A 144,179-nucleotide genomic window follows, 5' to 3' on the forward strand; every position below is an offset into this window, starting at 1 on the left:
AGATCTTTGCCGACAATCTCCCTCCGTCCATCGAAGCCGCCACCATCACCTTAGTTCTCCTTCAAGCTTCTGTTCATCGTTAGCCCAAGCCGCCACACCCCAAGCCGCTCCCCTTTCCGTCAGCCATCTCCTCTGTGTCGCGACGTCCAAATCTGAAGCGAGTGGATTGTGTCTGCTCCAACCGGTGTTTGTCCACGAAGCTTCAACCACCGTTGTCGCATCTCCACGAACCCAGCCGCCACCGTCATGATCTCCCATTCACATGGAGCTTGTTGCACCATCCATCCTTCTCCGTAGCACGCTGCCGCACTAGGGCATGCGCTCCTCGCCGTTGAAGAAGCCTCCATCCTCGAGCAGTCGTGACTAAGTGTGGGTGCATAGTTTATATTAATTATAGGGTATTTGTGGATGTGGGTTCACATTTGTATTAATTATAGGGTATTTGTGGATTCTGTTACAAATGTATTTAGAAATCACATTTGTTAATTAGGTATGAGCATTTAAGGCATTGTTTTTCCATTTATTATTTAAAAATTTTATGTTTTGCTATTTTGTAAATTTAAAAATAAAATTATCATTTATACAAAGTAAACCTCTAATTTTAATATTCTTCTTATCAACCCTTTTTAAATATAATAAAATAAAATTAGCATAAAAATATTTGAAGACAAATGTGGATGAATTCAAATTAAATCTTCGGTCCAAATATGTAGAAATAGATTGATCCAAATTACAAATATTTTAGTCATTATTGGATTTGACAATTTAATAATAATAGAAAGATTTCTATTATTAAATTGTAAGAATCAATGTATTTGAAAAGAGTATTCGTTTTTTTCTTCGATCTACACATGAAAATATAAAGTGTAAGTTCATATTAAAAATATTTTAAAAAATAGCAAAATTTATCGATCTCTATAATCTATTTATGTTTCTTTTTATTTTTTTATTTTTTTCTATATTTTATAAATAATTTCTAAAGTCTTCCTAATATATACCCTTTTGAAAGATTAAGAAAACATGAATTAGCAAATTGATTAAAATAGTGAAAAATATAGAAATAAAAAGTAAGAATAATTTTTTTTAGTCAAAATATATATTTAATAAAAACATATTCAAATGTAGCAAAAATGTAAAAAAAAAAAAAAAAAAAAATACAAAATTTAGCATTTTTGTTATTCATAATAAATTTTTTCGATTTAATATAAATTTAAAAATAAAATTGATATTACATAAAGATGAGATTGATAAGACTAATAATGATATAACGATAAAATCATTAAAGAAAATGTAAGAATAGAATTAGATTGAAAGATTGAGGGTAATAGTGGAACAGATAAGTAGTCAAATTTGGAGGGTGCTAAAACTGATATTTTTGGTAAATGTTGACTTTTATGAAACTTTGTATGGAAAAGAATGGTATATGCTATAATTACTTTTAAATAAATGTGGAGTGAAAGTACAATAATGGGAGAGATGTAGTAAGGTGACATTTGATTAAAATATCAAATCACCAAAACTTTTTTGTTGCTCCTTTCCCTCTCATTTCTCACATCACTTCTGTTTATACAGTACTATTTTTTTAGTACAATCTCTTTTTCAAGTCTCATCATTTCTACCTGATCCATCACATAACTCAACAACAACAAAATATATAGGTAAGTAGATATCAAATGATTGTTGAATTGTCTATTTAAAATAATTCATTTCTATTTGATAATTATTTAATTCTTTTTTATTTGTAGTTTTTAAAAATTAAAAAGTTTATAAATCGGAAAAAAGAAGTTAATGAATGATCTTAAATTTGCTTGGCTTGTAGTTAATGGGTCAAGGGCCAATCTATTATTTTATAAATTAAATTTTAGTTTATAGTATAAACTTTATGAATTCTATACTTATTTTTAAGTGTTGGTTAGATTGTGGTAGAAAATAAGATGTATTTTCAAACTTCAAAATTAGCATGGTGTGAAAAAGATAATTTTGGTAGTGAAAATTAGTGTGGTTATTGGGTAAAATTAAGAGAGAGCAATAACATTGAGTTAATTGAGCAGTGGTGTTTTTGTTCTTATTCAAACACATGTGATGTATTAGAAAGAAAGAAAATTTAGTAATTTTAAAGGATCTAGTCTCTAAAATATTTATTTTAAAATTTTTATAAAAGATTAATTTGTTAGAATTTAAGATAGGTACATAAATAAAACGGGATCATATATGAATTAGGAGAAATCTATATGAGAGTATAGTTAAAAAATGCTTAAAATTTTTGGAAGCTAATTTATACCGAGACGATGTATTATTTTTTTCTTTTGGATCGATAACTTAATCATAGAAGCTCTAAAATTAAGTGTCCTTAACACGAAGTTCAGAAAATGCATAATACATAATAATGTTTAGAGACCATCAAATGTTGTCGAATCTGGTGAAATATATTCAATAAAACATTTAACTAAAAATACTAAATTGTTATATAAGTTTCACAAAGTACAGAGGCACCAGGAGTGATAAAAAAAAATATTAGATCAAAGACTAGATTATTGAAAATCTTAAATATGCATCTATTTTATAAAAAAAAAAAAAAAGTTGCAGTGTTTTATTGAATGCTTAATTTTAATTCTTTATATTGATCTTCAAGATTTTCAATGTAAATTATGACTCAAAGCAATATAGTGATGACCTAAAGTAATTCAGTAATCTAAAATTTTGTTAACTTTAAGAACGTTTTTAAGTCTCAGTTTTTGTTTGAAACTAAAGAAAAATAGTTTTGAAATATTTAAGAAAGATCAACGATGGTATTGTGGGTTTATATATAAGTAATTTTAATACAAATAGTAAAATTTAGAGTTTTAGATCAGTTTTTTATATACTAAATTATAGAAAATGTCATTGAACTTTATCACTAATTTCAAAATTCATTATATTCTTCCATTAGTTAGTAATATTATCTCTAAATTTTCATAAATATTTTAAAACTATATTTAGAATATAATTTGTTAAAAATTTTAAATAAGGGATCGAGATTAGTTACATGGTAATACAATTCCATCTTAAATTGCTATCACACTATTTCATGTGTGAATGATAAAGAAAATTTTGAAACATCCAACTTACTTTTGAAAGTACTGAGGATACCTTTCAAACAAATGATAAAATCTTAATCAAAACAACTAAATTATTATCTTCCAGAAAAAGGGTATAAACTATATTAAAAAAAATAAAATAAAATAAAATAAAATAAAATAATAAAATAGGATTGTGGAGAAAAGCAAGCAAATTAATGAGAAAGGAAAAGAATAGGTCCAACCACCACTCTTTTGCATGTGCGCCCTTGCTTCCGTTCTAGAGTAGTTGTTCATTTCACCCCACCACCACATTGTCGCGTGTATTACTATTACATTCATAGATACACCATTTAACCCAAAGCTGGCGGTGGATATGCATATGAGTGCGCGTGGAGTTATCTACAGATGAAGTTTTGTGGAAGAAGGTATTATTAAATGATGGGGTTTGACGCTCACACCTTGTTTGGTCAACACACTTTGTACCTTTGAACTACTAACTTACAATTCACTTCATATATCACCTCAAATCCTAATTCCAATTACTGTTATCATGGTTGAATTTCACTTAAAATCTTAAAATTAAGACTCCATAAAATTGGATTCATCATAGATTATTGTTCAACACTTAAATCGACATTGAATAAGAGAAGTCACAAACATCTCAATGTGTATGTTCACTTGGCTCTTGGTCATGGCTTACTAGACTATGGTGCACTTTATTGATGAAGGGATTGCAAATTGCAGACTCATGAGCTACGATAAGTTTGATAAACTCAAATGTGTGACTCTTATCATTCTAATCCGATGAGTAATAAAGGAAAAAAAAAAAAAAAGAAGTCTTTAAAGCAAGGATTGTACAACAATTATATGAAACTTGTTTTCTCATTTGTGAGTTGATATGGTTGGATGATCAAACAAATATATAAACTCTAATATTTAGACTTAAATAACCCTAAATTTTAATTAGTTACCATCTCACATTTATACATGTTTTTTTCCCTCTTTTAAATCAAATTAAGGATGAAAAGTTAAAAGGTGTATTTAGTAGGTAATTTAAATTATGTTTTATATTTGTAAATTTGGATTATATTTTTGAATTTTATGATTCAAACAATACAAATTTTGAACATATTTTTTTTTATATTTTCTTACGTATCCAACTTTTGTTTAAATTTAAAATTTAAAATATACAACTATATCAAACAAAAGCTGTTGAAAATATAATGTGTTAGGTTATAAACTTTTAGTTAAAAATGTATCTTATAAATTATATAATATAACCTAATAATAATTACTTCATTTTCTCAGCCTAAAATATGTTTATAAATTAATTAATTATATTTTAAAGTACCAAACATTCACTATTAAATATAACTAGTTTTATACTTTATCTATAAATATTGTATCAAACACACAATTAAATTAATTATTTTAATGATAATTCATTTTTGAAATATATTACAAAACGCATAACTAAAAACGTGAAATACAATCCATTTTATTGAATTCTATGTTTTCAAATTTATTTTTTTAAAGTCTTTTAACACCTAAGCTTGTAAATTGCACTTCGTGGATCATGCTCATGCTCATGCTCATGTTCATGGTTATGGTACTTTCTGATACCATATTTATATGGCTAAATTAAATATATAACTTAGTCTTTAGTGTATATATTTTTTTATTTGAAGTTTCACAATAAAGGAAGGAGAGGACACATTTCTTTATTCAAATAAAATGTTAGATGGAGATTCAAAATTTTCGTCTTCTAATTAGTTAAATATTACATCAATGCATAAAATACTTCTTAATAAACTATTACATCAAATACGAAGTGGAAGAATTATTCAAATCTATAATCCCTCTTAACGAAGTCTTAATCTCTCTAATATTTTGATTTTTTTTTAATGTTTTTTTATAAGCATTTTTATAATTAATGGGTTTTTTTTTTTTTAATGTAAGTTTTTACTCTAAAAAACATTGTAATTAGCTCAAAAGTTTTATGTGTAAAGTCAAAATACAAAACTTTATGTTTTTAGTTTCTTCATAAAATATAGATATCCAACTCACCAAATAAAATTTAGAACTTACGAATTCTTTTTATGACTTTTAACGGTGGACTGTGTTAATGTGTTAAACTTGATTTAATATTAATTACATCTTTCTATTGTCTATTAGTCTAATTTAAATTAATCATCACTTATCATTTCAAAATTATATGGTACAATCAGTTACCTACTTTGATTAGAAAATGTTTTTTTTTCTTGAACCAAATTAAAAAAAATTAAAAAAAAAACATTAAGAACTCGCATATATATTTTAATCTAATTTTAAAAGTGAATCAAGTGGTTTAATTTTAAGATACTATTATATGTGATATATATATATATATATATTTGAGAATCTCATATGAAAAATACTTGAAGAAAAATGTAATATTGATGATCTAATGGGCATACTTCTTAAATTGACATCACCAAGTTTTCTAAACTATAAATCAAAAGTGTTACATAAAAAACTACCTCCTAAACTATGAATTTTGTTGCAATCATAATTTCCAATTTTCAAATAATCACTTCTTCTTTTTTTAGAACTGATATTCAAAATATTTATGAATTATAAATTTCATTCCATATAAATTTCAATACAACACATAATTATAATGATAATAAAACGTTTACAGTATCGTCAAACGTCTATTAAACACTATTTTAAATTTTAAAAAACTAAGTTTCAAGTTTTCGTTTATTAAAAAAAAAAAAAAAAAAAAAAACTAAATAGATCACAAATGGTATTTAAATGTTTAATGACTTTTTGAAGTTGATGATATTGATATAATAGAGATAAGTAGAAAAAATATATTATTATATAGAGATATGTCGAGTCATCGTTATCTCTTCTTTGAGAAGAATATAAATAGATAATGTATGTAAGCTTATAGAAGTTGGAGCATTATTGGAATCTACAATTAAGCAGAGAAGTGTTGATCTAGTAATTACCCCCCAATTAAATTTGAGTCTTTGATGTGTTGGAGATATTGTTAAACTCCTGAAGGTCATATCGATATTCCTTTCGTTGGAAATAATGTGTTATCGATGTTATTAATTCATTTTTGTTGTATCTCTCGAGAGATTGAACAAAGTTATTGGTTTTACTATAGATTTTAGCCTCCTCTTAGAACAATGTTTTCTTTTTATTATTTGAGAAGATGTATCCGAGATGTTCTTCACTTCCTCTTGATTTGATTTGGGGCTTGGAGAGAGTTTGGTCTAATTGATTGCCTGTCTTTTGCCTAAAAAAACAAAACAAATAATGTAAGCGAAACAAAACATATAAATCTCTTATCACTTACCTTATCATTTTCACTCTCTCTCTTCCAATAATAATATAAAAGAGAGGAAGTCCTCTCATTGGCCATTTTTGAAATTCACACACAAAGAAAAAAAGAAAAACAATGCCAACCAAACTTGGAAGAAACTATTTGAACCTTTGTTTTACAAAGATCAAAAACCCTCTCTCCGCCACTCAATCCTCTCCCCCCATCACCCACACCCCAGATCGCCGCCGTCAAACCACCCGTTCCTTCTCCTCCACCGCTGCCGCCTTCATCACAAACTACAACTCCCTCTACGAGATCACCACCACCACAAACTCCGACTCCAATTCCCCCCTTTTCGGCCTCGCCAATGACATTGGTGTCGCCGATCCCGACGCCTACGTTGCCGTCGATTTCATTACCGCCTTCACCTCCCATCGTTTCTTCTTCTCCTCTCCTGGCAGCTCCAACTCCATCATAGAATCCACCACTCCCACTACTACCGAATCCACGACGACCATGTCATTGTCGTCCGAGTACTCCGCCAGGTACGAAGGCAACGACGACGAGTTGATGATCTTCAACAATAGCCATGTGATCCCCACGTACTCACCGGACCCTTACATGGACTTCCGACGGTCAATGCAAGAGATGGTGGAGGCGCGTGAGAAAATGACGACGGCAGCAACGACAACAACGATGAAAAAGTCAAGTTGGGAATTCTTGCATGAACTTCTTTTATGCTATCTTGCACTCAACCCTAAAGCCACTCATAAACATATCCTTAAGGCTTTCGCCGACGTTGCCACGGTAATAAAACCGCCATTGGCGATGAAGGAGACGGAGGAAGAGGGGAATAATGTGGATCGGGAATCTGAGTCAATGGTGGACGACGGGGGGGCCGGGCGGTGGCTGTGAGATCTCCGGCTAACAAAATGATAGAGATTGATGCATATATAATAATTATTAATTATTAAATGTGGGGTTCCATTAAAATATTGATTAGATTAATCATAAAGTTTTTGATATGATGATTTTGAGTTTATGAATATGAATATGAATATATATATATATATATATAATATAAGTGTGTAGAGGGGAGGGAAGAAGAAGAGGTGGGTCCCACATGACTTTGGTTTTTGTCACCTTAATTAATTATTAGATCAAAACCATTATCTTTTTTACTTTTTTGTTTCCTTAACATTTTTGCCCCCACATCTTCTTTTACATTTTGTATCTTTTTTTGTTCATCAAACATTGTTAATGCCAAAAGAATTGGACTAATTTATCTTTTTGCTCTTTTACACCGTTTCACCTTCCTTCTCATTCCTTTCTTCTATTATAAATTATTTATAATAGATCGCAATAAACTATATAATATCTTTATTACGATAGTCATTCTAAAAATTACACAAAATCATTCCTCGATAACTCTTCAAATAGATTAGGAACTTAGATAAATTTAGACGCATGTAAAAGTTTAAACATTAATTGTGTCATTTATTTAAAATTAAATTCTGATTTTAAAAAATGAATAAAATAAAAATGAAATGGAAGAGTACATTAAGTTATCCATTTTAAGTTTAATATAATTTAACATTGAGACAAAATTTAATCTAATAATTATGTGTTAGTCAAAGTTGTGTAGTGTATTGATTATTTAACGTAAAGGCTAAAGACAAATTTCTTATTCAAGGGTTATGGATTCTTATGATTGAGGCTTTCTTGGTTTTTTCTATAGTTTTTTTTTTAACACCTTTTACCTAGATGGTATAATTTGACATGACCTAGTAAATAAATGGTGGAAAAAAAAAAAAGAATAGATAAAAGACAAGAAAACGAGACGACAACTCAATCATGTATTAAATATAGACGGATACTTTGATACATCTTAAGATATACCGTCTATATACATCTTATAATTCTCATTATATACCAAAGTTTAAAATATCAATATCAATAGATATATCAAAATCTTAATTTTATGAAAATTTCGATGAAAATAACAATAAGAAGATGTTTTTGAAAACAATTATAAAACAAAAAGTTTTTAAGATTAAATTTAAATTAATAAATAAAAAAAAAATTTATTCTCGAATAAGCACACATGTTTAATTATATTATATTTATATTAATTCATTCTTATGTTTATTTTTTGTATTTTGTGGATTTTCCTACGATGTAATTGAAATATTGATTCGCCACATATTGATATTGAACTTATAAAAACATGAAAATATCAAAGAAAATTTATTACCATGTAAAAAATGATTAAGAAAATTTTAGAAAGAAGAAGAATTGGAGTGTGGAGGGAGAAGGATGTAGTTCGAGATATGCTAAGTATTTTTCTGAAAGGATGGATATTTGGTATCCTTAAAAGAGGATAATTAACTCTAAACCATAGGAACTAAACTCTAAAATTCTCAAACTAGTTCTTTAACGGTTTAATAAAACTCTCTATATATACATATGACAAGGTGGATAATAAAGACAATATATAAAGATGAAAAATACAAATTGGCAATTAGGAAGCAAACATAAAGATAAAATTGTAAGAGCCCCAAAATATTTCTGTGAAATTTGATGTGAAGCAACACATGAAAAGCAGCACTCACACTGTCATATAGATCAACATAAAGCAAATCATAAGAAGAGATGATGCCTTCTTTCTCTCTCTCTCTCTCTCTCTCTCTCTCTCTCTCTCTCTCTCTCTCTCTCTCTCTCTCTCTCTCTCTCTCTCTCTCTCTCTCTCTCTCTCTCTCTCTCTCTCTCTCTCTCTCTCTCTCTCTCTCTCTTTCTCTCACAAATTCTCTCACTTTTCTCCCCATTTCTCAAAACCAAACGAAACCCAATTTCCATAAATTTTTTAAAAAATAAACCACATGGGGGTACACACAAAAAAACCATATCCTCCTTCTGCATAACACATGCTCTTATAAGAAAGAAATTAAACCCTAATTTGAATGGGCCACATGGAACCATATATTCCAAAACTGCCCTCTCACTCCCATGAAAAAAGACAGTTAAAAACAATGATAAGTTACTGTCATTAAAGGACAGTTTAGAGAAAACAAAATAATAATAATAATAAGAATAAGAATAATATTGTAATTATATATTTTAAGATAGGGTTGTCCAATGCTGTGGAGACAAATGATGGTTGTACTTAATAACATAACATTTGGAGGCCAAATGGGAATCTTTGGATTGTAAATATTTTTAATTTATCAATGCAGCCAAATTGGGGGAATCTTTATTATTTTGTCTTCTTTTTTATTTATATATATATATATATGTATATATTTGAGTCTTTATGTGTTATAAGTTTGAATGGGAGGGGAAGACTAGAAGTGGGTGGGTGGGTGGATTCATATGCACTCATGAGATTCAGTGAATTTTGCTTTAACCAAGTGGAATACTTTAAAGCTTTTTATGTGGAGTACTTCTTACTTAAATTCTATTTTCCACTATTTTTCATGTGGTGGGTTTCTTGATCATAGTGTAATTTGAGTAACATGAAATTACAATTTTGGTGCCTTATGATTTTGGGGGAAAGTTAATTAACTAAGGGTTACTAATTTTTTATGACTGTATTTGTGTTTGTTATTATAGTCCATGGTTGTTATAGTATGTGAATTCTAATAATTTGTGTTTGTGTTATTTATTATAGTTAATGGTTGTTATAGTATGTAAATTATAATAGTTTGTGTTTGAAGGACATATTATTTTAATTTATGTAGAAAATAGTTAATAGGATAACAAAAAAAAATGGATAAAAGATGGAAAACTTTCGTAAATGTAACAAAATAACAAACTATTTACAATACAATGTAACAAAACCCATAAAGTTACCTATTTTTTAAATATTCCAGGTTTGTCATTCTATCTTTCTTCCATGAAATCGTCTTCCTCCGATTTCTTTCATCATCTTTCTTTTTTCCTCTTTTTTCTTTTTTTTTTTTTTTTTGCAATTTCTTTCTATCTTTCTTATTTTTCAATTCTTTATTTATGTCGTTTAATATATCTTCCTTATTTTCCTCCTCTTTTTTCAATTTATTTCCATCGTCTTTCTACTTTTCCTCCTTTTTTTTTGCTGTAATTTCTTTCTATCATCTTTCTTCTTTTTCTTTTTTTACGTCGTTTACATTTGATTAACCAAATCTAAATGAGTGTGTACAAAAAATTAGCAAAATCTAAAAAAATCGTGTATAAACAATCTTGAAAAAAAATATTTAGATTGAAGTAGCTAAATGTAAACTATTGTGTAAAAAAGTAAATAAAAAAAATAAAAGATCGTGTATAAAAAATCTTGAAAAAAAAATCATTTACATTGAAGTAGCTAAATGTAAACGATCGTGTAAAAAAAATAAAACATTGTGTATAAAAAATCTTGATAAAAAAAATCATTTAGATTGGAGTAGCCAAATGTAAATGATCGTTAAAAAAAAAGTAAAATAGAAGATTGTGTATAAAAAATCTTAAAAAAAATCAATTGGATTGACTTTAAAACGTAAACGATCGTGTAAAAAAAAAAAATCATCGCTGTATACCAAAAGAATTTAGAAAATCGTGTACCAAATTTAAGAAAAAAATCATTTAGATTTGGGTCCTCAAATCTAAACGATCATGTAACCAAATTTAAACGTAACCGTAACAAAATTAAACGATGGAATTGAAAAGATAAATTGTAGTCATATCTAAACGATCGCACCAAACAATAATCAAGTCTAAACTATCGCAAATATATTATGCGCGCGTTGTTGACGACGTGGTTGATAAGGCATTTTTGATATTTTACACGATGAGTCTCTGGATTTTTTCCGTTTTCGAAATTGTCCTATAAATTGTAAATATTTTACCTCTTTTATATTTTTGAAAATACTCGATAAAAAACAGTAAATACCGTAAGAAAAAAAATTCAAATAGTTGAAAACACCCACTATTATACTTATTTAGACACTTAGATAAAGTAAGCTAGCTCCACTCAATTGAAGTATGGAATCCTAACGATTCTTCGGATTTTAGTTCATGTGCTTTTAAAAGTTAGACTTTTATTGTTGTTTTGTTATTATTATTAGTTCATGGTTTGTTATTCTGTCCGTTTTTTTCTTTTTTTTATATAATGAGTCTTTACAGATTCAAGATTTTTATTAAAATTAATTGATCTATTTAATGTGAATTAGAATTTTGTGTCCAATAAAATCCACAATTTTCGATTTGAACCTAGTAGATCAACAAATATAAAAAAAATTGAAACAATACTTCATTAAAACCTAAAGCTCGAGGGGCAAAAGGAGGACACAAATCAAGGTTAATTTCATCCAAAAACCAAAACTAAGGAAACAAGAGTCTCAAGCCTTTCCAAAATCAGTGAGACTTAAACCCAACTGCATAGAGAGCTAGAAAACGAGCAATCCGATTTTCCTACACAAGGACAAAAATAGAAACATTTCCTAACCAACTCACCATCACAACAATCTCATCTACTCACCATCACAACAATCTCATCAACTACATTTTTCTCTGAGACTAAACTGGTAATATTGAAAAATTTAGACATAAAAACTTGAAAATTAAGGCAGTAAATCTGTAATTTTACCAAAAGTTTATCTTACCAATTTAGCAGGCACACAATTTCCACGGTAAGTAACTCCTTTAGCTCATATTACTGTTCTACAGCACCTATAGAAAAGAAAATGTAGGAATTTGCAAAATCTTCAAATTTACCAACATTCCAATGATCTAAAATTCACCAACCTATTTAACCCAAATTTCTCATCAAGATGAGAAGTTTGGCTTAGTACAAAGAAGAAGAGAACCCAAAACTATGATCTATAAGGATTAGTTAGAATAAAAAAAAACAAGAATAGAATACACAATTCCAGGAGAAAGTTATTCTATACCGCTTATAGCTCAGATACTTGCATTAAAACCCTTTTGGTAAGAAGTGCCTGGAGCTGCAGCCACTACTTTATTTATATACTAACTATGAATTCATTTTGTTTAAAACCATAATTTTTAGAATAACCCTAAACTGATTCCAAGTCTTATCTGTCACAATAAAACATAACGATGAATACACAAAAGAAGAAAGGATGTACAAAGGCAATAGCATTTCCATAGTAGACCAATTAAACTTTTAATTTACAGTAAACAAGGAGGTTTCAAAATGAACAGCCCTTTTGGGCAATTTTAGTAACGTAAGAAGAAAACTTACAGCGCTCTCCAGAACTGTATGCCAGAAACAAAAACGGGATGTACAAACCGTTTTACCCCCAAGGTTAAATGACATGAACATAAGATCAAATTTTCCCTAAACACTTACTCAAAATGCACCATAAAAGAATCTAGAAAATATTTCTTTTGGGGGGAATTAGGGGGCGGTGGATATCATCATCCATCCCAAAAATGGCACTGGTTAGTAAGGCCAACAAAAAGAGTTCTGCAGCATGAATTCCTGTAGTGGTAGCCAACGAAGATGCAAAGGTTTGAGATCAAAAGGATATTAGTAGCTTGGTCTGCCAGGATCATACTTGAGGGTTACCGCAACAAAACTACATTCAGTTGTGCAATGGCGCAAAGAAAAGCCAAAGCAGAAGCTAAGTTTTAGTAGAAGAGTGATCTATTATACAGTGTGGCATGTGTTAATCTGTGAAGCAGACTCCTATAGATTTGGTAAACTGCTCATCTCAATTCTCCTGCTTCAGAGGTGAAGATTTGATGATGCTCCAATCATCATTTCTTATCATCCTCCCAGATACTTGCTGAAATCCCAGTGATTCGTAGGACATCCGCCTACGACAAGACATCCTCCGTTGGATGGCAATTAGAAGAAACTTCAGCAGATACACAATGAGCATTACCCCTATCACCTTCAGAGGGAGAACTAGTTTTATCGTCCATATGTAAAGTGGCATCGCAACCATTTGCAATTTCCAAGTCAAAGATGACCGCCTGCCCATCATGTACCGGATCAGTCTTTGGGAGTTTACTAGAGCTGATTGTCTCTGGCTGATTTACATGCTCGTCCTGAGTAGACTTGAGTTTGTCACTATGATTACCAATTTCTGCTGCAGTTTCCTGGTAATCAACACTTGCAGTACCTTTGGGAAATTCCAGACTGGACTTTTGATTGATAGCTTTGCTTCCATCCAATTGTCCATTTAGTTCAGACTTCCGGTCTTCAGGGTCTGAAGTGGTAAAACCAAGGGACGTTGTATGGTGTTGGCCAGCCTCTTTATCCTCCTTACATGAAAGGCATGTAGAGTTCAATGAATTCTCAAACTTTTGGTTCCTTTCCCCCAAATTATTATCAGCAACATCAGCACCATTGGCTTTGACATCCTTAGTAGGATTATCAATATCACCATTCGAAACCCTATCATTTGGTTTCACACTGGATTCAATAACTGCAGGTTCACCAGAAATCCCCAATCCATCTTTTGCATTGCCCTCACTGCATGAATTTAAACAAGGACAAGGAGAATGTGTCTCTTCAGGGGAGGTTGCATCGACCTCTGACGTTTGATGTTCTGAAAGTTCAGGAGACTTGGATATGGATCCTACAAGAAAAATAATAATAATCTGTAGCCATACGAATTCGATGAGTGCACAATGAGCACAATCTCTAATAATTAGATACCTTCTCCAAGAGTTGTACACTCCATTGAAAGATGATCCTTCAATAGCGATTTCTGCAGCATTTCAACACCAGGAAAGACCAACAGACTCATTTTCCTCATCCTTTCTTTGGTAGTCTCTTCAAGGGGCTTAAAACCAAAGACAGAAGTCCATGTATCTCTTACTTCAGATATTGCAGGAATGACCAACTTTTCCACATTTAGAGAGGACAAAGCCTGACAGATAAAGGGGTAACAGAAGAAAAACAGGCATGTATCAGTAAATCAAATAGCACAATGATAGGAATTTTAAATGAACTTAGTATAAGTCAGCTAGGACCCAAAAAAGTCAGATATCTGTTAATGCACACATTTGAATAATGACTTTCGCACAATAATATATTAGTACCTGAAGTAAAAGTACCGGATGTCATCAAGCCTCTCCTTAGGAGAGGGAACTACTAACACGAGGAACTATTTACATTCAACTCAGATTAAATGAGACAGTATAGAACTAATATAAGTTACAGTTGGCAAGGGGCGTAGTCACTTGAGAATTCCTTTATGCCGTAGTATATGTTAAAGCACTATTTTGAAACTTTGATCAAGATGACTACTCCAGCCAGTAACTGAGAAGACAATATACAAGATCCTTCACTGATATTACCCAAGTCCATAAATTTATTTGATACGTAAAATTTTCAAAGCTTCAAAGCTCAAGTTCTAACCAAATATATTTTAGAATTTTATTTGATAGCTAAAAAGTTTCGAAAACTTTCAGTTCACCAAGTTCCAATCTAACACATTTTCATATTGAGGTAGCTCGCTACAAATTTTGACTTATGGCCGCAAAGCTAATTCTAAACCTATTTACTGTTATGCATCTCTGTCTATGCTGCAACCTAGTAGGAAAACAAGAAACAACCAAATGAAACCTAGAAGATTAATCAATACTAGTAATTTATTGGAGCACAAAGAATACGCGATAGCATGAAGATACAATAAGATATAGAATGCACAATAACCTACCGATTCAATTGCACTAAGAAAGCGACGGCACATTCCCTGACGCCTATACATGTAACGAGTTCCAATGAAAGGCATCTCCGCTAATTCATGTCCATGGATCCTATTTCATCAACCAGGACAGAATTTCAATGTTAGTGTTTAGAAATTTATGGGAGAAACAAAAATGAATAAATGAACAAATAAAAAGAGTATTCTCTTCCACAACTAGAAAGCATGTATAAAAAATACTGAGTTCATACTCTTCCATAAAACTTTTTTAAAGTCAAGTCTCAACCCTTTTGATAGGTTCCAAAGTACTTCCTCAACCACTGAATAGTTGACAAAACTAGCAGACAACCTGAAACTAAGGGCTAATTTATAAAGCCATGCAACTAACTTAGGACCATCAAGCGGTAAAAGATACAGAAAAATACGTAAGCCCTTTCCCCCTCCCTTTAGAATTCAGATCAATCCCCAATATGGTATACTGAACAAACTAGTCTGGTGTACAGATCAACTACGTTAAATGTGGGGATGACAGAAGACTTCTTGATGCCCTCTTGCCCAGCTTGCAAAATAGGTTTGAAAATTAGAAAATAAATAAATAAAGTAAAAAAAAAAAGGGGGAATTGTTATGGATAGCAAAAAGAAAATAGAACTATTTACAAAATATAACAAAAAAACATAATTGTACTATAGAGTGTTCGATAGATTTTGCTAAATTTTGTAAGTAGTTTCAATATTTTGCTATTTCTGAAATTGCCCCTAAAAAATATATATTAAAAAAACATGAAGATGTAGCATTGATTAAATAATAAAATAAGATTGAGGTTCACAATATTTTAGACGATGAGAGCTATGTATATAGCATCCAAAGCACTGTACAGAGCCTAGCCTTTCGTAGAAAAGAACCCACAACCAAAACCAATAAATAAATAAATAAAAGGTGAGTGATTATGCACTGTTCCTTTATAAACATTTGAAGGACTGCAAATAACAAGTGGTATACAACATAATTAACATGAATACACACGAAGTATGATTATGAACTTTCCATAGGACAGGGCCAACAATTTTGCACTCACTTGATCAGGAAAGAATACTGTCCTACCCTAGAATAAATCCAAAGGAGCTTCCATTTCTTACTCTCGCTCATAAGAGCTTGTGAGCACAAGAAAGATCACAGCTCTAATAGTGAGGATTGTTCAAATAGCTGGTGGTCCCCTTGACCTTAGTGAATCACACTTCAAGTAAAGTTTGCATCTTAAACAAAATGCACCAACTGTATTTCAGACAATTCCGGGTGGTTTACTTCAATGAGATCTTCAAATAATAAAAACCTGGATTCATAGTTAAAATCCATCTAGGTTAACTACATATAGGAAAAGTGTTCTGGCTGAAACGGACCAAGCAATTGAACTAACTCCACCTTAAACAAGGTCCAAGAAACTGCTGGAGAAGATGAGTAAGAGTGCCATGCCTTCTTAAACGCAAAACTTATAACCAACTACCACCTCCTTTCACCTCCCCAAGCATTAAGACCACACATCAGCCGAAGCTACCTACCACCATCCTCATAAAGGCAAGCCAAAAACAATAGAGACAAGGATGTCTTTACTAATGGACCAAGAGACAAGTCAAAGCATGCCCTACCGATGACATGCCAACCTGTAGCTAGGAACCACAGGCCCATGCAAAGACATTCTTGAGCTCCTCCATTGTTGTTCATAGAAAATACTTCCCGAATAACCTGTATAAAATCAGGAGAGCTTTACAAAAGCACATTAGTGACCAGAATCCATTCCTAGCCAATAGGGTCCTTTAAGAGATCTGAAAATGAAGAACACACCAAATGCTCAAGAAACTCAAAGAGTATAGTATAAAGTTGGATCTTTCTATCTAAAGTATACATCTAAGACTTTGGAGTCTGGAGCTGCCCCAAAAGGAAGGTGGCATACCCTCCTTACGAGGGCTAGATTAAAATTCAAAACTTGCCACTAATAGGAACATTCCAACAGTTTAAGATAAATACAATAGTTTTTCCAAAGAATTCAAATGAGATTTAAGCGCAAGATAAACTAGACACATACCTTAAGGATGCAGCACATATAACCTCGTCATCCTTTTCAAGAATTGCAGTGTAAAAGCCACTAAAATTTAGACGAGTAAAATTTGACCTGAAAAAGGAATTTAGCACTTGTAAGTACACATGCCTTGCTTCCATTGCTTTAGTAATTAATACAGCAAGCACAGAAATCGAAAGAATTGAAGGTATTCAGAGGCTAAAATACATGTAAAAAAAAACTACAAGTCATTGTACTTAAAATTGGGTTTACACATGAAAATTTTATGAGCAATTTTTAATGCTTTTGAAGCCAGTCATTTTATCTCAGTTCACCATATTTACATCCATATATGTCATTATGGAAGAAGAAAAAATGACAACTTCTCTGATGAAGGATAGATGGCTTAACCAGACAAAATTAAGGTCCTACCAACATAAGACATTCCAGTCCTAAATATTATGCTATTCACTATCTTCATGCACTCCTCCCCATTACAGAACCCTCATCCCTAACGTGAACCTTTAGGCCGCTTAAGACTTCAGAGCCAAGATATCTAGCAACAAAAGTGATGCTTTTGTAATACAGTTTCAACTTGCAACCCCTTAAACAAAAACTATCATCCTGGAAAGAGATGTCAATTGCTTTGTGGCTTTGTGGGATATCAAACCTAAAGCACTTCGTATTTATCCCTTCACTTTACTTCTAACCAACTCACAAGCTCTTATATAAACCCTACTTGTATTTATCTTCCCATCAATGCATTACTCAGTTTCTTATCATAAAAGTACATATATTCCCATCATTTTAAGCATCTCAATGTGTGCATCAGAAGAACCTAACTACTAGTAACAGTTGTTTTCTAGAATAAGTTTGGAAAAGCTTGAATGTAAAATTAAGTTACCGCTCAGCTAGAATTCTACATTCAATAGTCAAGGGACCAGCAACTCCTCGGTGAATAAACTTTTTGATGAATAGACTTGTGAAGAACAAAAAAATTCCATGGACATTCATCATTCTAATAAGTTGATATTTTCCACAAATTTAGAAACCAAGTAATTGATGAAAGTGTGTCCATTAATGTATCCTACAACCTCAAGGATTAGTTGCTGGGAGGAAAACTATGTCAGGTAAGGAGAAAAGGAAAACTAAACAACTCGTGCATGTTTTGAATACAGACAAAAAAATGTAAACAACTAATAAGTTACTTAGTGTTGTAAGGCACTTACCCACAGTTATAGAGAATGTTATGAATCAAATTAATGCCACTTCTGTGGTCAATGACAGGCAAAAAGCACTCATCCATAACAAACAAGGCAACTGCAAGCTCAGAATTACATTTAATCTTCTGAACTACTTCACTGCAGAGACTAAAATCTGAGCCAACATCACTTCTACGTATAAGAGTCCATGAAAATCCTTCTTTCATATCCTGCTTAACCCCAAGAAGCATTTGTAGCCTTTCATGTAACTGGAACATCATATAGTTCAACTGAGTAAGTGAAAGCACCATAAATAAAAATAAAAGAAAAAAACAAAAAAAAAAAAACTTGAGTAAACTAAACGGTTTTTTTTTTTTTACACATTTGAAAGGAACGAATTCAAATAATTTGCATTCCAAAAAAAGAACCCATGACACATGACCAAGAAACTTAGCCTTGTTCCCATTCAAAGAAAATACAACCATGCAAAGGTATAATTTAACTTAAAGCTGTGGATAGATAACTGATGAATTGCTACATGTTGACACAGCCACTTTACCAAAATTAAGAATACCAGAGGTTTTTAAGTATCGTAGTGCCAGGGATAAACATCCATTTCCAATTCCAAACTGTGAACTCAAAAAAAGTTAAATATTTCCAACTCTGATTATCATAACAAATAACTGAAATATTACCATTTGACATTTCTTCCCACAAAACGATGGGTTATCCACGTCATCACCAGAAGCATTATTCATCTGAACACATATGGGATGATCTGCAAATAATAATTGCTTATTCACAATTCTGTTTACAGTAATATAACAACATAAGCGTTACAAAAGAATAAAACAAAGAATCCACGGGAAAAAGAAATCTAAGATTCATTACATTTTTCCTACAGAGATGGCATTTACATAACACATCTGCAGCTGCCTCGTGATGATCATCCCTTGGATGTAACTCTGTCGTGACTTGTCCACATAATTTGCATGAACAATACAAACAGTGCCAGGGACCAGAAGGAAAGTTCTGAAAGTTATACAAAAAAACAAAACAGTTAATGGCTCAAGATTTTAAAAGCAAACTATTATAAACTTTGGTATATCAAAAAAAAAAAAAAAAAATCAAACGCCAATTAATGTAGCCAGAGGAAGGACATGGACCCAAAAGGATCGCTTGATTGCATTTGAATGTAACTCACACACACCAATAATTGATGAACCCTTACCTTAATATCCAGGCAACTTTGATGAAACGTAGATGGGCAACTATCACAACAAATCAAGTCTCCACCATCTCCACAAATTCCACAAGTATCATCATTAGGATCTTCGACGTCAACATCTACAAAATTGTACCCTTTACATGGTGGTTCATTTTGTTTATTCCATGATTCCAACAGGCATTGGAGGAGGGAAGAACCAGTATGTACGTATATATTTTCAAGTGGCTGACCAACTCTGCTTCCTGCATGCATTTCAAATTTTGAAATTGTAATAACTTCATCACAGCAGTTGCAATGAATTCCATCTCTTGTAAGTCTACCCTCAAGCTTCACCCGTGTCTTTCTTTGGTTCATGTACTGTACCTTCTCATCAAGTGACAAAATCCCCAAATCTATCATCCAAGCAAGTAGTGTCCGCTTCCCATTATATAGCAAATAACCATCATTGGAAGAATCGGCAGTTTCCTCTGTATTCCGAACTAATAAAGCACATCGCTTTCTATTTTGTGTCCGAAATGAACTAGGAAACCCCTTTTCTAGGCTATTATGATCAGAATTATGAAGGTCGTGATGCAACAAAGCTTTTTTCCTTTTCCTCTTAGTGGACTTGGAAACTGGATTTCTTGGATAACTTGCTTTCTCATTACACTTCATATTTTCAATGATCCCTCTTATTTTAAAATTTTCATTTCTCATTTGTTTCTTCAATTCTCCATCCTTCTCCCTCCCTGCTCTTCTAACCCTTGTTAGTGTCATGATCTCTTCATCTGGTATTGGAGTAAATATAAAACCAGTCTTATAAACTGTGGAATCGCCATCGCCTTCTTCATAGTGCCTTTTAAGCACATTATAAGCCAGGGTGATTGACCAGTGAGTTCGTCCCTCTGGACTTACATAAACTGCATCCTTGTACTCCCGATTAAATCTGGGTCTATACTGAATTGTCCAACCAGCAGTTTTTAATATTTCAGTAATCCTCTCTCTCAATAAATTCTTCGCTATTGATCTCTTGCATTCATCTGCTTCGATCTTGCGCTTTTTTACTTTCTTCGCTTCCCTAGTCTTCTCACCACAAGTAATTACCTTTGAACTTGCTGTTGGTGTTGCTTCTGGTTCCAAAATTCCCTGAGATAAATCATTCCCAGCTGGCAAAGTTTTCTTCATGTGTATTGCTTTCCTAATATGCCTCTTATCTGAGGAAAACCGATCAGTTGGCACATTACTTCTCACCCTGTTTCTCAACTTCATACTTAATTTTCTCGCTAGTCTAACCTTTATTCCTTCAGTGTGCTCATTCTTCAACGCTCCATTGCTTTTTTGCAACTTTGGTGGCCTTCCTCTTCCACGCTTGGGTTTTAAGGTATTCAATGTATTCAATTCACTATTCAATTCACCAAACAATGAATTGTCATTTTCCTTATCAATCTTGCGTGGCCTTCCACGCTTCCTTTTTAACTTCTTATTCCTCAACTCACAAACAAATTGATGGTTCTTTTCACTCTCCAACTTGGGTGGTCTTCCGCGCTTACGTTTCAACTTCTTCATGGGGCTAACAACTATTTTTGGACTAACAACTACTTCCTCAGCTTCCTTTTCAGCCTTCCGTGGTCTCCCACGCTTTCTTTTTACCTTCTGATCTCCAGAGAACAATTGTTGTTCACTTCCTTGTTCTTCACTTCGCCTCTCCAACTTCATTAATTTCTTGCCATACCTAGTGCTCCTACAATTCTGCACCTCCATATTACTATTATTCTCTTCACTAGCAGCTACACTATCGCACTCTACCTTTACTCCAAAACTCGACCGCAAAATTCGATCACTACCCCGTAGTTTATTAGCCATAAGTTTTCTTTTCACTTTCTCCACTACCTTTTTACTTCCACCTTCAATGTGGCCATCATCCACCTTTCTCCTTTTCCTACTCCTATTTTCCACTTCAGCATTTTCCCCATTACCCTTAAAGACATCCACCACAACTTCCTCAACTCTCGCCTCACATCCCTTCTTGATTTCCAACTCCAGCGACTCTCTCTCAGAATCACAACTAACTGAAACCGAAATCAGATTTTCCTCACCACCTACATAAAGATTCCTCAACCCTTGAGTGCCCTCCCCATCCAAAACTCGATCAAAATCAAAATCTTCCTCTTTCCCCTTCCTCAACAATTTCTCGGCACCCGTTTCCTCTTCCATAACCCCAAAAACACCAAAAATACCAAAATGCTCAAACAGAACCCCCTGAACCTAACCAAAATTCCCACAACACAACACCCATAACACAAAAAACAACTTCCACTCCTCCCACCGAACCCAAAACTCCAAAACGCAAAATGATCCAAACCCAGATCAAAAAACCACTTAAAAACAAGAGAGAGAAAACACACACACACAAAGTACTGAGAAAGGAAAAGAAAAAACTAAAAAACAAAATAACGGATCAAACCCCGAGTATGGCAACACCGAAGAACAAGGCTCCAATGCAGCAAATTCCAAGAAATTAGAGAATCGTGGAAGTCGAAGAACGCCATAGAGGTCAACAGGTGCGTGATTGGGTAACAAAACTCTTCATATTTTGGAACGAAAAGAAATTGATTTTTGTAATTTTGGGTTTAAAATGAGAAAGAAAGAAGGAAAGAAAGAAGACGGGTTTTAGTCTCTAGAAGAAAGGGGCAGAGTCGTTGAGTGCCTTTTTTATTAAAATCAGTTCATTTACAAGGGTAGGTTGGTACGTAATTATTAGAGGTTAGGAGGGCTAAAATAGTGATTTTGCTATTTACGATTTCTAATTTTCCCTCCACAAAGTATTTCCAAATTAAAAAATTATGTACGTATAACTCCCAACAAATTGGGGGACAACAATTCAATTAGGGCTTTCTTTTTTTTTTAATTATTGCCTCGCGTTTCCAATTACCATTTTACTTTTACCCTTCCTTTTTTGTTTTTTTTACATTCACAAATAAAAATCTTTTCTCTCTTTTTTCTTCTCTTAAGTTGTTTAAAATACAAAAAATAAAATAAAATAAAATGCATTCGGTAATATCTTCTTTTTTGTATTATTATTTGTAATTTAACCAACAAAATACTTTAATATTAATTTAAGTTAATTTTCAAAATTTTAACCCTTGGTTTTTCTTTTTCTTTTTCTTTTTTTCTTTTTTTTGTGGTATCATCCGATAAAAGTTAGAATGGAGTAGCAAGCCAATCTAAAATAAGTAAGAACAAAAGTTGTAATTTTATTTAGAGGTTCTTTAAAAAATATAACAAATCGTTAAAAATATTTATATTGTTTGAACAATTTTGAAAAATGAAAAAGTCCACATATTCACAATGAAAGATACCAAGAAAATTCCTCAGTCAATACGCGATTAATCGGTTACACGCGCGTGTGTAATTTTTCTTCTAAACAATCATGATACACGATCGCATAGGAAATGATATATGATTGTGTAGTTCATGATATACGATTGTTAGTTCATAATAAACGATAGTTTTGAAAAAGCCCTAGTAAACGATCATGTAGATGATGATACACGAACATGTAGCTTATGATAAAACAATGATTTTGAAAAGCACTAGTACAATCGTGTAGATCGTGATACACAACCGTTGTACGTAGTTCATGATACATGATCATGTAATTCATGATAAACGATGATTTTGAAAATCCTATAGTAAACGATCATGTAGTTCATCTATGTTCACGATCCATTGAGAAAAACAATACAAGATTGATGACGGATTGAAAACAAATATAATAATATCAAAAGATTAATGAAAAAGAATAATAATAATTGTAAAAAAATAATCATTATTTCAAAAAAAATTGCAAAAGAAAAAGAAGAGAAAGGAGAATACAGCCGTTGAGAAGAAGATGGAAGGGAAGAAGAAAGGAATTGGAGTCATGCAAAATTCAAAAACGGCAAAAGCAAACCTGAAATATTTAAAAATAAATGATTGGTTTCATAGACTTTTTATTTTATTATATGGACCGTAAATATTTGGGTTTTTGTTTCATTTATGTATTTTATTTATTTCAAAAAAAATCTTTTAATTTCAAAATAAGTATATTTATAGTCTATGAAGTTTATCATTTAGTGCCTGATTTATAAAATCATAAATAATTTAATGTTTGTAAAATACTAAGAAATAATTCTTATTTTAATTTTAAATTGTTTTTTTAGACTATGATTATTATAACTATAACTTATTATAATTTAAAATATATATATATATATATATACCGAAAATAGTTGCAAATATAACAATTAGATTCAAAATAATTAACTAATTAAGTATATAGTAACATTTAGAAAAATTATAGATATAGCAAAATCTATTAAAATTTATATATAAGTCTATCACTGATAGATCATGTGATAGTCTATTACTAATAAACCATGAAAGTCTATCAACAATACAAATATATCATTGATAGATTTTGATATATTTACAAATTTTTTAAATATTATTATATACTTAACTAATTGAAAACTCGTGAAACTAAATAAGAAAAAGTAAAAAGGAGAATGTGGATGATCAATGCTTTGACATATTATCTATAAAGAGGGTTTTTATTAAAAAGAAAAAAAAAAAAAAGAAGAAGATTAAAGGCCAAATGAACTTTAAAGCCTTTTAGAATTATATATATTTTTCAATGGGTAATGGATTAGTGGGAATGTTGGGATTATTCTACTCTAAAAGTCATGTGATCTGTAGTCATCCTCTCATTTTCTAAATAACCCCCATCCTTTTTTATTTTTTATTTTTTAAATTTACATGTGTTGTTTTATGTGTAATAGCCACGTAATTCAAAAGCTACGAGTGTCTATTATTAATATAATATAAATTTTTACTATAATTAAATTCTATAATTCAAAAGTTAATGGATATAAAAAATGTAGTTTTATTTAGATGTATATTTAGAAAGAAAAGAAAAATAACTTTTGACATCAACGTACACAAAGAAAGTAACGAGCAAAAGTATTTCAATTTGGTCTATCAAATTATTTGTTGCCTTAATCATATTGACTCATACCACAAATTGGACAGTAACTATTAATTTGACTTTGTTTAGAATTATTCTGGTCAAATTTAAATAACATAGGAAGTTAAATAAGTAAATTACTTTTTTGAGAACATCCATGAAGTTTTAGCCGAGGTATTTTAATTATTCACTTTTAGTAAAAATATGCTTCATAATAAATCACTTTGACATTTTGATTCTTACATTTTTAGAAGTTTCATAGTTTAGAAATAATATGCTTCATAGTAATTAGTACTCTTGAAATGCTTCTCCAGAGAGCATTAAATTTAAGAAAGTATTTAATTTCCATACAAAAGGTTTCTAAAAGAAATAATGGTGATTTTGACCTCTTTCAAAACGTTCTATATATATATATATATATATATATATATATATATATATTATTTCTAAACTATGAAACTTTAAGGAAATGTTTATTAGCCATGATATAAAGTTTTTTACTTTGCCAAAAATAATTCGAAAATACACCAATAGTGTTTTCTATAAGAAAATAGCTCAATGGTGTTTTTGTTATATATATAGTTTCCTTTTGTATGGCTTTCATTTGTTCATGAATATGGTAGTTTTTAAAATGTAAGGGAAATACTAATTTATATCGCTAGATTTTTGGATTAGATTCAAAAATAGAAAAAATTGACAAATAATTTAAAATCAAGTATAAATATTTTGCCAAATATTTTTTTTTTTTTTGACAACTTCCCTATATTTTTAATACATATAAATATATATCGTTTAATATTTATATTTTTGAAAATTACACTTATTTTCCCTCATATTCTTAAAATAACTTTCATGTTTTGTAAGTAAAAAAAAATAAGTTAAATTCTTAACTAAATTTCAACATGTAGTTTTTAAATATGTAACAAAAATTAAATTTTTATCTAAATTTCAACAAGTAGTTTTTAAATATGTAATAAAATTTAGAAAGTATAGTAACACAATTTTAACCTATTTATATGTTTTAGTTTAATTTCTATTTAATGCATAGGTTTCAAAATATTATATTTTCAAAATATTTTTTTCCTTTAATCTAATACCTATGCCCCAAATACAGATTTGTGGATTCGCAACATTGTTTGGGTCAACAGTTCTAGCGATTTGATAGTGCTTTCTCTTCTCAATCGTTTTAGTTTTCATGTCTTTATATATGTAATAAACAATAATATTTTTATGATTAATACTTTTGTAGAGTCAACTCTATATCAACATGAAAACAAAAAAAACTAAAATTTTATTGGATATAATAATTATCTTATAGCATATATTTAGAAAGGTTTATCGGATAAGTTAGATAATAGAGTTATTATTAGTTAAGGTAAGAATGATTATGATATGTATTAATTAAATTAGTTAATGTGAGTGTACTCTTTTTGTCCCTTTTTTACAATTTTATATTACATTGTATGTGAAATTTTTGGCTTCGACAGTGTATGGTGGGCTATAGGGGTGTACATAAACCAGACTGGAGGTGAATTATGGACCAACTCGAGGTCTTCATGTTGAAAAAAATTGAATCCTACAATTCAATGTGCAATGGTCAACCCAACCCAAATAGTTGTTTTTTTTCTTCGTAATTTAAACTATTTTTTCATTCTTTCATTTTCTATTTAAAGATAAATTCTGTTGCAAATAAAATGTCATATTTATGTAAATGATCTAAATATATTAGGTAAAAATTCAAAAAAAAATTATAATCGAACAAACAACAAGTAAAGTCCGAATGTTTACCCTCAAATACATAAAACCTAGGTTTACGTAAAATCCAAGTCTACATATAAATTCATTCAAAATAATAAGTTTATATTCAAATTCAATCAATATAAAATAATAATAATAATAATAATAATAATAATATCGAGTTGGGTTGGGTTGACCGAGTTACTAAATCCTATAAATAACCCAACCCGAAATATATATATATTCTTAATTTTGCTACCCAACCCAATCATTAAGGTGTGTTTGGGGGAATGGTTGAGTTATGGAACGGTTAGTGTTATGATAAACCTAGTTTTATCATAACCCTTGTTTGGAAGAAGAGTTTAGAAATGTAGTATTATGATAAGAGGTGTTTAGGGGAAGAGTTATGATAGTGTTATGAATAAGATGTGTTTGAGGGAAGGGATATGGGGATTTTTATGATAAGATGTGTTTGGGGGAAGGGTTAGGTGGGTACGTTTATGTGGAATTTATGATAAAATTTATTTGGAAAAAGCGTTATGTGGGTTGAGTTATGAATATATTTTTTATGTAGTAATTTTTGTGTACAATAGGAAAAAGAAAAAACAGTCAATAACATAGTGGAAGTCAAGTAAGAAAAAAGAAAAGCAAGCCAGCGAAGTACAAACATAAACTATCTGTAGATGTCTCATAGAATGACTCTACAAAAGCTCTCCCTCTCATCCTCAAGTATCAGTACTAAACCCCGCATGTCGTCCATACGAGACAAAAAGTGCTTTTGCAACAACGCCCTATTCAAACTCGTTAGTTCTGGCATCTCACGCAATATGCGAAAGAATTCCTGACACATATGGTTATCATTGGCAAGGGCGCGTGCAGGCCAATCCGCAATCATCCTAAATAGGTCGTTCGTACACTCTAGGGCCATATGTATGACTTCAAGCTCTGCCTCTCATTGGCTTCCCTTTTTCCTTTTCGATCTGCTCGATCTGACCTTACCCTCAGACGTGCGAGAAGGTCGTGATGCACGTACATCCTCCTAGGACATGTCAATCCCCTGACTGTACACTGATGGAAACGACGGGCAAGCCGAACCCCTCATACTTGACAGGCTCGTTAGACCCCACGTCCACGAATGTCTTAGCGAAGCAATCCGTTGCCCTATCGCGGCTGAACACATATGCAAGTTTATCGTAATAGGGAAAGAGTTTTTTAAGGAGCCCCTTCGTTGCAGGATGCGTGTATAAAAAAGAGGACCACTTACATATACTTAAATGAAATTTGTGAAGTAAATGTACACTGGACAAGTAGCGGGACGTTTAATTTATGTTTCTTACCCTAACCCAGTTATTGAATAGTTCCTTCTTCGTAATTATGCATTTTGTCTCGTTGTTCCAACCGAATCCATTGCATGCTGGCCCCCACATTTCTATCATGGTCTGGAATGTTCGTTTCAATGTCTTTATTATGCAGTCGATTACAGTGGTTGCGCGAGCCTGACATCCTGGTAATTTCTCGGCCATTATGTGTACCAGTTGTACCAGTTAACCTGGCCAGAACCTACCATTGTCGGATTTCCATCCCTCCATGACAACCAAATCCACTGAAAACTCTACAAGAGTGCCCTCCTCCTCCTTAGTCCATACATGCCTCGGGGCACGTGATGAGGTAGCCATATTGAGAATGAAAAGCGACAAACAATTCATGGAAGCCATTAGTAATTTTAAATTTCTACATTTACGACACTTAAACGAAGAGGAAACGATATTATGACATATACTATATGTAACAAATGCACGGTTACATTACATATAAAATAAGAACAAAGTAACAAAGTAATTTACATTGCCATACAATTGATGGACCCTAATTTTAAAAGCTTTTTACTTCAGCATTACGCAACTGCCATTTGGTGAACATTACTTCAGCTAATTCATCGCGACAGTTTGACCACTCGGTTTTCGTCTCAATGTACTGAATGTCTTATGTAATGGTGGTGGTGGCGTATGTGGAGTCCCCCTTGTCGAGTTCATCCATGTCGTCGCAATTGACCATTTCTTTGTTTATCAAATTATGGAGCAAACAACAAGCTAGGATTGTGCGACACTGCATTTGGAGTGGGTAGTAGGACTTCCACGAAGTATTGCCCCAACGACCCTTAAGAACACCAAATATCGTTCAATCACATGTCTTGCCGAAGAGTGTTTCATGTTGAAGTATTCCTTTGCAGTTGTTAAGGCATTTCCATCATCTCGCCACTCTTGCAAGTGGTAGCGCTGGCCTCTGTATGGAGCGAGGAATCCCTCAGCATTTGGATAACCCGCATCGCATAGGTAATAATATCCTGTATCAAAAACTGATACTCTATGGGCATTCCATATGTAACTTCGAAAATAGCAACGAAAATGAAAATTGTAAATACCCTTTCGCACTTGCAGTCCATTTTCTCGGCAAGGGCATCTTGGAGAATTCGTGAATCTACTACGGATCCTTTCCAACCGATGAGGACATAACAAAATCCCCTTTCGTGTCGCAGACGTCGAGTACATTCGTCGCAATTTCCCCCTTCCGTGTTCTGAACGAAGGTCGATCTACTGTGGGCACGTTCACCTTTATGTACGTCACATCCAATGCCCAAGACAATTCTGCAGGTTTATAGAAAGAGGCTTACATTACTGTGACGTTCTGATACATGACAAACTTACCACATAAACTACGTGCACCTCGAAACGCTTTCAACATTGATTAGTGCAGTTGTTTGATACCAACACAAGTTTCTTTATCAATTCGTCGTGGAGTTGTACCAAAGCCACAAGGACGAGGTTAAAATGTAGCGAGATTGTCTCGCCTGATCGTACAAATTTCCGTTAAATTATGCGGTTCTTCACGTCATACGCAAGGACGTGCAAGAACACCGCAACCGTTTCCTCAACATCGACAATCTCTGTCGATCAAAGACCAGCTACAGTCCTAAGTAAGTGACATAGAATTTCAAATGTGCACCTGTCCATTAGGGTGCTTTCGTGACACACAAGATCAGACTCGTGTATCATTCGAAAGTACGCAAGCTGCCTAATTCTATGCCTTGTATCGAACGATGTTTGTGGGAGACGCTTATTTTCGTTCATTAGTAGCTCCAACGTTATAAGCATCTGACGATGGACAAACGTGAACGCAGTTAGAACTCCAAGAAGTGTTTGTTGATCCATGTGAAATGAGCTTAATCATCGTACAAAATATGTGCCTAAGTATGTTATTAGAATGCTCATATACAATGGACATAAAATTTAGTATATGGAAATTAGTAGCAAGTATTCGAAGACAAACAATGTGAAACCATGCGAATAGAGGTTTGCATAATGTATCAAATAACTATCTCTTGTTTACTACATATAAAGTGGTTCATGTTTACGATAATTGAAAAAACCGTCATCGAAAAGAAAGACTTTTTTTCGTTAAAAGTTATTTTCAAAATTATATGAAAAGTTACAGTAAATTGATTTTTCAATTAAATTATGTACAAAAATAGGGGTTAGCTTTGTAAAAAAAAATTATACCATTACATTTGATAATGTATTCAATATTTTCTTCGTAATTAAAATTACAATTAAACGAACCGTGAATTTGAAAACTTCTTTTTACACATGTGACAATATGTTATTTTAGCCAGTCATGAAATAGCTTAAAACTATTATAAAGACATCAAAAATTACACTAAAAACTTGTTTGAAACAAATGAAAGAAAAAAAATTCAAGTTTAATTTGAAAACTTCAACATTCATTTGACATATTCTTTTCATGGTATTAACTAATTACGAACAACTAATACGTGTAAACTTTATGCAATTTTTGTTGTTACGAAATTGCAATTTTATTTTATTAACTCTGTAACATACTTGGACCCCTTATTTACATGTTTCAATTGATGGTGGTTAGAACTGATTTAAATTGGTATTTATTATGGAAAGTAAGATTTTACGTTAATTAATTTTAAAAATAAATTACTCTATTATTGTGTTATATGTACCCTCGTTCCCGTTATACTAATTTAATTCCTCTATATAGTAGTTAATTGCATGATATGAAGATAGACAAATGTTGAAAAACATATATTCATCTTTCATATGTAAAAACTACGTAAGGAAGATTTTTAAAGTAAACAATGCATACACCTTATAAACCAAATAATGTTTAAGAAAATGTTCGTAATAAATTTATACAAAACCCAAAAAAATAAATAACAAAAAATATTGAAGTTTGTAACAATAGAAAAGAAATTACAAATCTTATTGTATGTGACCATAACATATGAAGCTAAACAAAAGAATGCCTACAAACGACCATTACAATAGTACCTCTTAGAAGAGTATACTCGTGAATGGCGACATCCTACATAAGATAAACAACCTTATTAACATTTATACATAAGACACGATATAGAAGGAAAAAAATGAAAAAATATTACGTGTACATACCTTCTATGATGACAAAAATGACCCGAAATCAACATTGAATGAGTAAAGGCATTAATAATCAACATGGAAAGCATAAGAAAATGCAATTTTTTTAAAAAAAAAATTGGTAGCCTCGAAGTTTTGAAATTCATTCAACATAATGAATGAAATTTCATAGTAGTAGAAACATCAAATGCGAATGGAAAAAATACAAAGAAGATAGACGAATAAACAAAACACGCGTAAATAGAAAATAACAAAGAAGAGGATGGACAATGATAATACATTAAAAATATGAAACAATAGCAAAAAAGGAGGACATAAGCATATAAGGTAAACATCAATACAATAGATGAATATAAGTACATACAAGAGAGTTCCTAAGTGAGAAAGGAGGGCAGAAGTTAATTGCAGAAGATAGAAACAGAGAGAAGAATACAATAGAGGAATTAATGAAATAAAAAATAAGGCAGATTAAAAGGATAATGAGAAAAAAAAAAGTAACTTATGAGGAAGAAGATATAAATAGAGAGAACAATGCAGTGATAGAGAAGTGAAAGTGATAAATGAAAAGAGGAAACATGGTGTATATATATCGGAAGATGGGGAAAGTTAGGACTTTAGTGAAGGGAACCCAAAAAATAAAGAGGGAAGTAATACACTGCAAGGTATCCATCAATAAAATCAATGACTGAAAGATAGGGAATCTCTACTACAACTGACTAAAAGCATAGAAAAGTCCAAGCAATCAAAGGCTATGTACTGGAAACTATACCAAAAACATACAATTTGAATAGATGGAAGAGACAATACAATGTTGAACTCAGTGATTCTATGTAGCCACATATTTTTAACCTAAAGATCAGTGATACAAGAAAAGTGTGTAAAAAGCTTGAAACATATTTTGTAAATCCCAAATCAGGCAACAGAATTGATAAGAAATGAAGGGTTGGGTGAATATAAAGAAACATAGAAGTCATTGCCGACATACATTTATGAACAACACAAAGTAACCAAGAAGACAGAATGGAAGGCCAAAATAAAATACACATTACCTAAATTAAAGCACAACAGAATCGACAAATAGGTCTACATACATATATGGAAAACAAAAGTCAGACATGATAACAAACAATGGAAAATCATGGCAATACCGAAAGTAAATTATTATAACAGAGAACGGAATGCACACAGATACATATATTAAACAAAATCAGTTTTTATTCAAAGGAATGGAAACTCATCATCGGCTAAAAAAATTGGATTCAAAAGATTCAAATACCTCTCTACCAAGCTCGATCGGCAACCATTGGCAGGTGTGAAGTGTCTGTCTGTGAAGGAAATTACAAAACGGCAAGCGAAACACCCAGCCACAACAATGGAACCTCGAGCGGCAAGGAGAAAATTAGAGGGTTGCCTTCAACAAAACGTGTTTGGAGGCAAAACCTTAGATCCAAAAAGGAAATTGTGTTTAAAGCCAACGTCGTTGAAGAGTCGGCTTCAACAAACACGAGAAAACCTTTAGGGGACTGAGAGAGATGGATGAGAGAGATGTAGATAGAGATTCGACATCACGAAACGAGGGATCATCAGCAAAACGCAACGGATGAATGAAGGAACAAAATATAAAGAAAATGCGGGTTAGGGTGTTACGAAAATCAGTGAATGTGGGAAATAAATGGCCATGGTTTGAACAGGGAATCGGGGAAAAGATGGGCAGATGGGGGTTTATGAAACACATTTGAGAATCGAAAAATGGTAATAGAGGAGATGAGGGAGACAACACAGAATGAAAGAAGGACGACGAATCGAAGAGGAGAACCGAAAATGGTAATAGAGGAGATGAGGGAGAGAACACAGAAGGAAAGAAGGAGTAACCGAAGGGGAGAACCGAAAATGCAAATGGATATGATGAGGGAGAGAGCACAAAACGAAAGAAGGAGAAATCGAATAGGATGAAGACAAATTGAGCGTGAAGGGTTAACGCAGGTTGAAGATGCAAATGGAGGAGGAAAATTGGTGGATTGAGGGGGAGGTGTTTGAGGGTAAAACCGGGATTAAGGAAACACGTTTCCTTAATCTTGGGCATAAACAGGGGTTAGGGTTGAGCCAACCTAAGCCCACAGTACTAACTCTAACTCCAAACGGGCCCTAAGTTTTGAGTTGGATAATTTAATTAGATTGGTTGAGTTATCGGTTTTTTTGAACACCATCTAGTGGGGCATATAATTGTTAATAAAATTTAATAATTTTTTTCTGTAAGACTATGACTATCCTTTTCCAATTTCTTTATATCTTCCCATTTGATTAATGATATTCATTAACACCAAGGTCGTAGAACTAACATTTTTTGTAAAGTTAAACTTAACGTGTTAATGTTAATTTATATAGCTATGGTTCAATCTTTAGCATTTATCTTGTGATTCTCTTTGTTACATGTGTGCGTTTGATACGAGGAAACACATGAATGTTGTTTTTAAAGTTCAAGTCTTTGAAATAACGTTTGTATTTTCAAAGAGTTTTAGTCTTGAAGTGTGATTAAGTTTGAAGAGCTAGGGAATGTGAGAAGAAATGCTTTAATCTCATTTATAAAATTTTGGTGTGGACTTTGTGGTTGGATCCTGGGCCAATTAATTGAATGTTGAGTTTGGTTGACCTTTGTACTAAACTATTTTTATTTAACCAAACCAATAAAACGAATAATTATAATAGATAACAATTTTATGAATGATAGTTAAATATATAACAAATATTGTTTTAAAAATTGTAAATGTAGCAAAATCTATCGGTGATAGATTTTTTTATCGTTGATAGACTTTTATGGTATATCAATGATTAACAAATATTTGTAACATAGTTTAACTGTGATAAACTTTTATTATTGATAAACTTTTATCATTATAGACTTTGATATATTTTGCTATACTTACCATTCTTTTTAAATATTGTTGTATATTTAATTATTTTGAATCAAATTGGTATATTTGCTACTATATCCTTAAAAATATGTAGTCATCAGAAATCTATCAACTAATTTTTTTCAATTTCAATTTGAGATACGGGTAAGTTTTTTTATTAGTCCTAAATTTGACGATTTGTGATTTGGTCAATAATTTGAGAAATTGTGTGATGATTTGTGATTAGTCTAAGAATTTTCATTCAACAATAACACATTTGAATTTCTAGCTATATATATTCCAAAATCAAAAACTCGAGCCTTTTTATAAAAAATTTGGCATGAATTCTGAAGCTGACATTGTTAGCGAGGTAGTCGATAAACCAAAGAAATTTACGAGGACGATATTATTTTACTGGCTTAATTTTAACAAATAAAATAATTCTCTTGAAAAGTACTAGGACAAGTGCTCGATCAACCCTAAATTGAGAATGATCCCCTCCTATTGATGCATATTCTTGAATCCCTACATAATTTTAGTAGATCGCATGGGAATTGGTAGCCAAAAAAGTCTAAGCTGATACCAATTGGATTATTGCTTTATATGCATATTCTATATAACCAATTGTGACCACACATATAAGAGTCACATTACACTAGGTCATTATTTTCTATAGTAATACTAGCGTTTTCAACATTTTTAAAAGATCCCTATGCTTATTTTTTTATTAATTATATAATCTACAAATGAGACGCAAAATAAAATTGTACTTTTTCTTATACATAATAACTTTTAAAGAAAAATATCAATTTAGACTTTATAACTTCACGTTTGTATCAATTAATCTCTTAAAAATGGGTAATTTAATTACAATCAAATTTGGTTTGAAAAACATGTTGCAAGACTAATTAATAATTATAAATTACATATGAAACCTTCATTCATGGAAAAGACAAAAGAGAATAAATTATTATTATTATGATTTAAACCATATTTTTCTGAAAGTGTGAGAATATGTGTATTTAATATACTTGTTGATCTGTAAAATAATGTATATTTCCATATGGTTAATCTCGTAGGAAGGTGAAGAAGAAGAAGAACAAGAAAGAAGTCGAAAGAGTTTTACAAAAAGCGTCTAGTATGATGGGTTGATATTCTCTATACAAGATCGCCATCTTTTTGGCAACGGACAAAAGCTCGGCTTCACGACGGTAATGGTGAATTAGGAGGAGAGCCAGACTGAACAAGAATGGACCAAAGCATTTGCACATCTTCACAAGGGCAAGACTTCACATCTTTATACAAAATGTAGATTCCTTTTCCTACGTAAAAGAATAATAAAAAGTTACCAAAAGTTCATGGTGAGTTTGCATTGAGGTCAGATAAAATTTGAACATTCTTTCTCTACCTTGTCTGTCAACCAAATATATGTTACCATAACTATATCGAGCTAGGTTCGATACTTCTTCTATCGTTGAAAAAAAAACTAAATTAATTAAAAGCGCTGAAAGTAAACATTTTGGTCCCTATTATTATGGTATTTTATTTGACCCTTTAGCTCCTATTATTTCAAAAGTTTCAAGTTAATCTTCTCCCTTGTTTTAATTTCTTTTAATTCAGGGAGAAAATGTCACTATAAAAATTGAAATCTTCCCCAACCATACAAAATTTCAAATTTTATTTACTAACCATTTTATTTTTAGTTTTTGAAAATCACAACTATAAACATTCATTTTACCTCTTTTGGTTTCTTTCTTTAATTTTTATCAACTTAATTCTACAATTTTAAAGATCTATCAAACCAAGTTTTGAAAAAAAAAATAAACAAGTAGCTTTTAAAAAAAATTCTAATAAGTTGGCTAAAAATAACTTAATTTTATACTAAAAAAAAAAAAGAGATAGAAATTATGGTAAAAAATTGAGAGCAAATAGACTTTAAGAAAAAGACCAAACTATGGAAAGGCTAAATTAAAACATTATTTGAATTGGCAAAGAGACTAAAGTTAAAATAAAATAAAAATAAAACACATATGAAGAAGACTACAAGAGAGATAACGAAGGAAGTAGGTTTTGTTTGGATTGAATTTCTATGCTTAGAAAAAGTATTTTGAAACAAAATGAAATTTTTTTTATTTTTGAGCTCTAAAAAAATCATTTCAAACAAATTATTCATACTAAATCGTGTTTTTAAAAGAAAAGAAAAATTCAGCTTAATCCAAAGATACAACAACCTTCAATGGACGAAGCAATACATTGGAAAAGAAATATCGCAAAATAGTTAGATATGAATCAATCAATGTCGACGACAAAGATATAGAACAAAAACCGACTAGGATGATGAATTAAGGATCGAAATAGATGATTACGGTTTGATCTATGGGGGGAGCTGTGAAGACGATCCCAAAGCTTCTTGAATGGTGAAATGAGGAAGGATTTGAACCATCCCATTTGAGGAAGAACAAGAGATTTGGGGCTGTGAGATATGAATCTCTGAAAGTTCCCAATTAGGTTTGGTTCATGGTTGGTGAAGAAGGTGAGAAAATTAAAGGGAAAAAAAACAAAGAGAAAGAGAAAGAGAAAGAGGTTTTTAAAAAAACTACAGATCTATGGTGAGAGTTTGCTTAGGACTTAGGACTTAGCTTTAATGCAATCCACATATATATTTATATATATGTAAGGACACATGATTTTCATTGTTCACATTTTTTAATCTCCATGTCCAATAATATGGTGGCATTTTAAATCAATGTAACAAATTAAAATTAGTAGTATAAAAAATTGGGATATTTTAACTTTTATTATTGAGTATATATATATATAAGAGGTGAGAATTATTCCACCAATTGAATGTTTGACCTATAAAAGAGTAAAGAGAGAAAAAAAAAATCTTTTCAAAAAAATAGAAAAGAATATGGAAAATTGTCAAAAATGATAAATTATTTACAAAATATAGCAAAATTTCATATTCTATCAATGATAGACATTGATAAACACTGATATGTTTCCACCAGTCATATTGATAGACACTAATAGAAATCTATCAGTGTCTACCCCTAATAGAATCCTAAATTTTGTCATATGTTGTAAATATTCTAATTTATTTTACTATATTTAAAAATGTTTTAAAGAAGAACGTATTTTTTAGTTCTGAGTTTTGAAGAATATGTGTGCATGGCTTTTAAGTTTTCAAAATGTATCACTTTTTAGTTTTGAAGTTTTTAAGAGCAAGTATATTATATTTGTAATGCCCTGAGTTTAGGAGGAGAAAATGAATAAAACAATATCATATCTAAACGAGAGAGATGGTGAGAACATAAAAGTAAGGTTAAGAAAGTCTAAAGAATTAAAAATATGGGTAATAACCTATAACCACAAGATGTACATTTTTTTAGTAGTTCAATCATAAGAACTAAAATATTTGATTCTTAAACTTTTAGAATATGTCTCTTAAATTTGTAAGGATCGGTTCTAAAAATCTAAAATATCCTACTATTATTTTAAATAGTTATATGAATTCTTAGACTAAAAAAATTAAATTTACTTAATGATCTTTAGAATTAAAATAGTGTATCCCACTCTTATTCTTAAAATTTGGGACTAGAAAATTTTGTATTTTGAAAAATCAAGGATTAATACCCATATTATTCAAAATTTGAAAAATCTAAAAAGTAATTTCTAGAAAATAAATAGTTAATAATAAAAAAAAAAAAACAAACAAAAAATTAGTAGAGGACAAAAATTTACCATACTTGACTTTGTTAGATATTTTGTCTACTTTTAAAATTTTTAAAAAATAAAAAGGACTACCAAATATATAATAAGGATCACAAGAAAATTTTTATGGAAAAGGAAGTCTAGGAAAATTTTGTATGGAGGTATATACTAATTAGGGATAGTCAAGAAATTAGAAGAAAGACAATTGCTTCTTTTTTTTTTTTTTTTTTTTTCTCTCTCTTTCCTCATTTTAGATTATCTAAAATAAAATTAAAGATTTTATATGAAATAACATTTGGAAGGTCTTCTTTCATTTCTTCCCTATTTTGTAAAATTAACAATTCTGACTTAACCTATACTTTGTTCAAATTTGAAATAAAAATATGTCATTTGGAGGAAAATATTTGTAAGGAAATTATAAATTAATTTTTTGACCGTTAAACGTTACGAAATTAATTTTTTGACAGTTCGACCGTTAAGAATTAAATTAACCGTTTACGAAATTAATTTGTGACCGTTGTGAATCCGCCTACACTATAAATAGATCCCTCACTCTCATTCTCAAAACATACAACAAACATTCTTCTCATTTCTTACAAAGTTTCCCGAGCTGTGTTCTTTTTTTAGCGCTTCGGTTCCAATTAGTTTCTGTGCAAAACTAATTGACGAAAAAGGAATTGTTTTATTCTGAGGACAACGAGGCATAATTTCGTTTGCACGATTTAGAGCAGAGTCGCGAAACGTCTTAAAGAGAGTGTGTTTCGCGACTTAGTCTTTTACTAATTCAATTTCTGTTTTGCAGTCTCTGTTCCTTTTAAGAATTCGTTCGATTGCTGCCTCGTTTCTTTCACCACTATTTTTCGGGTTTGGACGATTTTTTGCATTGAAGACCGAAGTGCAACAACATAACATATGTAATAAAAGAGTTTATCATTTATTAACGGATTGATTGCGATAGACTCTTGTTTTATTATATTATGTTTAGTCTGGTGGTTAGATTTGTAACAGCTCTTAAAACGAATCTTAGAAATATTTTAACATAAATATTAGAAAACTCGTATTTATAGGGAACTAAATTCAAAAGACTTTTTGTCCGAGAGATATTATTGATATAATTATTATGAGGAAATTATATATCATGCCCCAATTCAATAACTAAATGTGGCGTTTTATATGTATTATGTGGAGTCTTTAACGACCAATTGTTGAGCATTTAAATATTAGAAAATTTGTCTTTTTAGTCCTTTTCATTATGACTTTCAACGTTTAAAATGTATAATTTTAGTCCTCGAATTAATAAAAATTTATATCTTTCATCCTTCTCCTTTTTTAAATTTTGTGAAAATAATAATTCAAAATAGTAAAAAAATTAGGTTGAAAAACACTTTGTCCCGAAACGCTTTCATGAAAGCAATAATTTAATCTTTGAACTTTGTGTTGCAATAATTTAGTCCATGTAGTTTCAATTTTATAGCAATTTAAGTCTTTGAACTTTAGTATGTTCACAAGTTATAATTTCGTTGTAACTTTTGAATTTGTAACTATTTAGCCAACCCCTAACGTAAAAAATCATAGAAAAAATAATATGTCAAAATTAATAATTATTTTATGAATTAGATTTTGCATTTAATAAAAATATTGAGTATCAAATTAACTTATTAATTAGTTTATCTCACAACTCTCATTAAATATCAACGAAATCTATAACATAAACAAAATCTTTACAAAAATTAAATTGTGGCATATTGAAAGTATCTAAACTAAATCATCAGAAATCAAAATTTATAGATTGAAATGTTACTTTTACGAGAGTTTACGAACTAAAATTGATTTTTAACCTCAAAAAATTGAGAACAAAAATAGTTATATTTTGAAGACTAAGAAAAAAGAACGTACCTATAAAAAAACAAAAGAATATGTGTTTTAAATACATAGAAACTAAGCACACATATTCTTGAAAGTCGAGTAGCAAATAAAGGCTCCCTAAAACATATAATTAACAAGGTAAGATTGTCGGTTACATTATTATAATCATATGATCATATGAATTATATTAAAATTAGGATGAATTTAAATCTAAACCAATGTAATATATATACCTTACAACCAATGGTTGTAGGAGAATGAACCACGTGAGACAAATAAATATTGTGAAGAGAAGTTTGGGATGATAGTACCAATTATTTATTTCATAATATTAAATGGGGTGTATTATTAATGCATTTAAATACAACCAAAATGGTATCTATTAATTAATATAATTGCACTACACCAATTTAATATTTGTGCTAATTAAGGTCCATCCCCTAATATTTTGGTAGCAATAACGGTTCCTATGTTTCTATTTTAATTTTTCCTTTTCTACTTTAACATTTCTCATTCTTTTTTTTCCCCTCTATATTTAATAGTAATAATATGAGTTAATAATTGAAAAATAGTAATTTTGGTTGTAAATTTGGATCATATTTTCTGGTTGTTTTTTTACTTTACAAGTTTACGAATATATACGTTTGACAGATAATCTAAATTAATCTATTTTTCAATATTAATATTTTATTTTATAATTTAAACTATGTGAATTAGGCAAAAAAAATATTTTTATAAGATTTTTTTAGTTTAAAATTTTTTAAATATAAAATTATATTAAATAAAGATGAAAACATCTAAGAACACACTATTCTATTCTACGTTGAAATATAGTTATAAAAATGAGGATTCAATCTTTATATTAAAGATTAATTTGTATGTCTTTTACAAATAAATACCCATGAAAAGCATAAAAAATATTATAACAAATTTCAAAATAGAGAGAAATATTGTAACGCCCCGAATTCTTCGAGGTAATTTTTATTATTTTATGTAAATTTTCGAAAATTTAAAAATTTTTTTGTGTTTATTTTTAGTTGATTTTGAAGTGAAAAGAAAAAAAAAAGAAAAAAAAAGGGAATGGTATGATTTCTTTTATATAATATATTATGGTAAAAATTAATATAATAATAATTTAATATAAATTATATTATAATTATTATTATTAATTATTATTATTATTGTTATTATTATTATAATTATATTATTATTATTAATTTAGATTATTATTATTATTATTATTATTATTATTATTATTATTATATATATATATTTAATAAAAAAAAATTTAAAGAAAACCCTAACCGCGCGCGACGGCCCCCCCTTCTGTTTCTTCTTCTTCTTCATCGTCTCCAGCTCCTCACGAAGCCGCTGCTGCCCGTTGCTCCATCTTTCTCCTCCGTTCGCGCACTCATCTGTCTCTATCTCCATCTCTGTCTCCGTCTCCGTTTCCGTCTCTGTGGTGGTACCCGTCTCCGTCTCCGTCGTCGGCGGTTTCACAGCTCCCACGTTCATTTGTCGCAACCCCTTCCATTTCCGATCTCCCTCTCGGTCTCACGTAACCGGACGCCGCCGTGCGTCCTTCATCCGACCACGTCTGCCGACGTCAAGCCGCCATCCGCCGCGTCGTTCGTCGAGCAACCGACGGCAAACCTCCATCAGTCGCGGATTTTTCCCATCAAACCGACCCGACCCGAGAACCCTCATTCAAACCGACCCGAGCCGTGAATCCAAGCTGAAGATCGAGCCGAGTGTGAGCCGCGAGTCGTGAATCCCAGCCGAGCCGCGAGCCGTACCCGAGCCGAAAACCGAGCCGAGCCGAGGACCGAGCCGAGCCGAGGATCGAGCCGAACCGAGGACTGAGCCGAGCTGAGGACCGAGCCGAGCCGAGGACCGAGCCGAGCCGAGCCGAGCCGAGCAACGAGCCGAGCCGATCACCTCCAAGCCAAGCCGAGCTCCCTGTTCACCGAGCCACCTAAGCCTTCCTTCCTCCACTCCGGGTCACGGTGAGTCTTCGGTAAGTATCATTTTGGTAATTTACCCAGTGTTGCCATAATCATGTCGAGTTTGAATATTAGAGTAAAACTGGGCCCTATCTTTCGTTCCTTGAAGATAATAGGGGTTGACGCTCAAGTTTACGGTCCCACGGCAAGTTAAATTGGAGATAGCTTTCCTTTCCTCGGGTAAGTCAACGGATGTGCTTAGGACCATTTTAAAATGACTTCTGCTAGTGTCATCGATTAAAACCTTCGTGTTTTCGTTTAGGTGGATCCGTTGAGCGCGGACTCGATCGAGGGGCATAACCGAGTATCAGGTAAGGGGTTTTCCTACTACTGGACCTCGGATCGATGCTGGAAACGTAGTAATCCACAGGGGATTACACGTTAGTGACTGTACTGAATAACTGTATGTGTGTTGACTGCTAAGCACTGTTATTATATTTTGTCTAATGTAAAGGTACTGTGACTGCTAATTGTAGATTGGGATTTTATGTTGATGGACCTTGAAGTTACGGTTCAGTATGTAGTAATCATTGGTCTGGATGTTGATCATGGATTTTGGACCGGGAAGGACCGTGAGTCCGGTTTTGGTTGGTTAGTTGATTGGGTCTAGGGTTTTCCCTAATGGTGTGCGAATTGGTGAAGCGTATAGCAACTGAGGGTGTAGTTGTTTAAACCTATACTATCTGACTGACAAAGCCTATGGCGGAACTGTAATATGAATGCCGTTGGGGTGTGATTGTTGTAGACGATTTAGTATGGACTGAGGGGTAACGGTTAGCTTCATCTATGGGGTAGTGTGCCTTACGGATATGTGCATCCTTCGGGAGCACTAGACTGATATGTGCATCCTTCGGGAGCACTAGACTGATGTGTGCATCCTTCGGGAGCACTAGACTGATATGTGCATCCTTCGGGAGCACTAGACTGATAGGTGCACCCTTCGGGAGCACTAGACTGATGGGTGCATCCTTCGGGAGCACTAGACTGATATGTGCATCCTTCGGGAGCACTAGACTGATATGTGCGTTCTACGGAACCACTAGACTGTTATGTAGGGTACCCCCGAATAGGAAGTTAACGGTTGTCCCCTAACGGGCCCAGTAGTGGGTCCCTTACTGGGTATGTTTATACTCACCATTTTCTCTTCTTTAACTTTTCAGGTAAGGGCACAGCGAGGGGCAGACCGACGAGAGGCAGGAAGGATGCGTGAAGGCCATATGGACGCGTCTGGTTTTCTTATTGCTTCCGCTGATGTTTTTTTGTTAGAATATGTGGTTTGGTGATTTTGAGTTGATGACCTGAGTTTTTATTTGAAACTTTTGTGACTGTGATTTAAAATAGGGCCCGATACTGTTTTTTTGTAATATTTCTAACGTTTTAAGAAATCGTAACCGGTTCGTTATGAATTTTATGTTGTGTGGTCGAGTTTTGGTATTGAGTAGTGACCTCAGCTTAGTCCGGAAAGTTGGGTCGTTACAGTTGGTATCAGAGCCTAAGTTTTAGGTTCTGTAGACTGACTTATAATGTGAGTCTGTGTTTTGTGTCCTTATGGCTAAAACGATCCTTGCCACTCGTCAGGTACGCTCTCATGAAAATATATGTATAACTCTATATGCATTACCTTACCTAAGTTAAACTGCAAAGTTAATTACCATTTATGACTAAAGGGATCACTGGTGGTTGTTAGGGAAATGCCGCCAAGGAGAGGTGCACGTAGGGGTGGCCGAGGAGGCCGAGGAAGAGGAGCAGGACGCGTTCAGCCTGAGGTACAGCCTGTAGCCAAAGCCACTGACCCGGCTGCGCCAGTTACTCATGCGGATCTAGCTGCCATGGAACAGAGGTTTAGAGATTTGATTATGCAGATGCGGGAGCAGCAGCAGCCTGCCCCGCCAGCTCCAGCACCAGCTCCTGCTCCAGCTCCGGCTCCAGTACCAGTTGCGCCCCAGGTTGTGCCGGATCAGTTGTCAGCAGAGGCTAAGCACCTGAGGGATTTCAAGAAGTATAATCCCACGACATTCGATGGGTCTTTGGAGGACCCCACCAGGGCTCAGCTGTGGTTATCGTCTTTGGAGACCATATTCCGATACATGAAATGCCCTGAGGATCAGAAAGTTCAGTGTGCTGTTTTTATGTTGACTGACAGAGGTACTGCATGGTGGGAGACTAAAGAGAGAATGCTAGGTGGTGATGTGAGTCAGATCACGTGGCAACAGTTTAAGGAGAGTTTCTATGCGAAATTCTTCTCTGCTAGTTTGAGAGATGCCAAGCGGCAGGAGTTCCTGAACTTAGAGCAGGGTGACATGACAGTGGAACAGTATGATGCGGAGTTTGACATGTTATCCCGCTTCGCTCCCGAGATGATAGCGATCGAGGCGGCCAGAGCTGATAAGTTTGTTAGAGGCCTCCGACTGGACATTCAGGGTTTGGTTCGAGCTTTCCGACCCGCTACTCATGCCGATGCACTGCGCCTGGCAGTGGATCTCAGTTTACAGGAGAGGGCTAACTCGTCTAAGACCGCTGGTAGAGGTTCAACATCGGGACAGAAGAGGAAGGCTGAGCAGCAGCCTGTTCCAGTGCCACAGCGGAACTTCAGGTCAGGTGGCGAGTTTTGCCGCTTCCAGCAGAAACCTTTTGAGGTAGGGGAAGCTGCCAGAGGGAAGCCGTTGTGTACCACTTGTGGAAAGCACCATCTGGGCCGTTGCTTATTCGGGACCAGGACTTGCTTTAAGTGTAGGCAAGAGGGTCATACAGCTGATAGATGCCCGTTGAGACTTACGGGGAACGCGCAGAATCAGGGAGCAGGTGCTCCACATCAGGGTAGGGTATTTGCTACCAACAAGACTGAGGCTGAGAGGGCAGGCACGGTGGTGACAGGTACGCTTCCAGTATTGGGGCATTACGCCTTAGTTTTGTTTGATTCGGGATCGTCACATTCTTTTATCTCTTCCGCATTTGTGTTGCATGCCCGCTTAGAGGTAGAGCCCTTACACCATGTTCTATCAGTATCTACTCCTTCCAGGGAGTGTATGTTGTCGAAGGAAAGGGTGAAAGCATGCCAGATTGAGATAGCAGGCCATGTGATTGAAGTAACGCTGTTAGTCCTGGATATGCTCGACTTTGATGTAATCCTGGGTATGGATTGGTTGGCCGCTAACCACGCCAGCATAGATTGTTCCCGTAAGGAGGTAACGTTTAACCCTCCCTCGATGGCCAGTTTTAAATTTAAGGGAGGAGGGTCAAGGTCGTTGCCTCAGGTAATCTCAGCCATCAGGGCCAGTAAACTGCTCAATCAGGGTACTTGGGGTATCTTAGCGAGCGTGGTGGATACTAGAGAGGTCGATGTATCCCTGTCATCAGAACCGGTGGTGAGGGACTATCCGGATGTCTTTCCTGAAGAACTTCCAGGGTTACCTCCTCACAGAGAGGTTGAGTTTGCCATAGAGTTGGAGCCGGGCACGGTTCCTATATCCAGAGCCCCTTACAGAATGGCCCCCGCAGAGCTGAAAGAACTGAAGGTGCAGTTGCAAGAATTGCTTGATAAGGGATTCATTCGACCGAGCGTGTCACCTTGGGGTGCGCCAGTTTTATTTGTTAAGAAGAAGGATGGATCGATGCGTCTATGCATTGACTATAGGGAGTTGAACAAGGTAACCGTAAAGAACAGATATCCCTTGCCCAGGATCGACGATCTATTTGACCAGTTACAGGGAGCCACAGTGTTCTCTAAGATTGATCTTCGGTCGGGATACCATCAGCTGAGGATTAAGGATGGGGATGTACCGAAGACAGCATTTTTTCCAGATATGGACACTACGAGTTTATTGTGATGTCTTTTGGTTTGACGAATGCTCCGACAGTGTTTATGGACTTGATGAACAGAGTGTTTAGGGAGTTCCTAGATACTTTTGTGATCGTGTTTATCGACGATATCTTGATATACTCCAAGACGGAGGCCGAACATGAGGAGCATTTACGTATAGTTCTGCAAACACTTCGGGATAATAAGTTGTATGCAAAGTTCTCGAAATGCGAGTTTTGGCTGAAGCAGGTGTCTTTTCTGGGCCACGTGGTTTCTAAGGCTGGAGTCTCTGTGGATCCAGCTAAGATAGAGGCAGTCACCGGTTGGACCCGACCTTCCACAGTCAGTGAGGTTCGTAGCTTTCTGGGTTTAGCAGGTTATTATCGACGGTTTGTGGAGAACTTTTCTCGTATAGCTACTCCTCTCACTCAGTTGACCAGGAAGGGAGCTCCTTTTGTTTGGAGCAAGGCATGTGAGGATAGTTTCCAGAACCTTAAACAGAAGCTAGTTACCGCACCGGTTCTTACTGTACCTGATGGTTCTGGCAGTTTCGTGATTTATAGTGATGCTTCCAAGAAGGGTTTGGGTTGTGTTTTGATGCAACAGGGTAAGGTGGTCGCTTATGCGTCAGTTGAAGAGTCATGAGCAGAACTACCCTACACATGATTTAGAGTTGGCAGCGGTGGTTTTTGCTTTAAAAATATGGAGGCATTATTTATATGGTGAAAAGATACAGATATTCACGGATCATAAGAGCTTGAAATACTTCTTTACTCAGAAAGAATTGAATATGAGACAGCGAAGGTGGCTTGAGTTAGTGAAGGATTACGATTGTGAGATACTGTATCATCCAGGCAAGGCAAATGTGGTAGCTGATGCTCTTAGTAGAAAGGTATCACATTCAGCAGCACTTATTACCCGACAGGCCCCATTGCATCGGGATCTCGAGCGGGCTGAGATTGCAGTGTCAGTGGGGGCAGTCACAATGCAGTTAGCCCAGTTGACGGTACAACCGACTTTGAGGCAAAGGATCATTGGTGCTCAGAGTAACGATCCTTATTTGGTTGAGAAACGTGGCCTAGCAGAGGCAGGGCAAGCGGAGGGGTTCTCCATATCCTCTGATGGTGGACTTGTGTTTGAGAGACGCCTCTGTGTGCCGTCAGATAGTGCGATTAAGACAGAATTATTATCTGAGGCTCACAGTTCCCCATTTTCCATGCACCCGGGTAGTGCGAAGATGTATCAGGACCTGAAGCGGGTTTATTGGTGGCGTAACATGAAGAGGGAGGTAGCAGAATTTGTTAGTAGATGCTTGGTGTGTCAGCAGGTTAAGGCACCAAGGCAGAAACCAGCGGGTTTATTACAACCCTTGAGCATACCGGAATGGAAGTGGGAAAACGTATCCATGGATTTCATTACAGGACTGCCGAGAACTCTGAGGGGTTTTACAGTGATTTGGGTTGTGGTGGACAGGCTTACCAAATCAGCGCACTTCGTTCCGGGTAAATCCACCTATACTGCTAGTAAGTCGGCACAGCTGTACATGTCGGAGATAGTGAGATTACATGGAGTGCCAGTGTCGATTGTTTCTGATAGAGATGCCCGTTACACTTCCAAATTCTGGAAGGGTTTGCAGACGGCTATGGGAACGAGGTTAGACTTTAGTACAGCTTTCCATCCACAGACTGACGGTCAGACTGAGCGTCTGAACCAAGTTTTAGAGGATATGTTGCGGGCGTGTGCATTGGAATTTCCAGGTAGCTGGGACTCCCATTTGCATTTGATGGAATTTGCTTATAATAACAGTTATCAGGCCACTATTGGCATGGCACCATTTGAGGCCTTGTACGGCAAATGTTGTAGATCCCCAGTTTGCTGGGGTGAGGTGGGTGAGCAGAGATTGATGGGTCCTGAGTTAGTTCAGTCTACTAACGAAGCGATATTGAAGATTAGATCACGCATGCATACCGCTCAGAGTAGGCAGAAGAGTTATGCAGATGTGAGGCGGAAGGACCTTGAGTTTGAGGTAGGGGACAAGGTGTTCTTAAAGGTAGCACCTATGAGAGGTGTCTTGCGATTCAAAAGGAGGGGAAAGCTGAGTCCCCGTTTTGTTGGGCCGTTTGAGATTCTGGAGCGGATTGGCCCTGTGGCTTATCGCTTGGCGTTGCCACCATCACTCTCGACAATTCATGATGTGTTCCATGTTTCTATGTTGAGGAAGTACGTGTCAGATCCATCTGATGTAGTGGATTACGATCCACTAGAGATTGATGAAAACTTGAGCTATACAGAACAACCTGTTGAGGTGCTGGCTAGGGAGGTGAAAATGTTGAGGAATAGAGAAATTCCTTTGGTTAAAGTCTTATGGCGGAATCACCGGGTTGAAGAGGCAACTTGGGAGCGAGAAGATGACATGAGGTCCCGTTATCCCGAATTGTTCGAGGAATAGAACTTTCGAGGACGAAAGTTCCTTAAGGAGGGAAGAATGTAACGCCCCGAATTCTTCGAGGTAATTTTTATTATTTTATGTAAATTTTCGAAAATTTAAAAAATTTTTTGTGTTTATTTTTGGTTGATTTTGAAGTGAAAAGAAAAAAAAAGAAAAAAAAAGGGAATGGTATGATTTCTTTTATATAATATATTATGGTAAAAATTAATATAATAATAATTTAATATAAATTATATTATAATTATTATTATTAATTATTATTATTATTGTTATTATTATTATAATTATATTATTATTATTAATTTAGATTATTATTATTATTATTATTATATATATATATTTAATAAAAAAAAATTTAAAGAAAACCCTAACCGCGCGCGACGGCCCCCCCTTCTGTTTCATCTTCTTCTTCATCGTCTCCAGCTCCTCACGAAGCCGCTGCTGCCCGTTGCTCCATCTTTCTCTTCCGTTCGCGCACTCATCTGTCTCTATCTCCATCTCTGTCTCCGTCTCCGTTTCCGTCTCTGTGGTGGTACCCGTCTCCGTCTCCGTCGTCGGCGGTTTCACAGCGCCCACGTTCATTTGTCGCAGCCCCTTCCATTTCCGATCTCCCTCTCGGTCTCACGTAACCGGACGCCGCCGTGCGTCCTTCATCCGACCACGTCTGCCGACGTCAAGCCGCCATCCGCCGCGTCGTTCGTCGAGCAACCGACGGCGAACCTCCATCAGTCGCGGATTTTTCCCATCAAGCCGACCCGACCCGAGAACCCTCATTCAAACCGACCCGAGCCGTGAATCCAAGCTGAAGATCGAGCCGAGTGTGAGCCGCGAGTCGTGAATCCCAGCCGAGCCGCGAGCCGTACCCGAGCCGAAAACCGAGCCGAGCCGAGCCGAACCGAGGACCGAGCCGAGCCGAGGACCGAGCCGAGCCAAGGACCGAGTCGAGCCGAGTCGAGCCGAGCAACGAGCCGAACCGAGCGTAGCCGAGCCGCGAGCCGGCCAACCCAAGCCGCGAGCCGAGCCGAGCCGAGCCGATCACCTCCAAGCCAAGCCGAGCTCCCTGTTCACCGAGCCACCTTAACCTTCCTTCCTCCACTCCGGGTCACGGTGAGTCTTCGGTAAGTATCATTTTGGTAATTTACCCAGTGTTGCCATAATCGTGTCGAGTTTGAATATTAGAGTAAGTCTGGGCCCTATCTTTCGTTCCTTGAAGGTAATAGGGGTTGACGCTCAAGTTTACGATCCCACGGCAAGTTAAATTGGAGATAGCTTTCCTTTCCTCGGGTAAGTCAACGGATGTGCTTAGGACCATTTTAAAATGACTTCTGCTAGTGTCATTGATTAAAACCTTCATGTTTTCGTTTAGGTGGATCCGTTGAGCGCGGACTCGATCGAGGGGCATAACCGAGTATCAGGTAAGGGTTTTCCTACTACTGGACCTCGGATGGAGGCTGGAAACGTAGTAATCCACAGGGGATTACACGTTAGTGACTGTACTGAATAACTGTATGTGTGTTGACTGCTAAGCACTGTTATTATATTTTGTCTGATGTAAAGGTACTGTGACTGCTAATTGTAGATTGGGATTTTGTGTTGATGGACCTTGAAGTTACGGTTCAGTATGTAGTAATCATTGGTCTGGATGTTGATCATGGAGTTTGGACGGGGAAGGACCGTGAGTCCGGTTTTGGTTGGTTAGTTGATTGGGTCTAGGGTTTTCCCTAATGGTGTGTGAATTGGTGACGCGTATAGCAACTGAGGGTGTAGTTGTTTAAACCTATACTATCTGACTGACAAAGCCTATGGCGGAACTGTAATATGAATGTCGTTGGGGTGTGACTGTTGTAGACGGTTTAGTATGGACTGAGGGATAACGGTTAGCTTCATCTATGGGGTAGTGTGCCTTACGGATATGTGCATCCTTCGGGAGCACTAGACTGATGTGTGCATCCTTCGGGAGCACTAGACTGATCTGTGCATCCTTCGGGAGCACTAGACTGATAGGTGCATCCTTCGGGAGCACTAGACTGATGTGTGCATCCTTCGGGAGCACTAGACTGATATGTGCATCCTTCGGGAGCACTAGACTGATGTGTGCATCCTTCGGGAGCACTAGACTGATATGTGCATCCTTCGGGAGCACTAGACTGATATGTGCGTTCTACGGAACCACTAGACTGTTATGTAGGGTACCCCCGAATAGGAAGTTAACTGTTGTCCCCTAACGGGCCCAGTAGTGGGTCCCTTACTGGGTATGTTTATACTCACCCTTTTCTCTTCTTTAACTTTTCAGGTAAGGGCACAGCGAGGGGCAGACCGACGAGAGGCAGGAAGGATGCGTGAAGGCCATATGGACGCGTCTGGTTTTCTTATTGCTTCCGCTGATGTTTTTTTGTTAGAATATGTGGTTTTGTGATTTTGAGTTGATGACCTGAGTTTTTATTTGAAACTTTTGTGACTGTGATTTAAAATAGGGCCCGATACTGTTTTTTTGTAATATTTCTAACGTTTTAAGAAATCGTAACCGGTCCGTTATGAATTTTATGTTGTGTGGTCGAGTTTTGGTATTGAGTAGTGACCTCAGCTTAGTCCGGAAAGTTGGGTCGTTACAAATATGAAGATTAATAATGAAGATCTATCTCTTTAACTTAATTTAATGGTTAAATTAAACTAATTATTAGTTTAGTTAATTTTTTAAATCTTTTGTTTATAAGATATCAATATTAAAATTAAAATTATGATAAATTGGGTTTCTTGTCTTCCTAATCTTTTAGAACACCAATAAAATTTACCCGACAATCATGTTTTAAATTTTTTAACATGCAAAGCTAATATCAAGGATAAATGTGTTTAAAGAAAAAAATATGAAAATTTCCCATTAAATCTCTAAAAAGTCAAAGTTAATTTTGACTTTTTTTTTTTGGTAAAAAAGATAAAACAAGAGGGAAAATAAACAAGAATTGGCTATATTTTTATAATTTTTCATTCTCTCTATTAAGAAATAAAATAAAATTAGAAGCATCATTTTACAAAAATGGCCATAATTCACACACCTCTATTCAAGATAAAATTAGAAAGTTTCCATAATTAAAATTATCATATTTGCTCAGAGAAATATATTACCAAGAGTTAAAAAAAAAAAAAAAACCTAAGCTCTTATCGACGTGTTTAATTTATTTTCTTAAACCTTTTCTCTAAAAAAGTGAGTGACGGATAAGAAGATAAGGTGATCGTGTTTGATTCGTGATTCATTTTCATTCTTATGTTTTCAGAAATAAAAAAGAAATAAATACAAGAAAAATAATGGAAACGTGCTCAATATAATTATTTTCAAAAATAGTTTTAAAAAACAACCCTTGAAATATCTTATTTTCAATAACCATTTATCGGTGTTTTCTTTGTTTTTGAATTTTATTTTCAAAAGTTATAAACATGAAATACACTATTGTATTTTCAAATTCATAATCAAACACACATTCTGAATTTTGAATTTAAAATTAAAAGTTTTACTTTGGAACCAAACACATACAGGAAAAAAAAGAAGAATTTGTTTTTGTTTTCTAAAACTATTTTTGAATCACGGTGTCTGAGACTTTCAATCGTTGAATCAACCCGAAGAAGTATTTTTGCTTACAAAAAACACCTACATTTTACTAATGTTTTAAATAGATAGTAACATTTTACCAAAATGGCCCTCTTTGAAGCTTGTACTCTAACAATTATTTTTCTTGCTAGTCATTCTAACAATTTCATACATTATTCTTGCAAGAAAAACAAGCAAATAATTTTGGTCTTGTGTCTTCATCAAAGATTGTATGTGTGTATGTGTATATATATATTATCTAACCCAATTTTGTAGAAAAACAAATGGGTATAGATAGCACAACACACCATATATATATATATATAGTATAGTATAATATAATATCCAAAAACTTTGGATTTTCTTTCTTAATGGTCTCTTACAAGCTTCATTTGTTTAATCATTTTATCAATACTAAAGAAATCAATTTATTTATCTATGTCGTCAAGCCATCTCTTGTATATATACATCCCTACAATAATGAACTTTAAGGCAAAATATAATATTCATCAACTTTTTTTAAATCATGTTTGGTGAAGGGAGGGATTGACATCAAACGTTACAGATTAATCGATATTTTCAATCTATATTAAAAATAATGATGAAAAAAATGTTATTAATATGAATATAAATTTATAGTATTCATCACGAAAGGTGGTGAATATGAGTGTAATTTAATGAATAAGATACGTTATTATTTGAAATATTGATGTAATATTTTTCTTAAAAAAAATCCATCAATATCTTTTTGAGATTTTCAACATTGAATATATTGACATCTACGATTTGATCATATAATAAATAAATTCAAGTCGTTAGGGTTGTTATAATTCATTCAAATCCAATAATTTGTATTTATTGATCGATTTAACATAACAATATAAAATATATATATATATATATATATATAAATAAAGGTAAAATATTTCATTTTGAAATATATGATCAAGAATGTTTCTTTTACATATGTTTATTCTTGTGTTTCAAGCTACAAAAGATGTGAAATTTCAACTAAAAGTTTAATAATAATATTCATATAGCTTCAAGCAAAAGAGTTTTGTTTTTTCCTCTTGTGATGCAATGGTTCAATTAAATGGAATATATATGTATATATTTATTGGTGTAAAGTCTAACCTTTTAAAGACAATGGAAAAAATATAAATTTGGTGAATTGGTCCATCATATGAAGGTTGGATTTGTGACTTTTTACTCTCTCAATATAAACTAATTCATTTTCAAAATTTGCCTAAAATTGAATAATGAGATGTTGATATATGTCAATCAAGGAAATTATTGTTGCATATATGCAAACATTTTTTATATGAATAGGTGCATAGATGAGACGTGTGGTTATTAATCGATTCATTCTTTTATTATGAATAGTGTATTTATTGAGGTTTAGTGATATAAACGGATATATTTTATAGCGTTTCTAAAAGTTTAATTAAACTTATTTATTTTGAACTACGTGCTTGTTTTGTCAAGAACACTTTATATCACTCTAATTGCAAAGTCGTCTTCACACACAATAGCATAAAAAATGTGCCTATAGAGGATGATATAGATTGTAAGATCTACATGTATTTTCGTACTTGAGAAGCTAAATTATGAACAACTGAAATTAGATGTACAATTAACTAATACAAAGTCTCGAGTAAAGCTAGGAATAAGATCAATAGATGTCATAAAATATGAATTAGTTAACTGTACAGTTTAATTTTAGTCTAGATATGAAATATCAATAGAGGTATAAAAATCGATAAAAGTTAAGAATAAACATGAATAAATCAATAAAAATTTGAATGTTAATTAGTTTATTGTCATTTAACATTTTAATTTTAGTCTAGATATGAAATATAAACTAAAAGGGATAAAAATACAAGTATGAAATAGCTGTAATACGGTAAGATAAACGACCTTAAAATAACGTTGTAGTTAATCGTAGGTTATAATAGTTGAACATGCCATCTATTAAACTTGGAGACTCAAATATTGTATAACTATTATAACTCACTCCACTTATTTGAAGTTCGGAACTCAAGCACCCCTTAATGTTTATGTTTGCTTTGGTGGCCAAGAATTAACTTAACACATGCGTAAAACATTTAGGTTAAAAATGTAATCCACAAAACTTTCATAAAACCAACAATTTAGTCTTAAATATTTTGTTTGAAATAATTTAGTCCCGAAACTTTTAATTTTGTAACAATTTAGTCTTTGTACTTTAAATTTTGTAACGATTTAGTTCCTAGTGAGTGAAACTTTAATGAGATTTCTTGCATAATTAAAGCGATAAACTAATTAAAGATTCGATAATCTCTATAAAAGACAATGTCTACCTCATATAATAGTAAAAATTGACCTCAAATTTTATGGGGACTAAATTGTTACAAATTTGAAAGTAAGGACTAATTGTTACATGCCAAAGTTCATGGACTAACTTGATACAAAATTAAAAGTACATGGAATAAATCGTTAAAAACCAAAGTTGAGTAACTAAGGGCTTATTTGGTAACGTTCTTGTTCCTGTTTCCTGTTTCTGTTTGTATTTTTTAAGAAACAGAGGTGTTTGATAACGTTCCTTGTTTCTCGTTCTAAAAAAAAGTAGAAACGTTTCTCATTTTATAAGGAATTATTGAAAACAAAAAAAGTAGTTTCTTCTGTTCGTTTCTCAATTACTTCTATTGGTTTCTTTTTTCTCAATTTATTTCTATTCGTTTCATTTTCCTTTTTCTCAATTATTTTTATTTGTTTCCTTTCATTTTTCTCAATTATTTTTATTGGTTTTTTTTTCTTTTTCTCAATTATTTTTATTGGTTTTCTTTTCCTTTTTCTCAATTATTTTTATTGGTTTTCCTTTTATTTTTATCAATTATTTTTTATTTATTTTCTTTTCCTTTTTCTCAATTATTTTTATTGGTTTCATTTTCCTATTTCTTAATTATTTTTATTGGTTTTATTTTCCTATTTCTCAATTATTTTTATTGGTTTCCTTTTCCTTTTTCTTAATTATTTTTATTGGTTTCCTTTTCCTTTTTCTTAATTATTTTTATTGGTTTCCTTTTCCTTTTTCTTAATTATTTTTATTGGTTTCCTTTTCCTTTTTCTTAATTATTTTTATTGGTTTCCTTTTCCTTTTTCTTAATTAATTTTATTGGTTTCCTTTTCATTTTTCTCCATTATTTTTATTGGTTTCCTTTTCATTTTTCTCAATTATTTTTATTGGTTTCCTTTTCATTTTTCTCAATTATTTTTATTGGTTTCCTTTTCCTCTTATCTCCATCGTCTTCCCCAAAAAATCATCATTTTCCTCTTCACCTCTCATCATCTTCCTCGACAACTCAAACTCTTCCTGTTCCTCTTATACATAGTTTTTGTCATCCTTTTTATGCCAATCTAGGTTTTCGTTGAGGGTTTTTTTCTCTAAAGCATCATAGGTAGTAGAGTTGTTAAATTTTGTTTTGTTTATTTCAATTCTGAATATTGAAGACATAATAATTTACTTTAAAATTAATATTAAATTCTAGATGTCATGAAATAATGATGAGGTTGTTAAAATTGATGAATTAAGAAGTGAGTCGACATCATCTAAGAGAGATGACCCGAGTGAGAGATGATATTGCCAATCAAATTTGACAACATTTGAAGGACAAATACAATTTTATGTTTATGTTATTATTTTTATTCGTGCACTGATACTTCTTCATATTAAATGAATAATTTTTGATAATTTTATTTTTTATATTTGATGGATAGATCTATATTTTTGTTTAATATTTAATTGAAGTAGATGTGAAAAATAAAAAATAAATTTAGAAGAAAATCAATAAACAGTTATCAAACACATTTTTTGTTACTGTTCTTTTTTTTTCGAAAAACAAGAAATAGAAACAGTTATCAAACGTATTTTTGTTTTTTGTTCTAAAAAAGAAGAAACAATAAACCGGGAATAAGGAACAAGAAACAGAAAATAGGAACCTTACCAAACATGCCCTAAATTGTTACTTTTATGAAATTTTAGAAACCATAAAATAAATGCGAGAACCACAGCTCCAGATTCTGACTTCATATCAATATATCAGCTAAGAGAAGATTATAACCACAATGGAAGGAGCCTGTTTAGTTTTAGAGGGAAATCAAAAATCTAAAAGCTAAACATTTTTATAATAAAAAGATACATTTCCATTGAGAACAAAATGAAGGAAATACAAGGGAAATTTTGAAACAAAAGCCTCCCATCAGGGAGCCCAATTACCCCCTAAAAGTGAGTTCCTATTAAACAAAATAAAGGCATAGAAGGATAATTACAAAAAGCCTCACAATCGGATACCCAAAGAGAGTACGATATCTAAACTGCAGTGGCTGAGCCCGTACCTAATGGTAATTATGCAGCAATGAATGTCCATTGAACCTGCGATCCCCGCCTGGTAACGAGAGCCCAAGTCCATCAGGAATTGTAAAAGGTCGTTTCTCATCCCAATTAGACATGCTTCATTTTATTCTTTACGGATATCGTTTTACATTTTGCAACCTTCACTCCATTAGTGCTATCAAGTAGGTTATAGTGTTGGCTGCACAATTTCAGCATAAGCAAATGTCTCCGTAAATTCCATCCTTGTTATGATGGCGTAGACCTATTCGGTCCTTAAACACCTGAAAGAACCACACCCCAAAAGCTAGCTATTAAGATGGGAGAGCCAAGTCACTTAAGTACCACATATGTGGGACAAAGGCATCCCATAACTACCTTGGTTCCTAACAATACCCCATTCATAGAAGGCCAACATCTTGGTGGCTACTTCTGTGGTACTTCACTCAGGGCCACACCTGGTTAGAACCCTTCGTCAGTTCCACTCCAGAACGTCAACAACCAGCTTCATACCACATTGTTAGGTACTTAAGCACCTTGGAGAACCACAACTCAAAAACCAACTATTGGGGTGGGAGAGCCGGGTCACTTAAGTACCATGATGGTCATCTCATTCTAACCAATGGGACAAAAACATCCAGATAGCTACCTTGGTTTCTAACAAGATCTCCAACTACCAAATGAAGAACCGAGGAGAAAATGACCTCTAGAGTTGACATGACAGCACCATTTTTTACTGTTGCCCATAGCAGATTTGTCTGTCACAAAAGTGAGTTGAGAGCAAATATTTTCACCATAAGTGCAAAGAGAGGATAATTGAACTCTAGAAAGCACAAGGCAGTTGTTTGAATTAAAATAAAAAAGAGAACCAAGCTCTAGAAAACTATAAATGGTTCTATAGTTATATAGAAAAAAAAAATCAACTTTATTAAGCTTCCACTTGAAAGCATGAAACTCTATTGTTATGTGCACTCTCCAACTTCAAATGTCCAGAGAGAGGTTAGTAACATGCACCTTCCAAGATAGAAGAAGTTGACAGTTGAAAAGGTGAAAAATTAATGGGTTACAACGTCAACCAATAGATATAAAAATACATAGTTTATATGTTTTTTCAGAGAATCATGCATAGTTCAAGAGGAACTCACTCATAGCATAAAACAAGTGAAACTAATCTAACTCAGCTATCATGCATGTCAATTTCATTAACAATAACATTTAATCATACTTACTTTAAAAGATCATAAACAATATCAAGTACAAAACTACACGCCATTGAATTTAAGGCATGTTGCAGTCCAGATATCATTCACTTACAAGTAGAGTAAAAAAAAATAATGATAGTAGAAATGTTTACTTGATCATATACATGTTAAGGATGTCTACTTTATCAGAAAATTTAAGAAACGCACAAAAATATGTTGGTGATATATAATTAAATTTGCCTTCAACCACAGTTTAAGCTTTTGAGTGAATTGGCAGTTTAATATATATATTTTTTTTCTTTTTTTATAACATATTAAATTGCTAATTCATCCAAAAGCTTAAGTTGTGGTTGGAGGCAAATTTAATTATATATCACCAACAAAATACATTGTTGCAATTCAATTTAGCTTGACCTAGTTGAAAATAAAACTACAGAATATGAAATTATTGTTTCCATAGTTGCATATAATTTCTACTCAATCAAATCATTTCGCTCACTGAATGTGTTCATGCAAAATGATATTGAATTGTTTTGAGCAGATATCAAAATGATTCGACCTTGCCATAGAAACCACAATGCTTCTACTATCAATGGTTGACAAAAAGGAATCAAAAGTAGTACCCCAATGAAAGAGCCAAGTTGAACTCTGAACTTGTTTCACTGTAAAGACCTGCCAAAGCATACAATATGAAACAACTGGTTAAATAAAATGTTCAATAATGAAGGAGGAATTTGAGTTTCATCTATCATTAACTTACTGTACATTAAGTGATCATTATAACAAATAATTTATTTGATGATTCACAAGACTGTGGATGAGGATTCAAATGCAAATAGTAAGAGAAAAATGAGTTCATAAAAAAATATACCTGGATAGACATCACCCTTAAAAGAAACCAAGTTACTTAAGTGCAGAAACTGTGATTGGTTGAACAAGCTTCCTCAGTATCAAAACTATTGAAAATAGAAACGAAAAACAAACACAAGTTTTATGTGGAAACCCTAGTTTAGGGAGAAAAACCACAGTTCAAATCTCTCTTATTATTTTCTTATGTTAACAAATGATACAAGGGGGAAATAAATAGGCTACAATGAGGAATTAAAAAAAAGGAAAGAATATTAGGTTAAATATTCCCTTGAGCCAAGCCCACTAAATCTAACAAAAACAATAATCCGGCTCAACAATAAAATCCATAGGGAAGCCACATCACCAAAAATCATTACACGAGCAAGCACCATTCTTGAAATGGTGAAATCTACGAACATCACGAACAACTATCTCTTGATGGGTGATACTTGATATATGCTTCATGACATCGTGGCAATCTCCACAAATACGTAAATTTTTAAAAATACGAATTTTTTTCTTTGAGCTAGTACTTATAAGTGCAAAACCAAGGGCCAGTCTTTCACTGTGAAATCGAAGGTTTTCCTTTTTTCCTGTTTCTCCAACATTATGAAGCACGTATTCAGTTTTAGGCGCATATTGTATAGATGCCAACTCTCTATCAAGCTCATCTAGCTTTAGATGTATTTCCTGAATTTTCGGATGTGAACAATCATGAGACACAAATGTGTGAACTTGACCATTTGCCTCAACCCAACTGCACCCTGGTTCCTTTTTAACTCCTTTACTAGACATCAAACTCCGAACTCTTTTGACATCCTCCCACCTTCCTTCTGTCGCAAAAATATTTGAGAGTAGTATATAACTTGACTCCTCCTCGGGTTGAAGCTCAAAGAGTTTGTTTGCAGCTTTCTCCCCCAGTACTAAATTGTTATGTATTTTGCTTGCTCCAAGGACAGTCTCCCAAATAAGTGCATTTTGTGATAGTTGCATTTTCTGAATGAAATCTTCAAGCTCATCAAATTTTCCCACCCGGCCTAGAATATCAACCATACAAGCACAATGCTCCACGGTAGGAGAAATACCAAAGTCTCTGTACATAGAGTTAAAATGTTCTTTTCCCTCTTCAACTAATCCTTGGTGACTGCATGCAGAAAGAATGCCTGTGAAGGTGACCTCATCAGGCGATATGCCTTCATCTAACATCATCCTAAAGGCCGTGAGAGCTTTATTGCCTTGCCCATTTTGTGCATATCCACATATAATGGTGTTCCATGCAATTGTATCTCGCCTAACCAAAGCTTCAAATAACGCTTTAGCTTCTTCCATACAACCACATTTCCCATACATGTCAACAAGGGCACTACCAACAAACATATCACTTATGTGTCCACTCTTGAAAACCATAGAATGAAGTTGTTGTCCACCTTCTAGAGAAGCCAAAGAGGAGCAAGCACTCAAACAGCCAGCAAGTGTGAACTCGTTTGGCTTTACACCTTCTTGTTGCATTTGGCTGAAATAATTAAGAGCCTTTTCTCCCTGGTTCGTCTGTGCGTAATTAGTAATGATAACTGTCCAAGTAAAAAGATCCCTAACACTCAACCTGTTGAAAGCTACATCAGCATCTTCCAAGTACATACATTTGGCATACATGTCAATCAGAGCTGTATAAACAAAATTATTATCGTCCAGCTGGTTTTTAATTATATGTGCGTGCACTTGCCTCCCATAGTGCACATCAAAAAGACGAGAACATGATCCTAAAATACTAATAAAAGTATACATGTTCGGAATAAAACCTTCCTCTAACATGTGATAAAAGATAATAAGTGGACGATCATACATTCCGCAATCATGAAGACCCGATAAATATGCATTCCATGAAATCAAATCTCGATCAACCATTGACTCAAACAACTTAGCACCCTCATGCACACATCCATTTTTCATGTACATCGTGACCAATGCATTGCTGATTGATACATCAGTTTCAAATCCATATTTCCAAACACAGGCATGGATGCTTTGGCCATATTGCAAGTTTCCTGTATTTGTAGCAGCACTTATAAGGCTGCAAATAGTATACTGATTTGGTCGAGTATCACCCGATCGCATTAAGTGAAATAACTTCATTGATTCCTCACTTTGTCCTTGCTGATCAAGGCATGTAATCAGGGCACTCCAAACCACTATATCAGGCTTTTTAATCTTCTTAAATACTCCTATTGCATCAATTGCAAGCCGACATTTTGAGTACATATCTACCAATCCACAACCTAAGAATTCATTGCCTTCATACCCACATTTGATAATCAAGGAATGGATTACCTGCCCTTGTTTTAAATTTTTGGAATTTGCACAACCTTTGAGAACAGTAGTTAAAGTGAACTCGTTACACTTCACATCTAATTCCATCATACTACAAAATAATTTCAAGACTCCAATCCCATCACCCCTTTGAGCATAACCATTGAGTAGAACATTCCATGTCACATCATTTTGCTCAGGCATACCAATAAACACTTTAGATGCAAGTTCAATCTCTCCGCATTTAGCATAAAGGTCAACAAGTGCAGATCCAACAAACAAATCTAGTAACAATCTTAGTTTAAAAGCTTGGGCATGCATCTGCTTTCCAAGATCTAAAGCCATGCATAAAGAACATGCTTTTAATCCAGTAGCTAGAGTGAACTCGTTGGGCATGATTCCTTCATTTTGCATCTCCTGAAATAAATAAATACTATCATTAGCAAATCCTTCTGCTACAAGACCTTGAATTAATGCCGTCCAAGAAACAACATCACGATCAGGCATTTTAGCAAGCACTAATCGAGCATATGCAGAGTACCTGCACTTTGCATATACATTCACCAACGAAACCCACAAATGGGAATCTGGATTAATTACATTCTTCACAATAAGCCCATGAATGGCTTTAGCAACACCCAAAGATCGTTTTGATGCACATTCACGCAACATACTTGAATAATATTTCAACTTCTTCTTGCTACTCCAGCATACTTGATTTCCCTTAGCATCTTCAGTCTTTTGGTGTTCAAAGTTACATCTATATGGGAAATTATGAACCACATTTTTAAATTCATGACCAAATTGGCCTTTTGACATTGAAATTCCAATAGAGTCAGAAGGACACCTGGGATCTAGTTGTACCTTGAAACTACTCCGTCGAATGGGAAAAGACAAAAATCTAGTGGTATTTTGAAGCTTGTTGGAGAATTGAGGCGAACTGTGTAACCAACTTGATATCAACAGATTTTGAAACCGAATAGGTGAACCATGAATTCTCATAGCAATGAAGTTTCGGTCCATAACAAAAAGAACTCCTCCTACAACAAAACCAAATTCAGTAAACATCCATTTAAAGAGGAAAAATATCAATACTTTGAAGCTCAAGTACAGAAAAAACAATGACATGTGAGCAACTAATGGTGTTTTAGGGTTCTATTACAAAGAACAACTTTACTTGTACCAACGCAATCATACAAAATCCTTGTTAGAAACGATGCATGATCGTGTCTATTAAGTACCGTGGGTGACAGAACAGACCAAAGCTATTTGAAGTGGGTAAAAAGAAAAAACACCATTCTTAAAAGACATAAATCAGATATACTCTCCAACAAATGCTTCTCGACAACAGATTGCTTAAGCCCAAAAAATCAGAATTGAAATGTAATGATGCTTCTAATTTATAAAAGCTTTCTAGATAAATACCTCATACACTTCAAGGAACACATATCAATGTAAAAATAAATCAAAAAAAAAAAAAAAAAAAAAAAAGCCAAACAAACGTGTTTGCCACATCAATACCCTTTCCTGAATCCAAAAACCATTCATTTTAAATTGTAAAACTGAAAAACAAATAAAGGTAAAAAAAGAGAGGGAAAAAAAACACTTCATTGTAGGGTAAGAGAAAGCTCATTACTGGAAACAGCAAACATTCACATAGTTGCAATACTTTTCATAGCAATAGGAAGCTTTCAACTAAGTCTAAACAGTCTCGAGAGAAGAGGTAGAAGATTATCTCCTTCGTTATGACTCCAAAAACCCAATAATGAGAAGTGACATAAAAAACAGGATTGTTCAGAGAAACCAGACCTCCACGGGAATTAAAAAACCCTTTGGGAGACTTCAACTCTGAATTGAAGAAAGAGTAAGCTGTAAATGGTGAAAAAAGTGAAAAAAAAAATTGTAAATTTAACCAATAAATTGTAAATGAAAGGGGGGCAGAGACCAAAATTAGAAATTGGGAGAATCAATGAAGCAGAAACTAATGAAATAAAAAAGTTCAAAACTTTAAGCTTACCAGTAAAGTAGAAAAGAATGAGCAGTGAAATAAGATAATGAATGCCTGAGAAGTAGTATTATTATCTATTATGCGTATGAGCCGCAAAGGCTCAAAGCTTAGATGGAGAAAGAGAGGGAAAGGAATGCATGTTTTGAAGAGAGAAAGAAACATCAGGAAGAATATCAATTTCTAAAAATTATATGCTTTTAATTAGCTAAATAAATTAAGGTTAGTCCAAATGCTAACACAATATTTTAACCTAACAAAAAAAGGAGAGAGAGAGAACCGAACTAATTTTCCAAACAGACCAAACGGGCCGGTTAAATTTATGTTAAAACCAAATTAAATTCTCACCAGGTGTGGCGAAACTGGGTGTGTATAAGCGATATCAGGACTGTAATATTGGAGAGAAAGAAGGGGCTCGTACGAACAAGGATTATCCGAGAAAAATATAACCGGTAAAAATTGTGAAACGGGCGGCTGAGGACGGCTTTGAGGAAGTATCCTTGGAGGGAGCTACCATCCACGACGACGACAGTTTCGGCATGGAACAGCAACGTTAGGCGGTTGATGGCAGGAGGAGGAAAAGGAGGTTGGGGGGATTGTAGCTATAAAAATTAGGTTTATTATTAAATTTAACTAACAAAAGTTATATAAGTAAAATATTAAAATAAACAAAATAAACATACCTAAATTATGAATTTGGAATAAAGTCAAATTAAAAAAAAAAAAAAAAAAAAAACTATTTATGAAATAACTCAGAAATAGACCAAATGGCCAGAGGGGGATTTCCACGTTTTGAATTGAAAAATAAACTTAATAGTGTAAATTAAAAAAAAAAAAAAACTTAGAACCAAAATTTAAATTATATACTTTCAAACGCAACAATTATATTAAAAAAAAACATCCAAAACTTATCAAAATTGGCTCAAACAATATTAAAATCAGCTTGGCTTGGGAGGAAGAAGACCGCCTGGGCTGAGCATGGGAAAACGGCTCGAGCGGAAGGGACGCACGGTTCAAGGCTCCAAGAAGGGGGCGCGGCTCACAGCTCGGCTAAAGGGGTCCGGCTCACGGCTCGGCTGAATGACACGGCTCGCGACTCGGCCGAAGGGAGTGCGGCTGGCGGCTCGGCTGAATGACACGGCTCGCGGCTCGGCTGAAGAGATGCGGCTCGCGGCTCATGCGGAAAGAGGGCGTGGCTCACGACTAGGCCGAAGGGGTGCGGCTCCCGGCTCGGCTAGAGCGGTACGGCTTGCGGCTAGGCTGAATGACACTGCACACGGCTCGCGGCTCGGCTGAAGGGCACGGCTCACGGCTCATGCGAAAGAGGGCGTGGCTCACGGCTCGGACGAAGGGAGTGCGGCTCGCGGCTCCGCTTTAGCGGTACGGCTTGCGGCTAGGCTGAAAGACACGGCTCGCGGCTCGGCTTTAGAGGAGCGGTGGGGCTCGGCTCACGGCTTACGGCTCATGCGGAAAGGGAGTCGTGGCTCACGGCTCCGCTGAAGGGGCATGGCTCACGGTTTTTCCATTTATAAATAATAATATTATTATTATTATTAATATTACTTTTCGTTTTTCTTTTAAATACATCATATTTTTCTCTTTCCTCCTAAATTCCAATCCCATCAACTTTTTATATTCTCCAAATTTATTATCATTTTTTTTAAATAATTTTATCTTTACCTTTTCTACGCTATAAATTTTTAACGTGCAAGAACTTTGAAACTTAATTAATTTTTTTTTTTAAAAAAAGAAAGGTTTCATTGAGTATGTGGGTGGGTTTGGGTTTTTTATTTTCTTTTAATAATCAGCACATAAAAAAATTATTTAATAAGAACAATTTATATCTAAAATCAAGATAATAGTAAGATTTAAGGTTTCGACAAATGGGTAAAATAGTTAAAAATAAAATGATTCACCTTTCAATTAATCTCGAAGATAAATTGTGTTTTTTTTTTTCCGAGAAATGGGTTAATATAATCATGTAGAACAAATTAAATATAATAGATTTGACTTCACAATTGGTAATATATTGTTTATCGTTTTCTTACTCTCTTACATACAAATTAAAAAAGAACTAAAAGTATTATCGGACTTGATTTCACAAAATTGACATTGCATCATTTTTTTGCTCCACTATATGCATATCTTTGAATCTTCCCTAACATTACAAAGTATTGATAATACTCCAACATAAAATTAAACAAGATTAGAATGATGTTAAATTTAAACCATCATAGAAATTATAAGGCTAAGAGTGAATAATAAAAAGAAAATTAAAGAAAGCCTAAATAGAAGAGAATATTCAAATGTTTGCAAGAAAAATGGTTAAAGAGAGTTTTTTCTATTGTTGTCACAAATAGAAGTTTTAAACCTTAACTTATATGAATTACTCTAATAATCATTGAAATAAAGATTTTTCATATTTTAACCTCTTTTATCTATTAAAATCTTTATAGTTTAGCTTATAAGGCAGTGAGAAAGTAACTAAAGAATAATGAATAATTAAGATTTTTTATTTTATTTTATAATAATAATAATAATTAAATTATTTTAGCTTTGATGTGTCGTAAGAATCTTTTATTTTATTTACAATAATTAACAATAATTAAACCATTTTAATCTTAAGTAATGTTTTTCTATTTGCTTTACAATAAGGCTCATTGCATCGTGAACGTGAGTGATTTTTTTTTAATTACCACCCTACCCTAAAATATTCAATACCAACAATTTTTATGTTTAAGAAAAATGTTATTATTGTAAATGTAAGACTAAATTTTTTAATAAACACATTGTTAATTAATTCTAAAACTTCTTAAAATAAGAATATAAAGTATTAAGCAAGAATGAAGTACAGTTTTAGCCATTTTAAAAAATAGGTTTGTAAGATGTTAAAAGTATTTTATGTTTAATTTTTTAAAAATAATTACATGCTATTTATTTTTAAAAAAAATAGTTTTAGATAGGATATAATTTAGAAGTTATTCTTCTAATTCAAAATGTCATATAATTATTTCAAATAAAAATATAAAGTTATTTGAGTAGCCTTTTAAACATATTTTAAAAAACTCAGAGCCTAAAAAGGTACGTATTGAAAGCCATAGAACCAAATGTGTCAAATCTTATAAACGAGTGGACCAAAAATATCTATTTTTAAAAATCAGAGACCAAATACACATGTTCATCAAAACCTAACGAATAGAAAGGTTTTTTTTTCAACTTTTTACTACCAATCCTTCTAGTTCAAGGTTCGATCCTCTCATTTCACATATTGTTAAGAAAAAAAAACATGTATAATAGGAAAATATGAAAATGAATCACGAACGGAAAACATTACCTTAGTTTATTTCTATAAAAAAGAAAAAGAACTTTCATCAGTAAAATGAATTTCATATAATTTAAAGGTAAACTATTTAAATCCTTTTTTATAACCACTTTTTTCTATTTTGATTTTGGTTTTTAGTTTTTGAGAAGGAAATCTATAAACAGTATCCATATCTAAATTTCCATGTGTTTTTTATTTAATAGTTTTAAAAACAAAGCCGATATTTGAAACTAACCAAAGTAGTCTTTTTAGAAGGGAAGTTTTCAAAAATATAACAAAACATCAAAATATTTACGGTTCGTGTAACAAAATAAAAAACCCACGAAGTCGGCTATTTTTTAAAATATTTCAGGTTTGCCCTTCATTTTTCATCTTTTTAACTATTATTTGGTTGTTTAAAATTGTGTACCAAATATGAAATATCATGAAAAATAATCTTTATCTAAATGATCGTGTACCGAAAATAAATCTAAACGATTGTCTACAAATAATCTTAAAAAAATTGTTTAGATTTGGCTGCTCAAATTTAAACGATCGTGTACCAAAGAATAGTCAAATCTAAACGATCTGTCTATCAAAGAATCTTGAACTACTGTTTACCCAAATTTTAAAAAAAAATCGTTTAGATTTAGCCAAATCTAAACGATCGTGTAACAAAAATAGCAAAATATAAACGATTGTTTATCGAATATAATACGAGTGCTGAGTGTCAATTAATCACGGGGGCATTTTTATTATTCCCATTGTATGCATGTGGACTTTTCCATTTTCGAAAATATTTTATGCAGTATAAATATTTTGTCGTTTTGTTATATTTTTTAAAATACCTTTTTTAAAACAATTTCTTTTGTTTGTAAAATTTGACTAAGATACAAAAATCATAAGAATTTGGAAGGAAATATATTTATTATTCAAAAATAAAACATAAAAATAGTTATTAGATGGATGTTATTTAACTTTATCATATTCTTATTTTAAATCAACGAATCATAATTAAAAGTAGGAGTGTAAGTCTAACCCAGACTACCCAACTCATATATATATATATAGAGAGAGGTTAGATTGTATTAGTTTAAAACGTGGGTTGATTTTAGTCTCAAGTTAGGGATTGAAAAAATGGATTCAAAGATCTATCTATATATAATAAAAATAAAGTTAGGAGTATTTTGTTAAATGATGGTCATGAAAAATTAACTTATCTTATAAAAAATAATTTGCAGTGTATTAATTACTATTTAACATTCTTTTCTTATCCTGGGATATATTTTGAATGCAAAAGAATTTAAAATCGAGTGAATTGATAATTAAAATGACTTTATCTTATACTCATAAATTACATTAAAATTAGTGAGCACAAAGTCCAAGTAAGCATTTGGTTTTTTATTAGTGAGTATTCATTTGATCTATGTGTGCGCTTTCTAAGTATTCAGGGAGCCATTCAAATTACAAAAATAATCTACTACTATATAAGGTTGAAAAATTCGATTACCAAAGTCAAACTAATCAAAAAAATATTATTTTTAAAATTTTTAAAAAGTAAAATTTAAAATCGAACCGAACCACGTTGATTCGATTTAAATCAACAAATCGATTCTGTTCGGTTTGACTTACTGAACCGAATCGAACTGTTTTCATCTCTACATGCATTACGTGTCAAATGACACAATGATGGCAAAAATTCATTCATCTTTTTGTTCTTTTCTTTAAAATTAAACAAATAACACCCAAAATTAAAATTACCAATTTTTATTGATTTTAGGACAAGATATATTTAACTTTATGTTCGACCATTTTCTTTTTCTTTTTCTACCTTTTTTTCCAAATCGTGGAAAATAAATATGTTAAATTACCTTCACTAGCAAGGATTTGAAATATGGAAATTCCATAATTTTGTTGAAATTACAATTTTGATGAAGATCTCGAGAAACTTTACAGAAATTAAGATAACTTTTTTATATAACTAGTTAAAATAAAACTTTTACTGTGGCTTATTAATTATTTTTAATCAAATAATGTAAGATATATTGTAAATGCCTATGTAGATGTTGGTGTGTATTAAAAAAAAATATGAAAAATAATTATAAAATAATATAAAATTTAAGAATATCGTGAAATGGAGTGAATGAAAATTTTAAATGGTAAAAGAAAAAAAAAATCACATCAATTTATTTAATTTAGGACGAAATTATGCGAAAATTAATGATTTTTTTTAATTAAATTTAAATAAACTTAATTTTTTTAATTCAATTTTTCTTTATGAATGAAAGTTTGGTTATTAATATTGAGTGTAGCTCAATTTAATATATTTTTTATATTATGGACCTCGAGGTTTAAGATTCGATTCTCTCACCCATAATTTAATTATGATATATTTGAAAAAAATAATATGAAAAAGTAGCTGAATGGGAAAACTTCATCGTTAGTCACAAATGGCATTATTGTGTAAAACAACAAAATTGAAAGAAAAAAAAAAACTTGAACAAAGCCTATAAAATTCTTAGATGCTTAAGTGAGTTGGCAAAACTATATGGTAAAGAATTATTAGGTATCGCAACAATATACATCCACTAAAGTGAGAGGACAGGTAATATTAATGACATTACTTTTTACCATAACTAACCCTACCTATATGATATAGATAATACACAATACAATATTAATTATTCTACAAGCTTAAGAATATGTGTCATCCTTTTGACTTGTTGAGTATCAAAGAGTTCTCTCGAGGTTATTTGTTGTCATTTTCATGGACAATAAATTTGTTTTGAAGAGAGTGGATCAAATTCTTTGTATTGGTGTAAACGAGAGAACACAATGTTATGTGTTAATAATATCTCTCGCTATAATCGTCAGTCTTCATAAATGTTCGTTTTGCTATATGTTGTTATCTTAAAAACCAACCAGTATTATATATATTAGATAAATTTGTTCAACTTGTATAACGTGATTGTAAGACACCTCCATTATTGTTGAGATTTATAGGTGCTTTTCAACTCTTGTACATCTAAAGATGAGTAAGAAACAACTTGTCGTATTAAACACCATATATTGTTCTTTAAACGTGTTAAGTTATTTGGGCTAAGTGGACCTCCGCACATCATAGTTGATAGGCATCAAATTAACATCTAAAATATTTAAAACTTTTACTTACAACAATGACACAAATTTGAATGGTAAAAATATACTCATCACTTTTCTGATATTGTATATATACTTTTTAATTTCAACTTTTTAAAAGTGCTTCTTTTTTATTTTATTTTTTTTTTTTTACTTTAAAAATAGATACACCATAACCACAGGTAAGTGATCCCTTTTTAACAAACTTTTGGATTAAATAAAAGAAATATAAGTGGGAGTGGGAATCAAATTAAAATTTCAAATTCATATCCTTTGATTCAAGTTGGGAATAAATCTCAAATCAAACCCTTTTCCATTATCCAATCAACATTCATCCACTTGTCATAAATACGAGATAAATTCTCCTATTTTGATCATATAACCAAAAAGCAAAAACACTAAACAAGAAGAAAAAGAATTCTCACAATAAAACAAAACATGAGGGGATAGGGGAAAAAACACCAAAAGAGGAAAAGCACAAGATCATCAAAATCATATGTCTTCTAAAGAGTAATGAAATTAATTTAGTTTGACCCGAAAAAATGTAAAAGAAATCAAAGTGAAACAAGAAAATATGACCAAAAAAGAAGAAAAAAAAAAACATAATATTTAACTCGACTTTTCACACATTAGAGACATATATGCATGGAATTGACCCAAACCCAAGTTGTGGATTGCCACAAAAGGTAATGGCAATTGCAAAAAGAAACATAAAAATGGATGTATGAGATATTATTATTATTATTGTTATTGTTATTATTATTTAAGCAGAGAGGCCATCCCTTGAAGATGAATTGAATGTCACATGTTATGTTTGAAATGAGAGAGAGGAGTTGGAGCTTTCATTCACATGACAAACCCACATGTGGTATGAGCTGTTTTGTGTATGAAAACAAATATTATGGGGTTGGGGGAAGTCTATAGGCTGGGGCAACTCCATTGCAACTTTCAAACCCTTCAATTAATTTGTAGTTTTTTTTGGTTGGGTCCATAATTTTCATTCTCTCTCTCTCTCTCTCTCTCTCTCTCTCTCTCTCTCTCTCTCTTATGTTCCTTATGATTTCGGTTCAAAATTTGTTCGATTACAAATCTTTCATTCATATCTTCAAAATTTGATTTGTTTTGGTGGTTGATCCATCTAACTGGTATTTCTTGTTGTTGTGTTCATTTTATAAGAAAGAATCATATTTAATTGTAGTATTGTAAGATTGTCTTCATATATATATATATATATATATATATATATATATATATATATATATATATATATACCTACTTCTGTATGTTAGTCATGCTCATTTATTGTCACAATATATGCTATACAATATATATATATACCTACTTCTATATAGCACCATTTAAAATTAATGTGGGCCCAAAATTAAAGTAAAAAATTTTAGGATAGATAATCAAATAAGTGGTAAGATTTGAAATAATTAGTATATTTTGTTGTAATTTATCATATTTTGGAGAGAATGTGATTTTTGTACTCCTAATGAAACTTATACTCTTCGTCCTCACCCTAGCTAGGTAGTTAGTCGAATTTTGGATGGTAATAATTTTGTTTGTTGTTCAAAATGGCATGTGGTAGCTTTTGTTGAGAGAACTGACGGTAGCTTTTCTCTTTGGGATGACTTTTTAATTTTTTTTTTTTTTTAAAGTTATGTGGTGTGTAATTCAATTTTTAAGTCCATCTTATGTTTTTAGCTCTTCAATTTTGGCTTTTGTTGATGTTTTGACTTTTAGATTATGAAATGTAATCATGTAATTCAATTTTTTTATAAAATAATAACGATAGTAGGCCAAATTGTGAATGGAAGACAGTACTTACACAATTGAAATCAAAATTTTAGTAATTAGTGAAATGTGAATCTATAAAAGTTTTCATTATAAATAGCTTAAATATGTTTTTATACATTTATTTATTTATTTATTTATTTATTTATTTATTAAAAAGGGGTTATATTTTATTTTATTTTATTTTATTTAAAAAAGAGATGAGGGTTCCTTGAACTTAAAGAGTAAAGGAGGGATTTTCATGAATATGTGAATGATGGAAGACTTTCTTGAATATGAAGAGTGTTTGTAACTTTATGCATGAGAGATGTTTAAATATACAACAGTCTCCAAAATTGATTGTGTTTCATGACGATATTCCCAAACATAAATAAATGATTAATCAATTTTCAAAATGGAATTCTATTTTCTTAAAATTTTTATTTGTAAAAAAAAAAAAAAAAAAAAAGAAGGGTTTTACTTACTTGGAATTTGCTTATTTTATAATCTGTCATCAAAATTATGTTTTTTTTTAAAAGTACAAATGAGACTAAGAAAAACTCCAAACAGAGTTTTTTTAAAAAAAAAAAAACTAAAAACTTATTTTATTTTCTTAAAATAAAACTTAAAAAGACCAACAAATCTAATATATATATATATATATAATTTCTTTAGGATTCAATTTAACGATTCTAAAAGTTTTTTGATTGTTGTTAATCAAAGTTTAAAAGTATAATTACGAACATGATGGATAAAAATTAGGCAGATGTCATCAATGAATAGTAGGAATAATTATTAGGTTTGAAGAGAAGGTTTAGGGAGAAAAAAAGGTATTTTTCTTTGATTATGTGTACTAATTGAACCCCACATTGAATTAATTGAATTGGTTGAATAAGGGAAAGGGATTTGAAGGATATGGCCCAATTGAGAGTGTTAGATGGAGAGAAAAGAGGTCACTGTGTCTTCAGAATTTAATGTTGATGTTTAAGGCTTTATGTTCATTTTCTAGAGGGAGAATGCTTCATTTTTATTTTTCTCACTCACTCGTATACGTAGATGATATAATCAATTGATGTTAAGAGTTGGTCACCTATTGTCGAGATCATGTTTGAACCGTGTTTTAGATAGTTTTCTCAAACAAGATATGTATACCGACTAATAATATATATGTAATGTGAAATTTATAGTTTTAGATTTGTAAATATATTGGAAAAAAACTAAAAACATTTTAAATTAATGCAAAGGGTGGTTTACATTATTTAAAGAAAAAAAACGTGAATTTAGTATGTTCTGATTTTTTATTTGTCAAAACTAAAAGGATAATTTAAGAAAATGGACAAGAAGTCATAATCTTTTTGTATGTTGTGATTGTAATTATTATGTTTTTTTTTTTTTTTTTTTTACCTTAACTGGGAAACCATAGAAATGATTACATCTAATGACAGATTATTAAAACTTCAAAGGGTGGGAAAATGATAAACTCTTCTTTTTCTCTTTTAGAATTATGACAAAAGAAGAAAACCAAAAACTATTTTAAAATTTATTATTCAAGTTCTAGTATTTTTATTTATGGAAAAGAATTGAATTCTTAACGTAAAAGTGATAAAATAAATTTTATAAATATATTGAGCTATATTTTAGTTGATAAAATTAAAAAAAAAAAAAAGTGTGAATTAATTGAATTTTGAAAACAAAAAATAAAAAACTTAGATGATTGATTGATTGGTTTCGTATTATTGATTTTGCCCATTTGAGTCATTTTGGTTGTCAATTTTATACACTTCAATATAGCCTGATTTTATTTTTGGTTCAATTGACTTTGATAGCTCTATTTAACTATTTCCTAACTTATCTTCAAAATAAAATAAAATAAAATAAAATATTATATTATATTATATTATATTATATTATATTATATTATATTATATTATATTGATTTGATGAATTTAAATTATAAAATAAAATAAAGTTGGTTATTCCAAAAATTGAGATTAGCTAATGGAATTATAATAATAGGTGGATTAGGGTTTTATACAGTAAAAGGATTTGAATATGAAATATGCGTTTATTAGGCGCAGGCTTTAAAGCACTGATTTTGAAGCCTTTTAAAAAATTCCATGTGTTAATGTCAGTTAAAGAATGTTCATAATCATTCCATTAATTATTCTCAATATTAGTTTATGTTATTCTAATAAATCTTAAATTTATTTTTTATAATAGGACTAGTTTAAAGTTAATCATCCATTTGCATTTGGATTATAAATTTTAGGGTTAAATTATACAAAAAAGAAAAAAAAAATCTTAAAATTTTGTAATTTGTATGTTTAAAAGTTTCTAAAACTTTGGGAAAAATTGGGGAAAATCCCAATTCCTTTTTGCTCCCATTTCCCCTTCACTTCATATAAATAAATCCCTCTCTCTCTTTCTCTCTCTCTCTCTCAATCTCTCCCATGGCTGGTGGCTGAAGAACCCCAAATCAGATTCAACAAATCCACATCCTAATCTTCAACTAATTCCCCCATTTTCAACTTCATTTCATCAAACCCACAACAACTACATTCTGAACATTTCAACTATAATCTCGTTATCTCTCTTGTTACTATGAAGGATTTTCCTTCTTGTTTCGGCGAAAATGGCGTCCAAATTGCAGATTCATCATCATCATCATCTTCCAGTATCTCCAAAGCCGCTCAAAACTTAGTCACCTGCGTCTACCAGTGCAAATTACACAGTCAATTAAGCTTCATCGTCTTAACATGGACCAAGCATTTGATGGGACAAGCCCTCTCTCTTCAGATCCAAAATTCCGCAAATCAATCCCTCTGTAAACTCGATATCAAGCCATGGCTGTTCTCCAAGAAGAAAGGTTCTAAAATTTTCGACATCCATTCCACCAAAATGGAGATACATTGGGACTTAACAAACGCTAAATTCGGCTGTGGACCAGAACCAGAGGAAGGATTCTTCGTCGCTGTAGTATTCAATCGAGAACTCATATTCTTCGTCGGCGATTCACCATCCGAAGCTTCAAAGAAAACGGCGGCTGCTTCCACCGCAGCGGCGGTGTTTGTGGCGAGGAGAGAACATGTATTCGGGAAGAAATTGTACTCGGCGAAGGCGCAATTCAGCGAGAAAGGGGAAACGCATAATGTATCGATTGAATGTGATACAAGTGGGGGTTTGAAGGAACCGAGTCTGGTGATACGAATTGATAGCAAAACGGCGATGCAGATCAAGAGATTGAAATGGAAATTTAGAGGGAATGATAGGATTGTGGTGGATGGGATTCCGGTAGAGGTGATGTGGGATGTTCATAATTGGTTGTTTGGGAATTCTGGTGCTCTGAGTAGTGCTGTGTTCATGTTTCAAACACACAAGAGTAGTGGAAGCCATAGCCAATCATCATCATCATCATCATCATCATCATCATCTCTCTTAAATTCTTCTTCCTCATCTTCTTCATCTTCTTCTTCATATTGTCAACAACAGATTAAGGATTCAAAGTTGCAAGGTTTAGATTTCTCCTTGATTTTATATGCTTGGAGGAATGAGTGAATGAATACAGAAAATAGTTTTATCAATCACCGATAAACAAAGTGGATTTGGGTTATAAATTGTTTGTACACCTTAATTAAATGGGGTGTGTTTGTGTTATACTTCTCATTAATTTTTTTTTTTTTATTTACTCCATACATATGATATCAAAAATTGCATACTCTTTATTCTAATTTGGGTTTAAATTGCATAACAAAAGTGCATCTTAAGCCACATTTTCACACCTTTTTTATTTTAATTTTGAGGTTTGGCTTATTCACATGTTTATGAAAATTTAAAATCAGAATAAATTTTTTAAAAATACGAGAGAATGGTAGCAGATAGATTACAATTTCAAACTTTTTGTTAAGGTATATTTTATGCCGATTGAGTTATATTAATATGGAGCAATGCCTATTAATTTAATGGCACCGACAATTATTACCTCAAAAATCAAGAGCAATTTTTTTTTTCTTTTTTTTTCTTTCTTTCTTTTCTTCATCTTAAGCTGCGGGCTCAAAAGTTTGAATTGTTGAAGAAGAAAAAAGCTATATTAAGACACTTTTTGAAGCATCCATCATCAATTTTCTAAAATTAAGTTGGAAGGTGTAAATAAATATATCAAAACAAAACAAGACACATAAATATCCTAAACTTTTTAGGCTTTGGATAAATTTGAAAATTCATTTAGATCAGATACAATCAATATCAAAAAGGTTTGGAAGAATCTTTTTAATCACATTTAAAGATTTTTTTCTCATCTTTTTCATCACATTTAAAAAGTCTTTTCCTCGTAAATACAAGGCCTGCTTGGCTTAAGAAAATTAGATAAACATAAAAGAGTCTTAAATGAGAGTGAAAATTATTTTTTAGAACAAAAAAAAATGATATTTGATTGCTTTCAAATATAGTAAAATGAAAGAAACAATTTAATATCTACGATAGGTCCATAAACCACTAAACTACTATCCATGTAGTTTCTAAAAATTAGAAAGTAATACTTTTATTATTATGAATTTGTAAAAAAAAATCAGCAATTTTATAATTTAAAATAATTTTTAAAAAACATTTGTACTTCTTTATGAAATAATTTCTTTAACATAATTGTCTCTAATTTTTTTTATATAAATTCCTTCAAATAAATAAATAGTATATAGTAGTAAATTTAAAATATAACAATATTAAGATATAACATAAAGTTTAAATGAGCACTTATTTATATATAATGTTTCTTTTTTGTTATATTCCCAACATTTAAATTTTTATAATATTTTCCTTTCTCTATAACATTGTTAAACTTTTTGATGAAGGCATTTTATAGACTAATTTGACTTTTTTTTATGTCTTACAAAGAAAACATATTACATTTTGTATATTAAGTAGATTGTTGTATAAATATATATTTTTAAGTAATAAATGTGAGGATGATACAATATGAAAAGAAAATAAATAGTTAATATTTATTTTATTTTATTTTTATATTTGATCAAATAATAAATCATTTTAACTTTTATGTGCAATAAAAAAAGTTTCATTGAGTATGTGGGTGCTGGCCGGTGGGTTTTTTTTTTTTTTTTTTTTTTTCCTTCTTCTAATTACCGACGCATAAAAAGACTTAATTAATAAGAACGATTTAGGTCTAAAAACAAATGATAATAGTAAAGTTTAAGATCTTAACAAATGAGTAAAGAGGTTTAAAAAAAAAAGATTCTTCTCTTAACCAAATTTAAAAATAAAATTGTGTTTTTTTTTTTCGAGAAATGGGTAAATATAATCATGTAAAACAAATTAAAATATAAAATTACAAAATTCAAGGCTCTATTGGACTCTTCACAATTGACAACAGATTGTATATCATTTTCTTACTCTTTTACATACAAAAATCAATGGTTGTAATCATGTACTGCAAATTAAAAAGAGATAGCTAAAAGAATTATCAAAACTGAATTACACAAAATTGACTTTGCATCATCATTTTTTCTCTACTACATGCATATCTTTGAGTTTTTCCTAACATTATAAAGTATTAACAATACTACAACATAAAAGCAAAGTTAGAATGATGTTAAATTTAAACAATCATATAAATTATAAGGCTAAAAGTGAATAAGAAGGAATAAAATTAAAGAAAATCTAAAGTAGATGTGAATATTCAAATGTTTTCAATAGAGATACATTTTTCATGCTTAACCTCTTTTATCTCTTAAAATCTTTATAGGTTAAAAAGAGCCCGAAAATGTAATTAAAAGATAATAAATAATTAAGTTTTCATTTTATTTTTAATAATAATAGTAATTAAATAATTTTAACTTTAATGTGTCATAAGTAATGTTTTTTATATTATTTTTAATAATTGATAATACTTAAATCATTTTAACCTTAATATATCATAAGTAATAATTTTTATTTGTTTTAAAAAAAGACTCATTGCATTGTGTACATGGATGAACCTACACTAAAATATTTAATAACAACAATGTTTATGAACCTACACTAAAATATTTAATAACAACAATGTTTATGCTTAAAAACAAATGCTACTATGGTAAATTTAAGATTAAATGTTTTAAAAATCGATTAAATGTTTTAAAAATCATGTTATTAATTAATTCTAAAACTTCTTAATCAATAAGAATATAAAATGTTAATATAAGCAAGAATGGAGTAAAGAACATAATTGAAATTAGAGAATTATCATTTAGATAAAATAATTCAAAAATTATTGTCCGTATTATGTAATAAGATAAAATAAGATAGAGAAGATAAATTGGTACAAAAGTAATACTAAAAATGTATATGTTTTGTAATAATTTTCTTAACGAATAAAAACCTTTTTATACAACAAATTCATATCATAAACTAACAAAAACAAAAAGATATTTTCTTAAGTTGACTTTCAACTTAATACATAAATAGATTTAAGAAAACAAAGAAATTGAATATAAGATTGAGATATACCTTGAATCAAAGTCATTTGATACAATTCTTTTTTGGTTAACAATAAAACTATTAGAAATATGTGAAACTATTTATAGGGATGGAAGAAAAAAATAAGCCTTATTCAATTTGTTGTAGAATTTGAAAAGTTTAAGAGAAAATTTAGAAGGTTTAGAGTGCGGAGAGATTCATTCATTACTTATAAACATAATTATAATATAATAATAATAAGTCCTTTCAATTGGTTTTGATAATTAGGGAGAATGTATTCAATTACATTGTAACCTTTTCAATGGCCTATTATTAAGTTATAAAGTGGATCGATATTAATTGAAACAACCTACATAGACATATTTGATTATGGTTAATTATGATTGAAAATTTCAATATACTAGTAAAAAGATACGTAGACATATTTGATTATGGTTAATTATGATTGAAAATTTCAATATACTAGTAAAAAGATACGTTGCACGTATAATGTATAGCTTTAGATTATATAAAACATCGCATGTATATGTTTAGGGTAGGCTAAATTTAGAGGTACGAAATTCAAAATCTAAAAGAATTAGATGTACATGGGAAGAAGTTATAATAACTATATTAAAATAAAAGAATTTAAATGTAAGATTTTTGTATATCAAAAAATGATTTTTTTTATACAATTTGAAAGTAACTTATTGTCATCTATGGGTTTGATCTAAAGTGAAATTCCTCTAAATGATTTTTTTATACAATTTGAAGGTAACTTATTGTTATCTATGGGTTTGATCTAAAGTGAAATTCCTCTAAATAATGCAACATAAAGTTGTTGATAAGAAAACACATTTTTAAAGAAGATATATTCCAACGTTAGAAATTGTTTGTCCTTATACTTTGTTAATTGTCGTTGCAAACCATAAATGAGTAGATATCCATTGTCATTTGGTGGGCTTAATGGTATTGGTGGAAGAAAAAATTGTTTCAGCATGTACAATATTTTTGCTAAATGATCGACATATCAATCTTGTCCTATTACACGATCCATTAGAAGGATCCAAATTTCTCAATAACAACATTGGTAAAAAAAATAGAAAAACCTTTTATATAATAGAAAAAAATGCTACAACACCTTTTCAACTTTTAAGTCTTTAAATTTATATTGTTAATTAGAATTAATAAGATATTTAATTTGTAACTAATTTCTAAAATGTAAATGAAAAACCATTTGTATTACAACTTTTTACATCCTATACTTCAATTCAACTAAACTTAAATATAATTAATTAAAACGCATTGTGCATGCTTTAATTCCATTAAATTTAAGTATGAATTAATTCAAAAAGCAATGGAAGAGGGGATACCTTTTATAATTATATATATTACAAAAAAAAATTAAAAATGAATTTACTTACCATACGACAGTGATTTTGAACGTAGAATTAAACTCAAAAATATAATGGAAAGAAAAAAGTTTCTCCACATTAAGACTTTTATATATACTATAGATAGGAAGAACAAAGAAGACAAAAAAATGATTCTCCCGAAACCATCCTTTTAACATAGATAGGTTGTTTACTCTAAAAAGAAGACTTAACTATATGTATGAAGATAACACTATAGCTTCATTGTTCTCTCTCCAAATATAATAATATTTTTAATTTAAATATCATTACAATGTTTAAAAAATAAATATATTTCATAACAAGGTATGTTTTTTTTAAAAAAAAAAAACTAAAAGTATGTCCCATCCTATTTTAGAACCCAAAATATGAGCCAATGTATCTCAAACGTCTTGTTGAAATACCACGCTGTTATTAAACTTCTAAAAACTTCTAAGTTTGTAAATAACATAGAATCATTTATTCGGTGACTATACATAGAAAAGTTATTTGCAAGCATTCCTAATTTCTTCAAATAAGTACTGCCCAATTTCTGTCTGATTCTGAGCTAAGAATGATTTAAAATTACAACTTTATTATAGCTTTGCTGTTTTTCCTCTACAAATACAATTAATACTAAGAATATGAAACTCTTTACCTGTGTTCTTAGTATATACAACTGCCAGTGGAATTGATCAACGATGCCCAGTTGTTGTCAGGTATATGACGAAAACATTATTCAGCATCAAATTCACATGGAAACGAACTTTCTCTGTTAGATTTGTTTCTTTAACTTGCCTCGGAAGTTAGATATGCAAAGATGATGAAAAATATGGATGTCATGGATCTTGAACCCAAACTCTAACTGATCTGTCCCCATCAAGTCCTGCAGATGCAATTTTGTTCTCAGTTGGATGGCAAGACACAGAAATGACAACATCGGTGTGACCTTCGAGTTTCTGAATCATAGTTTTCTGCTGTAGATCCCATATATAAACACATTTGTCCTCCGATCCGCTAACGATGTATTTTCCATTGGTGACAGAAAATGTGGACACAACACAATGGACTCGATTTACATGTCCTGTATATATCTTCAAAAACTTTCCAGCTGAGTAGTTCCATAGCTTCTGCACCCACAAAAACAAAAATATGAAATAACAGAAAATGTGAATTTCTAATAAGAAAAGGCATAGATGAACGTATTCAAAATACGAACATGAAGTTGCATGTAATAAGTCTAAGAATATAAACAAAACCATGTGATGACATCCTCACCCAACAAAATTTCATAGTTTTTCCGCGCCTACTAAGTTGCAAAGAAGAGCTAAATCGATCTAGGCAACAGAACATTCCCAACTCTGAATTAATATTTACTTCCATGAAGGTCGCAAGCCCCTAAAATTTTTCTAAAAAAATATAAAAAGAATAAAGTTAGCCATCAAAAACCAAATAGTCTGAGTTTTCCCCTCTTATACTTCGGAAAAAGCCTATCCTTTAGGCCTGGGAATTCTGGATTGGAACCCATTTTTTGTAAAATTGGTTTAGTTTCTGGGTGGCTTCTTTGGTTGAATTTTGTATATTCTTCTATTTATCTCCACGGAAGCTGGTTTTCACATAAAAAAACCATATAGTTTTAGCTATGTACTGCATATAGTTCATAGGCTCTTGTAGCACAAATTAAGAAGACGACTAGAACTAACATAACTGCAAATCTTCAAATTGACTAAAGACAGGATAAACTTTAGCTAGATATTATAGTGTTGATAGATTTAATATTCCAAAAATTGTCTATCAAATCTATAGAGTATGAAAACGCCAGTAAGTTTTCATAATCTCATACCTTGCAGGTATAATAAGTTTGCAATGATTCCGGAATCTAATTAATTCAGGATTTTCAAACATCCTACTCCTATAAAACCTTACTATCCTAATTCCTAGGCTTCTAATTTGGCTTATCATCAAGAATACAAAGGGATTACTCTTTCCAAAACCCCAACTTTGTCTGTACTACATCAAAACCTCTGATCTTAAAATGCCACAGTAAGACAACTGGTTTGATCAACCACACCACTATATAATTTTTTAATCAATCCCTACCTAATTTCGCGAGGGAAGGCAAAATCTTTAAGAGATCAATCCTCATCTAATTTCCTAAGAAGTTGACAATGTGCACGGTTGGTAGACTTGACCAACCAAAAAATGGTTCCCCCTTCGACATTCAAATAAGAATTCATTCAATAGCCTTTTGTTTTCTTTCCCAACTGTGGATTATCTGATCATGGCATAGAGATGCGAATGCGTTACGAAAGGAACTATCCCGATATCTGATAGGTGGAGTCTGCATTGTTTGGGGTTAACTGGATTTTCAGGATACAATGGGGTTAAAACAGAAGGAATGGGCTAACTGGATTTTCAGGATATAATGGGGTTAAAACAGAAGGAATATTTATCAAATTCCATTCTACAAGATACCATTTGAGAATTTCCAGCAATCTCACTGAGTTGGGTTCAAAAATCAATCAGCCAACAGAATTATATCATTAAAAAAAAAACAATTTAAAAACACAAAAAATAAAAAAAAAAAGTAAAAAAACTAAAACTAAAACTAAAACCACAACAAGCATAAGACCTGAGTTTGAAAACTTACAAGGGTATCATTGAGAGTAGCAACAAGTATGAACTTGCCATTAGGAGAGAACTTAGCAAAAGAAACAGCAGGGACTTTATCATCAATAAGAGTCTTCAAGCAAGTCCCAGTAGAAGCATCCCAAATCTTACAAGAACCATCATGACTCCCAGAAACAATAAGTGAACCATCACGATTAAAATGAACAGAAGTAACAGGCATAGAATGAGCCCTTATAACATGAAGACACTTCCCAGTCTTCACCTCCCAAATCCGAATAGTCTCATCGAAGGAGCCCGAGACGATAAGATTGGATTGAGGATTGAAATTGACGCAGAATACAAAATCGGAATGGCCTCGTAGGGTTTTGACGCACTCGCCGGTGGGAGAACGGGCGTCCCAGATACGGAGAGTGCGATCGTCGGAGGCGGAGCAAATGTAATGGGAATCGGAAGACCAGGCGAGATCGGAGATGCCTTCGGAATGGCCGACGAGGCGGTGGCGGAGAGTGAGGGAAGAGGAAGCCCAGATGATAAGGGTTTTGTCGAGAGAGGCAGAAGCTAAGAGAGTTCCATCGTTGGAGAATTTGACACAGGAGACGGCGCGTGTGTGTGCCGTCAAGGTTTTCAGGTGCCGGTAGGGTTTGTACGGTTGCGTGCCGCCGCTTGCCATGGAACTTACTCCTCCACTACTTGCCTTCTAAAACAATATGGACAAAGTGATTCTAAAAGACCTCGAAGATTATGTTATGAACATTATTTTCGGTGTCTTGGAGACTTCAACTATTTGGATTGAGTAGGAAAATAAACTTTTTTTTTTTCAAAATGAAGCAATAAGTTAATCAAACACACACTTTCTTTTGTCTGTGATTTACTTTTGGGTAATAATTTTAAACATACAATAAAGAGTATAAAAAATTGTAAATATAACTTCTTAATTCACCAACAAATTATTGCTTTACTATTTTTTAAAAAGTACTGTTATATATTATATGCCTTCAATTCTTTACAAAAGTTTTAAAAATCCAAACCAAAATTTTAAGATTATATCCATTATTTTTTTTTTTAAGTTTTAAATTATTTATGGTCGCATAAAAAGACATAACATTAGTCATTTTTTAAATATTACAGTTTTGTCATTCCATTTTCTATTCTTATTCGTCTTTTCGATTATTTTCCCTGCTATTTCTTCTTTTCTCTTGTATACTACAAAATAGTAAAATCTAAAAGATCGAGAATCTTGAAAAAAAAAATCATTTAGATTGGAGTAGTCAAATGTAAACTATCGTTTAAAAAAGTGAATGATCGTGTATAAAAAAGATAATTTGAATTTGAGTAGATAAATGTAAACGATCGTGTAAATAAATCTAAACAATCGTGTAACAAAAGAATTTAAAAAAATCGTGTACCAAAATTAAAAAAAAAAAATCATTTAGATTGATCGTACAAAATTAAAAGATGGAATTGAAAAGATAAATTGTAGTCGTATCTAAACAATCGCATATAAATTGGAGCCATATCTAAACAATCACGTATAAATTCGATAAATTGTAACAATCACGTATAAATTATAGTCATATGTAACAATCATGTATAAATTCTAGCCATATCTAAACAATGGCATGTAAGATCGTCTGACGGAATGGAAGGAATCCATAAAAAAGTTGTAGAAGTTGAGAGAAGAAGGGAAGAACTCAAATTCTTTGAGCGTCCGAACGTATTTCATTTCGAGACCTCAGTTTCATATATATTCATATGTCATTATCAATGAAACGGCTCAAAGTTGCAAACGAAGGACTTGTTTTTGATTCCACTGATTTTATAGGACTGATTTCGACGTATGAAATTTCTTCTTTTTCTTAGCTAAAATTCAGAATTTGCTAGGTTTTGACATAGGGAAGAAGCAACTTTTCATTCAAAATCTTTCATTTTTTCTCTATTTTCGTTAAATAGAAAGATGAGAAAAAGTCCTATTTTGCTTGAAAAAAGACGGGAAAAGGCAATGAAAGAAAGGAAAAAAGGATCTTTGACTTGATTCTAGAGTCGAGTTATTTCTAAATATAAGGGAAAGGGCTCCTCTCCTCTCCTTATCAGTCGACTTTGGCCTTCGTAGCTTTATTCTGCTTCGCTCCTGAACAGTCCTTTCGCTTCGCGCCTCCTCTTCTTTTTTAGCCTCCGCTCATTCATTCCACTAGACGAATTTGAGAGGAATTTGAGTCCTTAAAGTTTGAGTAGCCGTAGGTTTAAGGAGTTCTACTCAAATATTCGATTATGATACTCAAATTCAAAAAAAAAAAAAAAGAAGAAGAAAGCCAACTTCACATTTTTTCGCAAATTCTTTGCTCAAAAGGAGGGAAGAACTCGACTCCGACGGGGCGGTTCGAAGAAGCTCGACTAAGAAGGAGTCAATGAACAAAGGCTCATTGAACTCGACTGAGGTTAGGAAGGAGAGGGGCAAAGCCACTCGACTGAGGTTAGGAAGGAGAGGTTCAAAGAATTTTCAAGCTCATTCCTTCCTTATCCAATTAGAAGGAGTGCAACTTGTTTATTCTACCATATGTCGTGCGGAGGACTGATTAATGGAACTCAAAACCAGGTTCATATGGAATTTCATGACTCCTAACGGAGGGTTCAAAGAATTTTCAATTGAATTAAGAGCATTCAATTAGTCCTATAAACAAGTCCTCGATCATTCTTTTTTCCTCCTCGAAAATATAATTCATAGTCCTCCTACGGAGCCTTCGCTTCGAAAAAAAATATCTACCCTAATCAAATGAGTTCGTTCTAGAATAGCGAATAGTCCTTCGGTCGAATATTAGTTAGTGGAATCAGACTCGTCCTCCTATAAATGAATATGGATAAAGAAAAATCAGTCATTCGGAATATGGAAAAAAAAATAATTAAGCTACTAAGGCCCAAAGAATTTGCAAATAAGGGGTCTGGAGGACCTCCTCCTACGGAGCCTCCTACGCAACTTAATATGTGAGCGGGAGGCGGAGTAAGGAGTTGAACTTGATTTTCAGATAATATCAAAGATTCCACACTAAATAGCCTTTGGAAGAGATTGCAGCCAGCAAAGAGCAGAAGCGAAACCTTCAAGAACTCAGACTTGAACTTCCACAACGAAAGCGAGAGCCGAAACTGCGTAGTGGGGTCGATTTCCCTCGGTGACTCCCGTCTCGCAGCCTTGACCCGAGGTTAATATGGATATAAACAAGTCCTTCGGACAGGTCTCGTCTTTGTTCATTGATTGTTAATCTCAAATTCTTTGATCCTTGAAATTCAAACCTTCGAAAGGTCTTCCATAAATCAGTCCAACAAGGCTCCGTAGGAGTTGAGAAAGCCTAGCCTGAATGAACAAGGGGTTGATTTTGTTGTTGACTCCTTTTAGCTTTCTGCTGAAACTCTGCTTTTTCTGCTTATCTTGCTTGACTTGAGAAAGGCTGAAACTCTTGCCTGCTTTAAGAAAGCACTACTGGGATCACGCCTTTTGCACTCACTTTTTGGACATGATGCCTGACTAGGAAAGGAGAACAAAATAAGGATGCCTTGGCTCGACTGAAAGGAGAGGCGCAAAGAATTTGTGGAGAAGAATATATTGAACTGAGGCTATGGCAATGGAACTGACGCAAGTAGAAGACACCAGGCTAGGCTTCAGGCCCTGACATCGATCAAAGCTCACCAACTGAGAGTTGCTCGATCTTACAACCACGGATTGGGCGTACAAGCCTTTCAATCTATTCATTCATCCATTTCTTCTGGTGGAAAGATGTACCCTTTTGTTCACATCCATAAGTTTGTAGGGGCAAAGCTTGACGGAGATTGCTTCCTCCCTCTAAGCTCAAGCAGGAGCGAAAGCAGATTTTTAATATTTTACACGATAAACCTCTAGAACTTCCTTTTTAAAATTGTTCTATTGTAAATATTTTACCGCTTTTTTATATTTTTCAAAAGACCCTTTTTTTTTAAATAATTAAGCCCCTTTCTTATCAAATTCTTACCTACATCTTATTATTTCTTTTGCTAAAAGATTCAATTCTTATCAAAAATCTAAACACATAAAAGTTCTTAAAACTATTTTTTTTAGTTTTCAAAGTTCAAAATTTGTCATCATTGTCTAAGAGATCGGTAGAAATCTCAAATCTACAACAAATTGCTCACCATAAATAATATAATCATTTTTCTAAACAAATTACCTACTTCAATCCTAATTGCACTAAAGAATGATAAATCAAAGATTTTTGTAAATCGGCCATCGATATAATCAAGAATTTAAATAAATTTTTATATTGACAAAAGATCTATGGACATCGATATCCCATAAACATATCTATAAGACTAAAATTTCGGATTGATATCGACAATCTTGCAGTTCCATAATCAAATAATCAAAGAAGAAAAGACCAAGACCACCTAAGCAAGAATTGCACTTTCCTTAAACCAAATTATACAAGAAAGGAACGTCACAACTACATTCCTTAGACAATGCTATAATTTGAACAGCTGATGCATACAAATACAAAATATTATCAATTAGTACAGTAACTTCTAACTCCTATTGATTTAGATCAAGGATAAATGGCACTACAAAAGCAATGGTACAACAAAATTTACATTCATGGCAGATTAGCATCATCATCGGGAACTAGAGAGCTCTCTACGAAACGACGTTGACGATGATATGTGATGATCTACAACAACATAATAACGAGGGAAAGGGGATAGAATACCTAAATCTCCACTCTTCTCTCCTCTTATTCTTCTTGTATTTTCCTCTTCTAGAGAAAGGGTTGGAAGGAAGGAGGCTAGTTGGGATATTATAGCTGTTGGTTGTGTCTCAGTATATATAAATGGGGAATGTCAAGCAACCAGGCTACTAATTCAAAAAATTTCAGTCTTTGGTAAAGATCCAAGCACTGTATCACTCATGCCGCCACCCGCAGATCGTAACTTCAAACCATCCTCCCTACACGAAAAAACTATCATTAATTATAGAAAATAAATAAAATCAAAAGTTTGATGGTTGTATTTAATCTCTAAACTTTGAGAAGTTGTGATGATGCCCAGTGATCTTTATGATATTATGTACTCCCAACAGTTAATACCATTAACTAACCATGGCATGACATATAACATGCTTATTTATAACATTGACTAAACTGGCACGTTTACAACAACTGGCAGAATGGAGTTTATGGTGGGAAAAAATGAGATGGTTTTGAGCATCACTTCATAAAACAAAAGATAAGTTTATAGACTATGTCAACTTATTTTATTTCGGTGGCCACATTCTTTTGCTATCAATCTATCAAAATTGCAGCCACGCCAAATCAATCTGAATCCAAGTTAAATGGGTGTTTGGGGAGCGATGTTGGGTGGGGAGGAGTGGAACTCCACTCCTTATTTCTATGAGTTCTTAAACCCCTGCAGTGGACCCAAAAAACTAGAATTACGGATGCTTTATGGACAAATCCCATCCTAATATACTTATATTTGTGTCTGTGCATTTGGGAGAATGGAGAAGAGAGTATATTTACCAATTTCATTTGGTTGCTGCGACTACCAGCGAGTGCTTAAAACTTTTCCTCCTATAAAGCAAGATAATCCACCTCATCTGAGCTCTCCTCAAATATTACATAGCCGGCATCTCGACCATCCTCATTTCCACTACCTTGATCGCTATTATAGCTGCTTTCTGAAGAGCTTATAAACATCGAATCAGATGTGTCGCTACTCAGCTGTGTTGGCAGACTAACGTCACTGTTGACTTCACTTTCCAGCATTTGTTCAATTTCAAAGTAACTGCACCAAAGCAAACCAGAAAAGAAATAACACAGTTAGAAGTGCTTTAAGGACGTCGGGCATCAAATTTTGAAGGATAGATCATAGTGGCCGGAATATGAATGGAAAATTAAAAGGGACTGTTGTTTCATAGTAATATGGAAGAGGAAAATTACAAGGAGTTATTATACATTTATTCGGCTCCTTACTCTGCATACATTGTTCCCATAATCTACCTAATCCCGATCCCACTAACTCACTCTTTACTATAACAAAAACAAACTAACCAATTAGCATGACTATTAGACCCTCAAATCGTAACATTATTCCACCCCTAAAGGCTAAAACACATCTTGTTGTAGCTGTAGTACAACACAAGAAGTGAAGAAGCCGTAATTTGATGGTAACAATGTCCAATTATCCATTCTGTAGCCCGCACCCCAAAGTCAACATCTAGTGTCAAAGACATCCAAAGTGTATATCAGTGTACCCTCATACCCATTCCTCCAAAATACTTTTACTAGGGTAGGATCCCTCTCCACACCTCCATACCTAAATACCTCTAAGACTTCTAAAAACTCTGTTACTTATACACCTCCACAACTCTAAATACTCATCCCTCAACCCACCAAAAAGATGTATCAGTAAAACCTGGCTGCTAGATTCACTAAAATTTCTTCGCTCTGAAATCCAGAAGCATGTCAAAAATATTCTGAAATCTAGAAACTCACTTCTTTTCTTGGAAGGAGTATTTGGTTTTGGTTAAGCCTAATCTTATTGGTGCTCTTCTTTTATATTTTGTTGGGTTATTCATTTTATCTTGTTAGTTTCATTTTCTGGTTTCTTTATTCTCCGTTGGGAGATTGTAACCTGAACAAACAGCTTCTTTTCATCAATAGTTTGTAAATGATAGAAACTCAGCTCTCTACCGAAACATTAACAAAATTTGCGTCGACCCAATTCCACTTCCTCTATATAAATCTGCTTAGTTGTAACAAACTCAGCCAATAATCATGACTATTATAACTTCAATAACAATCCTGACCAGTGATTACCTTCCTTCCGATGGAAAATCAGCCAGAAAGCATACATCAGGCCTTTCCTTCATTACTTGCTCAATTGGAATGATACTGTCCATTAAAATAGTAAATAAGAACTCAGAATCTTAGAGTATTGTAGAAAGAAACCTAGGTCAATATTTTCTTAAATAACAGGATGAAGATAAATAAATAGCTAAAACTATAACCAAAAAACAGGATGAAAGTTGACGTTGAGAGGAATATCCAAACAAATATTGAGCCTTATACTAAGGTTTTTTCAATGAAATATCACCTTGAATTATAGCATCTCTCGTACCAATCATTCTCAGATGCCAACCCTTCCCTATTGGATATATCCTGTTTAATGAATATGGTATCATTCAATTAAATGGTCAATCTGAACCTTTAACCAGATATTCAGAAGAAAGTAATTGTCAATTTCCATCAAACTCACTAGATGTCGAAGAAACTTGAAATCTCCGGCAAGTAATGATGCCATGAAACGAGCAACTTCCATCTGCATGTGAAAATATTATTAGCTAACAGCATTATTTGGAAATATGTCAAAACAATACACGATCCTGACCTCTTTAAGATGCATACAGTCTCTTAAAATCAAGACCTCCAATAAATTACCACCTATGTTGTTGCCAAGGTTTCTGAGAAAAACATAGACGGCCTTCTTAATTATCCATAGCATCGACAAAATGTTGTAGATAGACCAAAAACAACGGTTACCTAAGAAAACTTCCAGTAATTGAGTAAGATGTTGAAAAATCAACATACTTCAACCTTCGAAGTCCCTGGATAAGTATTCAAAGCAATAAGTTTACTGAGACTAAAAAATTCCATGGAATTACACAAGATAAGAGTATCCGAGACAACCACTACCAACAATGGCCAAAAAGATCGTGAAAGAAACAATCCACACAAGCAATCAGCTACACACATAATGTTTTTTCTTTTAAATGACATTGACAAAAGGAACCACTGGTTAAGAATTCCAATTGACTATTGGGCTCCGAGAGTGGTGCCGTTTTCTCCAATTAGTTTCCATTGTCCAAGGCTCCAAGCTCTGTGATGAACTGATCCAGTTCAATTAAGGAAATTTGGAAAGCTAAAGTTCCTAAGATGGTGAAAGTTTTCCTTAGAGACGTAGCTCAAATCAGCTAGGCACCTGAAATAGAGTTCAAAGAAGGTTTTCCCATTGTGCCCTCTACCCTGACAGGAGAGTCCTTAGTCTAAACATAAAACCTTTTTCTTTGTTCCTTCCATTTCTCTAGAAAGAAATAACTTTAAGTGATATGGTGAAAGTGATTACAAAAGAAGGGGATAACTAAAATATCTAAACACAATATTTCTAACATTTTTAAAGATTTAGGCATAAAAATATTGATTTCTTAAATGAATACGCACTTTTGTGCCAATTTGAAAATAACAGATTTTTTTTGTCTCGCCATCCAAGGTTCTTTTCTCTTTCAGAAAACCCACAACAGAACATATTCCAAGTATGATAAGAGAAGGAGAAGACAGAATGTGTCTTGTTGAAGAATCCACCAAGAATAGAAAATAAGTCCAGTTACGAAAATAGCTAAGTGGGTGGATGCAAGCAACCAAAAATGCCACAGAAATTGTCAGGACTTGGAACTTCAAGTAAATTGCAACTATCCTATGAGATGGAACACAAACTACTTCTAGTAAATATATAAAACTGTATATATAATACGATCTTACTTGAACAGGATCTGTTCTATAGGATTTACATCAGTGTCCTTGAGTTCTAAAAAGAAAGCTATATATATAGTAGGTAAATCAAAAGCAAAAGAGCCTATCTAGATTACCTATTATATTCAACTAATTCAAGTATGTCAAAAAAAATTAAGGTATGTTATACATGGCATGCTTCATAGCAATGTCCTAAAATTCAGAATAACTAGATGTAGCAGTAGTTAAATTCTTAGTTAAATACTGTTGCAACATAAGAATCTAAAATCAGTAATGGAAATAATTTATGAATGCATGCATCAGAAAAATCCTTGTGATCGCAGAGAATACCTTAACAAGTATGCGAACTTTATAATCATGGAGTTTAAATCCCCTAAGGGCTAAAGACACTAAACGAGGACACTTTTGAACTAGATCAACACATGTTGGTGATTTCAAGCTGTCATCTCTGCCTGTCATTTTCAAAATAGGAATGAATAAGCAGATGACTATTAAGACTGAAAAGAGGATATCAAATGAGATAGATAATGGACCTGTTTTTGAGGATTCAAAGAACAAACGCTCGATCAATGGACAGTTTTCAATCACAGACATCAATGTCTGTCTCAACTCCACATGACTGTTCAATGAAGAACGTGGATTATTAACTACAATAAATAAATAGAAGGGGGAACCCAAAGGAGCAGGCAAAAAACGAAGCAGACAATGAATTTAATTTTCAGAGACAGCATTTCCTTCTAAATCTGTTAACAATTATTATGCCCTCAACTAATTGTTAAATCTTAAAGAAGGGAAAATACTATCATCCAGTCAAAAGCACCATACACTGAGATAAAGTTATGAACCTATCCGGAAAACATGATTACTATATTTGTTTATTAAAAAAAGAGAACAAGTTTATTGGAGTGAGCAAAAAATAATAACGAATGAAGTTGAGAAATGATAAGAACAAGAATAATTAATTGGTGATATCAAAAGAAAAGGTGAGACACATTAGGACAAGAGTTGAAGAAATCTAGTCCTTGATTTTTTCAAAAGGTTGAATCTGAATTACAGTTCACCAGTATCAACATTTTAAAACAAAAACAGTATCTTCCAGCTTAAACTATTAGAAAACCACAAAATTGGTCAACTAAATAAACTTACAGGCCCACAATTTCCAGATCAAGGAGAGACGGGCAAGCAGATAATGCAGCACGAAGTGATGGACTATCCATTCTTTCAATGTTGTAAAGATGCAGCGTTTTTAAGAGCATCCTATAAAATTTAACAGTTCAGAAACAGAACTCCTTGTTCAGAATGAGTACATTCTAGACTTCAAAAGTAAGCCCATACCCAGGAGTACTGGCCCCACCCAAAGGGCTTAAGCATGATCTTGTGAGTACTGATGACTCCTTCCCTTGTCTGGATCTTTTGTCATTCCATGAAAAGCTACTGACATTGTAAACCAACGGTTGGCAAGAACCTGGGGATGAAGTTGGGCCAGGAACTATACCAAGCTTAAGAGATCTGAAATTAATGAGGGGGACAAATAAGCCAAGTCATTCAAAGCTTAGAAAAATAAAAATAATGCAATTTCAGTGTTTCCTAGCAGAGGGTAAAAGGAATTACAGTTGGAATTGATGATCAATGAACCTAATTCACATGCCTTTGCAGGCATCTAGAATAGACGTGGTTGGTAAAATAGCAAACAAACATTATAAAATTAATTATATGGATAAGAAGATTTCGACTTTTTTTTCATTTAAGAAGTGAAAAGAACAGAATTTGGACTGTTATAGTATATATGTAACTATAGGAGCTTGTTAGTCTTTTGTCCTTTATTGTAATTTACTCGTCTCTATTTAGGGTTTCCATGTATGCCTATATATATTAAATTCTATTGTATAGCATGAAGTAAGGAGTTGTTTCATGTTCTGCTCTAACTACAACATGGATAATGTTAGACCACAGAGGGGAATAGTTTAGCATCTTCCGCAGACACTAATATTACAACACATATGGTGTGAGACACAAGATTAAGAAGGATAAAACTCCGTACATCAGCTTAAACAGTCAGTAGAACCATCAATACTAATAGTCAAAATGTCTAGTGCAAAATGAATATCTATGTTGGCTGAAAGAAAAGATTCAAAAGACCAAATCACTAACGAGCTTAATCAACTATTCATCCTTCTGTTTCAGATCCTCAATGAACATATTACCGCATTAGAATTCATGTTATCAACATTTGATAATGAACTCATGTTATCAACATTTGATAATGAACTTTCAACAGAAAATATCTTACTGAAGGGAGTTTCCAGCACGGTGAATCATTGTAGAAACCACTGCATTATTAACTCTTGGAGAAACTGTTGTTAAGTCAATGTTGGAATAGCAGGAAGGATCCATTGCACACTTGTGAAACATCGAACAAGTAGCTGTTGCAAAGCAAAGGCTCTGTGCGTCAAGCATGGAAAAAACCTGAAAATCCACAGTTCGTCATCATCCACTCCAGCAAAACCCATCATTTTTTAATCAACTGTTATTGATGTTGGATCACAACATGGAACCAACCATAAATAACAGGATGATGAGCTGAAGAGGTGGAAGCTGGTAACAATGATTCCCGAGCTCGAAATAAATGAATTATAAGCGATATGCTATCTGTCTTCAAGACTCCCAACCTAACCGCTTGATTACATCCATAAAAAAATATGAACTAAAATATGCACGTTTTCTGAATCCTATTGCCAATGAACAGATACAACTAGGGCTAGGAAAATTCTATTCTCATCCATCACCAAACTAACATCTCACTCTCAAAAATATAGCTGACTACAATCTTACTTCAAATTCGCTCAAATTTCAACTGAAGGCACTACAATTTCATTACATTCAACATCCAACACAACTAAACCAATACTCGAGAACAGTAACACTCATTTCCAAAACTCAACAAATCCAAAGCAATTAACACAAAACAGTTCCGAAGCCAAAATCAAAATTAAAAAAGTTAAAAGAAAATCTTTAAAAAACTAAACGATAACATACTTTGATGGTGAGGTCAGGAGGAAGAGCCCAAACGACAGAGTTATGCTTAGTAGCTCGTTTCCTAGCAGAGCGTTTACCAGCTTCGAGCAAGTAGGTGCCCATTTTAAGAGCGCGATCGATGAGAAGAGTCTGATCCAAGTCAGAAGGCAAGGAGTCAAGAAGTCTCTCAAATGAAAGGTCGATACAGATGGAAGATGAGTCTGAAAGGCCAAGAAAAGCTTCGAGAAGAAGGTCCATCTGAGTAAAAGTTGGTATTCTAGGGTTTTGAGATGGACATGGCCGCTTCGCCATGGATGAAGGAACCGAGGTTTGGAGTTGAAAGAGAGCATCCATAGCATCAGCGGGTGGACACGAGAGAGAGCTGAGAGAGAGAAGAAGAAGGAGGAGGAGGAGGAGGAACACGGGCGAGCCTTTGAGTGCCACGCGTCAGTATGAGGTTGGGAGTTAGGCTAGAGAAAGTAGGTGGCATGTAAGAAATGTGATACCCTGGGGTGAGATTATCAGAACACCAACTTCTGAGCTTTTTTTTTTTAATTTCGAGAAAACAAGAAAAATAATTAATATTTTAAAAAAATAATTGTTAAAAATTTGGAACGTGACGTCACTTTTATATAAAATATATATATAATATAAATATATATATTTGTTGTTTGGAAAGTACAAAGTAGTTTTATTTCTGAGGTAATTAGATTTGGCGCCCACATTATGCCACGTGGTCTCCAGTTGATGCTCGGTTTTTAATCATTTTTTAGTTACTTCAAATGTCCTTCGCGCTCGTGTTTACCAAAAAGTTCAAATTTATTTCTCACTCTAGTTGCAACCTTACCAAATTTAATAATTAGATTCAAAGTAGCAATATTTGTTAAAGCTATTTCTTTTAAAATTTTTAGATTTTGTTTTTACTTTTTAAATCATTGATAAAATATATTTAATCAATAAAAAAATTGAAGGTAGAAGTAGTGTGTATATGCTTAATTTTCAAGAACAAAAACAAAATACAGTTACCAAACGAGGTCCTATTTCTTAAGTTTCTAGTTTAGTTAATTTATTTTTTAAGAGGATATTTGGTTACTGCAGTAGTTTGCAGTTGGAACCTAAACTATTTTTGTTTGATTAGTAAACAATAAACACATAACATAGAAGAAAAGAGAGGAGATTAGAAAAATAGTGAATACTTAAATATGGTAGTAAATAGAGTTTTGAAATAGTATTTATTATACTGCAACAAATACTAATTAGTTATTGGGTATACATAGTTGTACAAATCATTGTTTTTCGTTGGTACTTCAAACTCGAAGTGGGTTAGATAACCCCAATTTTCACAAATGCTTGGTTTTTCTTTTTTTTTTTTTTTTTTTTTTGGTTAATGTATGTTAGTTAATCGAAAATAACCAAATTAAAAGTAAACTAAAATTAAAATCAGTATAGGAACATTAATAAAATGTTTAACAATATAAGCAAAAGAATTCAGAAGTTTTTTTATTTAAAATAAAATGTATCGTTATTATTTTAGAAATGAATGTGAAGATGAGTGGAAATGAATTGATCCAAAATTAACATAATTAAACATGTCTTTTTCATTACAAAACGAATAGACAAGATCAAATCACACTTTTGTGACTCATCTTGTTTGAAATTGCTTCATCAACTAATCGTTGTGGTTATATCGATCACCCTCCAATTTTGATTGTTATGTTATTAGCAAGGGAACAAAAATTAAAAGAAAAATAAAGCATCTTCTAGTTTATATATTTTTGAAAAAGAAAGTTTCCTTCTTAACCCCGATCTAAAGTTAGAGATAGGTCCAAGTCGAAAAAAAGCTACAAAGCAACATAAGAGAATGCACGTTTCACAAGAAAAAAGTCGAATTTTGTAGATAGTCAATCTAGCTGAAGGAAGTATACTGATCACAAAATAAACAAGTTGGGCTCAACTCTAATGCTCCACAACCTTAATGACTATAATCTTTCAATATCTTTAGGGGCCGTTTGGGGGAAGGGGTTGGGTTATGGGGGGTTAGGGTTATGATAAACCTAGTGTTAAGATAAATCTAGGATTATAATAAGATGTGTTTGGGGGAAAGGTTATGGAGGAAGTGTTATGATAAGATGTGTTTCGGGGAAGTGTTATGGAGGAAGTGTTATGATAAGATGTGTTTGGGGGAAGTGTTATGATAATGTTGTGAAGAAGGATTGAGGAAAAGTTGAAGAAGGGTTAAGAAGTGTTGAAGAAGGGTTGAGGAAGGGTTAAGGAGTTAAAACTAGGGTTACATAACCCTTCCCCCAAACGGGGGTTGGATTACATAACCCTAACCCCCATAATCCAACCCTTCCCCCAAACGTCCCCTTAGTGTTATACGTAAGCATAGTGATAGATTTTAGAGAGAAAGAAAAATATTATAAATAGTCATATTTGACAATTCCAAATATGAGAATTAAGTAAACTTCAAGAAGAGATCTAATCATCTTCTATATGCTTAGTTAAACTAAAAAAATTAAATGTATAGTAATTTAAGGCATCTATATGTGGTTGGATTGACATCAAATTGATGTAAGTACTCATGCATGTTAATTGAGACGAGGTTAAACTAGAGGAGGAGAGGGTCAACATAGAATACACAAAGGGTCGCAACATACATGCAAATTTTATGTGCCAACACAAACGACAGCAAAAATGATGGCAATGATGATGTAGTGAGTAGTGTCTAGCTTTCGACACGTTAAAAACTAATTTGTTCAAATCAAATATTATTTTTCAATTTTAAAGTTGTAAAAAAATTGTATCAAATAATTTTTTCTATTGTTTCAAATAAAGAAACGGTCAAAACTACAATCAAATGGAGTATAATTTGAGTTCAAATCACACGTTTACTTGTTATACTAAGAGAAAATTGAAATTACACATGTAAGGACAAAAAGCGACTTATCCATATAAAATGAAAGTCTTTAGTTCTTTATTAGTTACATTTGTGACCAATAAACAACAAATAGCTAGTTATTTTAAAAGAAAATAATAATTATACGCAATCGATACAACTTTTAAATATTAACGATAAATTTTCTTAATAAATAATTATTGAATAGGAATTACGCAAGAGTTTATAAGAAAAAAAACTTCTGGTTCGTATATATATATATAAATATTTGCAACCGTAGATGAAATAATAAAATGTTATGGTCGAACTAAATTAAACATTGATAATTAGAATTTGTACAAAAGTCAAAATTGGATACAAAATTATACAAAGGTTAAAAAAAAAGTTCAATATTTACAAACCTCATACTACATACAAACAATTTTTATATAATATGAAAATTACTATAATAACCTCCAAATTCTATCATCTGTGATAAATAATTAAAAATTTGGAAAAAAAGAATCTAACAACTTTTATTATATATGGAAAATCAATGAAAGATAGAGCAACTTTAATTGAATACAAAATTATTTTTAAATAGACAAGGAGGAAACAATCATTCAATATTCAAATTCCTCACCAAAAATTTGCAAAAGAAGTACAATAAAAACAAAAACAAAAGGTTTCGTTTTCAAAACAACCGACTTTAGATTTTGAAGGAAAAAATATTCAAAAATTAAAATATTACTTTCTTTAGAAAAAAAAAATACTAATTGTGTTTAGGGTATTTATGTAAGTTAATTTGAAGTATAGACAAGTGGATAAATTATTACCAATTGAGACAATTTTTTTAAAAAAATATATCTTAAATTTGAGTCCATTTGGCCCAATTTTGGTTAAAAATGAGTAAGTTAAAAAATAATGGGCAGTTTCTTAATTATTTTTACTAATTAAGGTGGAACTTTATTCCTTATTTGGTCCCAGAAATTCGTGAATTTAATGACTAAATTCATCAATTTGGCAACTTATTAACTGTTTAGTGACAAATCTATAAAAGGAGGTAAGGGCCCCTCACATTAACGCTCTAAGAATTATTCGACAACTTGGATTAACCCAACCCATATTATACAGGTTGGGTTTGGTCTCGAGGTTGATATTGAAAATTTTGGTTTAATCCAACCTAACTCGAATTAATATATATATATATATATATATATATACACACTGAGTCCCTACTGCTTCAAAACTACTGGTTGGCATGGTGGTCAAGCGATGAACACTAAAGTTTGAGACTAAGTGGTTGCAACTTTGTTTTATGTTAAAATAATCAATTTATATTACTTAAAATTCAAATTTATTTATAGTTTTAACACGATGTCATACTTAATTTTCAAAAATAGCAAAAATAACTTCCTCTTCTATGAACTTGATTTTTCAAACCTATCAACTCTCAAACCTAAATATAACTCTACTTTTTGGCTCGAATATCTCTTATGGTTTGATATACATATTGAAAAAATATATTGGACAAATTTTAGAATGAAGAGGATATATCCAATCTTTTTCCTCCCGACTTTTAAACATAAAATGGTTTTTGTTTTGGTTGAATGAGAATTTTTTTACTAATCATAGACTGTCGTGTTTTTTTTTTTTTATCAAATTAATAACAAGTTTGTAATTGATTAGATTTGGACTAACTAAAAATTGGTGTGTCCCAGTTTGAGATTGAAACCATAACTTGGTAACTCTGTATGTGAATGATATCATAGTTTTCTCCTTAGATCGAAAAATTAATGAGAAATTGGATGGGATGATTTTTTCATGTTTTTTTTTTATCGACAAGTTTTATTTTATTTTAACTTTAGGTATTTCTTAGTTACAATATGTTTTTGTAAGTCACACAATTAATAGTGTCGTCGTGGGTTTGTTCCCAACAAGAGTAAAAATGAAGTCACCACAAATCTTGATTTAGAGGGTGTGATAGACACCCCAAATATGTTAAATTGATATACATGGTCTTTTGTGTATGGAAAATGTGTTAACACCTCACATATCACTCAAAGAATGAAATTTTATTTATTCTCGTGTTATTATTTTTCGAAAAGAATCTTTGTAAAAAAAAATGTTTTTGTTTTTATTTTTACATATCACATATTTTATTGGTATCCTGTTATTTAGATTAATGAGCAATAATTTATGAGTGACCAATAACTATTAGAAAATTTATTATTACCTCGAGAATATTAAGAAAATCTATTTTTTGGAAAATATTTTGAGAGTGGTTTTTGGTTTATTTAAAAATAGATAAAAAAAAATAAATATTTTAAAAATTGCTTTAAGAAGTAGATTATTATAGAATCGTTTTTTTTTATTATTTTATTTTAATTTTGAAATAATTTAAACAACAATTCGTGGGAAATTTATTTTCGGAAAAATTTTATGAAAAACATTTTTGTTTAGAAAACATTTGGTTTAGAAAATAATTTTTTTCTTACAATAACATTTTTTATGGAAAAACGGTTTGTTTAAATGTTTAGAAAATAATTGATGGAATGTTCTAAACCTTTTTTTAGAGAAAAAAAAAAGAGGTTACGGAAAATTGTTCTAAAATACTTTATTTCATTAAAAAAAGTTATTAAAGACTTTTTATTTATTTATTTAGAAAGCCAAATTAGAAAATCAAAACTTCTTTTAAATGCAAATTTTTGGATACAAAATAAAATCTTGGTATCCCAACACTATTACAGAAAAAGGGATCTCTTGACACACAAAATCGTCGGGAGTTATACGAAAAGCGTCGAAAATTTCTTTCTCAACGCATAAATAACCGTCGAGAGATCCATAATTTTTAATAGTACAAGGTGTTATTTTTGTTCTGAAAATACTTTTGTAACAACGTCTCTTGATTTAGAGATCCTATCATTGACAAAAATATTACAAAGGAAAAGAAATTATAGCAATAGAATCACATAAAAAACCGTAAATAAAACAAAAAAAAAAAAAATAGAGAAAGTATTGTAAGATTGATATAAAATAAACCATGTCACCTAGAAATATGTATAAATGAATAGAAATGGTAGTAACTTTTAAAGAGAAGAAAAAAGAAAGAATGCATGAATGAGAATAGTACGGAAGATACAACATAATTGGTAATTGGATAGAATACATGAACGTGCAACACAAACAAAACTATAATACATATCAAGAGAAAACAAAAGAATCTTACAACTATATATATAGTCTCATAGATGATTTAATCATGTACAAATAAAATAGGAGAAATTAAGGATACACTACTTTTATGAAAGATTAAAACGAACTGAGCAAAAAATGCATTTGTTTAGGAAACAAAAACATATTTTTTTCATTAAAAAAATGATCACTTTATTTAAAAGAAGTTGGGGGATTTTAAAATTCCGAACAAATTTAGGGGCGTACAAATAGAACATAAATATTACAATTTTAATATAGATTTAAATTAACTTTAATGGATTTTGAGTATAGAATATTTGTGTGGTTAAAAGTAGATGACTTTTTGGAGGCTTTAGCTACGTTCGGAATCAAATTTTTGTGAATCGAATGTTTGTGAGCTTATTTGATGGGGTTCTGATGGCTGAAAATTATAAATGTCTGTTTTGAGGTGCAGGATTTGGGAATTTTGATTTTTTATGCCTATACTTGAGCACTGGTTTTGAATTCTTAAGATTAGCTAATCTGTTTATTTTATTTATTTATTTTTCTTTTTTTTTTTTTAAACTGCACATCCTAAATTTATCAAAATTTTAATTGACTTTTTTTCTTCATATTTTGTACTTCCAATTCTATTTCTAGATTGAATTAGAAAAGAAAAAAAAGGTAACCTATGGGCTTGAATAGTGTTTTACTATTCAAACCTACTGGAAAGAGTGTAAGAAGTCTTGATGAAGACGGTCGTTGATCAATGGTATAGATGGTCAACGGTCGCCAATGTTTAATTAAGACAATTGGTTGGTCATCGATTATCATGACAATTAATTGCCAAGGGTCATGGCTATTGGTCATTGACCTTCATGACAAGAAGCACGACATCAATAATTAACGATAACGATTGATTGTCGTTGATTAAGATGTTCACCTGACAATAGAAACGTCCAAAGTTGTAGGTCACCAACAATCAAAATGGTTGTGATCGATAATTGACAATCAAAACGATCCGAAGGCAATAATCAAGATGATCCAGAGTCGACAGTTAAGATGATTGGTCATTATGGTTAATCGTCAAGTTGGCTAACGTTTGTTGCCAACGGTCATCAATGATCAATGGTAAGAGTTGAAGTGAAAATTTTTCTAAAACATATGACATTCAAATAATAATAGTAATAATAATAATAAACATATTCCAAATCCATGAGTTTGGTTTCTTAATCTCATGAATTTTATTCCAATTGTCCAAACATGGGTTTGGCTTCAAATGCCAAGTCCCCTACTTCCAAACTCATGGGTCAAATATTCCATTTAATACATATTATTTGTATTATTTGAACGAGAGTCAAAGATATTTGATAAAACTATTTTACAGAATTTACTTATTTAGTACAAACATTAAGTATAAATATAATAAGTTGAATTACAATGTTAACAATTATTTTAAAGTTTAAAAGAAAGAAATAAAAAGGAAAGGTGAAAATGAAAAAAAAATGAAAAGGAAGAAAATAGAATATGGAAAATCACAATCAGCGATTCAGCATCTTATGCCCATATGCTTTTCAACATTAAAACAAATCCCTCTCGGCTTGGGGCTTACGTGTATATTCCCCTCCCCTAATTATTCCAATTCCCACTCTCTTTTCTTTTATATTTCCCCCATATTCTAAATATCTCTTCAATTTCATTTTCTAACTCTATATTTCTTTTCCCAAATCCAGTTTTATTTCAATTATATTTTTGTTCATTTTCCGAGTTTCAATCACTTATCTTCTAAATTTAGGGTCAACATAATAGATCGAAAAATCGAATCGATCTACCATATTAAAGGTGATCGGTTGAAGATAAGAATAAGTTTGATTAGTGTTTGTTTGGAATATTTTTAAAAAATGTCAAAAGACTTAAGCCGCCCTACGCTTATAGTTGATTTTGAAATTCTACTAAACAGATTATAGTCAATTCAGTATTGGTTTGATTGGAAAATCGAGTCTGGCCGACCGATGCACGCCCCTGACTCATGATTGTTCTGCTGAAAAAAAATGTATTTATTTCGTTTCTGAACTTTTATTTTTGTATTATTAGGTTTTTTAAGTTTTAAATTTATGTATAATAGGTATTTAAGAAACTTGAAATTTCTTTAAATTGATATGTTCAAATTTACCTTTTATGTTTGATCGAACATTAGACTTTTAAATTTGCATTTAGAAGATTATTAAAATTAAAAAAAAAAAAAAATTGTTTGACAACAAATTTGTTTATGGTTTTTTGTTTTTTAAAATTAAGTTTATTTTTCTCTTTAATTTTCACAGGACGGTTTTTCATCGTTCTTAAAGATAAGAGTTGAATTCTTAGCAATATCTTAAAAAGAAAAAAGTTTTTAAAAACTAATTTTTGTTAGTTTTTAAGAGTGAAATGATATTTATAAGCTTAATTAAAAATAAATAAATAAATAATCATTAAATAAGCTATAATTTATAATATGAAAAGTTTAAAGAGACCAAATATTAAAGGGGCATAAAGTTATTTTTAAAAAGGAAAAGAAAGAAAAATTAAAATCGAGTATTTATTCTATCTTTTTTGTATAACTTATATAAACGGTAACTCAAAGTTTTCATTCCATATTCCCTTATGACTCATTTTTGGTTTTCTTTTCTCAAAGAATATAAATAAAGAAAATCTGATGTTGTTTAGAGAAATTCAACCTCCTTATTTGACATTTTAAAATTATGTCCTTTTTGTTGGTGAATATCAAAATTGTTGATTATGTGATACGACATGGTCTCACTTGTTTCGTTTGACCAAGAAGAAAAAGATACCATTCTCATTTAAATGCTTTTTTATAAAAGTTATTATGAATTGGAGTGCTTTTAAATACTTTAAACTAATCAATTTTAATGTTACTGTTTATCAATGTTTATAAATGTTCATCAAATAATAGATGATTGTTTATCAATGTTTATCACTATTTACGATAAAATTTTGTTATCTTTGTAAACATTTTTAAATCCTAAACTTAATTATTTTCTTTAAAGATAATTATTATAAATAACAAAATTATTGAAAATATTTATAAATATTGATAGAAGTTTATCATCGACAGATCTAAAATTTTGCTATATTTTATAAATATTTTAATTTATTTTACTTATTTGAAAATAAGTCTTCTTTTAATTTATGAAAAAAGTTTTAATTCTATTAATCTCTCTGGTAAACGATGTCAAGTCACTGATTACAAATACCATGAATTTTTACTATATACCAAAATGAGTATAACTCAATTGGCGTAGAATTTGTACCGTTAACTTCAAGATTAGAGGTTAAATTTAATTTAGACAAAAATGGAAAATGGAAAATTAATAGGATGTGTTTTCTCAAAATACTCACATAAATTAATGGTCATTGCCGCGTCGTTTCAAGTTCTTAATTCTATCGAAAATTATAAAGAATTTCAAAATTTGATCCATTGGAACAACTCAGGCTCTCTTTCGATATTTATCAGAGAAGTGATCATATCAATAACCTTGATTGACACGAACAACTTTTTTTTTTTTTTTTTTTTTTTTTTTTTAACTAAAGTTATTTTATTTATTATTCTTTTTTTTTTTTTCTCTCTTTTCACAATGCACAATTCCCCTCATTTTTCCCTCCTCTTTTTCTAGAAAAGATAAAGTCGGTGTCAAATTAATTATTAAATTTGATAATTAGACAATCAAATCTTCATCGTTTTGTATAAATATGTTAATATCTCTTAACTGATCGCTGACGCAACAAATTAGTATAAGATAATAACTTTTAAAGAATTTTCATTTAATTCGTATGTTGATTCTCATATAAAAAATTATAATCAGGTCAAAAATAAAATTATGAAATAAATTTTACTTTTAATCAAACAAATCCTAAGAATAATATGGTCTTGACATATCCAAGTTCTGAAGTTTTCTTTTTCCCTTTTGAGTAATTAAATTATATTGTAAAAAGAACGGTAGATTGAAAAAATAAAAGAAAAGAAAAAAACCTTTCAATTGAGAATCCACTACTATGACATTGTCTTTTATTTATTCCTAATACACTTGTCACCCTACTCAATAAGCTTGAGATTGCACTCAATCACCCACCATAGCAAGACAACAAAATATTAGGTAAATACTTCAATCTCAATCCTTACTCAAAAGAAGCGAGAGATACAAAGTATATAACCTTTGGACCAAAAAGCTTGAGATCATCTCTCACTCCACGTATTGTCGAAGTTGGAAGAAACAGAAAAATCTTGTTCAGTACCGAGCTAGATTCAAATTACTTATCATACAGACATAAAGAATGCAGCGAGGAGATGATCTTCTTACCAGGTCTTCGGGATGGGCATGATTCGAAGCACTTCGTCGAGACACCCTGATTGATTCCCCCAAAAGCTCTTCAGATAGCATGGACTGCATCATTACCGTTTGCAAAGCTGTAGACAAAACATCGCTGGCTAGCAAGTGTTTTACGTCTACAGACTTCAATCTCAAACAGTAATCCAAAATCAACTCAATGATTACCAAACTATGCTGAAGAACTTTATATATTACATATATGAAGACGGTAAAGAAGACGAGCCAAGAGAGGATACTCTAAATTCCTAGCTATCTTCCGGGGCAGGCATGATTCGTAGCCTTTCATCAGAACCCAGCTTGCCTCCTCCAGAAACTCTCTCTTCTGCTAGCAGAGATTGCAGGTCACTACCGTTTGCCAAGCTGTTAAATTCTACTGCCTTGGATGGCATCGTTGGATAGCGCCGTTGACAGAACGTCATCAATCTCTTGATTGATTGCAGGTATTTCCTTGTTGTTTCATCATTCATGATATGAGCCACACTGTTGGTGTAAATCTTTTCACGAGCTGAACGTTCGTGAATACCAACCATAGTGACACCAATAGGCCATGGGGCATTTCCAATGGCCATCTTAATGTATTGATCCATGGCAGCTAGATAGTCTCGCTTCATGCAGCATTCAACAACTACCAACAATGCTTGCCGAATATCATCGGGAAGAACCTAAAAGAAAATAATATAATACATTAATGAAAATTATCTGCTAAAAAGAAAATATTACAAGATAATCAATTGATTTCAGCAAACTTGCATCACGGTTCTCTTGTTTCTCAGCACTCACAAATGTCAAGTTATACATTTATATCTAAAGATATTGCAAAGCTGCAAGCCACAAAGAGCACTAAACATAAAACTCATGTGAAGTTACCTGATACATGCAATAATTCATTCCATACAAACATGATACATGCCAGAATTTTTATCCCGAAGAACCCTCAGATAAATAATTAGAAATAAAAAACTTCTATTTAAGTATATGTTTGTCGCGTACATAACATTGGTCAACTGATGTAGTGGTTTGCAATTAACATAAAAAAAAAAAAAAAAAAAAAACGAATAAGTATATAATAGTAGATTTGGAGAGGGAAGTTTGAGAATGACACTTGCATATGGCAAAATACAGAAAACAGCACTTTATTCAATTATATGAAAACAAAAAATGTAATGTACATTCCACAGCCATCCCTAGGAGAGGGGAAGGAGAGCTTGGTACGTCAATTAGTGCAATTGAAATTAACAATGACGGCCCACCACACCAATGGGGTTAGATAGTTCTAAACTAGTAATATATGATTCATAGGGTGGCGACAAGAAGGGGACAGTTACTCTCACACAGGTGGCTAGAGACAAGGGTCTAACTGAAGACGCTATCAGGCCATAAGTTAAGCATTCAGCCGGCAGCCCTGGTAATAACAAAACTGCCAGCAACCAACTACGTAAACAGGTGGACATAGTCCAACATTGTGATCATAAGAAATCTGACTTGACAAATGAAATAATGGTTTATTATCAGTATCTATTTTCTTACCACACTTCCAAAGGTGATTGCCAAATGGTTACTTTTTTTTTTTAACCATATGTGGGGTGGGGGAATGGGATTGAACTTCAGACGTCGAGATTGATAGCCACTTGAGCTATGTTTTATTGGCAATTGTTGAATCGTTTACCTATTATCGATTAAAAAGATTTGAACTCCAATAGGATCAAAATGTCGAATGACCACTCCTACAAGCTTCATTTTCAAATTCTTTCCCAAGGAGATCCTCTATCTACAATTGTTAAACTGCTCCTATCCAAGACACATTTAGAACCTCTCTACTTGAAACTAGGACCTGGTTTGAAGGTTTTTTTTTTTTTTTTTTGGATCTGAAAACAAAGAATGGGTCTCTTTCCCATACTTGCTCTCCAACTTGTACTTGTGCTCTTCCAATAAGTGATTTCAGCTGTCTGAAAAATACATTTTTTTTCTCTTTCCTACTTCCTATTCAAGGATATGGTGGACAAATAATTCCAAAGAAAACCAATCTTTACAAGGGTGATATGCCACTTGAAATATATCCAAAGGAAGTTGAGGTTTTCTTGTAGAAGCTCTCTCATGGGAGCACCAAGACTAACAAAAAAAGAAAAAAGATTTCCAAATTGATGCCATGCCCTAGACCTAAGTATTGGAAGATGCGAATCCAAAAGTCACCTCTTCCTCATGTGCCAGTTGGCTGAGGAACTGCCGAATTATATGCAAACGAACTTCTAGTCCCAAGTCATTCTCCCTTTAACATTAACAACCTACTCCCTTGGATACTTGATAGTCATCGTTTCAAAAAGAGAGAAAGTTATTTGGAATTTGGGTACAGATTTTGCTAGAACTCACTTTTGACTACTATGGCTAGAGATGAATATTAACATTCAACAAAAAAAGTAAGTCCTTAAGCAATCTTTTGGATTTTCTTATTCTTGTGGCTTTAGCTTGGTGTAAATTTTAAGCTGCTTTTAACTCTTCTATTTAGTACTCTCTTAGCCACTTGGAAGGGCTATTTCTAAACATCTCTAACTTGGGACTAACTCTCCTTCTTTATTTAAAGCCACTAACATAGAAAAAGACAATCTGGTTATTCTCGAACCTACCATGACGTCTAAGGATGACAAAATGAAGAATCATCAAGAGAATTGAACGTTCAACAAATCGACTAGGTAACTAAAGGGACAAAAATCGTACCTTCTTCCTGCAAAACTTGAACAGAGGATGTAAATAACGAGCACACTGCTTGAATGTTGCTACCATAGACTTCCCTTTGGCCGTCCGCTTCTCTGCTTCAGGCATTTCATCCAATTCCTGGTTCCACTCGTTTAACAACCTCTTAAAAAACACCAATATCTTATCTTCCTCACATAACTCGTCAAAATTAGCTTTCATTCTCTTTAAATCTTTGTCAGTCTCAACCCCACTCGACCCTCCATCGGCACTCTCTTCATCGGGCCCACCTCCATCTCCCTCTTCCCCAGCACCATCCTCCTTCTTCTGCCTCTTCCGCTCGCTCAAAATCCCCGTCTTCTGCCGCTTCCTCAACTCTGCAATATCCCGAAGAAAGTCATTCGTTTGCCCCTCAGTCAAGTCACTATCCACCTCGAAAAGCCCCGCTTTCAGCACGAACTTCAAGCGGTCAAGCCGAGCATCATCATCTTCCCCGAAAAGCGTAATGGGTTGTTTCAGAAACCGGAGTCTTCGAATCACTTCCTGTCTGGGAAGGACGAGGTTGTCGATATTCTGCTCGTCCGTTAGGGACTTCGAAGTGGTGGTGGTAGAGCTGATTGCGACGGAGGAGGAAGTGGTGGAGGCTGAAGCTAATGGATTGGATTTGGAAGATGTGGAGGCGGCCTCAGCGGCGGTAGCGGAGGCGGTGGATTGGCGGAGAGCTTTAGCTTCCAATTCGCGCTTCTCTTTCTCGCGTAGCTGTTGGATTTGCTTCTGTTCGATTTCGGATCGCTTGAAAACGCGCTTGCCGCCGGTTTCGGTGGCTAGGGCTTGACGTTTCTTTAGGAGTTCTTGCTTGAGAAGATCCATTGATTCCGTTTCGGCTTCTCGGTCGCCGGAATCCTGTTAGGGCTTAGTGCCGGAGCTCTGAATTGGAAGAGAAAGGGGAAAGAAAAATGAGCTTCATTGTGATTTGTTTGTCAAAAGCATCAGCCTAAAATATGAGTTTGAATTACATTTTAGTCCCTACTTTTCAACGCAATCACATTTTTACTCCCAGCCAAACTATACAACACTTTTAATCCTGAGGTCATATATTACTTTTTGAGGAATTTTCTTTTCTTTTTCTTTCCATTTCTCTCCTCCCTCCTCCTTTCTCTAAAACATGTTGCTCACAAAAATCTCCATATAAGTCTGAATACAATCTCTATGAACAAACTGAAAATATGAAATCGAACCTGAAGACAAATTTCACAAATTGTGTTACCGTTTTTAGCTGCACAGTCTCTAAATACAATCTTTTATGAGTAAAGTGAAAAAAAAAAAAAAAAAGAAAAAACAAACGAAGAACAAAACCCATGAATAAAAAACAAAATCAAAGAAGTAGAAAAAGAAGAAGAACAGGGGGCTTTGCAGTTCTTCTTCAAGGCAAATCCTACAGTGTGAAACATCGTAGGACATTGGCATTGAAATTAAACTCCTTCATATATACAAACACTTCCTCCATCTTCTTCTTTTCGTATCAATTTTTGTTGTTTTTCTTAAATACTATTTTTATTCAAAAATTTCGGTGGTGAAGTTTTCTTCATACCCTCAGTTTCTAAAATCTTCGGTGGTGAAGTTTTCTTCATACCCTCAGTATACTGATGTGTGGTTAATCGAGGAAGTTGAAGTGTTTTTGGGTCTTGTGTTGATGTAGCTCTAGAAATTTGAGATTATTGTGAAGAATTTCCACCCTAGACATGATATATGCATTTAAGTTATATAAAGATAATTGAAAATTAAAAAGACTGCATAATGAATTGAATAAGTCATTTACCATGTTTGGGATTGAATCCCATAAAAGTCCTTTCTCCTCTAGTTTGTTTTCTCCTCGTAGCTCCTAGTCCTTCATATGATCTAGAATTATGACCAACATCTTTACATTTGCTACATCCAGGCCCACAATGCTTGAATCTTCGGGAAGAAGAAGCCTCATCCACATCCTTCTTCCTTCGTCATCTTGGTCTTTCAGGTGGCCTTTGTATTATAGGTGGTTGTATCATGCCATAATTTGATTTAAGGCATAAGTTTGATCCATTAACAGGTTTTAAAAGGAATGAATACGTTTTCACCAATGTCTCTCTGGAGTAGCCGTCATGCACAAATTTTTTTGGTCGTCTTTTCAAGTAGAATTTCCATAATTCACATGCACAGTACAAATACCCCTAACTCGTCTTTTATCCTTCTTCACAATTTTTACATTAGACGTGCCCTTCATAGCACATTCCTTTGTAGCTTCCTTTAACAGAACCTTTGTGCTAAATTTCATTTCCTACCTGAAATGTAACATCCTCCATATCATTCAGATAGCTACTCATCTCTTTATCTTCATCCTACAAACATAGAGACTCGAAAGATGAAGCATAAGAGGATTCACAATCTCCAATATCTGAATTTAGATGATAAATCCTTATCAATAGATGAGTCATTTGATCTCTTAGAAACTAGATCATTATTTTCAAACTTACAGAGAGTCACAATTAGATGTAAGGGTGAGATTTCAATCTAAATGCATTGCATCTTCATTTGGGTTGTGTTGAACATATAAAGTGCTATTCCACGAATGAAACTTATCCTACTTAAAATATTATAATCACGGATGATTAACAATAAACCACAGTGTAGTTCCAAACTAGGTTTCAAGTACCAATAACATTCAACATTAAATACATCTACTTTTGACATTAATGTATTTAAGTCAATGATATATAATATGTTTCTGTCAATAACCTTGGTAATCTCAGTCCCTCCAACATATTCATAACTGCGATAGATTATGTTCAAAGATTATGTTTATTTTAAGATAAATGCATTTTAATTAATTATCACTCTACTAACTATAATCAACTTGGATATTACAGACACTATGCTAGGTAATCTCAATTTTTTTTCTTCATTTTCTTCTTCGATGAAATTGCATTTACCACCCCTAAGTTTTTAGACATGAAACTTTAGATTTGAGCAATTATATCCCCCTCTGATTTGTTAATAGTTGCAATGAGGTCATTTTCCAAATCTATATTTATTTGTAGATTATTTTATAGATTTGGTGTCGCTTTAGGGTAGTTAAAAATAGGGTAAAATTAAGCTGATTTATAAAGTACTGGTTGGTAACACGTGCTATGCATGTTAATTTTTCATTTTACTTGACTAAATAAAAAAAGAGTAATTATTTGCATAAAGCTATTATTTATTTATTCATGATTTTTTAAAATATATTTTTCAGTTTCATTTTTAAGAAACCTCTTACTCAAGACTTGTTATATACGTGTGTATAAATCAAATGAGCTAAAAGATATAAAGAATTTGATAATATGATTATGAAACAATCCATTCAATCAAACTTTAGATCTATGAGTATATTTTTTTTATATGTATCAATTACGTATTGAATGTTTAATGTATTTGGAATTTTGGACATCGACATCGACTTGATTATTATTTGGACATTTGTGCTAATTCTATATATTTTATGTATTTCTAACATATTCAAGAAGTATAATTATTTAACAAATTTTTCAAGAAATATAATTAGTTATTGTTTTGAAATGAATCAATTAAATTTAAATGAAACTATATTATTGAAATAATACAAATAGATGAGACAATTTTTTTCCTTCGATAAGATCCATAATATACTATAAGCACATCTTACATCTTACATCAAAAGCATACTTAAGTACAAAACAATAATAAAAAATAGAAAAACCCTGGTTCTTTCGCATTCTTGCCACTTTGTTATTTTTTGAAAAATTAGAAATGACGCTTTTGATCGTTCTCTCTTTAGTCTCTCGCTTTTACATTCTTCATTTTTTAATCCTCGTCAATTTATATGCATCTCTTTTATTGGATTGATTGTTTGCTCCCAGACATCGTAAAAATCTATAAATATAGGAATGTATATAAACCTATTTCTATATAAAAATAGGGAACAAAATAAAATTAAGAAACAGAAAATTAGAAGATAATAAAAAGCATGGTTTGATTTTTTCTTTACCAAACTTTTTACTGTGACTTGTAAACATGAATAGAAAGAAAAAAGAATGTGATATTTATACCTAAAATTTTGAAAAGGAAAAAGAAATAATTAGTATGAGAAAAGAAAATATGAATAGTGGAAGATAGATGAATGTGAATGGTTTTATAAGATATTTAATTTTTAATTAATTTCTAAAATGAACTTCCAACTTTTCACGTCTTATACTTTAATTACTTTAATTTCACTAAACTTAAATATAATAATTAATTCAAAAAGTAGTGTGAGAGAGTCCATAATTTATTATATTATAAAAAACAAAATTAAAAATGATTTTTACCATACAACCAAAGGAAGAATTGGAAAACAAAACTAAAAACAAGGACATAAGCTTCTAGGCTTTTATATATAGCATAGTTTTGTAAAATAGTGGTGATTTATTATCTTATTCAATTCGGTCTTTCATTTTTTAATTATTTTTCTTACTTTTTTGTATTTAATTGTACTAGGCACTTTTTTCCTCAAATTAATTCGCTTTTTATTTTAATTTTTTCTGATGTTTGTGGTTTAATTGTCTCTTTCCATATTAAGTTATAATTAGCAGTAATTTTAGGAATATTAATTAACTACATGGTAACATTTAAACAAATTTATAAATATAGTAAAATCTATCGGTGTTAAACTTCTATTAGTATTATCATTGATACTAATAAAATCTTATGGCCTATAAGTGATAGATCAATATTTTGTAACATGGTCTATTGGACTTTGACAGATTTTCGTATATTTGTAATTTTTTAAAAAACGTTGCTATATTCGCTAATATTTTGAATCAAATCACTATATTTGTAACCATAGCTTTTTTTAATTTAAATTTTTGTTTCTTTTATACGTTTTTTATAATTTATTTTTTATTTTTATCTTCCCAAATTTCAAAATTTATAAAGAAAATGTACTTGTTTTAAAGCAATGACTAATGATTAAATCAACAAGTTTGTTTCCCTGTCGAAAAAATAGATAATTAGTTTTTAAAAACCAATGATAAAATTTGTTTACTCATCAAAATATCACACAACATATGTTTTGAAAAATTGGAAGTAACGATTAATTTGACCCTTATTTTACTACAAATAAATTATTTACGTTTGAATAGGTAAAACTTAAAATAAACTAACTCCTCTCTAATGTTTTCGATATATAACTACATTCATTGATCAACTCTAGCAACCAACTCCAACGACCATCGACGACTCATAATTTCGGCAAAAATAAGCCATTCAAGAAATTTTTTGTTTCGAGCATGTTTTCTTTTAGAAAAAACAAGTAATCAAATAATTAAATAATACCAATTGAATTATGTAAATATAGTTGTAAAATGTTCATAGTTGCTAATTTTTGTTCAAATTAATTAGGGTTGAGATTGTCTTTATTGGAGTTAGTTGCTAAAGGTGATCATCGATGAATGAAATCGTTGAAAACATTGGAAGAGGTAAATTGATTATTTTAAGTTTTAACAACCTAGTTGTAAATAAGTTTACTTAACAAAATGAGTGTTAAAATAATAGTTACTTCTCATTTTTTAAATATTTATTGTTTGATACTTGATGAGTAAATAAATTTTAGGGAAATTGTGAAAAAAAGGCAAAAAAAAATTATCTATTTTTTTCAATGAACAAATAAATTTGTTGATCTGGTCATTAAATTTACTTCAAATCAAATTATTTTCTTTACAAAATTTGGAAATTGTATACATAATTTTATTAAAAGATAAAAATAAATAAACTTTAAAGGAAAAATATGTATAAAAGATTAAAAATATCTAAAATAAAAATTTATCCAATATGAAAAAGAAAATTAAATAACAATATGGAGAAACTTAAAATAAAAGATAAATTAACTTTTGAAAAAAAGTGCACAGTACAATTGAATAGAAAAGGCAAGAAAAATTTATATTTATTTATTATTATATTATAATGAAACAAATATTGAAATAGTAAATTAAAAGAATTATTTATTACCAACAATATAAGAGGAGAGATTGGTGTTTTATTTCATTTAGTAATTTTTTTAATCCAAATTGACAGTAACTTTTTTATAAATTTAAAATAATAACTTAATATTGACATTAATATTGTAAATTAGAATTCGATAAAATGGTAGAATTGTCAAAAAATGATTTTCCCAAGTAGAACTACTTACAGGGTGTGTTTGAGGGAATGAAAGAGTTATGGAGTAAAAGGATTAAAATAATCCTAGGATTATGATAATATGTGTTTGGGGGAAAGATTATTATTGGTAGTGTTATGGTAATATGTGTTTGGGAGAAAAGATATGAAAGATAGTGTTATGATAGTATGTGTTTGGATAAAGGATTATGATAGTAGTGTTATGATAATATATGTTTTGGGGAAGAGTTATGATTGTAGTAATTTAAAAAACAATAATAAATTTTTTATTAGATTATTTGGGTAGGGTAATGTAGGGTGGTAAGAAAGTAAAAATAGGATAAGATAGAGTTATTTAGGGATTAGGATAACCCTAATCCCCCTTATCATAATATTTGGGCCAAACACGGTTTGGCCCAATTTCCTGATCTTTTTCCCCTAAAACCCCACCCCAAACATACCCATAAAATAAACTTGGTCAATCTTAATAATAGAACATTTATTTCAAAAAGTTGAGGTGTGAAATTTTGAGGTAAAATAATCATATTTTGAATATGTCAATGATGTTACGAGAATGAAAATAATTTATACTACTTCCCTAAGTAACATATAATAAATAGGGACAATGTGTTAAGTATCATTTATTTCAATAGCTGACATGTGAAATTTTGATGTATTATTTACATTCCATTTATTTCAACAATTAGCACATGAAATTAGAATACCCGACTTAGAATTCAAAGGAGGGGATAAAATATCTAGCTAACAATGCAACATGCAACATAATTATACTCATTTTATCATAAAAATATATGTCCAATTAGAACAGACAATAACAATTATAATAAACGTTGTTTTAAGTTAAACTTCTACATTTTTTTTTAATTGTAAATATATACTTTAACAAATTAAGTTATCTTAAATTACTATATTTATAAAGTAAGGTTTTTTTTTTCTTCCATAACATGTTTGATGTTTGTAGTTTGGCTTTCTGAAATTCTATCATATGGTTCACTATAAATATTGAATAAGAGGTAAAAAAAATTTGAAACTATGACAACAAATATAAGATGATAATTTTTTTTTTTGGTGTACAAAACCATATTAAGCTACAATTAATATAAAGTTATGAACTCATGTAACCAGATTGAAAATTTAGTTAGACATGTTAATATAATATCAATGATAATTAGGTTTGAATTATTATTGTTATGGATGTTTTAAAATATAGTAAAATGAGATATCTTATTAACATATATAATAAAAAAAATTTACTTTTTACCTAATAGATATCGATCTAGATTTATGGCAACCTATTTCTTAAAGTAAAATTTTTCTATATTTGTAAATATTTTCAATTTTGTTTATCTAAAATTTTAAACATTTAACGAATTTAATAACATTTTAGCGGTTTTATTTTTTGTGTCAAATAAATTTTTAATATTTTATACGGTATAATTTTTTAAATTGATTGTAAAATATCATATTTATTAATTATTTTAATTATAATGATCAATTATTTAAACTATATTGATTGCTATCAAATATCACCCTGTCATGAATTAGTATTATATTAATTAAAGATTACGTGAGCTTTTTACTTGGTGATGTATTTTAATAGATTGAAAATATGAATAAGGTATTATTTTAATTAATTAAAGAAATTTAAAAATGATAATTGAAAACATGAATAAGTGATGTATTTTAATTAATTAATTGTTCTCTTCTTCTGTTGTTATAACAAAAATCCTCACTTTACATCTTTCAAATTTGAAATTTCTTCCCCATCCTTCTTCTCTAACGGCTCACTCCTTCTCTTTCAACTTTCTCTCCCCTCTCCCATTCTCTGTCGCTCTCGTCTTCTTCGTCTTCCTCAAAACCTTTACCCTTCCTATCTCTCAATTTTCACTTCACTTCATGCAGCCAAGAAACTCTACCTTGCGAGTTAATAGATACCCATCTCGTCGACCCACCGCCGATCTTCTTCTCCTCGCCCTTACGGCACCGGGATCAAGGGCGGCATACCCCCTCGGAGACCCAAGTCGTCTTCCAAAGGAAATGCTTCACCGTCAGATCCCAACTCCATGGTTCCCGATTCCAAACCCTCGCCGGCTAAGTTGAAGAGCCCGCTTCCACCGTCAGATCCCCTTCTCTCTCGCTCTCTCTCGTGTCCACCCGCTGATGATATGGATGCTCTCTTTCAAGTCCAAACCTCGGTTCCTTCATCCATGGCGAAGCGGCCATGTCCATCTCAAAACCCTAAAATACCGACTTTTACTCAGATGGTCCTTCTTCTCGAAGCTTTTCTTGGCCTTTCAGACTCTTCTTCCATCTGTATCAACTTTTCATTCTAGAGACTTCTTGACTCCTTGCCTTCTGACTTGGATCAGACTCTTCTCATCGATCGCGCTCTTAAAATGGGCACCTACTTGCTCGAAGCTGGTAAACGTTCTGCTAGGATACGAGCTACTAAGCATAACTCTGTCGTTTCGGCTCTTCCTCCTGACCTCACCATCAAAGTATGTTATTGTTTAGTTTTTTGAAGATTTTTTTGAACTTTTTTAATTTTGATTTTGGCTTCGGAATTGTTTGGTGTTAATTGTTTTCGATTTGTTGTATCTGTTCATTGGCAATAGGATTCAGAAAACGTGCATATTTTAGTTCATATTTTTGTATGGACGTAATCAAGCGGGTAGGTTGGGAATCTTGAAGACAGATAGCGTATAGCTTATAATTCGTTTATTTCAAGCTCAGGAATCATTGTTACAAGCTTCCACCTCTTCAGCTCATCCTCCAGTTATTTATGGTTGGTCCCATGTTGTGTTCCAACATCAATAACAGTTGATTAAAAAATGATGGGTTTTGCTGGAGTGGATGATAACGAACTGTGGTTTTGCTGGAGTGGATGATAACGAACTGTGGATTTTCAGGTTTTTTCCATGCTTGACGCACAGAGCCTTTTCTTTGCAACAGCTACTTGTTCGATGTTTCACAAGTGTGCAATGGATCCTTCTTGCTATTCCAACATTGACTTAACAACAGTTTCTCCAAGAGTTAATAATGCAGCAGTTTCTACAATGATTCACCGTGCTGGAAAACTCCCTTCAGTAAGATATTTTCTGTTGAAAGTTCATTATCTAATGTTGACAACATGAATTCTAATGCAGTAATATGTTTATTTAGGATCTGAAACAGAAGGATGTTAAGCTCATTAGTGATTTGGTCTTTTGAATCTTGTCTTTCGGCCAACATAGCTATTCATTTTGCATTAGACATTTTGACTATTAGTATTCACTACCCAAGTATTGATGGTTCAGCTGACTGTTTAAGCTGATGTAAGGAGTTTTATCCTTCTTAATCTTGTGTCTCACACCATATCTGTTGTAATGTTAGTGTCTGTGGAAAATGCTAAATTATTCCCCTATGTGGTCTAACATCATCCATGTTGTAGTTAGAGCAAAACATGAAACAACTCCTTACTTCATTCTATACAATAGAATTTAATATATATAGGCATACATGGAAACCCTAAATAGAGACGAGAAAATTACAATAAAGGACAAAAGACTAATAAGCTCCTATAGTTACATATATACTATAACAATCAAAATTCTGTTCTTTTCACTTCTTAAATGAAAAAAAGTCTTAATCTTCTTATCCATATAATTAATTTTATAACATTAGTTTTGCTTTTTCACCAACCATGTCTATTCTAGATGCCTTCAAAGGCATGTGAATTAGGTTCATTAATCATCAATTCCAACTGTAATTCCTTTTACCCTCTGCTAGGAAACATTGAAATTGCATTATTTTTATTTTTCTAAGCTTTGATTGGCTTGGCCTATCTGTCCCCCTCATTAATTTCAGATCTCTTAAGCTTGGTATAGTTCCACTGAAATTGCATTATTTTTATTTTTCTAAGCTTTGATTGGCTTGGCTTATCTGTCCCCCTCATTAATTTCAGATCTCTTAAGCTTGGTATAGTTCCTGGCCCAACTTCATCCCCAGGTTCTTGCCAACCGTTGGTTTACAATGTCAGTAGCTTTTCATGGAATGACAAAAGATCCAGACAAGGGAAGAAGTCATCAGTACTCACAAGATCATGCTTAAGCCCTTTGGGTGGGGCCAGTACTCTTGGGTATAGGCTTACTTTTGAAGTCTAGATTGTGCTCATTTTGAAAAAGGAGTTCTGTTTCTGAACTGTTAAATTTTATAGGATGCTCTTAAAAATGCTGCATCTTTACAACATTGAAAGACTGGATAGTCCATCACTTCGTGCTGCATTATCTGCTTGCCCATCTCTCCTTTATCTGGAAATTGTGGGCCTGTAAGTTTCTTTAGTTGACCAATTTTGTGGTTTTCTAATAATTTAAGCTGGAATATACTGTTTTTGTTTAAAAATGTTGATACTGGTGAACTGTAATACAAGGACTAAGATTTCTTCAACTCTTGTCCTGATGTGTCTCACCTTTTCTTTTGATATCACCGATTAATTATACTTGTTCTTATCATTTCTCAACTTCATTCGTTATTATTTTTTGCTCACTCCAATAAACTTGTTCTTTTTTTTTTTTTTAATAAACAAATATAGCAATCATGTTTTCCGGATAGGTTCATAACTTTATCTCGGTGTATGGTTCTTTTGACTGGATGATAGTATTTTCCCTTCTTTAAGATTTAACAATTAGTTGAGGGCATGATAATTGTTAACAGATTTAGAAGGATATGCTCTCTCTAGAATTTAAATTCATTGTTTGCTTCGTTTTTTGCCTGCTCCTTTGGGTTCCCCCTTCTATTTATTTATTGTAGTTAATAATCCACGTCCTCCATTGAACATTCATGTGGAGTTGAGACAGACATTGATGTCTGTGATTGAAGACTGTCCATTGATCGAGCGCTTGTTCTTTGAATCCTCAAAAACTGGTTTATTATCTATCTCATTAGATATCCTCTTTTCAGTCCTAATAGTCATCTGCTTATTCATTCCTATTTTGAAAATGACAGGCAGAGATGACAGCTTGAAATCATCAACATGTGTTGATCTAGTTCAAAAGTGTCCTCGTTTAGTGTCTTTAGCCCTTGGGGGATTTAAACTCCATGATTATAAAGTTCGCATACTTGTTAAGGTATTCTCTGCAATTACAAGGAATTTTCTGATGCATGCATACATAAATTATTTCCATTGCTGATTTTAGATTCTTATGTTGCAACAGTATTTAACTACTGCTACAACTAGATGTTCTGAATTTTAGGACATTGCTATGAAGCATGCCATGTATAACATTCCTATATTTTTTTTCACATACTGGAATTAGTTGAATATAATAGGTAATCTAGATAGGCTCTTTTGCTTTTGATTTACCTACTATATATATATAGCTTTATTTTTGGAACTCAAGGAAACTGATGTAAATCCTATAGAACAGATCCCATTCAAGTAAGATCGTAAACTGTCAGGACTGCCTCTAAGTGTTTTAAATGCTTCTCCATGTCTTAACTTTAAATCAGTATATCATAAAAAAAGAAAAAAACCAACACAAATTTCCTCAGATATGGTCTAAAAATCGTGTTCATCAACGACTAAAACGTAGCCGGCGCATTGGTTAGCCCAAAAGGCATCACCAAAAATTCATAATAACCTTCATGTGTTTTAAAGGCCGTTTTCTCTACATCTTCCTCAGCCATTCTAATATGATGATAACCAGATTTCAGATCTATTTTGGTGAAAAACGTCACCCCACTTAATTCATCAAATAATTCTTCCACCACCGGAATTGGAAATTTATCGGGAACAGTAACATTATTCAGCGTCGTGTAGTCCACGCAAAACCGCCAACTGCCATTTTTTTTAACTAAGAGGACAGGACTAGAATAAGGGCTTACACTCGCCTGATAACTCCTGAAGACAACATTTCTCCCACCAACTTCTCCATTTCTTCTTTTTGGTGGTAAGCATAACGATATGGTCTTACATTTACTGGGTTAGTATCCCTTTGTAAATGTATGTGATGTTCGATACTTCGCCTCGGTGGTAACTTTTTCTGGCCAATTAAACACATCGAAATATTGGTCTAAAACAGTGGATATTAGCCTTTCTGCCTCACCATATTTTAGGGGTGTACATAAGCCGGGTTGGAGGAAAATTATGGACCAACCCAAAGTATCCGGGTTGGCAAAAAATGAACCCTATCGGTTTAATTCGTAAGGGTCAACCCAACCCAACCCAAAAAATTCGGGTTGGGTCGGGTTGGGTTTGCGGGTTTTTTTTTTCATCTCTCCATAATTTATTTAGACAAATTTTCGTATTATTTTTCAATATGCAAGGTGAACAAATTGTTATTCACGGTACAAGGTGACAAATATATACGTGTGTTATACATTCAAATTTCAAGTATAGAATGTTAATTCAAAATAAGGTTTACTTTTAGGTTTTAGGTGTATATATATATGTATCTATATATGTATATATAATCGGGTTGGGCCAGGTCAACCCTACCCCTAACTTGCACAACCCCGACAACCCGACTCAACCTTTTTTTCTCCAATTTTCTAACCCAACCCAACCCTTACGGTTTGGGTTGGGTAATCCGGGTTGGTCGGGTTACCGGTTTTTTTGAACACCCATACCATATTTTGCTTTTTCCTCCCGAATTGTGTCATTTGATGATGCTACTGCTATAGTTTTACATTCAATCAGAAAACCGTGATCCTGCTCATCCCATGTGCTCATCCCTCTAATACAGATTTGTTTATCTTTATCATTGAATGCTAAAGTTAAATTCTTCCAGTCCAAAACTGTAACTCCCAATAAGTAAATCCACTGCATACCGAGTATGATGTCTACTCTACCCAATTCTAAAGGCAGAAAGTCCTCCTTGATAGTCCATTCCTTCATTTGTACTTCCAAGGATTCACAAATTCCCTTCCCTTGGATAGTTGTTCCTGTTCCGAGAATAACCCCATAGTGGGCAGTATCTTTAATTGGCAATTGCAGCCGTTTCACCAATTTTTCAGAGACAAAATTATGTGTAGCCCCACAGTCTATTAAGATCACAATGTGTTTATCCTGTAATCTTCCCCTCACTTTCATAGTTTCAGGATCATTCAAACCAACTACAGTAATTCCACACATGTTGTAGTTTCACCTGTGATTTCTATCGCACGTAACTTTGTTTTTTCAGCTTCCACTTCTTCAATAATTTCAAACTCCTCCTGTTTATCAATAACCACAAACATTCTCAGCTCACGTTGCTCTTTCATCTTGCATTTATGATCTGCTGAGTATTTCTCATTGCATCTAAAACAAAGTCCCTTTTCTCTCCTTGCTTGAAACTCGACATCAGGTAGTCTTTTAGACGATCCTTCTTTTCGCGCTTCACCGGCATTTGAACTTCTAACGTAATCATTCTTATAGGAAACGTTGTGTTCCCTTTAGCATCAGTTGTGGTATAACTGGTAACAGCCTTAGTATTCGATCTCAAATGTGGTGGGTATTTCCCGCCAAAAAAACCAATTAAATTCGCCTCACCTCTAATTATCTCTCTGTTTTCAACCAACTGAGCAAGCAACATTATTTCTCCTAAGTTCTTGGTATGCAAAACACTACTTCCGCTCTGATCCATGTAAACAATTCGTTCATAAATGTTTCTTCTACAACTCTTTCTTGTAGATCAAAGAGTGGAGTAACTAACTTATCAATTCCTCCACTTTTGTTTCTTGCCAGATTCTAAGAAAGCGGCCACAAATTGATCCTTCTCTAGTACAACGGAATCGAACTAATAATCTTTTCTTTAGATTCGACCAACACAAAAATTTCTCCCTCTCTTCTTGCGAGCTATACCAATTAAGGGCAGGATCATCAAAACTAATAGTAGAAACAAGCATTTTTTCAGATTCAGTTAGTTTATGTATTTGAAAATACCTCTATGCTCTGAATAGCCATGAATCGGGATCCTCTCCGGTGAAGATTGACATTTCTACTTTAAATTTGCTCCGATCTCCCGAAATATTGTCCGTATCGGCCTTCTTTTCTACGCTGGTTTCACCGGTTTTGCGACTGGAAATAGCTTCGTTCTCCTTCGATTTCGCTGCCACTGACTCACGTAAAGTTGATTCAGTCATTTGATCACTCATCATTGACCGTTCTTTCGCAGTCGTTTCCATGTACGACAAAATTGCTTGTTGCTGCTTTTCGGTCCTGAAGTCGCATCAACTCCAGGTTCTTCATTATTTCACTCCTTCGATTACCAGCATCTTGCTTAATTCTTTCTTCATTCCGGCGAGTTCATGATTGAACATCTCTATTTGCTCTTCGATTCGCACTTGAACCATCGTTGCTGTTTCTACCTCGGATCGTCACTACTCTGATACCAATATGATAGATCTCGACTGGAAGAAGGTAATTCCTCACTTTATTGATGAATTATGAACAGTACAAAATGATGGAATTGAGTGAAACTCAATTCAATGAACTCTCTCTCATGAAGTAGTAACTTTCTTCTCTAATTTCATCCCCCTTTCCCACCAAACAACTTCCCTATACACAGGCTCCACCGACTTCTTACTAACAACTTTAACAACTAACTCTCGCACATTCGCACACGTGTACATTATTTTTATTTTTCCTACTATATTGGTATATTACTAGAGGTCTAACACATTCATTTGAAGCATCCAATTGGCGCAAAAGTTGTAGCTGCTGTTTTTATAAGGGAAATTATTTGTTTGCACGGATGCCCCCGAAGTATTGTGTCGGATCATGATCGTATTTTCACAAGTCTATTTTGGGAAGATTTGTGGCATTTGTGGGGAACTGAATTGAGACGAAGCACTACCTACCATCCTCAACGGATGGTCAAACTGAAGTTGTCAATCGAGGGGTGGAGACGTATCTGCGATATTTTGCTATGAACACACCTAAGCAGTGGGATAAATGGTTAGCTTGGCCTGAATTGAGCTATAATACAACTATCCATACAGCCACATTGATAACCCCATTCAAGGCTTTATATGGTCGGCCACCCCCCTCTATATTACCGTATGTGAAGGGCTCGAGTCGGGTGAATGAAGTAGACCATTTGATGAAAGAAAGAGATGAAATTCTGGGCGTTTTGAAAGCCAATTTACTGAAGCCAAAAGCGAATGGTCAAATATGCCAACGTTAAATGATAGGAGGTGCAGTTTAAGGTACATGATTGGGTTTATGTGAGGTTACGTCCTTACCGACAATCCTCTCTTAGGCGTTTTAAGCACCCCAAATTGGCCCCAAGATTCATTGGTTCATTTATGATTGTGGCCCGCATCGGCCCGGTTGCATACCGTTTGGCCCTTCCCAAGGAGTCGCTTATTCACCCGGTTTTTCGTGTTTCTATCCTTCGCAAGGCAGTGGGTTCAAACAGGCCACTATTCCCAATCCCAAAAGATTTGGCTGCTGATTTGTCTATGCAATTGTCTTCGGTAGAAGTGTTGAGAGTTCGTAAAACAAGCGAGAAGGAGGACAACTTAGAAGTCTTGATCCGTTGGAGCGAGGGTACAAGCTCTCTCTCTCTCTCTCTCCTTTCTTTACACTCTTGCGCACTCCTTTTAATGCTTCATTTTTTCATCTAACCTCTTAGTTGAGATTTGTTTAGTTTTCAATTAGAATCCTTATTCCTTCGGAGTCCCTTGGGTACGACCCTTTACTTCCACTTTCTACGGTAAAAAGTAAAGTACTTTACAAATTCTTTTTTTATTGGAGCTAATGGTAGGAACTTCCTTTACTTGAACTCTCTCTTTGAATTTACAACTTTATGATTAACTTTGTCTCTTTTGATTTGAGTTTGTTGCATACATAGCACACTAAGACGACCTTACCGGTTTGCATCACACTTTGCCCACACTTTAGCCTTCGTCAGTTTGGATTAGCTTTTTGATTGAAGAGTTCTGGTCATTGTTTGGATGAAAAGAAAAGTAAACGAAGTGTTAGGATAATGCACGTAGACTATTTTTGAAATTATCAATAGAGATTGATATGTGAAGATACAATTAGAGATTATGTACTAGAAAAGAAAAAAGACAATTGCCTTTCGACACTAAGTTTATTAAATTGGTGAGCTATTGATATATGGTTTTGAGTTTTATTAACTTTTGAAGAATTGGTGGACAAACTCGCAAGTAAAGGAATAATTGGAGTGGTGATGAAAAGTGGTTTGGAAGAATTTTAGATAGAGGAAGCACAATAATAAAAGGTCTTTGGGTAAATGATGCTAGAGAGAAGTTGCATTGTAATGGACATAATCTAGATATTGGCGTGCATGCTGGATAATAAACAATCTTTGGGTCTGTTCCATTTAGTGGTTTATGTATGTGAGGAGGAAAGTATGTTGAGCTTGACCAACAAGTAGGATCGATAGAGACAAATATGACCGAACCAAGAAGCAGTAGGAGAAGTGAATTTTGAATTCAATTTTTCATTGTTGGCGCGATTTTGCTTGGAAACAAAATTTCGGAATTGGATATTTGTTGGTTTATGGTTTTTTGTTTCTACACATTTCTAGATAATTGATGAAGAAACTCATTTGTCTAAATGTAAGGAATTGGAGGGGCTATAATGAAAAAGGGTTGGAGATAATTTTAAATAATTGAAATACCTTAATAAAAGATATTTGCATAATTGGTGCTAGAGAAAAGTAGGTTTTATTGTTTACAAGTTTGAACGTAAGATGATTTTGGATATGCTAGGAGGGAAGTAAGTTTGGATATAAGTAAGTTTGGATATGCTAGGAGGAAAGTAAGTTTGGATACAAGAATGTTGGAATAAATCGATCGGTGCCCACGAAGCCGATCTTCTTTCTATCTAAATGGAACATATAAAGTAGAACAAAAACTGAATTCATCAGCTCGAGTCAAACTAAAAGTGAGAGCCTCGGGGCTAAGCACTTTAGGCGTTGGCCTTCGAAAGATGGAAAGAGAACAAGAAGATCGATATTCTTGGCCACAACTATCTTCATCATATAGATTCACTTAAGTAAATTCAAAATCTCATTTCCCTTGTTCTTTATATTATTTGTTGTGATCAACAAAAACAATAACTAAAGCTACTTCTTCCTCGACCTTTGTACCAGTCTAGGCTTTCTTCTTCTTCTCTTTTCTTAAGGGGAGCTATTGCTCCCGGTTCCTCCTTTTCTTTATAGGTCAAGCTGTTAAATAGTTCTTCGTATCAATAATAGCTTTACGAAACAGGGAAAAGAGTAAGGACTGCCACTTCTGAAACATCCATTTCTTTTCTAACTGGGTTGCCTTCTTATCTGACACGGTCAATCTAGCTTACTCAAGAGAGAAAGACTCCATTGTAGTTTGCATCTTCAAATGGCTTCTTTTCCCGAGGTTTATTCAATGTGAACAAGTTAATCTTCTTTCCTCAGTTAACTTCAAAATTCCGGAATAACGAAAGACCCTCATATTCTAGGTTGGGGCCGCAGTTTATGTAGCTTCTTTATTTCTGCTTTATGACTCAATTGAAACAGATTCATATGAGTTAGTCTTGTTCTTACCTCCGACCAAGATGAGTGACTGATCGCCGCCTAAACTAATCATACTACTTCCGATCCAGCTGAGGGCTGATTATTGCAGACAGATGATAGGTTTTCCTCTAAATAGTAGGCGTAGAAAGAGAGCTGACCTCTTCTATTCGAAGGCTGATCATTGAAGAGGAAGGCGCGAAGCTAGTAGAAAGCCCACAGAGTGGAAGGAAAGCCTATCAAAAGGAGTGAATAGTCGTGCAAAAGATGAAATTGAGTTGATTCACTGAACAAAGACTGGAATAACGAGATATGATAATGATCTTACCATTCATTCGCGTTATACGACAAGAAAGCCTATCTTCCTTCTGACTTATTTTTTTTAGAGTGGAAGTGGTCGATTCCATGGGTGCATCTCTTGGGATGGAAGCAACCCTCTTTTTCTCTCATTCTTTCACTCTCACATTGAAGATCAATCAATTCAGTCACCAGTTTCGACCTTTCTTGCTTAGTAAAACAATTTTCCCCCCTCTAGCCACTAGTGTAACTTCAATATTTCTGGAGTTCCGTTCTTCGATCTCATTTCACTAACATGTCCACTGAAAATAAATTCAAGCTTTCACTTGCCACGATAATTAACTTTCTTCAAATGAATCCTCAGTACTATCTGAAGCTCATTCTTCATCAGAAGGAAGGATCATTACTAGATTATGAGGCTTCTGCCTTTTTGCAGTGAGAGTTGGAGTTGTTGGTAGGGTTGCACATTTCCGTTAATTAGAAGATTACCTGGTCTGATTCCTTTTCTCTACTATTCTCTTTGATCGTATGTATAGGGCTTCTCATAGGTATTTCATGGGTCTTGAATATGTGTTTTTTAGGGCGGAATAGGTATGGGATGGTAGGGCCAGTTCTTTCCTTTGCAGAGGCTTGCTATCGATGTAGTCTACAGATGAGGCCTTCTTTACGAGCAATTCATGCTCGCTCTATAAGTTTAAAAAAAGAGAGAGAAGAGAGTAAGAGCTTGATAAACCCCTTCAATATTATGAGAGAATATTATTTCATTTGCAGCTTATTCATTTTTTATGGCTTAGGTAAGATCTTCATCTCCAAGGACAAGACAAGGCAAAAAAAATAAAGTGTCTCGTACAGGTCTTCGATCTCTAACTCTATCCGTAGAGCTTGGGATGGAGATGGACAAGTTGCCAAATGCTTGTAAATGGTTTACCGCATTGGCCTAATAGCATCTTACCTGACCAGTCTTATAAATCGTGTAATGATGTCAGAGTCCTGAACGTGGTTTCAGTTCGGGCATGTGACGGACAAGATCTTGCGATAGCCTAGCCTATTGCTTAGTCAGAGTTTGGTCGACTAGCCAAGTAGAGATTGAAGACTGATTCTCTATAAACAAATTCGCATGCCATTTGGACTTTTCTCGAGAAATTGCATCAAGTGGACTGACTTGAAATCTGTTTTGAGGTTGAGGAAAAGCGAAATCAAAGGAATTCGTGGTCCTCCGTGATGAAAGTCTTGAGAGTTGTTCACTTCCCAGCTCTAAGAATGAATCTAGTACTAATTCAAGAAGATTGAAAGTCACATCCGGCTGGACTAGAATTGAGGGAAGTAGAAGGACGATAGGTCTACTTCTTTCATTGTCCTTTGGTTCCTAAGGTCTGGGAAGGATTCCTTGCATACCAAGAGGTGTGGGTGCCATCCATTCTTTCCCTTTTGTTAGCTTAGGGAGGTTTAGTGGACCTGTTATTCCCTTGATCTGTAGAAGGTGAATCGAGTTTAGTCCTTTCTTTCTTTCTCTAGCCTACGTAGTGATTAGGAATGGCTTACTCCTTCCCTCTTGGGTTAATAGACACGGACCTTTAGAAGCTTCTCAAGCCAGTCAGTCCAGCTCATTAAGCTTGGTTGGGAAGGAAGATGCCAATAACCCCTCCGAGGAATAGGGTTGACCTAGTGGGCATCATTTCCCCCCTTCTTTACTTAGGTTGAGGTTTGGGGGCTAGAAAGGAAAAGACCCAGAGGTTATAGAGCCATAGTTCTTTGGATAAAGTGAGGTAATCCTATCTCTTCTTCCTTGATCCTATTCAATAGATTATCTTCTTCTTATGGGCCATCTGGATCCTGAGTCAATCTTCCTATGCCTTCATGCTAGGAAGTTCTCTATCGATGACGCTCGGGAGGCGGCTGTCCCTTCCTCCTCTTTTTGGTTCTTGTCTTCCCTTCATTCCTTTGTTTATTTAATAGTGGATATGCCCGTTCGGCATCGATATCTCACATTCTTTAATTAAGGTGGCACCCCGCTTTTTTTTTTTCTGAGTACACCTATAAGAGTAAGAAAGAGAAAGTATTATGGTACGTCATCACGGGGTTTGGGAAGTGCCTTTGCTCCCTTTCTAATTTCTACTGAACTCGTAGATGAGGCTTTGACCTTAGGCTTTCTCTTTCAGGTAACATAGAAGAAGAAAGGAATCGTGGTTCTTTGAAAGGTAATTTTATATCTTTCTCATTCCTTTACGAGGGGAAGTCTAACCTAATATCTAAGAGGATGAAGAATGTTAGAGCAACCGATGATCACGTAAATTTGATTTGACTCAATTAATTCTTTTGGCTTCACTAGGCATGTTATCATTGGGAGAAGGAGAAAAGTTCTCTTCCGCCTTTTAGAGATGATATGGTCTTGCTTGGGTTTGCAGTTTATCTAATCTCTAAGAGAGATGTTATAGAATTAGTTAGACTAGATCTTAAGTATGAAAGAGAAGATAAGAAAAGAACTTTAAGGGAAAGAGAAGGTGGTTAGTTATGATAAGATTTTAGTCATAAAAAATGTAGGTTTTCTCTTCCTTCCTTTTTCATAATAATCTTTTCAATCATAAGGCCCGAGGTCTTTTGCAAATATATTCTAATAAGAAATTCAAATACAACTCAAAACCACCAATTTGAAGGCAAAAGTTAGCGCCAGCCATGGGTCTAGTTCATTGTGCATTTCCCTTCACAAACAAGGAATTTGATTCCATTCACCCAAAGGGCTTCCTCAAAGGAGTGCTCTCAGGAATTGAATGAATTTACATGCACCCATTCAAAGAAGAAGCAGGAGGCGCAGTGATCGGCTCTTTCCTTTTCCACTTTAGTTGAAGGAGAAGCTGAGTCTACTGCACTCGTTTAGCTAGATAGAAAAACCTTAATTTACCTGACCAGGAGGCTAGTTTTCCTAATTACCAAAGCTTTGAAAGATGAATTCATCGACTGTTAGGAAGAGGAACATCGAGGGGATAGGGCTCAGTTCTCTTAATAAATACAATGTTGAATAGTTGCACTTCCACATAGACTTCTGCTAGCTACCCTTCAAAGAAACCCAGGTGGATCAGCCGCTCCCCACTCTCTGCGGTCTGCCCTTTCTCCTTTGACCTGTTATGGTATCGTGTCCCAATTCTCTTTTTATCTCGTTAGTTCTTCCTGGTCGTGTCTTACTCTTTGAGTTATCCGACTGAGGAGATGTCTTGGTCGTCCTTTGGTCCCAAGTAGATGGAATAACTTTGATCCAACCTGCACATCCTTGTTTTGCAGCGCTTTTGAAGCAGAAGAAATAGAAAAGGACATAATATCTAAAAGACTAAGCATAAAAGCAGTTCGAACTCCATAAAAGGATATGTTCGAAATCTGATCTTCTTTTATTCCTTTCTATGAAAATCTTGAACTTCGTTTTTCTTGTTCCTTACATTGACCTTTTATTCCTAGGCTTTCCTTCTTTTTGCATATTAAGGACTCAAGATTCCATATTCGCTTTTGACTTTTCGGTCTTCTTCTCTGATCTCTCCTTTGTTGGCGAATAAGACGATATAATATAGACTTTGAACTTGATCTTAATTTTGAGATTTTAGATGGATTTAATGATGATTTTTTCATGAGAACTTTGATGAAAAATTTGACATGATTGAACATTCTCTAAATAACCATGATGATAGAATTTTATTGCATGAAGATTTGATCATTGATGGATTTGTGAATAAATTTGTTGACAATGATGTCTATCATGATTTTAATAAGATTGATACATCCTCAATTGATTTTGATTGTCATTTCGGGTTGTTAAGTCTTTTTGGTTGGCTTTACAACTTAGGTACCTTTTGAACACTACTTAGGATGGTTTGACACTAAAGTTGTTGCACTTGGGCAATTGGTCACCAATTCCGGACGCCAATTTTTTATCACTTTTTGGTAGATTATGAGTCGGGAAAACTCACACTTAAGCATTCTTAGAGTGTCTTTACACCTTAGGCACGTTTTACACACTACTTAAATTGGTTTGGCACTATAGTTGTTGCACTTATGCACTTGGTTGCCATTTCGGGTCGTTAAATCCTTTTTCCTCACTTTTTGGTAGCTTATGAGTTAGGAAAGCTCACACTTATTCGTTTTTTTCTTTACATCTTACACACCTCTTGGACGCTACTTAGGTTGGTTTGGCGCTATAGTTGTTGCAGTTGAGCACTAGGTTGCCATTTCGGATCGTTAAGTTCTTTTTTCTCACTTTTTGGAAAGTTATGAGTTCGGAAAGCTCACACTTAAACATTTTTTGGTTGCCTTTACACTGTAGGCACCTTTTGGACACTACTTAGATTTGCTTGGCACTATTGTTGTTGTGCTTGGGCACTTGGTTGCCATTTCGGGTTGTTGAGTTCTTTTTTTTCTAACTTTTTGGTAAGTTATGAGTTCGGAAAACTCACACTTAAGCATTTTTTGGTTGTCTTTACACCACCTTTTGGACACTATTTAGATTTGCTTGGCACTATTGTTGTTGTGCTTGGGCACTTGTTTGTCATTTCGGGTTGTTAAGTTCTTTTTTTTCTAACTTTTTGGTAAGTTATGAGTTGAGAAAGCTCACACTTAAGCATTATTTGATTGTCTTTACAGCTTAGGCACCTTTTGGAAACTATTTAGGTTGGTTTGGTACTATAGTTGTTGGACTTGGACACTTGGTTGCCATTTCGAGTCGTTAAGCCTTTTTTTCTCACTTTTTGGTAGGTTATGAGTCGAGAAAGCTCACACTTAAGCATTTTTTGGTCGTTTTTAAAACTTAGGCACCTTTTAGATATTACTTAGGTTGGTTTGGCACTATAATTGTTGTACTTTGGTACTTGATTGCCATTTTGAATCATTAAATCCTTTTTTCTAACTTTTTGGTACGTCATGAGTCGAGAAAGCTCACACTTAAGCACTTTTTTGTTGCATTTAAAGTTTAGACACCTTATGGACACTACTTAGGTTCATTTGGTACTATGGTTATTGCACTTTAGCATTTGGTTGTCATTTCAGGTCGTTAAGTCCTTTTTTCTCACTTTTTGGTAGGTTATGAGTTGGCAAAGTTCACACTTAAGATTTCTTTGGTTATCTTTAAACCTTAAGCACCTTTTGGACACTACATAGGTTTGTTTGGCACTATAACTGTTGCACTTGGGCATTTGGTTGCCAATTCGGGTCGTTAAGTCCTTTTTTCTCAATTTTTTTTTTGTAGGTTATGAGTCGGAAACCTTACACTTAAGCATTCTTTGGTTGACTTTAAACCTTAGGCACCTTTTGGAGACTAGTTAGGTTGGTTTTGCACGATAGTTGTTGAATTTGGGCACTTGGTTGCCATTTCAGGTTGTTAAGTCATTTTTTCACTTTTTGGTAGCTCATGAGTTGGAAAAGCTCACACTTAAGCATTGTTTTGTTGTCTTTACAGCTGAGGCACCTCTTGGACACTACTTAGGTTGGTTTGGTACTATTGTTGTTGCATTTGGGCACTTGGTTGCCATTTCGGTTCATTAAGTTTTTTTTTTAGTAGGTTATGACTTCGGAAAGCTCACACTTAAGCATTCTTAGGTTAACTTTACAACTTAGGCACATTTTGCACATTACTTAGGTTTGTTTGGCACTATAGTTGTTTCAATTGGGCACTTATTTGTTAAGTCTTTTTTTTTTTCACCTTTTGATAACTAATGGATTAGGAAACCTCGCACTTAACCATTGTTTGGTTGTCTTTACAGCATAGGCACGTCTTGGACACTACTTAGGTTAGTTGGCACAATAGTTTTTGCACTTGGACACTTGGTTGCCATTTCGGATCATAAAATCTTTTTTTTCCTAACTTTTTGGTAGGTTATGAGTCGAGAAAGCTCACACTTAAGCATTTTTTTGTTGCCTTTACAGCGTAGGCACTTTTTGGACACTACTTAGGTTCGTTTGGCACTATAGTTGTTGTGCTTAGGCACTTGGTTGTCATTACAGGTTGTTAAATCCTTTTTTTTTTTACTTTTTGGTAGGTTATGAGTCGAGAAAGCTACACTTAAGCATTCTTTGGTTGTCTTTACAGCCTAGGCACCTTTTGAAAACTACATAGGTTGGTTTGACACTATAGTTGTTGCACTTGGACACTTGGTTGCCATTTTGAGTCGTTAAGTCCTTTTTTCTCACTTTTTGTTAGGTTATGAGTCGAGAAAGCTCACACTAGCATTTTTTTATTGTCTTTAAACCTTAGGCACCTTTTGGACACTATTTAGGTCGGTTTGGCACTATAGTTGTTGCAGTTGGGCACTTGGTTGCCATATCGGGTTGTTAAGTTCTTTTTTCTAACTTTTTGGTAGGTTATGAGTCGAGAAAGCTCACACTTACGCACTTTATTGTTGCCTTTAAAGTTTAGGGACCTTTTGGAAACTACTTAAGGTCATTTGGCACTAAAGTTGTTGAACTTGGGTACTTGATTGTCATTTCAGGTCGTTAAGTCCTTTTTCCTCAATTTTTGGTAGCTTATGAGTTAGGAAAACTCTCACTTAATCATTGTTTAGTTGTCTTTACAGCTTAGGCACCTCTTGGACACTACTTAGGTTCGCTTGGCACTATATTTGTTGTCGTTGGGTACTTGCTTTCCATTTCGGGTCGTTAAGTTCTTTTTTCTCACTTTTTGGAAAGTTATGTGTCGGAAAAGCTCACACTTAAACATTGTTTGGTTGTCTTTAAATCTTAGGCACTTTTTGGACACTACTTAGGTTAGTTTGGCTCTATAGTTGTTGCACTTGGACACTTGGTTGCCATTTCGGTTTGTTAAGCCCTTTTTGCTCACTTTTTGGTAGCATATGATTTGGAAAAGCTCACACAAGCATTTTTTTTATTATCTTTACAGCTTAAGCACCTCTTGGACTCTATTTAGGTTGGTTTGGTACTATAGTTGTTGCACTTGAGAATTTGGTTGCCATTTTGGGTCGTTATATCCTTTTTTCTCACTTTTTTGTAGATTATGAGTCTGAAAAGTGCATACTTAAGCATTCTTTGGTTGCCTTTAAGCCTTAGTCACTATTTGGACACTATTTATGTTGGTTTGGCACTATAGTTGTTGCACTTGAGCACTTGGTTGCCATTTCAGGTTGTTAAATCCTTTTTTCTAACATTTTGGTAGATTATGAGTCGAGAAAGCTCAAACTTAAGAATTCTTTGGTTGCCTTTACAGCTTAGGCACCTTTTAGACACTACTTAGGTTGATTTGGTACTATAGTTGTTGCACTTGGGAACTTGGTTGCCATTTCGGGTAATTAAGTCCTTTTTCCTCACATTTTTGTAGGTTATGATTCTGGAAAGGTCACACTTAAGTTATCTTTGGTTGTCTTTAAACCTTAGTCACTATTTAAACACTATTTAGGTTGATTTGGCACTATAGTTGTTGCACTTGGGCACTTGGTTTCCATTTCGGGCAGTCAAATCTTTTTTCTAATATTTTAGTAATTATGAGTCGAGAAAGCTCAAACTTAAGAATTCTTTGGTCACCTTTACAGCTTAGGCACGTTTTGGACACTACTTAGGTTGATTTGGTACTATATTTGTTGCACTTGGGAACTTGGTTGCTATTTCGGGTCGTTAAGTCCTTTTTTCTCACTTTTTTTTTTTGTAGGTTATGAGTCTGGAAAGCTCATATTTAAGAATTCTTTTGTTGTCTATAAACCTTAGTCACTATTTGGACACTATTTAGGTTGGTTTGGCACTATACTTGTTGCACTTGGGCACTTGGTTGTCATTTTGGGTCGTTAAGTCCTTTTTCTCACTTTTTGATAGCTTATGAGTTGGAAGAGCTCACACTTAAGCATTCTTTGGTTGTCTTTAAACCTTAGGCACCCTTTGGACACTACTTAGGTTTATTTGGCACTATAGTTGTTGCACTTGGGTATTTGGATGTCATTTTAGGTCATTAATACCTTTTTTCTCACTTTATTGTAGGTTATGAGTCGGGAAAGCTCACATTTAAGCATTCTTTGGTTGTCTTTAAACCTTAGGCACCTTTTGGAGACTAGTTAGGTTAGGTTTGGCACTTTTGTTGTTGAACCTGGGCACTTGATTGTCATTTCAGGTTGTTAAGTCCTTTTTTCTCACTTTTTGGTTGGAAAAGGTCACACTTAAGCTTTATTTTTTTGTCTTTACCGTTGAGGCACCTTTTGAACACTACTTAGGTTGGTTTGGTACTATTTTTGTTGCACTTGGACAATTGGTTGCCATTTCGAGTCGTTGAGTCTTTTTTTTAGTTTTTAGTAGGTTATGACTTTGGAAAGCTCACGTTTAACCATTCTTAGGTTGTCTTTACAACTTAGACACCTTTTCCACACTTCTTAGGTTGGTTTTGTAGTATAGTTGTTGCAATTGGGCATATATTTTCCATTTCGGGTTGTTTAGTTCTGTTTTTTCATTTTTTGGTAACTTGTGAGTTAGGAAACCTCACACTTAAACATTGTTTGGTTGTCTTTACAGCCTAGGCATCGCTTGGACACTACTTAGGTTGGTTGGCACTATATTTTCTGCACTTTTGCACTTGGTTTTCATTTCAAGTCGTTATGTCATTTTTTCTCATTTTTTGGTGGGTTATGAGATGGGAAAGCTCACACTTATGCATTCTTTGGTTGTCTTTAAACCTTAGGCACCTTTTAGACACTACTTAGGTTGGTTTGGCACCATAGTTTTTTACACTTGGGCACTTGGTTTCCATTTCGGGTCGTTAAGTCTTTTTTTTCTCAATTTTTTGGTAGGTTATAAGTCGGAAAAACTCACACTTAAGCATTCTTTGGTTATCTTTAAACCTTAGGCACTTTTGGACACTAGTTAATTTGGTTTGGTACTATAGTTGTTGCACTTAGACATTTGGTTGCCATTTCGTGTCGTTAAGTCTTTTTTTCTCACTTTTTGCTAGCGTATGAGTTGGGAAAGCTCACACTTAAACATTGTTTGACTGTCTTTAATGCTTAAGCACCTCTTGGGCACTATTTAGGTTGGTTTGGTACTATAGTTGTTGCACTTGGGGGCATGGTTGCCATTTTTTATCATTAAATCATTTTTTCTGAGTTTTTGCTATGTTATTTGTTGAGAAAGCTTACACTTAAGCATTCATTGGTTTTCTTTACAGCTTAAGCACCTTTTTGACACTACTTAGGTTGGTTTTTGCACTATAGTTGTTGCACTTGGGCACTCAGTTGCTATTTCGGGTTATTAAGTCCTTTTTTTCTCATTTTTTAGTACGTTATGAGTCGAGAAAGCTGAAACTTGAGCTTTCTTTGGTTGTCTTTAAACCTTAGGCATCTTTTGGACACTAGTTAGTTTTGTTTGGCACTATAGTTGTTGCACTTGGACATTTGGTTATCGTTTCGAGTTGTTAAGTCTTTTTTCTCACTTTTTGGTAGTGTATGAGTTGGAAAAGCTGATACTTAAGCATTGTTTGGATTTCTTTAACACTTAAGCACCTCTTGGATACTGTTTAGGTTGGTGTGGTACTGCATCGGGCACTTGGTTTCCATTTTGGATGGTTAAGTTCTTTTTTATAAGTTTTTGCTATGTTATATGTCGAGAAAGTTCACACTTAAGCATTTTTTGGTTTCATTTACAGCTTAGGCACCTTTGATACTACTTAGGTTGGTTTAACACTATAGTTGTTGCACTTGAGCACTTGGTTGTCATTTCGGATTGTTAAGTTCTTTTTCTCACTTTTTAGTAAGTTATGATTGGGAAAGCTCACACTTAAGTATTCTTTGGTTTTCTTTAAACCTCTACTTAGGTTTGTTTGGCACTATAGTTGTTGCACTTGGGCACTTGGTTGCCAATTAAGGTCATTAAGTCCTTTTTTCTTACTTTTTTGTAGGTAAGTCAAGAAATCTCACACTTAAGCATTCTTTGGTTGTCTTTAAACCTTAGGCACCTTTTGGAGACTAGTTAGGTTGGTTTTGCATGATAGTTGTTTAACTTGGGCACTTGGTTGCCATTTCGGGTTGTTAAGTCACTATAAGAAGTAGGGGTTTTGTCGACACATACATGCATCGACAGAAATCAAAACTACGTCGTAAAAACCTACGCCGACTTAGAAACAGACGTCGGCAATCGTGTCGTGAGTGACAAGTTGTAAAAGGCAACGTCGACACATAAACGGGACGACATCGGCAAAGGTGCCGACACCGCCGTCATGGTTAACATGTCGACAATGGGATAATGCTGACGTTTGGTCAGAGCATCGCAAATAAGGTACTGCCGACATCTGGCCAACGCATCGGTAACAATGTACTGTCGACGTTGTCATGTACGTCAGCGTACATGAACCGTCGACGCCGCGTCAGAAGAGTCACCCATTTGCAACGCATAGGATGCGTCGGGAAAACCTTTTTATAATTTTTTAAATTTTGTTGTTATATAATTTTTATTTTTATTTTTATTTTTTTGCTATTGGAATCGAATTCGCTTTAAATTCATCTAAATACCAAAAAAATTAATGTAAATTTAATAAAAAAACAAATGAAATTTATATTAAAATTAATTTAAATATAAAAAAAATGCATGTTCATAGTTCAAAAAATACATGAATAATGAAAATAAAAAACTAAAAACTAAAAACCTAATAAGAAATTAAGTTTAAATATATATCACCAATAAGAAATTAAATAATATAAAAGTTGAAATTACGTACCTTAATGAAATCAAGGTCCTCTTGAAACCCGAGTGAGTTCTTCAATCATTTTCTTCATTTCTTCCATCTGGTGAGCATTTTCTTCCATTTGGCAAACATTTTATTTGTGCTTCTGGTTACTTTCTTCTTTTGCTTCCTTAAGACGAGCTAAACTTTTAGCTCGTTAACCTCTTTGGGAGAGCACCAGCTCTCGCTCATGGAATGTAGACGAAGAACTGCCAGCATACTGTTAGGACTTTGGCTTGGGGCCCCAACCAAGACCTTTTGAGTAACACGGTCGTCTACCTAAAACTGTATCGCATATCTCGTCCCCAGATAGTGGTTGGGAACCCTCTGGGGTAGGCTGGGACTGGAGTTCCAACATTTGATTCTCTAATAAAATTTTTAGAAACTTACATGTGCATCCGCAATCGTCGACGAAATTAATTGGCCACTCCGAACATTTGTTTCCTTGAATAAATCGACACGATTGATTGGATGACCTCGTTGTTCAGCGAGCTCGTGTTGTCGATGTAGAAACGACTTGGCGTCGCTGTTGTGGTTGTAGGGCTGCTTCGCTCTAGCAGCCCTGTTCATCGATGATTGCTCCTACATCCAAACAATCAAAATGTTACATACAAAAAAATGAAGTACAATTTGAGAAAATTAAAAATTCTAAATCACCTGAAATTGTCGAGTCAGGTAGTAGTCGCATAGGAAGTGTCAATCTTGCATACGCATCCTCAGCGGGTGGGTTGGCACGAGCATGTTCAGGATCACTGAACTTCTTAAAATGGTGGTGGTTTTGCCCCCGAACTCCTTCCAATAAATGAACATTTGATGCTTAACAAACCGAGTAAGTGCTAGATATGTGAAACCCAGCACAAACTATTGCTATAAAAGAAAAGTACACACGAATTAGGATTGTGTCTATATATATACGTATAGGTAACGTATATGTATGGATGATTTAAAAACTTACCTGTAAACTGCCTTTGACGAGCTCGATGTACTCTGGTGTCACATCAGTCCACTTAAGAAAGTGAACTGGAAAAATATCCCGCGTTAACACGTCGATGGTATTGTTGAAGCGAACGACGTGTGGCGAGATTGGCTTATCCTATCCTGGAGCGTTAGATATCGGGATATTTTCGTTTTGTGCAAGTGTTTCCTAAAGTTCATAATTATGAGTTTGTGATGACTATAACTTAACAAAACGTAAAGCGCTAGTGAAGTTTATAAAGTTGAAGTACGTACTTATGGGACTCCACAATTTCATCTACATTGTTAAAGATGTTCCAATGTATCTGGTGTTTCTCTTCTTGTGATAGAGATCGTGAACTTGTCACGTCTGATGGTCGTACCTTCTACATGAACGCTTCAAACTCATCAACTACCTCGTCCTCGAAAATGCTATCATCATTTCATTTATCTCTTGAAAATCGAGTTTCAATCTCACTTAGATATCTTGAACAAAAAATACTTGATTCATTCAAGACATATGCTTCAGTAATAGACCCCTCGCCACATGCTTTGTTTCAGATATACTACTTCAGCGTGCGTAGACTTCTCTTAATGGGATACATCCAACTATAATTAATCGGACCAATGATTTTTGCTTCATATGGTAAGTGAATAGCAAGATGTACCATTACATTGAAAAAGGAAGGTGGAAATATTCTTTCCAATTTGTAAAATATGATAATGATATCTGCTTGCAACAGGTCCAAACCACTTAATCTTATCGTTCTCGCGCACAGGTTACGGAAAAACTATACAGTTTAGTAATAGCGGTGTACACATTCTTCAGTAAGTATGCTCGAACACTGATAGGTAAAAGCCGATGAAACATGACAGTCATGGGTTTTAAGACCTAATGTTTTCCTGACTTTGTCATTCACACATCGTGAAATATTAGAAACGAACCTATTGGAAAACTTAACTGATTTCAAGTAGTTACAAAACGCAACTCGCTCGCTGCTAGTCAATGTGTTACTCTCATGGGACTTCACCAATCTGTTACCTATTTTCAAATCATGAAGGTCTAACCGAGCATTCATAGTATTCTTCGTTTTCCCTTCAATATTCAACAATGTATTGGCCAAGTTGTCACAAACGTTCTTTTCAATATGTATTACATCCAATTTATAACGTATTAGTAGACTTGGCCAGTAAGACAGATCGAAAAAGATACTTCTCTTCGTTCAATTCAGAGTTCTCTTTCTTTTTTTTTTTTTATCTTTCAGTGATGAATGTTTACTCATCACAAGAAACTCTAGAGAATCTAGTTGTTCCAAGATATCATGCCCATTCAGTACAATTGGACAAGGCCTACGCTTTACACTTCCATCATGTAGCTTACTTCTACGCCAAACATGATTATTTGGAAGGTAATGTCGACGTCCCATGAAAGCTATTTTTCCTCTTATCCCGAATGACGATTTATCTCCCATGTAGATGGGACATGCCTGATATTGTTTTGTACTCCATCTGGATAAGTCACCGTACGTCGAAAAGTCATTAATAGTCCATAACAAAACTACATACAATTGAAAAAACTGGTCAGTAAGATAATCATACGTACGAACACCAAGACTCCATAACTTTTTCAGTTCCTCAATCAATGGTTGGAGGTAAACATCAGTTTCCCTATCAGGAGATCTTGGACCGGGTATTGGCAATGACATGAAGAAGTTGAACTCTTTCATGCATTTTCAAGGTGGCAAATTGTAAGGACTTAACACCACACGCCACATACTGTTCGTGGTACTCATATATCCAAACGGATTAAACCTATCAGAAGCTAGTCCCAAGCGAACGTTCCATGGATCTGAAGCAAACTCAGGAAATTCAGAATCAAAATGCTTTCATTCCTATGCATCAGTTGGATGTCTCAACGCATCCTTCATCTCTACTCATTTATCGTTATGTCATCTCATTTCATACAAGCCCTCTTGCGATACAAACAATCTCTGTAATCTCGGTATCAATGAAAAGTGTCGTAATACCTTGTGCAAAAAAATTTCCCTCTATTAGGACTAGCCTTGTACTGAGACTCACCATAAGTTGGACAATGTTGCAAATCAGCGAACTCCTTACAATACAATACACAATCATACTTACATGCATGAATAATCTCGTATCCCAAGTCCAAGTCACGTAGTTTTAATTTCGCTTCATAGAAAGAATCAGGGATAGTAGTATTACACATTGGAAATACATGTTTTAATAGTTGTAATAATATGTCAAAAGACTTGTTACTCCAACCATTGAGAATCTTGACATGTATCAATGTAACCAAAAAGTTTAGGGATGAAAATTATGAACAGTCAGGGTATAACTCACGACGTGCTTTGTTTAATAACTCCTTAAATATATTTGTCGTCTCATCTTCTACACCATTATTAAACAACATGTCATTCTCCAATCCTTCCTCCGCTGCTTCTTCTTCGTGTTCAATCGGAGCTTGTAAATCATGCAGCCTACCCAACATTTCATTGTCTTTAGAAAACATATTACTACTGGTTCCTTCAATATGGAAGGGGTTACTGCTAGTTCTTTCATGAAAATGATCACTACTAGTTCCTTCATCAAATCTTTCTATACATTTTTACAAGTTCACTAGCTCTCCATGATATACTCATTCTGTGTAGGAGGGACACATTTCAATCATTAATAAATGTCTCTCCACACCCACTAATAAGTCTCAATTCAAATTCATACATTTCTTGCATAAACACCTTATCCATTCGTATTCATCAACATGATACTTCACAACTTCTAAAAATTGGAAAACTCCCTTTCTATTCTAAATCGATAACTTATTCTTAAGTTTCATCCAACCTCTATCCATCGTTAAAGACCTAGAACATAAATACGTGTAATTAGTCTTATATTCCTCCTCTCAAATACTTACTTTACTTAATTGATAAGCCACACCTCACAAGTATCCAATACCTCAACTTTCACTATATCTAAGTTTAAACTAAAAAATTTATCTCACTTTCGAACTAACAAGCATTAGAAGCTGCCTCTGTGAACAAATTATCTTACACGAAGGGCAACCATAATTCTAACTAAATAAAGACTACCTTACTTCTAATAAACAAATCATGTTCACAAATAATAAAATGTAGGATAGCCACACCACATCAATAAAAAGTTTCAAATTCACGAATTTTATCAATTAAAAAATTCAAAACAGTTAAATCTGTCTATAACAATCATAATTACAATTTCAATAATTATTATCACAATTTCAATAATTAAACCCTAACATATTACAATTGTAAAAATTTCATTTATATGTATAATTTGGTTCTTAAACAATTAAATATACATTTTAACTCAAAAATTCTAACAATTTCAATATACAATATACACATACAATATATATACAATCTACACATACAATATATATACAATCTACAATCTACATACAAAAAACCAATCTACAATCTACAAATCACAATCACAATTACAATATACATATTTTTTTAAACAAAAAAAAAAGAATCAAATACAGCATTTTTACTGGTAGAGACAACGAACTAAGTGGGCGGCGGACGACGATGGACATGCAGCAGACGGTGTTCTCTCTTCTCTTTTTTTTCTTTTTATTTTCTCTTTTCTTCTTTGTTTGGTTATGTGTTCTATGTTTCACAAAATTAAAATGATAGGGGTTCTCCGCGATGTCTCCGTGCACAATGTCGTGGTAGCCTCATGCTCTATTGACATCATATGTTCAACTTCGGCAAAGATTCCCAATGTTGACGCCTCCTTCACTATGTCGTGAAAAGGGTCTTCCTACGACGTCCTTTATCCCGATGCCTATTTCGACGTTGGGATTGCTCCAATTTTTTGTAGTGAGTTCTTCTTTCACTTTTTAGTAGCTTATGAGTTGGGAAAGCTCACACTTAAGCATTGTTTGGTTGTCTTTACAGCCTAAGCACATCTTGGACACTACTTAGGTTTGGTTGGCACAATAGTTTTTGCACTTGGACACTTGGTTGCCATTTTCGATCGTTAAGTTCTTTTTTCTAACTTTTTGGTAGGTCATGAGTTGAGAAAGCCCACACTTAAGCATTCTTTGATTGCCTTTACAACGTAGGCATCTTTTGAGCACTACTTAGGTTTGTTTGGGATAGTTGTATCATTTGGAAACTTGGTTGCCATTTCAGGTCGTTAAGTTCTTTTTTTTCACTTTTTTTGTAGGTTATGAGTCGGAAAAGCTCACATTTAATCATTCTCTAGTTATCTTTAAACCTTAGGCACCTTTTAGAGAATAGTTAGGTTAGGTTTGGCACTATAGTTGTTGAACTTGGGCACTTGGTTGCCATTTCAGGTTGTTAGGTCATTTTTTCTCACTTTTTGGTAGCTTATGAGTTGGGATAGCTCACACTGCTGCATTGTTTTGTTGTATTTACAGCCAATGCACCTCTTGGATACTACTTAGGTTGTTTTGGTACTATTGTTGTTGCACTTTGGCACTTTACAACTTAGGCACCTTTTGCACAATACTTAGGTTGGTTTGGCACTATGAATATGGTCTTGCACTTGGAAACTTATTGTCATTTTAGGTCGTTAAGTTCTTTTTAATATAATAATTTGATTTTTTGTTTATAGATATATTTTCATTGAATGTGTGTTTTTCTTTTGTTTTCAAATACTAAAAGCACCTATTCTATTTTACGAATTTTTTGATTTATTATTTATTTCATTTCGGTGTCAGCTTCAAAAATCAAATCAAAATTTAAAACTAAAGCTTTATTTTATTTTATTTATTAACATTTGCAAATTAAATTTATTTTTTTTTCAATTTGTTAAAGAATTTTTAGCCACGTTCTAAAAACACAAAACAAGTTTTTAAATATTTTCTTTTGTCAAATTTGACTTTGTTTTTCAAAGCATATGTAAATAATAGATAATTTAGCAAACAATTTAGTAGTATAATTGGTGTTAATAAACTTAATTTTCAAAAACTTATTATTTATCAAATAATTTTTTAACCTCCAATTTTGAGAAAAAAAAACTAAATCATTTTAGTTGGCTAATTAACATGATATCGATTTAGTATAATTGAATTGACATTTTGAAAAATTAATGACTTACATCAATTACTATTTAAAATCAATCGTCAAAATTAGGAATGTATTTTATAAAATTTTAAAAGCCATAGAGAAAGAGAAATCTCAATTTGAATAAAAAATATATTTTGTCATTTCTTCGATTATAAAACTAGCACGTCATATTGAGAGTAATGGAAGATTCTAGTAGGAGAAGGGCAAAACTTTGGAGATTAATTGATTTAATTTCATTTAATAAAATAGAGATGTAAAAAGATTAGGGTTTATTTAGTTAGTTGGGTGGTGAAATCTAGACCAACATTTTAGTATAATTTTACATATTAATTAACATAAGGTAGAGTTGTGACACTTATATTGGTTTAAATTAATTTATCTAAATAATCATACTTTAAGATGACATAAGTGATGATATGGCATTGGTAGAATCAATATAGTATAAATAAGAGAATTTTCGTTAGGATAATATAGGATTTTATATTTATTATTAAATTAAAATCGGTGTGAGTTTTAGAATAAGGTTAGTTAGGAAAAATTTATTGGGGTTGGCAGATCAGAGCTTTGTTTTTCTTTTTTCTTTTTTCCTTTTTTTGGGTAGCCCATCGATTTTTATCTCTTCTGAGAAGTGGTTGACGACCGTTTAACCACCGCATACGATGGCGGACTTCATCATGCATTAGAATGGAGTGGGCCTTGATATCAAAATTAAAGCCCAATTGACATATGGATTAGACTAAGAAAATTTTGTTGGGCTAGGTTTACGCCGTAAGAGGTGAAATAGGTTTGGTTGGTTCATCCTGATTTCTTCAATAATTTTTGTGTTTCAATAATTTTTGTGTTAGGTTTAGGCTAGATTTGAAAAAGTTGTCCTAGTTTTCAAAATAATTGATTTCATAAAATCAACTATAAAATAAAGTAAAATGTCTAAATAAATGAACCTTTTTTAAAATATAAAAAACAAATTACACTTAAGAATGGATGTAGAAATATTTATATCATTTGGAGTCAAATGTGAGTGGTTCTTTTGCAATTCCAAGTTTCCAAATCCACGAGAAAGTCTCATTCAAGCTATTCTCTCTCTCAATTTCCTCAAACAAAAGGCTCGAGGGTTTGTAAAATGGTGAGAAAATTGTGCAATGTGCATTCTTTTTTCACTATTTTAGAGTTTGAAGATTTAACTTTATATATTGAGAACTTAATTATTTCAAACTCAAAATATATATAAGGTTGCAATTATTACAAATATAATAGTCTTTTTAATAAAATGATGAATAGATATAAAATTTAGAAAGCTCTTATGATATATAGTTTTAATAATAATGGATCCACCAACTATTTAGGTCAAACAAGAATTGGAGTTTACAACTTCCACTTTCATACACTACTTCTAATTTCATGGGTCAAACACACCCTACAAAACTATTAATATACAAATTATCGAGAGATGTACTATCAACAACAAGTCGGTCACTGAAATAGAATATGAGATTGATATTATCCATTTTGTAAATAAATAAAATTGTGGCATTTAGCAACTTAGTAAGAAATACACATAAATATAATAATCATATGGCAAGTTTTATTTTGTTCAAGAAATTAGTTACGACTTATCCTAAATTGATATAAAAACTCTTATGTTATTATGTCAGAAGTTTGTTTATTTCAATTGTGATTTAAAAATTGTTAAACGAAACAAAATAAGCAAAATAATGGGCGAATATTTGGGATAATTTTCTTCCTTTTCTATTTTTCTATATTTCGGCAACCACAACCTTAAGAATTTATATACATATTAGCCCTCCTATTAAAACTTAATAGAAAAGCAAAAAAACAATTAGTTTTGTTGTTTTGTTAAAAATATATATATATATATATATATATATATATATATATATATATATATATATATATATATATATATATATGTTAAAAGAAGTTTTTCCGTCAATAAGAGCTTAACTCGACGGGCAGATTTTTGTGTCCATGGACAAGAGGCTTGGATTCAAATCTTTCCATCTCTGCATTTAATTACAATACTTTTTCAAAAAATAAAAAAAAACGTAGAAGAACGAGAGATGGAGGGTATTTATTTTCCAACTAATTCAATATATAATTTACACATAATCAAATATAGCAAACATGGGGATCCAAGTGTCTCTTTTGAAACTTCAGTAGTGACCCAACAAAGGGCATTTTACCAATGATACTCCTCTAGCCCTTTTAACAGCTTAGCGTTTGGGACAAAAAATGGAGTCGTGAACACCAAAGAGTTTTAAGTAGAAGGCAATTGTCCTAACTGTCTCCAGATCAAATTGACATTGTATGTACTTTTCATTAAATATTCTAATTATAAATTTCTAGTTGAGTATGAAGTGTAATTATAATGTTTGAGTTTAAGAGACTAGAATAAATCGATATCATATTAGAATGAGAAAAATATCGAGAACACGAGAATATGGTTAGCAAACACTTAAAATAATTTATAGTTATTATTTATATCAATAAGATACACATTATTTTTTAGTGCTTAACTGAATCGTATATACTAGGAACCTCATAGTTAAACATATTTAGTTTATATCAATTTTATGTTAGGTAACTTCATATGATTTTTTCTAGAAAACATGTGAGTGAGAATCAAACATGCTAAAAGGACGATATTTGTTCATCTATGGAATAATTTTCACTCAAGCTATCAAAAACAAGTAAGAATGATGTTAGGACCATCATGAAATAGGAGCTCACAATATTAGAGTAATATTCCAACTTTTGAAATGATACGGGTGCTTTTAAGCAAATGACTAATTTATACTACTTTTTATTTTATAGTGGTTTAAAGGCCTTGAACTCGGAAGGGTCAAATTAGGTCATGAACTTCCTCTTGTAATGATTTAGCTCCTCTTTTCAAAATTACAACAATCTAGTCCATAACACTAAACTTTAATAAGTCAATTTAGTATTTATCATAAAAAGTATCGCCAAGATTTATTGAAGTTTCTTAAATATGCATAACGATAACTTAATTACATATCAAATTATAGAAGCTACATCAAAGTTCAATGAAAAAATTATATCATAAAGTCTAAAATACAAAGATTAAGACGGGGATGGGAATAGAGGTGGGATAAACAAATGTCATGAACTATGTCCATTCAAGAATGATGAGTTTTCTTTTTGTCCACCACTTGCATCCAGAGAGAGGGTTGGAAGATAACTTTACTATTGAACTAACTTATAAAATTGATATTATTTCGATTGAGCATAAAGTAAGACCTCTGTCCATATGCTAAATCATTGCAATAAAACCAATACAATAACCTATAATAAACAAATATATACTCATATTTATTTTTAAATTGTCGGTAAACAACCAATGCAATTAAACCATTGATTAATTAGTTATATTTGTAGTTAGTTAACAATTATTATAATTAATATAATATGAATTGATTTCTTAATAATTTGGGGTCTTTTAAAAAAGATAAGACAAAATATTTACATTGTATAGAACAATTTTGAGAAGAAAAAAGCTCAGAAATCCAAAATGGAAAACATAAAAAAATCCCCTCAACCATGTTATCAACAACGCGCATAATATATCTGGTACACGATCGTTTAGATTTGACTATTGTTTGGTACATTATTGTTTAGATTTGATCATTTACCCAAATCTAAACAATTTTTTTAAAAGATTATTTGGTAAATTTGGCTACACAATCGTTTAAATTTGACTATAGATTTGGCTAAACAATTTTTTTCAAATTATTTGGATACAAGATCGTTTAGATTTGGTTACCCAAATCTAAATGTTTCTTTTGCTAGACAATGGTTTTTTTTTTACACGATCATTTATATTTTGCTATATTTTTGTACGATCATTTAAATTTGGCTACTCAAATCTAAACGACGTTTTTTTTTCAAGATCTTTCATATTTTATATTTAGTAGACAATCGTGAATAACCAAATAATAGTTTGAAAAAAATAGATCTTTTATATTTGATATAGGATGTTGAACCAAATAACAATTTGAAAAAAAAAAAAAGAAAGAAAAGGAAGACGATGAAAAAAAATCGCAGTAAAGGAGAGGAAAGGGAAAACCTGAAATATTTTTAAAAAATAACCAATTTAATGGGTTTTTCATTTTGTTATACGGTCGTAAATATTTTATCGTTTGTTATATTTATGAAAATTTTCCTAATAATTTTATAATTAGTTTATTATTAATTAATTATAATTGATTAATTATCTTATTGATATACATTGTAATTACATGACTTCCTCAAATTACACATTTTACCACTGCTAGTAGTTAATAATTGAATTAGTATTAGTATTTGATCGTTAAATAATCAATTTTTCTCAAAATTTTAAATTAGGTTTATTGTTTATCAATTA

At 32.8% G+C, this 144,179-nt stretch overlaps 9 protein-coding genes and 1 long non-coding RNA gene across 25 annotated transcripts; 3 read left to right on the top strand and 7 right to left on the bottom strand.

Moving 5' to 3' along the window:
* The first annotated feature begins 6,477 nt into the window (after positions 1 to 6,477).
* On the top strand, positions 6,478 to 7,570 carry LOC103492656 (transcription repressor OFP12-like). Its single transcript, XM_008453112.3, has one exon. It carries the CDS (start codon positions 6,511 to 6,513, stop codon positions 7,288 to 7,290), a length of 780 nt encoding a protein of 259 aa, XP_008451334.2. The 5' UTR covers positions 6,478 to 6,510; the 3' UTR covers positions 7,291 to 7,570.
* A 4,898-nt stretch (positions 7,571 to 12,468) lies between these two features.
* LOC103492658 (uncharacterized) lies at positions 12,469 to 22,155 on the bottom strand. The gene is made up of 8 exons (XM_051082597.1): positions 19,496 to 22,155; positions 19,080 to 19,296; positions 18,960 to 19,042; positions 18,292 to 18,533; positions 17,090 to 17,176; positions 15,021 to 15,120; positions 14,015 to 14,228; positions 12,469 to 13,934 (listed from the first exon to the last, which is right to left on the bottom strand). The coding sequence occupies exons 1-8, from the start codon at positions 21,683 to 21,685 to the stop codon at positions 13,168 to 13,170; spliced, it is 3,900 nt and encodes a 1,299-aa protein (XP_050938554.1). The 5' UTR covers positions 21,686 to 22,155; the 3' UTR covers positions 12,469 to 13,167.
* A 12,402-nt stretch (positions 22,156 to 34,557) lies between these two features.
* Positions 34,558 to 36,201, bottom strand: LOC103492659 (uncharacterized). The gene is made up of 2 exons (XR_538302.2): positions 35,931 to 36,201; positions 34,558 to 34,886 (listed from the first exon to the last, which is right to left on the bottom strand). It is a non-coding gene; the product is annotated as an uncharacterized LOC103492659 (long non-coding RNA).
* An 18,882-nt stretch (positions 36,202 to 55,083) lies between these two features.
* On the bottom strand, positions 55,084 to 62,317 carry LOC103492660 (pentatricopeptide repeat-containing protein At2g03880, mitochondrial-like). 12 transcript variants are annotated; one of them, XM_051087118.1, is made up of 5 exons: positions 62,059 to 62,317; positions 57,421 to 60,745; positions 57,173 to 57,221; positions 55,997 to 56,105; positions 55,084 to 55,910 (listed from the first exon to the last, which is right to left on the bottom strand). In XM_051087118.1, exon 2 carries the CDS (start codon positions 60,726 to 60,728, stop codon positions 57,759 to 57,761), a length of 2,970 nt encoding a protein of 989 aa, XP_050943075.1. In that variant the 5' UTR covers positions 60,729 to 60,745; positions 62,059 to 62,317; the 3' UTR covers positions 55,084 to 55,910; positions 55,997 to 56,105; positions 57,173 to 57,221; positions 57,421 to 57,758. The 12 variants fall into 12 exon arrangements, with proteins under 12 accessions (XP_050943075.1, XP_050943218.1, XP_050943148.1 ...); XM_051087261.1 differs by having other exon boundaries at positions 55,084 to 57,221; positions 57,421 to 60,122; positions 60,570 to 60,745; XM_051087191.1 differs by having other exon boundaries at positions 55,084 to 57,221; positions 57,421 to 60,465; positions 60,553 to 60,745.
* Positions 62,318 to 72,277: 9,960 nt separating this feature from the next.
* LOC103492661 (uncharacterized) lies at positions 72,278 to 73,579 on the top strand. Its single transcript, XM_008453124.3, has one exon. It carries the CDS (start codon positions 72,527 to 72,529, stop codon positions 73,478 to 73,480), a length of 954 nt encoding a protein of 317 aa, XP_008451346.1. The 5' UTR covers positions 72,278 to 72,526; the 3' UTR covers positions 73,481 to 73,579.
* Positions 73,580 to 78,332: 4,753 nt separating this feature from the next.
* LOC103492662 (COMPASS-like H3K4 histone methylase component WDR5B) lies at positions 78,333 to 81,258 on the bottom strand. The gene is made up of 2 exons (XM_008453125.3): positions 80,408 to 81,258; positions 78,333 to 78,887 (listed from the first exon to the last, which is right to left on the bottom strand). Exons 1-2 carry the CDS (start codon positions 81,056 to 81,058, stop codon positions 78,597 to 78,599), a joined length of 942 nt encoding a protein of 313 aa, XP_008451347.1. The 5' UTR covers positions 81,059 to 81,258; the 3' UTR covers positions 78,333 to 78,596.
* A 3,541-nt stretch (positions 81,259 to 84,799) lies between these two features.
* LOC103492664 (F-box protein SKIP17) lies at positions 84,800 to 92,416 on the bottom strand. Its single transcript, XM_008453126.3, has 13 exons — positions 91,968 to 92,416; positions 91,222 to 91,397; positions 90,267 to 90,440; positions 90,078 to 90,188; positions 89,465 to 89,550; positions 89,262 to 89,383; positions 87,945 to 88,009; positions 87,793 to 87,865; positions 87,661 to 87,723; positions 87,499 to 87,563; positions 87,222 to 87,296; positions 85,923 to 86,187; positions 84,800 to 85,351 (listed from the first exon to the last, which is right to left on the bottom strand). Exons 1-12 carry the CDS (start codon positions 92,298 to 92,300, stop codon positions 85,974 to 85,976), a joined length of 1,557 nt encoding a protein of 518 aa, XP_008451348.1. The 5' UTR covers positions 92,301 to 92,416; the 3' UTR covers positions 84,800 to 85,351; positions 85,923 to 85,973.
* A 9,587-nt stretch (positions 92,417 to 102,003) lies between these two features.
* On the bottom strand, positions 102,004 to 106,175 carry LOC103492665 (uncharacterized). The gene is made up of 2 exons (XM_008453127.3): positions 105,093 to 106,175; positions 102,004 to 103,042 (listed from the first exon to the last, which is right to left on the bottom strand). The coding sequence occupies exons 1-2, from the start codon at positions 105,936 to 105,938 to the stop codon at positions 102,626 to 102,628; spliced, it is 1,263 nt and encodes a 420-aa protein (XP_008451349.1). The 5' UTR covers positions 105,939 to 106,175; the 3' UTR covers positions 102,004 to 102,625.
* Positions 106,176 to 113,028: 6,853 nt separating this feature from the next.
* On the top strand, positions 113,029 to 116,443 carry LOC103492666 (F-box protein At4g02733). Of its 5 annotated transcripts, XR_007817992.1 has the most exons (5): positions 113,043 to 113,770; positions 113,888 to 114,358; positions 115,216 to 115,389; positions 115,468 to 115,578; positions 116,256 to 116,443. XR_007817992.1 is itself a non-coding variant. In XM_008453128.2 (3 exons), the coding sequence occupies exons 1-3, from the start codon at positions 113,669 to 113,671 to the stop codon at positions 115,222 to 115,224; spliced, it is 288 nt and encodes a 95-aa protein (XP_008451350.2). In that variant the 5' UTR covers positions 113,043 to 113,668; the 3' UTR covers positions 115,225 to 115,692. The 5 variants fall into 5 exon arrangements, 1 of the variants encoding a protein (XP_008451350.2); XR_001763054.2 differs by lacking the exon at positions 116,256 to 116,443 and having other exon boundaries at positions 115,468 to 115,692; XR_007817929.1 differs by lacking the exon at positions 116,256 to 116,443 and having other exon boundaries at positions 114,182 to 114,358; positions 115,468 to 115,692.
* A 388-nt stretch (positions 116,444 to 116,831) lies between these two features.
* Positions 116,832 to 118,383, bottom strand: LOC127148538 (uncharacterized). Its single transcript, XM_051082601.1, has 2 exons — positions 117,857 to 118,383; positions 116,832 to 117,087 (listed from the first exon to the last, which is right to left on the bottom strand). Exons 1-2 carry the CDS (start codon positions 118,381 to 118,383, stop codon positions 116,832 to 116,834), a joined length of 783 nt encoding a protein of 260 aa, XP_050938558.1.
* Positions 118,384 to 144,179: the final 25,796 nt, after the last annotated feature.

The sequence above is a fragment of the Cucumis melo genome, chromosome 1, assembly GCF_025177605.1.
Source record: "Cucumis melo cultivar AY chromosome 1, USDA_Cmelo_AY_1.0, whole genome shotgun sequence".
Classification (NCBI taxonomy): domain Eukaryota; kingdom Viridiplantae; phylum Streptophyta; class Magnoliopsida; order Cucurbitales; family Cucurbitaceae; genus Cucumis; species Cucumis melo.

Excerpts from the sequence above, each read along its gene's own strand:
- LOC103492664 (XM_008453126.3), bottom strand. The coding sequence starts at position 92,300 with ATGGATGCTCTCTTTCAACTCCAAACCTCGGTTCCTTCATCCATGGCG. Across the intron at positions 91,398-91,967 it reads CTCCTGACCTCACCATCAAA|GTTTTTTCCATGCTTGACGC; the intron begins GTATGTTATCGT and ends GTGGATTTTCAG. Across the intron at positions 90,441-91,221 it reads CGTGCTGGAAACTCCCTTCA|ATCTCTTAAGCTTGGTATAG; the intron begins GTAAGATATTTT and ends CATTAATTTCAG.
- LOC103492662 (XM_008453125.3), bottom strand. The coding sequence starts at position 81,058 with ATGGCAAGCGGCGGCACGCAACCGTACAAACCCTACCGGCACCTGAAA. Across the intron at positions 78,888-80,407 it reads CTACTCTCAATGATACCCTT|AAGCTATGGAACTACTCAGC; the intron begins GTAAGTTTTCAA and ends TTGTGGGTGCAG.
- LOC103492658 (XM_051082597.1), bottom strand. The coding sequence starts at position 21,685 with ATGGAAGAGGAAACGGGTGCCGAGAAATTGTTGAGGAAGGGGAAAGAG. Across the intron at positions 19,043-19,079 it reads GCTTATGTTGTTATATTACT|ATCATCCCATATGTGTTCAG; the intron begins GTAAACAGAATT and ends TATTATTTGCAG. Across the intron at positions 17,177-18,291 it reads AACATTCTCTATAACTGTGG|GTCAAATTTTACTCGTCTAA; the intron begins GTAAGTGCCTTA and ends TTCCTTTTTCAG.
- LOC103492660 (XM_051087118.1), bottom strand. The coding sequence starts at position 60,728 with ATGGACCGAAACTTCATTGCTATGAGAATTCATGGTTCACCTATTCGG.
- LOC127148538 (XM_051082601.1), bottom strand. The coding sequence starts at position 118,383 with ATGTGTGGAATTACTGTAGTTGGTTTGAATGATCCTGAAACTATGAAA. Across the intron at positions 117,088-117,856 it reads ATGGGTGTTCAAAAAAACCG|TTGGCGGTTTTGCGTGGACT; the intron begins GTAACCCGACCA and ends AAAAAATGGCAG.
- LOC103492665 (XM_008453127.3), bottom strand. The coding sequence starts at position 105,938 with ATGGATCTTCTCAAGCAAGAACTCCTAAAGAAACGTCAAGCCCTAGCC. Across the intron at positions 103,043-105,092 it reads TCAAGTTTTGCAGGAAGAAG|GTTCTTCCCGATGATATTCG; the intron begins GTACGATTTTTG and ends ATTTTCTTTTAG.
- LOC103492656 (XM_008453112.3), top strand. The coding sequence starts at position 6,511 with ATGCCAACCAAACTTGGAAGAAACTATTTGAACCTTTGTTTTACAAAG.
- LOC103492661 (XM_008453124.3), top strand. The coding sequence starts at position 72,527 with ATGAAGGATTTTCCTTCTTGTTTCGGCGAAAATGGCGTCCAAATTGCA.
- LOC103492666 (XM_008453128.2), top strand. The coding sequence starts at position 113,669 with ATGGGCACCTACTTGCTCGAAGCTGGTAAACGTTCTGCTAGGATACGA. Across the intron at positions 113,771-114,181 it reads CTCCTGACCTCACCATCAAA|GTTTTTTCCATGCTTGACGC; the intron begins GTATGTTATTGT and ends GTGGATTTTCAG.